At 39.6% G+C, this 144,179-nt stretch overlaps 2 protein-coding genes and 1 long non-coding RNA gene across 3 annotated transcripts; 2 read left to right on the top strand and 1 right to left on the bottom strand.

Moving 5' to 3' along the window:
- Window positions 1-11,981: 11,981 nt before the first annotated feature.
- On the top strand, window positions 11,982-100,354 carry SYNPO2 (synaptopodin 2; the record flags this gene model as incomplete). Its single annotated transcript, XM_084263512.1, has 5 exons — window positions 11,982-12,110; window positions 72,939-73,090; window positions 77,365-78,158; window positions 81,578-83,709; window positions 99,788-100,354. 5 exons carry the CDS (start codon window positions 11,982-11,984, stop codon window positions 100,352-100,354), a joined length of 3,774 nt encoding a protein of 1,257 aa, XP_084119638.1.
- On the bottom strand, window positions 74,629-77,716 carry LOC311191353. The gene is made up of 4 exons (XR_014617274.1): window positions 77,620-77,716; window positions 77,308-77,396; window positions 75,602-75,731; window positions 74,629-74,675 (listed from the first exon to the last, which is right to left on the bottom strand). It is a non-coding gene; the product is annotated as an uncharacterized lncRNA (long non-coding RNA).
- Window positions 100,355-124,203: 23,849 nt separating the features above from the next.
- Window positions 124,204-140,601, top strand: MYOZ2 (myozenin 2). Its single transcript, XM_084263829.1, has 6 exons — window positions 124,204-124,327; window positions 124,889-124,992; window positions 129,639-129,808; window positions 132,105-132,234; window positions 133,885-134,068; window positions 140,198-140,601. Exons 2-6 carry the CDS (start codon window positions 124,917-124,919, stop codon window positions 140,427-140,429), a joined length of 792 nt encoding a protein of 263 aa, XP_084119955.1. The 5' UTR covers window positions 124,204-124,327; window positions 124,889-124,916; the 3' UTR covers window positions 140,430-140,601.
- The last annotated feature ends 3,578 nt before the right edge of the window (window positions 140,602-144,179 follow it).

Genomic DNA, 144,179 nt, shown 5'->3' on the forward strand with positions numbered 1-144,179 from the left:
GGCTTTGTCAGTTCTTCCCTTGTTTCAGGCCGGCTCCAGAAATGGATCAAGATACCTCTGTTTTCAAGGATGCAGCTTCACTTCCATTGTCCTTTAGCCTGGAACAGCGAAACAAATGGCACCCAGCATGTCATCGATGTTTTTAAGCTAGTAGTAGTATTTATCTGCAGTTTCCACCTACAGCATTAACAGTAATTTAAGGTTTTCAGTTTCAGAAATGTGGAAACATCATTAAAGATTTAAGTGCATTCCTGGTCTGGACAGTAATTTAATCAAAAATGAGACCGCAGGGTTTCTAAACTGTTGCCACTCCATTTTACTTAAACTTTACCATAAATCTGAGAATCAGACTGATTTCTTCTCTATCTTCATCAATAATGAAGATCTTGTAGGTTAAATTACGTTTTTAAGAATCAATGTCTCCCAAAGTTGTACTGTGCAGTGCTGTTGAAAACTAATGCAATTTCATGTATTTCAGACCTAATTTGGAGTTAGCCCCAGTGAAGTGAATAGAAGAATTTGTCTAAATCTCTATGCCTTTTTTCATCTGTATTAAAAAATAGCAAACCCCTGTCTCTAAAATCTGACTTTTGAAGTTCTCACTATATTTTGTTTCTGTTAGTTCTGAAACAAAGAAAACACGTAGTCATCCATCAGCTGGGGAGATAACTGGCTATAGAACCAATATCGGCTCTGCAGAAGGCTAACTCAAATCTTCAAATCTTCAAGACACCAATGACAATTTTATTTTTAAAGACATATTATTTTAATAATTTAGGATTATGTGTTCCTGAGGTTACTACTGGAAGTCTGTAAAAGGTTGATGACCTGTGCGGAACTTTATGTCTCTGTATCATAGGACACTGTATTAAGGCCATGTGATTCCGGGAAACCTAAACCCTAACCTAAGCTTTTCATTTAGAGGATTTCTTTAAAATACGGCCTTAGCACAGGCTGCCAGGAAGAATGAGAACATCAGCGTGATGCACTCAAGCTACAGACCTTATTTCTCACAATGATAGCTATAGTCCAGCTTTTGGAGCAGTTAATGTTGATTGTGTTAACCTACAACTGTGAAAAGACAAATAACTGCAATTCAGCATTAATTTAAGTTTTTTTCAAATAAAAATATATTCTAAGCCATTCTGTAGGGAAAGTTGTGGGCAATACTGGGTATATTCTTTAAAGAAAAATCTTTAAAATTCTATACTTTAAAAGGCTTTTTTTGTTCTTGTTGAAACTGGTTTTCTCCTTTTAATGTTGTCTGTATGTCCTGCAGACAAAGCAACATGTTTGTTTTCACACAACATCAGGAGGGTCCTAAAAGCTGTTTACATAAAGAGTACCCTTCCTGTCTTGCTTACATACATACACTAAAATCTTTTAAAATGTTTTGTCTACAGTATAGTTAAGATCTATGGAAAACAGTTTAGAGTTTAATGTAAAGCAGTTTACAAGCAAACTGGAAATTAATATTTACAAAGGCTGTATTTGTTTAAAATGAAAGCAAAGACACAAACAGATTCTGAAGGGCTTATGTTTTTCTGGAGAAAAAAAAGCGTGACTATGAGGTCAGATGAAAAAACACTATGTGAAGGAAAAGGGAAGATGGAGTATTTCAGGAAATCAGACCCTGCTGTAAGATGAAATACAGCTGGGTTATGACTCAGTTACCTTTCTAACATAAAAGGCCTAGGCACAATAGGAAGGTAAATAAGGGTACAACAGAGGTGAATACTGGTACTTTGATTAAGCAATCCCACCGGCAATTAGAAAATACTATTGGAGTACAGCCTTGAAACGCTGGCCTATAGAAAATGAGAATACAAGAGTTTTCTAAATAGTGCACTGATGTAGCTGCTGCTATTCAGAGAAAATAATATGGCAATATTAAAATCTTAGGCATGGTTTCATTGCTATATGTATTTTCTCTTAAGTAACCAGTGTTAACTGAAACTTCTGGCAGTGACTATCCACTGTCACCTGGTCCTGTTTCAGTTCAGGCATGGGACCACAATAAAAGAAGAATTAATGCCTTACTGGATTTGTTGGGGTTCTTTTGCAAGATTAGACAGTAACTGAACAGGGGGTGAGTCAGAGTCATAGAATCACAGAATTTTAGGAGTTGGAAAGGACCTCAAAAGATCATCTAGTCCAACACCCCTGCCAGAGCAGGATCACCCAGACTAAATCACACAGGAACACATCCAGGCAGGGTTTCAATGTCTCCAGAGAAGGAGACTCCACAACCTCTCTGGGCAGTCTGTCCCAGTGCTTCATCACCCTCAAAGTGACAAAGTTCCTGCTTACATTTAGATGGAACCACCTCTGCTCCAGCTTGTAGCCGTTGCCCCTTGTCCTATCACTGGCCATCACTGAGAAGATCCTGGCTCTGTCCTCCTGACTCTCACCCTTTACGTATTTATAGACATTAATCAGGTCACCCCTCACTCTCCTCTTCTCCAAGCTGAAGAGGCCCAGCTCCCTCAGCCTCTCCTCATAAATGGAGGTGCTCCACTCCCTCCATCACCTTGGTGTCCCTGCGCTGGACTCTTTCAAGGAGTTCTGTGTCCTTCTTGACCTGAGGGGTCCAGAACTGGACCCAATACTCCAGGTGCGGTCTCAGCAGGGCAGAGTAAAAGGGGAGAAGGACCTCTCTTGACCTACTAACCTTTCTAATATACCCCAGGATGCCACTGACCTTCTTAGACACAAGGGCACATTGCTGGCTCATGGTCATCCTGCTGTCCCCCAGGTCCCTCTCACCCATGCTGCTCTCCAACAGGCCAGTCCCCAACCTATACCTGGGGCTGTTCTTCCCCAGCTGCAAGACCCTACACTTGCCCCTGTTAAACCTCATTGAACTTCTCCCCGCCCAGCTCTCCAGCCTGTCTCAGTCTCGCTGAATGGCAGCACATCCCTCTGGGGTGTCAGCCACCCCTCCCAGTTCTGTGTCGTCAGCAGACTTGCTGATGTTCACTCTCTTCCCTCATCCAGGTCATCAGTGAATATATTGAACAGTGCAGGTCCCTGAAGGACTCCACTAGATCCAGGCCTCCAGCCAGACTCTGTCCCATTGATCAAAACTCGCTGGCTTCTTCCCTTCAACCAGCTCTCAATCCACCTCACTAGTCGACCTTCCAGACTACACTTCTCCAGTTTAGCCACAAGGATTCTGTGACAGACAGTGTCAGATGCTTTACTTAGGTCAAGGCAGACCACATCCACTGCCCTACCATCATCTATACACCTGGTTATATCATCACAAAAGGCTATTAGTCTAGTCAAACGTGACTTCTCCATGGTAAGAACATGCTGACTGCTCCTAATAACCCTCTCATCTTTGATGGGCCTAGAGACAGCACCAAGGATAAGCCCAGAACCAAAATCGGGCCTGTCCAGTCAGAGGGGCTACTGGGAAACAATTAGGGATTGCCAATGATGCAAGTGAATGTCCCTTTTCTCTCCAGCTCCACAGGATGGTAAAAGTTATTCTACCTCTCAGGCTGCTTTCAGCATTCCATGCACAGAGGTCCTGACCCCTTGTGCTCATTAAACTTTCTAAAATATTTTTAAATTGAGAAGGTGCGTAAATCTAGTTCTGATTCATAAACTTATATTCTACCTGTCTGATTCGTAGACTCTGCAAATGCCTTTAGACTGAACATTGCTCCCTATTCCCTGTTGTGAGCTGGGCAGTTTTGTTGGCCTGTCACGGTTGCTGGGAGCATGTGAACAGCTGCACTTCCACTGAAGAAACGGCTGCATTTTGTACGCCCTGCACAGGAGAGGAAGGACTGGCAGCGCAGCACTCCTTCCCTGCCCCAACCCTTTCAAACATCACTGTCAACTGCTAAGTCCAGAGTGATAGACCTTTTTGACTATATGGTCCCCAAATAGAGGACCAAAACCACCACAGAGGGCATTCATTGCCTACCTTGGAGAGTGCTGGCAAAGTTTTCTGGCATATTTGCAAAGCAACAAAATTTATTTAAGGAAAAATGATATGCAAGTGAAAGAGTATTTAATGCTATTCCCTGCCTAGGAGTGACCCTGGGTCTGGGGAGGAGGGCACTTACCTTAAAGCCAGGCTCCTGAGCTCTTGTTTACATGGTCCCTATTTGCTAAAACCACTTTCTTCACGGAAACTCAGTGAAATCAGATTATAAAACACTCTATGGTCCAGACGCAGTTTGTTCTGTGCAAGTCACATTATAAAAGTGAAGGGGCTGCTGGGTGCTCCTTTAAAACAGGCTTTCTGGCTAGTTCAAGCCTCTGGACTTTTCAGTATCTGCTAACTGCGAGGCTCCTCTGCTTCCTCTCTCTGATTGTTGCTATTTTGGTTTTCTAATGAAATCAATGTTCTGGCAACTCGATCTGAAACATTTACAGGAGATAGAATGTTCTGAGAAAACTGCAGTGATGTTTCAGATGGGGAATTTCAATTCTCTTTTAAAATTAATTTAGCACTTTCTAAGATGCATGACAGTTGAATATTGCACTGCCAGTTCTTAAAGAAAACAACCAACCAAGACTTGATCACCCCGCTGTAATTGCTACATAACAAACCATAACATAAAAACAAAGATGAGAACTTCATACTATAATCTGATGAACAATGTATGATACATAAAGCACTGTGAATAAACATTAAGCCATCAGTCTGAGAAAGTACAGCCGAAAGTTATGTGATCCTTTCTATGTTTGCTTGCTGAATGTATGGAATTTCTCAAACTTAGATATATTTCAGTTTTGCATTCAAAAGCATCTGAAGTAGCTTTACTTTCACTCACTTTCATTTTAGGTTTCCTGCTTGTGTATAAAATTTCTAGCATACAAATATAATGTGATCGTACTTGTAATAGTATAAGATATACTCAAATAAACTTTCTATCATTATATTACAAAAAAAAAAAAAGGAACTGAGTAAGAAGCAGGCTCTCCACAGAAAACTAGCTATATGGTTGGTTCACTCAGTTTTCTAATTGGAAAATACGGGATGAATTTAGTCTGTTTTTTCCCTTTTTCCAGTTAATAACACAGTTTTATTTTAGCCAGTGCTAGTGATCATTCAACACCCTGTGAGTATAGTCCTACTGTTAGCAAGTCATATTTGTTACATATAACTGATTGTTTACTGCAACTCGTACGATATTATTTCCTTTCTCTGATCAGGTGGTATCACTGAATCAAAAGGAAATAGAGAGAGATACCTAGGAGTCTCTGCAAGTCCCAAGAGAAAATTAGTTTTTGCTTGCTAAAATGCAGTGATATGTAAAGCCAGCAGTAGAATGACACATGGAGACAAGAATTCTAGCCCAAACTCTTACTTTAACATTAACATTAACAAAAGCAGGTAGTTCTTTCAGTGTCAGAAACCGTTTTTTCCATGTTCATAGATCTCATAGTGCGTAGGTTTTACTTTTTCCACACAACAAAATCTTGGAGAGCCTCTGCAGCCGTTTTGTGTATTGATTCTTGGACCCATTCTAAAATCCTTGTCTTTCTATATATCTCAGTAGCCCCATTCCCAAGCCCCCTGGAGTGCTTTGAGACCACCTGACCTTCAAATTGCCTAGCCTATACAAAGGACTGGGTGAAGGAAAGGAACCTGCTGTTGTAGTGTTCATCTGGGATGTGGTGGGGACATAGAGGCACATCTGGAATCTCAAAAGACTTTGAGAGGTTAGGAAGAAAAAACCCTCTACTCTTCAGCAAGTAGTTCAGGAAGGTATTTCCTGAGTATCTGGGACAGATACTGGGACAGGCTGTGCTGGGAACAGGCAGGGACAAAGACCAAGAAACATCAGAGTCATCTCCTCCAAACTCATAGCTCTTTGAGTTCTCCATACATTTTCACTCACCACATTTAATGGTGACAGGTCTTTGGCTACAGAGGACCTGTGATATGTTGCCACCTAGGCATACTTTGTGAGAGCAGATCTCCATTAATCTGCATCCTCATGTGGTGAATTGTAGAGTTACAGGGGAACTCTCTCTGAATGAATTTCTTATTTATGGTGTTATCAGTCAGTAATGCTCAAGGATATTGACACTGTTTCTGTGTTTTGGAGAAAAGTGGCTTCTTTTGCCCTTCCCCCCACCCCAAGAGATCCTAAAACCATACGGATAAAGCTATTACAAGTATCTAGGATGACACCCACTAAGACAGTGCTAAGGAATTGCCTTCTGGTAGCGGCATGGCAAATGTGACATTTGCAGCTGACTTACAGAAGTGAGGCATATATAAACACTGGGAGCGTGATCTAACACACCTTTCCATCAACCAACCACGCCTGTTATTAACTGCATCTGCAATCAGCTCAGCACTCACAGAGGTATTACTGGATTTGAGTACCTGTATCACTCCCTGTCTGTACTTTCAGTCAGCAGATCCTCTTTAGCTGGCACTGCAGAGTTCATGCAATCAAAACATCTGGATCCTATTAATTGCCCCTGTAGGACAAGAGAAATTAGATGGGAAAAACGATCAGCAACCAGCTTTAATGAATGCTAGCTAGGGCCATGCATTTGAATTGTCCATTGAGACATTTCATTTGCTTTGTCTGCCACTTCATATCTTTTTAAAAAATGAAATCCTCTCCATGTGGCTTTGTTTCTTGTTGCTTCTAAAGTTGGGAGAAAAAGGGTAGGAACTGAACAGAAATGTATTGTTCTACTTATGTAAGGTTTGCAGAAAGTGATGTTGAACTTTGCCTTCAAATTTTGCTTTTACCTTCTGCAACACTGAGTTGTACTACAACCAAAGAAAGAAGGGTATGAGGAAATGGTTTCGGATAATACCATGTGCTACATCATTGCCCTACATTACCCAGCTTGCAGAAGCCACTTTAAAAAAAAAAATCTAATTTGAAGTGATACATTGGAAGACGCCATTTTCACTTCATTTTTGTTTTCTTATGTGGCATGGCTGTGATTTCATCTCTTGTTCCACTGAACTAGATATATATTTACAAATGGTTTTCTTCCATGTAATCAATAAGCAAACAAAAAAAAGTACAGTCAATGCTTTTTCTTTTCTTTTTTTTCCCTCCCTCCCCCACCAATTCCCCAATTTGGCTAAAATCAAGTCCTACAATAAATAGGGTAGTTTATTGAACTGTTTACAGATGATAAAGTTATAACCTACTAGAAGGCTGTTAAAATAGCCATTTTTAGGGAACTAGCTTATGTTGATTTTCTGTGGGAAAAAAAAAATCAGACAGGTAAAGAAAATGAAATGCATAAAAAAGAGGAAATCAGACCATCTGGGTATTTACAGCGGTAAAATGCTGCTCATAAATTAGAGATCATGGTATCCCCTTTCCCCCTCTCTCTTCCTCATTACTAAGGAATGGGTGGAAAGGTTTGCATTTTTAAAGAATCCAGAGACCTAGGATACTATTGTAGGAAGCTGCAGGTGAAAAGAGAGCTTTTTTTTTTTACTGCTGAATGAAAGAACATCATACGTCTTCTTTCTTCTCACATTTGTAGAACACCATCTGAGTTCAGCTAGAGAACTCCTTGCTTTAAATTAGATTTTAGGTAAATCCACTTACCGTACAACTGTTCAGAATCATAAATGATTATTACAATAAGAAAAGAAAACACAGGGAAAAGTGAGAGTAGGCAAGACAAATAAAGTTGAGACGTGGTGAGCAAGAGCGCACAGAGCTTTAAGGGAACTCCAGGCTGAAAGAACTGAGTCTTAGGTGAAACTGTTACCTGGCATTAGAGTGGGCCATTTCCTAACAGAAGCACTCCAAGAGAGATTCAGAAAACAAGAAGCCTGTCAGCCTGATACCTGTACAAAACAAGTACGTGGAAACTACAATATGGAATGGCGGACATCTGGATAAATATTACTATCTGGGAAGAGTTAAAAAGCTTTTCATAAAAGGAAGTCCTGCCTCACAAACGTAAGGCAGGTCCTTTGAGGAGATCAAAAAACACGTGGATAGGGGTGTTCTGATTGATCTTGGATTTACAAAAGGCTTTCAACAAATTCTTTCACCAAAGGCTTTTAAGAAAACTAAGGAGCCATACCATAACATAGCTTATAAGTTGATACCCACTGGGGAAAACCCCATTAATTCACATATAAAACAATGAGCTGACTAGCATCAGGCAAGATTTCTAAGATATTACAAGATATGCCCATCTACTCAACAGCATCTGAAAAAGCAAATCAGGTGTTATCAATGTTGGGGTTAGCAACTAGAGAACAAAACAGATGATGTCATCATATTTTTATATAAATCCCAACTTTGTCTGCAGTCTGAAGATTGTGTGGCATTCCAGGCCTCCATCTCAAAACAGATACAGAACTAGAGAGGATGTGGAGAAGAAGTAGGATAATGAAAGCTATGAGACAGCTTATGTATGAAGAATGATCATTTTTTTAATTATTTTCCTCTTCCCTTGAAAAAAAGACTACTGAGAGAGAGATCTAAGAGGTCTATAAAATAAGTGCCTGGAAAGTGTTGCTGGGGATTTTTGTTCAGTTTCCTCTGATCCAAGAAGCAGGGGATATCAAATGCACTTGTAGGATCCAGGTTCAAAGAGGCAAAGGTGATTCTTTATGTCACAATGCCATTAGGGATGATTTACCATGATAAGCTACAAGATAATAAAAGGGTAGGCAATGTCAGGACAAGGGGGAATGGATTGAAGCTAAAGGAGGGAAGGTTTAGATGAGATATTAGGGGGAAGTTCTTTACAGAGAGAGTGGTGAGAGGCTGGAGCAGGCTGCCCAGAGAAGTAGTAGATTCCCCGTCCCTGGAGGTGTTCAAGGCCAGGTTGGATGGGGCCCTGGGCAGCCTTGTGTAGCTCCAGGCTGGAGGTTGGTGTCCCTGCCTGTGGCAGGGGGGTTGGAGCTCTATGATCCTTGGGGTCCCTTCCAGCCCAGCCCATTCTATGATTCTATAATAAAAGTTATGTGGGCTCAAGGGGAAACCAGATGGAAAATTTCATGGAAGAGAAATTGATAACTGTAATGAAGTAGAGAGGAACTGGATCCAGAAGGGCACATCTTTGAGTGGAAGTCACTGGAGGCCGCCTGAGGAAAGCAGGTGCATTTCCCACGTTTATTCTGTTTCCTAAGCACCCATTTCCCACTTGCTACCAAAGACAACATTTTAGGGTAGATGGCCCCACTTTGGTCTCAGTGTGCCTATTCCTGGTTTATCACGGCTCATCAGGGCTTCTATGCTAGTTTTTGACTAGCAGTTCCTGAAAACACATGAGCAGGTGGGGATTCTCCTGGAGATTTTTTCCTACAAATCTCATCGTAAAAAATCAGATTCAAGACAAAACTTTACCTATATTTGGGCACAGATGGGCCTTGGGTGAATTCTGGCATTTGTCATTTGCCAAGTTCATAAAGTTACTTTTTGTGCCATAAAATTTGTATCAGTTGTTACCTAGATTTGGATCTTTAGGCCTATTTTAGTGAAGTGATGGATATTTTTGCAGTGGATTTCAAAAATTATCTCAGGATTTATCTAATTTATTTATGCTACAGAGACCACAGAGACCAAACTGTTAGAAACCACATGAATGACTCTACTTTTATCATGATGTCGTTTCTGACTAGCTTTTAGAAATCCCAGAGGATGCAGAGAATGTACAAGATAAAACTAGTATTAAAAAACAAGATATGCTGTGGCATAAGCATTTAAGAAAGTCATGGAAGGCAAATAGGAATTGTTAATGCCTATGCAGTATTATTTGTAAGATTAGGAAATAGGAAGCTTTGGGTCTCCTCATCTTGGGAATAGTTCAGTGACAGACTTCAAGTGGTGTTCTTACTGGGGATCAAATGACACATTATGTCTCAGAAATAAACAGCAGCAATTTGTTTGGAATTGTTGTTACAAAACCTATTCAACATGCTACTTAGAAAAAAAGTTATTTTCCCAGTCTTTGTTTTCCTGTCAGGACCACAATTCTTGCCAGTTTGAGCAGTCTCCTACATCAGTTTAAATACACCAAAATGCCCCCGAACATTTTTCATTACATTGGTTTAAAGGTTTTGTTGGGTTTGCATTTGGTTTGTTGTTTTTGGTTTTTTTTTTTAATGTTACATTCTTTTCACAACTTGTTCTGGAGTAGTAGCACTAAACGATATATAGAGAAACTCAGCGGGGAAAAAAGAGGATTTTTCTATGGAAAGCAGAGATCTTCCAGCACCAATGATGTTATCTGTGTCTGCCACCACTTCCACGACATGATTTAACTTCTACAGCACCACATAGATTTCTCAGATTAGAAACCAGCAGAACATCAAACAAGCACTGAAGTATCCAACTTTAGGGATCAAAATAACTCTCACAATGTTGCAGACAACTATGAATTTTGATTTAAGAGAAATTTCTCTAATGTTGGTGACTTTAGCCAGAACGATTGGCATGATTTTGCTATGTCTTTTGCTATAACACAAACAAATTTAAAGTGCTTGTCTCTGCTCTACTGCCTTAACGATGTCAGAGGTTTGGGGGGTTAACTTCAAGAAATACCAACCACTGATACTTCAGTGGCTTTAGGTAAATATTCCATCTATGTCATGCAACAAAATCAAACAGATCCTGGTGTTCTGAGTGGTTATTTTTTCAGCTGAGCAATGACTAATCAAAGAATCACAGAATGTTAGGAGTTGGAAGGAACCTCATAAGCTCATCTAGTCCAACCCTCCTGCCAGAGCAGGATCACCCAGACTAAATCACACAGGAAATCAAGACTGCTCTGATTTATCATTTTTCACACTTCTGTTCTGTGGTCCAAGGAAAGCAGTCTCTATATCTAGTAGAAATTCCGATCGAATTTATGACCATCCAAACACAAGAGTGTTTCTCTTTATTTTTTTTCCTACAGTAGATACATGAAGAAGTTCAGAAACAGAGGTCTGACTTGATTATTCCTTTTTACCAGGAATTATTACAATGCCAGTTGTTGACATGCAGTCTGGGAATATTCATCCCTTGCTGAAGAACAGTCACCCCTTAAACCATTCCAGTTAGAGCTGGAGGAGCTCAGCTTTTTACAGTCTGTATTACCCAGGTCAGCAACAGGGGGACAGAACTGAACCCAGGTCTGGTAAGGCAAATTAACTGCCTGCTGAATCTTATTTTTTTTTGTTCTTGCTGGGTGTCAGACTCCTCTTTAATGACACAATGCAAATCATGCACTGATAGCATCTGTGGAGAGAACTGATACCTCACTCCACTAATCCTCTTCCTTTCTTGGGTAGGAGAAGCAACAGGCTGCATAAAAACAGGTATTATCAGGGTCCAGTGATAACTGAGGTCCTTGCTAAACAGCAATGCACATTAAGCTATGCTGAGGTTAGGGATCCAGCAAAAGAAGCAGCTCCATGGTAGGGAAATGATACAGTTGTGGGTTTTTTTCCTTCTCCCCCCCCCTTTTTTTTAATATACCTGCAGCGCTGCAGAAGGTGCATGTGGGGTAGAGGTGAAACTCATAAACCTAGTTCCTTCTAAGTGTGTCAGTTACTCAGTGGGCATACGTGGTGTTTTACTGGAGATTCTGCTTTCTTTGGTGTATGAACGTAAGAAACTGAGAAATTAGATGTTTTAACATCTGGCACCATTTACTAAAGTAAACTTCCATGCTAAATCGTGGCTGGGAAACGTACCCTTGTTCTTGCCGTTGTTTTGGGTTTTGCTGCCAGGAGTCACGTTTAAATACAGCCTTTCCCTCCCCACGGCCCAGTCTCTTTGTGCGCGTTTCCTCGTTCCTCACTTCGCTTTGAAGGTGGGCTGAGCGTAGAAATCTGACGAAAGAGTGGGCTGTGCCCTGGGTCCCAGGGAGCTCTTACATTCTTCTGAATGACTACATTTGCTAGTGCAGTACACAGCAGCAGCAACAGCGTGGTGCTCTGGCTCTCCAGCTCTGCCCAGCAGGCAATCTCCAGCTCGCTGAACATCCGCAAGACAAATTTTTCCATGCCCTTCCGTAAATGAATGCTGCCTGACACCACCGGGAAAATGGGCACGGGGGATTATCTCTGCGTTGCTATGAGCGGAGGGGCACCCTGGGGCTTTAGACTGCAAGGTGGCAAGGAGCAAAAGCAGCCTTTGCAAATCGCCAAGGTAGGATCACAAGAGAAAGGCGTTAACCAGTGTTTTGCGGGCACGAGTGGAGAGAAGGGTTCGTTTACACGTATACCCGTGAAAACGGTTGGTGTGGGTCTCATGGTGATGCCTGTTTGAACGTGCTAACATGTTTTGCAGAGATTCTACAGGTGCTGATTGTGTCTGTTTCAATGAAACAGAGCGATTGCTTTCTGGTAGCTTGCAAGTATCATTGCAAACGTTTTCTTAAACATTAAAAGTTTGAAACAGTGAGGTGATGTATGCCCTTCATCTCCTGTTTGATTTCCTGCACTCAGCAGCACAGCGCAAAAACTGAATCTCATATTAGGAAATGCTGTTTCAGTCATCTACTTGTGATGCTTTTTCTGCTCTAGGCATAGGATAAATACAGATTTATCATGAGAAAATGTTTGTACTATTTTGGGAATCCTGGAAAGCATTACACTGAGTTATCTCTGGTTTTGGAAAGTTATCCAGTCTTAGAAGCAGCTTTAATAGATGCCAAACATTCCCTCTTATATTTCATGAGCAACACTGGAAATTACCGAATACTGCAGAAACAAAACCTCTTATATAAAACAAGAGCAAAACAGACAGTGGAAATTCAGTCTTAATAACAAATAAGAACTGGTAGCCCAAATTTGCAAAAAATAATAGTTAAAAGTAGTTTGGTTAAAAATCAGTGCTCACTCCACTGCAATAGCTTCTCCACTGGTGCAACAGTGAAGATTTGTCCCCGTTATTGTGGCTTATGGAACTGTGTGGAGCTGAAGTCTGTTCTCCCAGGCAAGAGGCACAAATTTTGTCCAGAGCTCAGCAAAATACCACTGTCTGAAATGATACTGGGACTGATGATCTTATGCTGAATTCTGCCTTTTTAAAATGAGGGTGTGAGATTAAAATGTATTTTACCACCTTTTAGTATCTTGGTAAACCAGTATATTGAGTGGTTTTTTGTACTTTGATTTATATAACATTCAGCAGTTTAGGCTCTTACTTTCTTAACCTACAATATATTTAACAATTAAATTAAATTTTTCACCAATAGCAGTGACAGTAATTCTACCCCACTTTATAAAAGAAGGTCCCTTTAGTTCCTCTGTCAAGAAAAGAACATCTTTCACTAAGAGTTTCAATGATTTCCCACCCATACTATTACTCGTATTTAGTAACAGAGCTGTGATTTATTGAATGCATGTATCATTTTTCTCATTACTGTTAAACTTTTTGTTTGTTTTTTTTTCCCTCTATTTTGCAAAACTTGAACGTGTTTAAATGTTTTTCCTACCGCTGAGCAACTAACTGTTGTTTTGCAAGTAAAGGCCCTGGCAATAGATGACAGCAGAATTCTGCCATCTAGTGAAAACTTGTAGCTAAGACTTAAAAAAAATCTAAGTAACAGTAAAAGGCAAGTGGCCTTGATTACATAAAGAAAAAAGCACAGTAGTTCGGACACAAGATTCTGATTGAGCCTTAGTTTTCCCGATAAAAGTGGGCTATGTGAGGGGTTTTTTTCATATTCATGCCCTAGAGTGGGGCACATGAGCCTGAGTTCTGTTTCATCACTAAAATTTGGGACTTGAGAACTAGGTACATAGTAGCAGTTATATCTTACTTCTAGTAGGAAAATCCTCCAGTAAAATATATCAAAATTTAGGAAAAATATTAATATGTATTTTTAGGAAAAAAAATAATCAAAGAAGCAAGAGTTTGTTTTCTGACAAATAACCCCACTCAAAAGGCCACAGAATACGATACCTGAGAACAAACACCCACTGTAAGAGTACACACGTGTCAGCACACAGAAGTGACAGAAGCACGGTGGATGGGCTGCTTTATGAGTTCCAGACCATTCTCTGCTCCACGCTTAAGAGTTAGTCAGGACCAGTGAGGTTTGAAAACTGATACTAGTATCTGGCTGAAAAGCTGAAACTCAAAGAGTTGAGAGGCCATGGCTCTCTTTGGGACCCACAGGCTTCGCCATGCTCCCCGGGGAGCCTGGGTTCACTCAGAGCGACGCAGACACGGCTCTCCAGGTCAGGCAGTGCTGCCAGGCTGGAGCACGGTGAGGTAGGGGGCTGCAGCCGCACCGTACATGAGCCTTTTTATCCCTGAAAACTGACTCTAACAACTCACAAAAATATTAAAAGAATTACCCAACTTAGCACACAGACATTTTCCTACTGGCCCCATGGTTGTGTATTCCCAAAAAGTAGTTTGTTTTTCTTTTTTTCAATTCAAGGTTCAACTTCTCCACTCGTGCATACTGAGGTAGCTCCATGGAACCAGTGGGCCACCACCAATTTACACCAACCAGGCCTTTTCCAGAAGTGCATATTTCTGGTTTGGGTGTCTCAGCTCGCCGGAGCTGGGAGAGCTGCAGAGAGGCTCCTCTCTGGTTGCCGACACAACCTGAGCAGGGTACACCCCTGGGCTGCTGCAGAGGGAAGGGCACTCAGGCCCCAGTCATGAGCAGATCACTGGTTATAAAACAGAGCTGAAGGGGAGAGAGAAATGAGATAATCCATTAAAACGTGGCCGGATAGAAAAATCCCAAGTTCACGCTTATCTACCATTTTGATAAGGAAACACACTGTTTTCAAAGCTAATGAAATAAGTCACTGCAGTTCGCTGCCAGAAGCATAGTTTACCAGATTGCTTTATGTCTTGTAAAATATTATTTTATTACATTTATAAAAAAAATATGTAAACCCTCCCCCCCTCCCTGTTTTTCTGCATAGCTCTTAAAGCATATCTGCAAGTAGCATTCCCACTAAAAGCAATGAGACTTTTGCCTGCAGTACAAAGTATTGTCTTCCGTTATCAGGCAACGTGTTACCAGAGAGAGAGAGAGAGAGAGAGAGAGAAAAACAAACCTTTTGCCTCGGCATCTTTTCCCTCACCAGCACATAACATAGGAAATTTTCTTCAGTAAATCATTTTGCAACCATTAGATTAGATCCAAGACATTAGTCATTTGTTAGGTGTGATATCACAGCCACCAGATTTTTTTTAAAGGATCACAAAGTATCTTTTTGTTTGTCCCTTTTTTACTTTTATTCAAAATGTAAATTCAGAAAAGATTTGACTCACTTTCTGTAGAGACTTTCAAATGGTATAACACCCTTTGTCCTCCTCCCAACCCTGGCTTCACGTATCAATTTACTTTGTTACACCTGATAACACTGTGAATACTTCATAAACATTTATTTTCTGTTTAAATGTAAAATTTGCCTAGTCTGTGTATTTTCTGCATATACCACAATGACTTAAAAAAAATCTATGTTAAATGCTGTGTGAGAAGACATACTGTGCTAAGGAGAATATCTTATAAATGAATGTTATTTAAAAAAAGATAATCAGGAGCATAAAGCAAAGGAAAGCAGTGGTCCTGCCAGCTGTGTTGTGCCTGCACTGTGACACAGAACGATGTCAGTACCGCACTACAGGACAGCTTTCCCAAAGCAGGAGGCGGTTGGGAAAGCTCAGTACAACAGTGACCCTAGATGGCTAAGAATTCAAGATACATAAAAGCAAAGGGACACTTGATGTCCTTTTTGTTTTCTTGGTAAGACACATGAAAGAATGCTTTTTATGAATGTTACTGGGTTTTTTTTCTAAATTTCCTTAAGGTTTTTAATTTAAAATGTACAAAAAACATATGTGTAAAATAAGAGATGATTTTCCAGACTCATATTTCTGAGTTTTTCTCCTAATGCTTAACAGCACCAGCTGCATTATATATAAAATGAAGCTGTATCCTTTATGAAGCATCTCTTTTGCAACAGGTAGTTTAACAGAGCCGTGCTGTAGATTGGTAATTTAACCATGATGTAACTCGAATGAATTGCCTGGTTGCAATAGCGGCATATTATTCTCAGCATATTTGTTACCTGCACCAAGCAGCAATTTGATGAACACACTGTTCCTATGCCAATGTCTTGCTAATTTAAGTTCAGGAACTTCATCCAATACCTCTAGAATTCATGGGTGGTATGTTCCATGACTCAGACCTTTTAAGGACTGCGAAGGAAATTCGGTCCTCTTTTTTCCTATTGGTATCCTAAAAAATAAAGATGAACAGATGCTTAAAAATCTGTATGACCAACTGCATTGTAGGTTTTTACACTTGAGACATTGGGGAAACTAATGTTATTGAGACAAAGTGCCTCACTGGTTAGTGAATTCCCATCACGCCACTTCCAGAAGTCCTCTGATCTGTAGGTAGTGTATACAGATTTCTAAATACATACATCTCAGCAAGAAAGTTATCTTCAAAGGGAATTATGTTGTTCTGTTTTATGTCCAGGAGAGCATTCATCCTGATCTCTCCTGGATTCACTGGTGGCAGAACAATATGTAGCTGCACACGGAAAAACACCCAGCAAAAGTGCTGACAGATTTTACGTACTGTTTCGGCAGCTTTCTTCAACTAAATCTTTAGGAAAATAAAATAGTAGCATTTGCCTTCCTTTAATTTCTACCATACCACTTTGCCAGTGGGTAACTACATTTATAATTCCTATCCTCTAAAATGTCAAGTTATCTGAAAGAACTTAATGCATATTTTGAAACTCCTACCAATGTGATTTTTCACTCTGAACATTTTTACTATGCATGTCTTCTTATGTCTAAACATGCCAAATACAATGCAATTCCCTACTTTCTTCAAAATGTTAACTATAGTCCTAATTAATCCTATCACATACTTTGCCACTTCAGGGTTCAAATCCATCACCTTCAACTAGGCTTCATGCAAAACTTTCATGGTTTGTGATTGTTTTGCTCATTTCTGCAACAGAGTTCTGCTGCTGCGGCTGCTGCTGCACAAAGAGTCGCTTTACCTGTGGGCCAGTAATGACATGTGACAACTGCCTGCTGGTCACTTTAACCTCATGCACTTGTCCCTCAAAACACTCAGATTTCAATTCAGGTCTCAGTTTCATCATTTTGGATTCATTGGAACCTGAAACTGAAAGTGAAACTCAAAGACTTAGGAATAACCTGAACCAGTGGTGTGAAAAGCTGATGTCTGAATATGATTACTATGTCAGTATGTGGTTGGCCCATCCACAAAGTGCAATCAAACCCTTTGTTCTCCTACATTGTGACCATTGCCAAATGCTCACACTTGGAGGCAGAAAAGCTAGGTCAGTAAAAGCTGAGATTCTGGTCGCTGCATTCTAGTTGAGACACGATAAACACAGCTGCGCTCCACCTGTGCTCCTAGCTTGTTTCAGTGCTAGGTCACACGGATGAGTACAAACTATCAGTTTCTCAAGCAGTGGGATTTGGCTCCCCTGCTTGCCTCTGCACCAATGGCCTAGGACCACCGTCCTCCTAGCAAGATGAAGGTAAGAGACTGTTCCATGTTTCAGGTTATCTCCAGATTACATTCAAAGTCACCGACTTCAGGTGCTTTGGAGCCTGAAAATACCCTTGCCTAATTCACAGTCAGGGAGTATCTGACCACAGTCTACCCTGTGTGAAATGAAGATGCTCAGTGCCAAGCTCACACAACCCTACTGATATTTCCTTACTCGGATCAATTAGTGTTTGAAACAGAACTTGAATACGACCTTAGGCACTAGCAGTAGACAGAGCAAGCCATGTTTAAAACATGCTGGGTGAACTTTGGCAGCAAGGGAGGGGAGTTTAGAGTTAACCTACACGAATTTAAACACAACTTGCCTTACTTGGACTGTATTTAAAACTGTTTGTTTACATTTGTTAGCTAATACATGTCCAAACATAGTTTGTTTTTGCAGCCTGGACAAACTCTTACTCTCAAATTCACTCTGCAGGCCATCTGACACAGCTGGTATTTGCTGATACTCAGAAAACCCTGTAAGGCATATTTACGTAGTCTTTCACATAAGGAGTTATGTGGAAAATTGTGGTTTTATCTATCTTTTCTGGAGAGGATTCGTACTCTGCTACAAGCCTTGACTCAATTTAATAACCAATATAATTTTGCACGTGTTTAGATCACATATTTCACCTTCTATTTAAATGAATGACAAAGCTTCCACTGACAAACTGGGAAGAAGCTGAGCTTTATAGAGGTTAGGTTAATTTATTTTCCAAAACAAAAGGACATATTTTAAGTCCCCCAAATCTATCTCAAATAGACCGCTGCTAAATAACTCTGCTCCTGAAAATCTGCCATTGCTAGTTCAAAACATTGAGGAAGGAAAATTCATACACCTTTACCAGCAAGGATTTAAACATGCTTCCAAAGGTTAGGGGTCTGCTTTTTGAAAGTTTGAATCTTCAGCATTCCAGCTATTGTGCCAACAGAAATGTTTAGTCCTGAAGTCCCATCTAGTTGTTTAAAAACTACATGTTGAACTAGCACATGATTGTATCCCCTGTTTTGGACATGCAGCGCTATATACCTAGCTAGTTTTAGCATGCTTTCCTCAGTATTTAGGCAAATACAAGCATGCTTTGGCTATGTGGAATTATTAATTTTCCAACAGATACATTTCTAACCTTGTATTAGGAGAGTTTTCAAAGGAATAGAATGAACAATATAATTCACACTGATTTAAACTAAAATAAATCAGTGTACTCCTGATAAATGATATTATCTGCTTTGTAGAGAGCTTTGACTCCTTTCTTCATTTCTTTGCTGGAAACATTTAGAATACACCTCCTGACATTATTACATTTCATTGCTCTGCATTTTCTGCCATCACATTCTTCTTGGGACTGTGCATGTAACAGCAAGCCTTTTGGCCAAGATCACACTAAAATATCACAACAGGAAATGCTGTTTACAAAGCCCGTTAGGGTTGTGTCAGATTGTCTGAGAGGATACAGCTAGCAGTTTATGCATATCATGGAAAGGCTTTCTTCCAAACAGAGAACTCAGCATTCTTCATATTTACAGCAGAGATATTTAAGAGCAAAAATTTCTTTAAGGGACCATATTTCATTGGTTAAATGCTTAGCACTCTATAAAAAGAGACTGATTTGCAGAGATAGCTTCAATAATAAGAGGAATAATACTGTGCACAGAATTAACTGTGGACAAAAATGATAAAATTTAGATTGCAACCAGAACTTACGAGCACTATTTGTTGGCTGGAATGAAACTGGCAGTAAAAAAACACCCTGGATATCAGCTTGAAGGTTTTAAATTTCAGACCTAATGTACACAAGTTACACAGTGGATTTCTTTTTCCTTTTCTGTAATTTATCCCATCTGTCCCATTTCATTAGAATCTGTAGCCCATAGTCAGTGTGGATGTTAGGATGGGACTAATGCACATTGAGACTGAAACACTTCAGCAGGCACCAAAATCAAAGTACTGTTTTTTGGTTACCGGCCAATACAACACAGTGTTGAGCATGAAAGCCAAAAAAAATCTTCAAAACACCTCAGCACCTTGCCCTCAGTGGGGTGCTAAGGAGGGTGAAAAAGTGGCTGCTTTATTTGTTGCTTATGTGGAAGGTAAATTTATAATGAAAACCTAGCTCTAAGCTATCCAGAGCCAGTGGGCTTCTACACTGAGCTCTCTATCACATGCTGCAGTCATGGGCACAGCACAGAATCTACTTGTCTTGTTTAGCAGGGAAACACTGCCTACAGGTCTTTCTCCTTCTCTGGAAATGTATTTTGAATCCTCTAAATTTTCTGTTTTGACATCTCCTTCCTACATCTGGGATGGGGCATGAAATGCAGGGATAACCTTTTGCTTAAAAAATTTATGTCATCCTGGACTCTGTAGCTGTAGAATTGCTATTTTATAAACTTAACTTTCGGTAAGAGTACTTTAGAAATATGGTCCCATTTAGGAAACTGGATACTTTGGGTTTTGTAAGCATGTTTTATATTACAGTTTATTAGCAGATGAACTGGTGATGGGTCAAAACTATGAAGAAAGATAAGTTAATGCTTTTCTATACTGCTGGTTTCATTTATGTCCTTTATAGCATGAGCATACCACGGACAGCATAAATTGCTACAATGTTGAATTTCAAGAAAGTTTCTAAAATAAAGATAACGCAAGACAATCGTGTCTGTTGTGGAATTTTACAGCAACAGAAAGAAAAACAAACAGAATGACAGGGGAACATAATTTAATAAGACCAAATTTCCCCTTCCTAGTACTCTCTGACTAATACAAGGAGCATTAGGAACTGCCTGTTGTCTGCAGGCAAAGGTTGCAAAAGCTGCATCTTTATTTTACAAACCTAACGGTTGAAGTTGCTCTAAAGGAAGCCTTAACAAAGGAGCTACATTTTTTCCCATGAACGCAATGGGAGCTTTGCCATTGACTTCAAAGGGCAAAGGATTGGACCTTCGTATGTATAATATAGTGCAGTTATTTAATTAGAAGCAGATACCATGAATAGAAATCCTCATTGGGAAGGGTGTAGCAGTTTTTGCTAGGGATTTACTTACTGCAGTTCTCTGTGTCTAGCAGAAGTCATTCCTTTCAAAGGAACAAACAAAACAGACTTCGGGGTAGTCCAGTAATGCTGTTAAATAATGTAACTTTTTCCAAGTTATTTGTACACCTCTGTTCCAAGCTGTCTTGGAAGTCATTGTGAGGACAGAGATACCCACTTAAGGCATTTCGGATTGTGTATGTCTAAGAGTGAAATGACTGCTAATAATAGGTAATAGACTGACATTACTAGAAACTAGAGGCCATTTATTAAAGGACTGATAATGTATCAGTGTAAACTAAGGAGAAAATTCAGACTTGCATTCTTCAACTGCCAACAGGCTTGTGTTGGTTGAAATGAGCAGCTATTTCTTAAATGATTTAGATATCAAGCTTTTCTAACTCACTTTATTTTGCCTGAGAGCTCCGTGAAAAATCATACAAGCAGGTCATCTATGATATCTGAAACCTTCAGGTTAGGATAGGGAGGAGGAAAGAGAGAAGAGTCCCACGAAGCTATGGGTGGCAACCTTTCCAGCAGGCACAGCTGCAGCTGGACAAGGAAGACTCCTTGTCTTGGCAAACCCATCTTGTTGTAGATGCATCTTCAACAGTTTAACTAACACCACTTTAGAAAGGTGTCAAAGGTCCTGCAAAACCCCTGCTTTTCTTCCAGGAGAAAAGCAACTGCGCAGAGAACTGTGCACTGGTGATTGTAATGGTTGTCTGTACCTGTATAATAGCAGATGCTTCCAAGATGCACTGCAACCAAGGGGAATTATGTCATTAATCTTATTAGCTTTACTCAACCACCACCACTGGTATTCCTGAAGAGATCGTATCTCTATTTATCTTTCTAAATCCTTGCCTTCTCTGCCAGTAATTCTTGCTCTGCTTCCTCTTACCATTCTCTTGGTAGCACTTCTGTTTAAATACACATGTACAGCTACTTAAGCAGTGCTTTCAGTGGAGTCACTGAAAATTGTGGGCAAACAAAGCCTCAGACTTCTAACTTTGTTGCTTGGTTAGAACAGTGCCCATCACTTCCAATGAGCTTCCTTTGGACTGAAAGTATAGTACAGGAAAATTTCTGCTTTGCATGAAGACAGAAATCTCTGAACTATTAAAGCTAGCAGGTGCGGCTGGAATAGACTGATCAGCATTTTGTTCCACAAACTGCATTTTTCCTACTTTGCAGAGATCACTTCAAAGACTAGATGCCATAAGCCACTGATTTGATTACAGAAGATGCATTGGGAAATAATCTGAAAGGGATAAATAGCTTTATATATGACTATATATTATGATATGAAATGCATAGTAAGCATGGTAAGGTAAGACCCTCTTTAAAATTCTTCAAATTAGGAAAAATCTATAATTGAGCATGGATGTTTTAAGCAGATTCCAACATAAACTACTACTTAATAACCAAGATCTTCTCAGAGCAGCACCTGTTTGGCATCCTTCACTGAGAAAGCCCAAAGTTTCAGAAATGTTTACTTTCCAAAGAACTTGGTATCTAGGAAATTAGAATGGTCTCACCTAAATTCTCAGTAGTGTAATGTTACGCTGACCGATATAAAGCGAGCCATTCACAAACTTGAAGGGTTTCATTACAATAATACATAATATTACACCATTGATTTATGAAAAAAAATGTGAAAGTGTTATCTCATGACATCCATACTGCCAAAGTTGGTCTTTGGGTGTGTTTTACATGTTTAGGAGTATCCAGGGAAAGAGACTAGTCATTAAACTGAACTGGAAATCACAACTAGAACACCATTAATTTAAAAGCTCCTGAATCCCTTTACTGAATTAACAGTGTGCCTTTATGTCCAGACTGAATAATCACCTCTTCATGACATATTATTGATTATCACTAGATGGTGCTCTTATTCACAATCCCCCAAATTACAGGTAAGTGAATGTATAGATGCACCTCAGAGAAATTTTGGGTGCTGGCTTTAATGTTTTCTTACTGAAGTTGCTGAGTATTGTTCAGCTCAGTACCTCCTGGACCACATGTTTTTAAATGGAAGGCATTAAGTCTATACGGTAAACATATTATGCAATTCTTGACTTGTTTTATATATATGAAATTAATCAAAATCATAACAAATTAATCATTCCAAACCTTCCTTTCACATCAACTTCTTATCCTCTGCATACAGATAAGAATGTAATGCCCCTAAGGAGGGCTCCATAAATCTATACCAGGGTTTGTTTTGTGGTGTCATAATTAGAACACACTTTGATCCTAAAAAACTACCTAACTGAAAAGGAGTATTTCAGAAGGCTTTAAGAAAGTGATAGAATTTTTTCTAAATTACTCATTATCCTGCTTTTCTTTTTCTCTGCCCTAACATTCAGTCATGATTTCTAATATTAGATCTTCCATAACCTGGTTATTCTAATTTGATGATGTATAGACTCCCATGAAGTGCACCAAACTCAAATCCAAGAGTGCACCCTTGAACAGCTAGGGTGTCGGAAGCCCGAGTTTTGCAGCTTGAGTTCATTTGTACTCAAATACTTTTAAATTAACAGATCAGCACAGGTGTGATCCAACTCATTTTTCCACGACTGGATATTTATTCGCAAGGCCCTGATTCAGCTCGTAAATGCACTACATTTTTAAGTCCTTTTCCAGATCACCAGGATAATGTTACCAGAAGATTTCCAATTTCATGGCATAATTTGTGACTACATAAAGGATTTGACTTTAAAATCTCTTGTCATTGTAGAAAAGCAAAAATTTCCCAAACTCTCAGAGATACAGTTATCTTCTTCCGTATTTACAGGAACAGCGATAAACAACCTGGCAAATCTAAATGTAGTGAGAGGACCACAAATGCCTCTTTCTACCCTGGCAAGAACAGTTCAAAGGGTACCTTAATTAGGGCTGAGGAGACAGCTATCTTTGTGGCCTGTCATTATTTTGGGGTTGCTACAGGAACAAAGGCAGCACTGAAATGCAAGGCCTGAGAACAATGGCGTCCAGCACCGTACCAGCCTTCTGGGTCACTCGCTTGTTCACTTCCAGGCCTGATTTGCATAACAGGCCTGAAAAAACTGCAGAGACTGGGAATTTGCACAAACTGTTATCTGGTGCTAATTGACTCATGCAAAAACAACTAAGCCAAATGCATCGGGCTGTTCAAATCAGGCTTGAATTCAGGTCTTCTGTATTCCTGCATCATCCAGCTCTGGAGAATTAAACCCTGGCATGCTTCATCAGCTGCTGGGTCCTGGGATAAAAATAGAGAGGCAGAAATGGGATCGTGTTTTAGCATAATCTTAGCTGAAACTGAAGAGAATGGGAAGTAACCCTTCCTCTCCTGAAAAATACTCTCTTTTCCAGTGTTGTCGGTAAGAACATGGCAATCGAGCTCATCTAAAATGAAAGCCAAACCAAATTTTTCAAAAAAAACCCTTTCACTGCTCCAGACCCAACCATTTTTTTTTTTTTTAAAGCTGGAAAATATTACTTCTTCTATGTTTATGTGCAGGTGCGTTCCATCAGGAACAAGTGACTGGATCAATCATGCTCAATGTGCACACAGTGATGGAGCTGCTGGAGTTGCCTCTAGTTTCTCCATCACTTTAACACAATTAGTCACAATCTAAGCCAGTACCTCAAGTGCAGACCCTGCCACAACTGTGCTTGGCTGATAATAAAAAAATGTATCTGTACAACTGCTTTGCTTGGACTCTGCACACAGCTAGGGAGGATTTAAGGCAAAATCCTCTCAGCAGCCCCCAACTCCATCCTTCAGCCAATATTGGTGAAGCAATTATGTGTCTGTAAGATCTGCTAAATTGTCCTTGCTGAAACATCCTTTCCATCTCTGGACCCCTCTTTTTAATGCAGAAAGTTTTTCTGTACTCCTGTAGTGTCAGTCATGGATAAATACTTTCACAGCATAAAATACCAATACAACATGTGTGAAATACGGAGCAGGGGGAATCAGGAGAGAGGTTGGACCTGGTCTTCTTTCTTCTCACAAACTGTAGTAATCTCTGGCATCAAGGCTTCTTTCTTCAGGCACAAAGGATGAGATAAAATTTGCTTAAACATGCAAATTTCTAGTTTCTTCCATACAAAAGAAAAAGAGCCAGAAAACAATCCCTTCTGATACAGCAAGAGTGGTTTAGTATCCCTGTATGTTTCCTTTAAAGTAATTACTAGGTTTAAATTAATAAAAAAGGTAAGTTTCAGGGCAAAATAATAAAGAGAAAAGGAAACTGGGCTCTGATTCTGCCGCTGAATTTAATTTATGTGTAAAGATTATGCAGTTCTTAAAAAGTGTGCTTCCCAGAGCAACTGGAAAAGATACTAGTGGCTTGTATAACAAGGCCTTTCCCTCAAAATTACATAAACCAGAGAGGTGTCAGCAGTTAGAAATCTTCTGAGGCAATCTGAGCCAGATTATCTTCTTTTAGATGAAAAAGAACATGGCACATTTCTAATTCAGCTGCTTAAAATGCCAGTCTTGGTCACCTGCAGTTGATTCTTAAATGACTTACACCACCAATAAGCTGAAATTTGTGTCTTGCCATAAAGGCTTTCTGAAGAGCCAGCTATAAACAGCACCATCAGATTAGGAGCTACACCACCCAGCAATTCTCAATTTATCTAGTGATGGGAATCAGAGGGAAACACTTGCTTGGAAAACAAAGAGAAAATTACAGAACTGATCCACATAAACATCTTTTCAGTTTCTAGCTGTGCCTTCACAAGTTCCTCCTAGCCTCTCCTACTCCCTTTATTTGGTGTGTGGCATTTAGAAGGCTGCTATGGATCAGGGCTGACTCTGCCATTACTGCAGGTTTCCTGACAATCTTTCAAAGAATCCTTCATGAATGCCATGCTGTCAGATGTTCCTTCATATTATTTTTTCTTTCACAAATAAGCTCTGAAAGCAGCACTGTGTATATGACAGATGACAGTGATTTCCATTTCCTCTCTGTGTCTTACGTTTTTAAGCTAGTATTTGACCTTTCTTGGAAGTTGAAGCATTTTCCATAGATCTAAAGGGAAATGCCACATGGCAAATTTTGCTTTTGTAGCTGCAAGAGCCTTAATTTCAGGACTTAATAAAAAATGCCATTGAACACTGTACAAGATACAGTCATTTGTTGCTATCTTGTGTAGCAAAGGCAGATAGGGCACAATTTTATATGTACTATGGTTATTTGGAATTCCATATGGCAATAACAATGCTGCTGAGTTAGAGGCATCATTTAATAGTTAAAAACACACAGGGAATCTTGTAGAAAGGTGGAACAACATTAGATATACAAAATGAAAAGAAACGCTGTTGTCCTAAACTAGTATAGTTAGGTCTGTATAAAAACTTTCTACATCTAAGTTGAGGTGAAATATTCTGATGGCAAGCAGGTATTTGATAGCCTCATGTTAGTTTTCTTGAATGGGTTGAGTTATTAAATCAAATCTTTAAAGTGAGTAGCTCTTTCATGTATGCTTATATTTTCCAGATGTTGGATACAGACAAGATTATCTTCTTCATTTGCATGTGCTTAGTTTGTTGTTGTTTTTAGAGAATCCTTTAAAACTTAGTATCATTCTAACATTTGCATAAGATTTGAAAAAAAAGTTTTACTCCCATAGCACTTTTCAGTTATCTTTCTTAATCCTTATTTCTATTATCTCTAGTTTTGGGAGAAGAGACAAAAGAAAAGCCCATCATGACTTCACATTCTAACACTTATTTCGATAACTGTATAGATTAGGCCATATGTCTGCAGTACAGCTCTCCAGAAGCACATGGAGCTATGCTAGAACTACCGTAGTGCATTGTCAGCACAGCTCAGGGGGGAATAAAAAAGGCTACATAGGATAATACAACTGTAATTTGGGGTAGCACAGTATTCTTCAGAACTATCTACCCTCACAGCAGGTTTCAGATGAGAGTTTTCAAAATATGAATGTTCAACATGTGTTCTTTTACTACAAAAATACCTAAGGTATGGACACTTCTGCCTTTGTTACTTGTCTGCGGGGAACGGAGATGCACCACACACCTTGTGCAACAACCCCAGCAGTGCTCTTGCTATAGGATTGCTCTATTTCATGAGCACGCAGGCTGCAGCTTTCTGGGTGTGCAATTGCAGCCTCAACTTAGCCAACACATCTTAAAGCTGGCACAGATTCTGGGCAAAGATTCTGAAGTATCATAATGCTTCTATCTGGGAAGAGAGATGCCCTATTATGCTTGGGTTAACACAAATAATATTACTTCAGAGGCAGATAATTAAAGTTGAGGAAATGTATATGAAATAGAGAAAATGCTTGAAACAATAATCCAGTTTCTTATATTAAGAATTGTTAAAAATGACAGCATTAAAAAACCCAACTGGCTCTTTCCCAAGCTACATGCCATTTGGAGTTCCTTAAAAATTCAATCTTTACAGTCTCTGAATAATGCAACCATTGTAATTCAAGGATGCCCCCCACTGGTTTTGATTAATTTATTTTAACAACACAGAAGTTGTCTGCTCTAGCTCCTCTGGTAATATAAAACCGTGTTACAAAGAATCCTGTTGTCTCCACCTCTCTAATAAACTATAGTGTCAGGGGTTCAGAGTTAAAAGGATGGCAATACAACTTACAACAATTCATCTTTGCTTTTGCTTCTGAATTTAAGACCAGGTTTATTTCTCCAGTCTAAGTAACACATCCAGTGAGATATTTTAGTATGTATGCAATAACACCCATCTTAGACATATAGCATTAATAGCTTGGGAAAAAAATTATCTATAATCAGGCATTAAAAAACCCCTTAAAGTCTGATCTGGCTGTGGTGGTTCAGCCCCAAGCAGTGGCTGAGCATGACACACCGCTCACTCACTCCCAGAGGAGAAACAGCCAGAGCCTCCATGGGCTCGGGTAAGGACAGAGTACAGACAAAAGCACTGTGAAAGGGGAAAAACAGCCCACAGCAAAATTCACTCACAGCCAGTGATAACAGAGTCCCTTACCTACCCAATGATAACAGGGTGCTGCACAACACAAGGGCCAATCCAACACCCCAGCCCAGAACTCAGAGTGCCCTGGAAGCACCCAAGAGTGCCCCTCCCTGACCAGCCCCTTTTATGGAGGAGTGAGGTCAGGTGGTGTGGAAACAGCCCAGGCTAACTCAGATCACCTGGGCTGGCTGCTTGAGGAGGTTGACTCTGGCCTGGCCAGAGCCAGGATACTGGCCAACCTTTTAAAATTCATTGTGAAACTCATGACATATGCTGTCTTCCCTACTGTACCAGATACTGAAGGCTAGTTCTTACTTGAGTTATAGTTTTTGTTAAAATTATAATTCTTTTCTGGATAATCTGGACTGCAAAGTAATCCTACCCACAAGAGGAAAAATAGATGTAATCCCAATGTTTTAATGCTTATGTCTTTTTTTCACATAAGCCTAGAGAAATTGTTCCTCATTAGGTGCAGGGTTAATGGAAGAAGGTTGGAAGGAGCGGTCTGAGAATGGGCATGCACAGTGGGGGCACTGAAATAAATACTGCAGTTTCCATGGACAGAAATTGAGTAGATGTACAACTGAGCTGCTATTAAAATAACAGTAGTTTTCAGAGGTTACAGAAATTGTCAGTCATGTGTGACATGGATATTTCGCAAAACTCCAAGAACATGAGAATACTCCAGCACTTGAGCAGCATGATGAGTTTTGGGAACCATACGGCCCTTTAATAGAAACTGCTGTGTTAGTTTACTTATACTATTACATACTCAAGAACTGTTTTCATTCCACATAAATATTAAATACTTCTTTGTTTAAAGTGATTTATTGAAAATATTAGGTAAAATGAAATTAAACAATCTTGCAGATTTCTGGTAAGCTAGCTGCTTGTTTGACATGTCGCATGTGTAATTTCAACACTACCCCTATGTGTGAGTGTATATACAGATGCTTTAGGCTAACATTAAGCAACGTTCTATAGCTATGAATGTTTTTTGTAATCCAAATAAAGTAGTAGTGTTTTTATAACTATCAATTCTTGGGTTATGGAGAATGTCTTCAAATAGAAATGGAAAGAGGTTTATCATTACAAACAGGTCTTGTTCCCTTAAAAGGAAGTTGTTTCTTTTTTCTTCTGCTTCTTTGGAGAACTGGCTACAAACTGGGAATGGTTATTGTATGACTCATTTGAGAAGAATAGCTACAGCGTAAAAAGTTCAGAAAGGATTTTAATAAAACCCAACCCAATTATCTTCTGGTTTGGGCATGATAAGGATAGTTTTATAGAGAGAAATACAAGAATTTTCAGAAGGCTGTGCATCTATGTGATACTGTAGTGTTTAATGGGAAGGGGTAAAAGGTCAGGAAAGAAGAAAACATTTACCCCTAGTTGCAGGTCTATATAGACAGAAATCTCTTTTACATTTACTTTATTCTGGTCTGGAAGTGAGCTCCTGCACCCACCAGTGCAAATCACTGACTACCAAAACCACCACAAACTTGGGAATTGTCATTCAGATGGCTATGCATGGATAACGTGCCTTTTCCACTGCACCCCGTGTACTTTAGCTAGTTGGAAATTCCTCAAAACTCAGACACTGGAAGTCAAACTGTTCACATCAATACAAATTATTTCAAATAAAACAACATTAGTGGCACAAGGAGCTATGCTGTGGACTTCAGAGACTGTAAAAGCTACAAGCAAATATTGTGTTATTCCCTGTATTGCTACCTCCCTGAATTCCCTCCTTAAAGAGCACAATAGTAAGGTTTAGGACAGAAAAAGGCCATTTCCATCTTAAACTTTTGTTACTCTTTATGACTCTGCATTCAAAACCTTTGAGATAGCATAAGGACCTGAAAGAGGCAGTTCCATATCCTTCATGTGCCACTCAAAGGGCAGCTGGTCAGAAAGCAGAAGGCAGTGTTCAAGTACTCACTGTATCTTTTTGATACAACCCCTGCCTTAGTTCTCACAGTTTCATATGTGAAATCAGGTCTCCAACATGCCACTTAAAGTTCTGCTTTTCTAACTGCTGCAATGCTTGATACCCTGTATTTCGTTTACATGAGGGAACCAGGGCTGTGTCTCCTAAAGCTAGGTTTTAGCAGGGCTTGTGACTGTTAACATTAGGAATAGGCACAGGAAATGTGCACCAGCTGGTGTATTTTCAGGCTGCAATAGCTGGGTGAGGGATGCTGACTGTTTAGCAAGCCTTCCATGCAAGCAAGGCATGGAAAAATGCAATATTTTTTTTACATTAAGCACTAGCTGTTTACATATTGCAACCCCAGCAAGAGAAGTTAGTACACAGCACCACAAACCATAAGAGTCTGTTATATTATCCTCACTTTAAATATTTGAGTGCTCAGATGTTTGTATCTAAACCCCAAGCAATAGGGCCAGAGTTGTGATAGTCAAATACAGTTTGATAGTTAAAGACCTTCTGGGCAGTCTGCAATGGCTTTTGCAAGAATATGGTTTGTCTTTTTGAAGTGTGTGAGATTAGAAGGGCAACCATGCTACTCGCTGTGGGTGGCTGCCAAGATTCTGTAGAGGTATTCTCAATCTGGAGGGAAACAGTAGACTGAAAAAAAATTGTTTTGCCTTAAAGTTATAGGCCAAGGAATACAAGTTCCCAGGATCAGGCAGTAGCTTCCGATCAAGACACTTCTTTCTGCACAGTGCAAAAAGTACTCTGCATAAATATTTTACAATTACTCCGCTCTGAGCAACGACAACAATTTGTCAGTCACCCCACAAAATTGTTAACATTCCTAAAGATTTGTATTTACTTTGTCCTCAGTGCACATATATTGTAAAGGAATTAGCTGCATCCATCACTTGTATTCAAGGTGGATACTGCATTCCCTTAACTATCCAACTACTTCAGGCCTTCAATTTGATGTGAAAGTGTGTCCCCAATATTGGCCATTTATATAAATTAAAGTTTCCAAAAGTGCTGGTAGGATTGTTTCTTTTCATTTCTCAGTTTTGTAGCACTACAGAACTTTTCCCTGAGGGCTCCTCCTAAGGCTGTTCCAAATGAGGCTGAAATTAATAGATAGCAACAAAATGATTTCAAAGGGAGTTTTACATTTGGAAAGCAGAACAGGACAGTATTTTGGCAAGGCTGTATCTGAGTTCCCATTCCTAGGAAGTTTACAGGAAAATGCTGAACACTTCAAATTGTCATGAGACTAACTCTGCATTTGAATCTTCTTCTGAATATGCTGCAGTCTTCAAAGCTAAGTTTTAAAGAAGAAATGCTCTCTGAAAAAAAGAGCCTGATACACAGAAAAATAACAGGTACTAATAATCAAAGCGTTTGGTTGGCTGTGTACTCCCACAGAGCTAAAGATGGAGTCCAACCCAAAAAGAAATAATATTCAAGCTTCCCATCTCAACCCCTTGTGGACTTATAGATCTTGATCTATAAAGATGCCAGGACCAAATTCTTAGCTTGGGCCAGCTTGTTCCAGCAAACTCTTTTTTAGAACTATGTTCAGCTTTTCTACCAATGGGATCAGCAGATCTGCTTAATGGCAATGGAAGTACACCGAGGAGCTCCAGTGGAAGAGCTGGTTCCAGTGATTCTTACAGAAGACAGAAAGAGTTGATGAGGGGTACATATGAGTTAAGAGACTACACAGAATAGTCTCATTTAGCATTACAGGCCAGGATCTAAGCCTATGAGTCACATGTACAACTTTTCCTGAAAACACTTATGACCTGGACTTTCCAACTACTGTTCTTTATCTGCAAACTGGTTTTTCCTTATATCTGAGATGCTAAGTGGATCAGTTCTGAATCCATTTTGCAGTCAGGGCCTCATCTAATCTCTCACCTTGCCTTGAGGGCCTCACCTCATCTAATCTTACCAGGCTCGAACACCTGTAGTGTCATTCTCCGATTATCTTCTACATAGAGAGACATGAAAATACAACTTCTGTCCTCAAATAATCCCCTTCTAAACAATCTTTTGCCTAAAAACCTGTCTTCATACATCTTGCATTGCTTAGGCTAAGGTACCTCCTGAAGTGGGTGCTCCCTTACTTTCTCTTACTTTCCCCATGTCTTTTTGGTCCTTTACCGCTATTCTTCCACATACATGAAATACCTGCAGTGTTAGGGTCCTCTTTTTGGCAATTTCTACCATGAAAAACAGCTCTATTGTGCTACACCACTCCCCCCACCCCCCACCCCGCCTTCCCATTTGCTTTAAACATCTTTCCTGGCATGTCTCATTCCTTCAGCTGAAAGGTGCTTTAAGGGAAACAATTGAAATCTCTTTGGGTAAAGGTACTGGGAAGCCATGTCACGCAATGAAGACTATGGTTCTGTCTCAAATTGTGAGGATTATCAAATGCAGAAGAACAGCAGTTCAGATGTATTAGTTGCTTTGCTACAAATACTGTGTGCAGAAGAACATAGAAATGGCAATGGCAGTAGATTAGACTTGGTTCAGAAGCCTTCAAGCATACTTGGTATGACATTCTTTTTCATTTATGCAGCTGAGTAAGTTTACTTCAGCCAGCGAGTGGGGGGTCTAAAAAAACTGTTTGGACTGCGTAACAAGAACACATCTGTAGGGTTGAGATAGCTTTGAAGATATGCCAGATTTTGTTTGGGGATGTTTGTGGTGTGGGTTGTTTGTTTTGTGTTTTGTTGTTTGGGGTTTTTTTAATAAGCTTAAGGCTTTTCCAAAAGAATTCCAGTATTGCTCCTACCCCTCACACCAAAAATAAACCCCAAATGAAAACAGCATCAGGAACAGTAATGTATGCATTTTTTGGAGCATAGGAAGTTCCGCACCAATATGTGGAAGAACTTTTTCCCAGTGGGGGTGACAGAGCCCTGGGACAGGCTGCCCGGGGGGGTGTGGAGTCTCCTTCTCTGGAGATATTCAAGCCCTGTATGGGCGCCTCCCTGTGTGACCTGTCTTAGGGACCCTACTTTTGCAGGGGGGTTGGACCCAATGATCTCTGGAGGTCCCTTCCAACCCTGATGATTCTGTGATTCTGTGATTTTCATGGCCCAAAACATAAACTGCTTAACTATTCAAGACACGTATGGCATAGACAGGAAAAACTGAATGGTATTAGTTTACCTATTATGCATTCAAACAAGCACCAGCCAAACACATCTCTGAAAGCACTGATATGAAATACAGAAATACAGGAGGCAAGTTGCCAATTCTGAGCAAAAATCACCTATAGATGTTTGCAAATAGCCATATCCAATTACGATGCTTCAGTATTTAACGAGGCTTGGCAGGGAGAGGCAACACCAAAAATATATTCATATCCTGGCAATCCACAGCACGTTGAATTCTCCAGCATTAACTGACGTAGCCATCTTGGCCTATTTAGGAAATATTTTTGTTTAGATTTCTTTGTTTGGGTTCGATAATGTAACTGCAAGCTGATCCAAAATGACAATAAGCTCCAGTCCAAGTGCAGCATAAGAATCCAGTCACAGATGAAAAGTCTTGTGGCTTTTTTTTTGGTGTTTTTAAATTGGTTGGAAGCAGCAATGCTGAGGTACTGACAGGCTGACTCCTGTTCTTACCTCTGCCATCAGAGCGGTTCCAAAGAATGTTTATCAGTACAGTGATAGGCATTTTATATATATATATATATATACACACATATATATATACACATAAATACATCTATTTAGTTCTCTGCTTGTCCATAAGGAGGATTGTAAAGGGTTTGTTAGACTCTTAAAGAAAGCAGTCTATTGGCAGCTCCCTTTCAGACAGAATTCACTAGTGTTGCTGATTTACTATACTTGTACACATCATAGTGAGGTACATAAATTTCAAGACAGTGTATCAAGTTCTCATGCAACGTAAATGTCCTAAACATGCAATTTGGAAGGGCTGGATTGCATTCAATGCTCTGGGGGGAAAAAAAAAAGTTACAATTCCTCCTGTGCACCTAAATTTGGAAAGTGAGAGACCCCAGATGCGCTTTGAAGTGGTTTATGTGCTTGTATTAAGGACATTATACTAGTCAGAAGTCAGGCCTGTGCTATCCCATGACATGTGCTACTGCCTTTCACATGTCCAGAGTATCCATGATGTATACCAAAGTGAAAACAGTTTGGACAACCTGCCAGACACCAGCACTGGCAGCATCATTCCGAGGGGAGCAAACAATGAGACATGGCTGGGGCTCCCTCAGAAGTGTGTGTGATAGCTCCCTTAAAATGGAAAATAACTGGAAACACTGGGAAGATGTTTGCCATTTTCTTTCTATTTTCTCTGTGCATTTACATTGCATAAATGTAAATTTAAAAGTTTGTTTGTAAATTATTAGAGATCCAGATTCAAATGAACCCAAGCGTGTAATTATCGTTTGGTGACATAGCTACCTGCTTTCCCTCCTCCCTTTTTCTGATCTTCTTCCTTCATAATGAAAACTGTTGTGTCAAGAGAGCTACCTGGAAATGTCCAGGTTTCCAGTTCCCTGTAAAACTTGCACTTGAATCTCACAAGGATGCAATGGGTAAAGCACAGAGAAATGCCCTTATGAAGACCTACTGGTAGCTGTGCTGTAGGTTCTGTGGACACTGTGAGGGAGACTGCTCCTGTCCTCACAGAACAATCCAACAATCCTCCTTCAGAAGTAACTGGACACTGTAGAGCTTGGTGGAAGGATTACAAAAAGGGCTGTCATAGATTATTGCAGTTTTATCTTTGGGCTTCTTTTCCTTGGACGAGTTTATTTTTTCAATCCTAACACGATTTTGATATAATTGTTGGCTAAAAAGCAAGGCTAGTTTTGTGCAAGAAAAGCCCAGCATAATGTGTCAGAACCTATTTTCATCTGCTTATTTAAGTCTCCCAGAACAACATTTTGGCCCTTCCCACCACACAGAACTATGACTACCTTGAATGGTTTGTTTATTTATACTCAGGATAGCTAGGCAACAAGCGGGCAACAACTACCCATGACCTGGTAAAGCTGTACATGCCCAACTGTCTGGTTTTGTTTCAGAAGATGAATTTGAACACAGTATCTACACCAGAAACACGAATTTGGGAGTTCTATTGTTATCTCTTTAAAAAAACCCCAAACAACACTGCTACCACCCAGCATCGCTGGCAGAAACAATGGTAGCTTTAACTTCTGGCCCAAATCCTGCAGGCCCTTGGCATACCTCATTCATCTATGCTTCTTTTACCATCAACTGAAGATTCAGTTTTGATTTATCTTTACCTACTTACCACTAGAATACATAGAGACCATTGCACAACGGCCTATTAGCCACCTAGAGCGCTCACCAGAGGAACTTCATGGTACCTGATGAACTGTGGCTCTGTGTAGGGGGTCAAGCATGTTACAAAGTCAGGCACACCATGGAGCCCCAGGGTGTAAAGTCAGTCTGACCATGCAGTTCAGCACAAGGCTGGTTCATGTGCTGCCCCCCTATCACAGCCCTGGAACTGGGACAACTGGGGAGCACAACAGAGGGATACAGAAACCACTTGGAGACATTCAGTCAGGTGGATTCAGATTCGTTAGCCCAAGCACAGTGCTGTTGCTGCAGTCAGCAGAGGCAAGGTGGATGCTGCAGCCAATGTTGGGAGCGGGGTGAAGTGGAAATAATAGAGAACAAATTTTGCCGATTTTTTTTTTCAAGTGTGGTTTGGCTACAGAGCTGTTGGGAATCATTAATGTATAATGTATTAGATGTGCTTCAACAAGTTAAATTTCTTGTTTTCTTGGACAATGAAACCATCTTCCTTTTTTAATGTACTATAAATTACTGTAAAATGCAAATTGAGATATTCTGCTGATATGTGGGTTTTCTTTCTGGTTTTGTTTGGTTTGGTTGTTACGCCTGGTTTCTAACAAAGCATCGCTTTCAGTCCACATTCATGTCAGCAACGGCCTTATTTGAAACAGCAACTCTTCTCAAGGTGCCTCTCAGGGTGGTGACCCTTAATTCCAGACATCCCAGATTTGATTAAAGCCACATGAAACAAGTTCATCTTTGTAACACAGCACTAGCGTATTGCCTGCTTCCCTCAAACACACAAAAAGCCTTCACTAAGACTGCACTAACTTGTCTTTATGTCAGTCACATTTTCTTAAACTTTGTCTCTATCACAGTTTGAGCCCAGGTACAGAACTGTGAAGTACACTAACAGCTAAATCATAACTAAGATTAGGAATGAAGGATGGAGTGCCACATTTTTTCCTTTAAAAAAGAGCGTTTTCCGAGACATTTTTTCCATGTATATCTTATATGCATTCTATCTATATATTTTTAAAGTTAACCAAGAAAAATTCTAGTGTTTTTAAAGTGAGAATCTCATTATCTCAGGAGTAACAAAGGTCCATCTTCCCCTTTCCTGGTTTACTTTGTAAACAAGACTGTCATGCAGAGGAGACAGCATGGAACCTCTGTAAAGCTCTGTTTGGCTGGTCACTTGTGAGTTAGGCAAGAAGGAACCTTCCAGTGTTGTTGCTGTAAAAGCAGCCATCTTCCTCTGTGCTCTCCCACAGCATTGAAACTATGTCCTATGAAAAAGGACAATTATTACAAGCATTCCTCCTGAATGAGGAGCAGAGTCGTTCTCATTTTAAATCCAACTAAAAAAACATCTTTTCCTATAAGAACCGCTCTCTTCTTCATCAGAAGCAAACTGCCTTTTATCTTCCCTGGGGTTATAAGGAGATGAAATCATATACTTCAAGTCAGTGGCTATTTCTGTCCCTCCCAAAAGTAGCTAGATAGAAGGGAGAGGAGGGGGAAAAAAGGAACAGAACAAAACCACAAAGATCTTTGGGGAACTAGAGAAGTCATTAAAAAAAATTGAAAAATAAAAAAAAAATAGAAGGCAACACACAACTGCCACCACTAGTAACTGTACAATTATTACAGAGAAACTACACTGGATTTATTACCCATTTTAAGACAAGATCAACAAATATGATAAAGGACTGTTCAACACAAGACGAACTATCAACTACCACCCTAGCCACATTATCATAGTGATATGGAGCATCCACATCCAAAAAAACAAACAACCCTTTGGGAATTCTCTTCCCTTCTGCTCCCTCCATGGGTGATCACCATCTTCATTACTGCTGTTTTCTTTTTGTTTAGAAGTCCAACCTGTTTAGTTTAGTCCCTGCTTTGCTCTCTCAGGCTTTCACGTATAGTTTATTGAAAGTTGGTAATATCTTTAACCATCATAGTTATGCAATTCCCAGCCCCATTTTCCTTCTTTCTAAAGCAGCTTCTCTGATCAAACACAAGCCTTGTATTGATATAAGATTCTCAAATCCCACTGGAGATGACTCAATCCAATGGGACACTCATGGAAATTGATTAATAATGGTAGCTTTACTTTTCATATCCACATTAACCTCCTTTTATTCATCTTTACTTATCCTGGGGGTGAAAGAGAAAGTTCTACCTAGCACGTAACTTTTTAACAGATAAAGAATTCAAGGATTTCTAAAGTTTCAAGTGTTAGCAGATCCCCAACTCCATCATTGAATCATCACTGTTTAGTAATTTCAAGAGGAATTCAAAGTGAGTACAAAACATATGAAATAATGTGCAAGGGATCCTCCAATATGATAATATTTACTTTATCATAGTTGTTTCTGGCTTCTAGTTACTAGGCTAATGTTGGGTGCTCTTTCCTTATTTGAGAGCACCAAGTACTGTTACATGCTTTTCTCGCCTTCACAATGGACATCTATTGGCGATTACAGGCAATAATAATCCACTTCCAAACCAATGTAGATTTATTAAAGCACACGGAGTAAAATCTCAGGCTCTGATGACATTAAGCATGGCCACAGAAATAATCTTCAACTCCCCCTCAAAAGTTGTTAGATGTCGAGACCTCTTCTCTAAATAAGATTTCATTGATAGAACACTAAGCAAAACAGAGATTATCTGATTTAGCTTCTGTCTGTAAGCACATATATGTTCTTTCAACACTGTGAAGTGCTAATTATGCCCAAAGGTAAAAGCTGAATTCCTCATATACTCAGTCCTAAGCACAATGAGGCCACTACAGTTACAATACAGTGTATAAAATCAGTTAATCCTCTAATAGTTCAAATTCTAGCTGCAGAACTACTTCTGTTCATTAAATTATGAGACAGGAACCCATTCCGAGCCCTGGAAAGCAATTCAATCTTACTAACTTCCCGTCAGCGTAGAGAGCTTGTAACCTTGCCTGAACATTAAAGTCTAGATTTAAAAAAATGTAAAAAAACCCACTTTAAAAACAGAAAAGTAATTTAATACTGGTTTTTGTTATTTTTTTTTTAAATTGCGGCTTCGCTTTCTGTAGGAAGCAAATGTTCCTGTGGGGATCCCCTGAAGGAATGCCAGATACCCATCATAGACTTTAGTGCTGCATTTCTTATAGCAGCACCAACCTTTTTCACAAATAAGCAAGGTGGGAGAACATCACTCCTCGCCTGTCCCGCAGCACTCAGTCTCAAATGAGCCTGAAATGGATTTGTTGTTGCAATTTTAATTGAGTTTTGCAAGGAGATTTGTTTTACACATCTACACAGAAGGCAAAATTTGAGTTTTCACAGCCACACTTGCGACTTTGAAATGTGAAGCTTGAAGAGCTACATATTTCAAGAGTTCATAATTACATGAAGGACAAGTATCATATCTATCTTCCTCTGCTAAACATCCATAAATATAAAGTTATTAGTATCCATTTATCACAATATTTGTTTCCTTGAAGGTTATAATTACTTATGTTTATAGAACAAGCATCTTTGCACAGGCTATACTGCAGCAGTTTGAAGAAGGACAGGGAGCTACTGGAGAGGGTACAAAAAAGGGCTACAAAGATTATTAGGGGACTAGAACATCCCTCTCTCGGGGACTGAGGGACCCAGGGCTGAGGGACTTGGGACTTTTTAACCTAGTGAAGACTGAGGGGGGATCTTGTCAATGCTTATAAATATTTGATGGGTGGGTGTCAGGAGGATGGGGTCAGTCTTTTATCAGTGGTGCCCAGTGACAGGACAAGAGGCAATGGGAACAAACTTGGATATAGGAAGTTCTACCTAAACATAATGAGGAGCTTCTTCACTGTGAGGGTGACAAGAGCACTGGCACAGTCTGCCAGGAGACTGTGGAGAGGATGTGGAGTCTCCTTCTCTGGAGACATTCAAAACCCACCTGTGCAGCCTGCTCTAGGTGATCCTGCTCTGACAGGGAGGTTGGACTAGATCTCCAGGGGTCCCTTCCAACCCCGTTCATACTATGATTCCTGTATTATACTTTGTATGTATATTCTACAAAGATGTACTTGAGGTACTTAGGGATACGGTTTAGCATAGGACAGGAATGGTTGGACTTGATGATCTTAAGGGTCTTTTCTAACCCTGTGATTCTGTGAAATATATACGTGCACATACTGTGGAAACACAACACAGTGTCACACTGCACACATGTGTATGAGAGGACAGCTTTCTTACAAAGTGTTGGAAGTTTTGGGTTTGGGACTGAATCTACGACTCATAAATATTGATTCTTATCTACTTTCTCAGCCAGAAGTACCATAAGACACACACTGACAATAGTCACAACCCAGCAGAATGTTCCAACACATGCTTCTTATACAAGCATTAATTAACACGGAGGGTATCTGCTTGGAATTAGATTCATGCTGATGTAGTTGGCTGAACTACAGCACATATAGCTGTTAGCCAGTATGCAATTACATTCCTGTGAACCCAGGGAAACACAAAATAGAGCCAGCAGAAGTAAAAATCTCTTTATATGGATTCTTTTACCACAAAACTGAATGATTTCATATGACCATATAAGACCCTACAACCTAATAAAGCCAGCAGCATTTATTATACCAGTTCAAACAGCACATCCTCTCAGCATCTAACCCACACAGCTCTTTTTCTTCCTCTTTTGCAAGAGAATCATAACTTGAGTCCCAAATTTAATCTGCAAAAAGTATTTCAAGCGTTAAACTTCTGCATATACCAGAGAAAGAACAGGGCAGGAAAAAAAGTACAGAACAGCCTCATACAGAAGGAGATACCGAGTCCCAGTGAAGACAACAGAAATGGTAGGTTTCTGCAGTTAAGAGTCTGGAGCCAGTGAGGTATAGATGCTTTGCTACCACTGCCATGGATGTCAGCTTCCATTCATAGGGTTAGAAACGGAGATGTGGAAAAAAATAAACTGCAAAGAATCACAATGGTTATTTCCCATGGACTGTTCATCAGAACAATAGCAGGAAGGTTGCATCATCTCTCTTTAGTACTCAGAGATGTTTTCACGTACAGAGCTCCATGACACAAAGCAATGTATTCCTTTAGTAGAGTGCACAACTTAAAATAATCTCAATTTCTTTCTATCTCACTTTTGATTTTCACTTTCTTTAAGAAATTATAAGCTTATATTTACTTTCTCCTGCCTTTCTGGGCCCAGACCTGAAGTCTAAGTTGGTCGTCTTAATGTGGCAATTTTTTGTTTTGCATGTTGCCATTTTGTTTGCATGCTATTCACCCAGACAGGTTCTAAACACTGAGTCCTTGGCAAGTCCCTTGCAGTTTTGCCTGCAAAAAAGCATCCAAGGAAAAAATCAGTGACCTACAGAGGAAGTTCTGAGAGGGCCAGAGGTGAGCAAACACGCAGAATTGCAAAACTGTTATTGTCTAGGACCTAACTAGGGTCTAGGAAAGAAATCTGTAATACAGGTTGCATTTAGACCTAGGTGTTGAAGTTTTCCACCTGTGTGTAAGCACTGAAGCTGATGCCTACATGGCATTACTGCTTTCTGGGTGCAAACCACAATTTCAGGATGAAGACCTGGGTCATCTTACTCCTGCCTATTTTCAGCAAAGGGGCAGTGACATCGCTGACCTTCTCGGACTAGGAATCTCAAAGAAAGCCCTGCTTTGACCAGGACTAGGAGGCAGTAAACAGCCACTGAATTTAGGGTCTCTCTAAAGCAGAAGAGCTCTGGCCCCAGCTGTTTCAGCCTAACTGATATCTCCAAGTTTCTCTGCACCATGGTTGCACCTTCTGTGAGGTCCTCAAACAATGCCACTGAAAAACATTTGAGGACAATATAGTGACATCTATACTGGGGTTTCCTAGTGTACTCAGCTCAAGGAGGAAACATGCTTCCCTCCAAAATAATTATGACAACAACATTTTTTGTGTAGACCTAGTGCAAGCTACAGCAAAGCAGAACTAGAGACTCTGCGCTCTGAGACCTGGCAGTCATTTTCTCCCATCATCTAGACCACACATAGACATGATTGTTTTCTTTTCCTGTTTATGGAGGACATAAGTTAAAATAATAATAAAAAAATCATGTTGAACATGCAGATAGATAACAAGGTATCTTGGGAATGAATGTACCTGCATAAACAGGGAAGAAGAGGAAAAAGATGAATGAAGGACTTTGTAGCAGCAGGAGACTCTAGTGAGCAGGTAATGTGATATAATGATGTTAAAATGGGAAGAAATAATAACCTTAGCCTTGCACAGGGAACTATGGTTCACCATCAGAGGAAAAAAGATCAGAGGAAAAAAGATTAGGGGAAAGATATATTAAAAACCCCAAGTCTTGTTAAACTTATGAAGTGTAATGTAGACCTGAAGCATTAGTAATTATTGCCTAAATCTTATACATGTATCACTTTCTACAGGGTTCAGCTAGTGATTTTACATCAAAGAAAACTACAATCAGGTCTGCTGTCTGGCAGCCTGGTGTCTGCCCGAGTCTTAGCTCCTTATGGATTTACTTGAGCGCTGCATCCCAGATCTGAGCCAGCAAGGCCTGGTTGCCAATCATAAACTTATCTTACAACAGTGACGATGGACATTCCAAGGCCTAGAGCTTGAGCTGAAGCCCTGAAGCTCTTGTGCACGGAAACTGCCGAGCACTGCTGAGGATACAAATCTGGACAAGCCCTTCAGAGGATCTCACAGAATCATAAGGGTTGGAAGGGACCTCCAGAGATCATTGGGTCCAACCCCCCTGCCAAAGCAGCTCCCTAGCTCATATTGCACAGATAGGCGTCCAGATGGGTCTTGAATATCTCCAGAGAAGGAGACTCCACACCCCCTAGGCAGCCTGTCCCAGGGCTCTGTCACCCTCACTGGGAAAAAGTTCTTCCACACGTTGGTGTGGAACTTCCTGTGCTCCAACTTGAGACCATTGCCCCTTGCCCTGTCCCCACAGACCACTGAGAAGAGGCTGGCCATTTCCCCCTGTGTCCCACACTTAAGATATTAATAAACATTGATCAGATCCCCTCTCAGTCTTCTTTTCTCCAGGCTGAACAGTCCCAGCTCAGTCAGCCTTTCCTCACAGGGGAGATGCTCCAGGCCTTTAATCATCTTTGTAGCCCTCCTCTGGACTCTTTCCAGGACATCCCAGTCTCTTTTATACCAGGGAGATCAGACTTGGATACAATATTGCAGGTGGGGACTGACCAGGGCAGAGTAGAGGGGGAGGATCACCTCCTTTGACCTGCTGGCCACGCTCCCTTTGATGCACCCATGGTGCTGCAGTTTCTAACGCTGAGTACCCAAAGGGCAGAGTTACATATGTGAACACAGGCAAAAAGTGACATTAACCACAGTTGGTTTAGCATTGAAAATTATCAGAATAGCCCAGATAAAAGTTTGGAAAGAAGAGTGTCTAAACAGTACATGAAACTGCCGTACACAGGGTGGATTTTGTTAGCATCGTAACCCTTGCAAGCTTTTTGCATACTGCATGCCTGTCTATCTCTGATTTTTCTGGAGAGAAAAACAAAAAAAGAAAAGAAAAAAAAAAGAAAAAGGACTTTTGTACACAACATCTTTAAAGTTTTCCAACTTGCTTGACTCCTTGACATGACTTACGGATTCACCTCCTGCTGTTTAGCTTTAGTGCACTGTGAGGAACAAGGCTTCCCATTCATTTGTGACATATTTCAACAACAGTTTCCCGGGGATCTTCTCTCTCTTGTATTTCCCATTTCACTAAGGACTGCCCAAACATTACTGCAATCAATACAATTTTCCTACCAAGAAAATATATTTATCAGTTTGCAGTCTATTTTCAGTGCTTTGAGGAGAAAATTACAGATAGCATACAGTAAGTCCCACTTCCGCAGCAGAATATGAGTAATTCCTATTGGAATTAGTATCTATTTTTGCAGCCAGCATTGCAAGAATCAGCACTGAGTCAGGTCCAATTATAAGCAGATTTGTTGGAAACATTTTCTTTTCAGTAATAATTACAGTCATCTGAAAATGTGTGTGGGTGTCCTTGCATTTGTATATTTCTGTACTTACTTCAGAGAGGAACTCTCCCTGATAGTGTTAAAGCGGTGATAAGCACGCAAAAAAGTCAAGAAATATCTTTACCATCAGGATAAGTCACCTGTTAGAGACTAGAGAGATTGCAGTGTGTTCCCCAATAACTTACAAAGGACAGGTAGAACTGCTAAAACAATCCACTGTAGTTCTGGGATACTAAAATATTTATTCAATACTTAGCCTACTTATCTTAGGAACACATAACAAAAGAAGGTATTTGAGGATTAAAAACAGCGTAAAGAAAAAAACCCTAACTTCACCATTGAAAACAGCCAACAGACTAACCTGTTTTAAATAGCTGATGAGCTTCACCTAAAAGGTGGCATCCCCATTGTTTGTGGAAAAAGGAATATTTGGAAAAACGATCTTTTAAATGTTTTAATTTAAGAATCCAGAATACAAAGAAATTCATATTAATAACATCCCTTGAAAAAAAAAAGAAAAAAATATGAGCCATGAGGCACTTGGGATTGAAGTGACTCTAAGTTTATATTTTAGGATAATGCTCTCCAAAGAATTGTTGAACGTTTCCTTGCTTGGGTTTTGTACAGTAAGTATGCTGTGAGATTTCAGGCTGACCTTTAGCTTTTGGAAATGCTGAAGTCTGTGCTTGCAGAACAAGCCTGCACATTTCAGCTAAACAGAAGGCAAAACAGCGAGGAATGTTTTGTTATGGGGTCAGCTCATTTCTTTCAAACAAAGGAAATAGTGCTGATTCAACAAAATACAGCTAGAGAAGCCTTAAGTGGAAACCAGGGGAAATGTTAGATCTGGTGAGCAAAATCTAAGTAAAGGCACATTTTTATATATATGTTTGACAATGGTTGGCATCACATAGATGGTAAGTGAAAAAATGTTTCTTTTGCTTGCCTTTTCTTGGGTTTCTGCATTGCATATGGTTTCCACAGCCAAATGCCTTTTCCAGCTCTGTGTCAAATCCAGGTTATTATTCTTTACATTCTGATACCCTGACATAAATTCCTGATGAAGGACTGGGGTAGGAGGTCTCATTTACTTATTGGGTGTAATCTGCTGTGGAGGACCACATAAAATGCAAGACAAACGTCCATAGGATCATCATGATAGTTACCGAGCTCCTACCAGAACTGTGCTTGCAACTCATCTCTCTCAGGCTGTAATGAGAGACCGAAAGGAATAATACATGCCTTTTGACTCTCTTTGGTCATCTCATCTGCATGAAAGACCGTGGGATGGGTGCCAATTTCCTAATCAATATTCACCTAATCTAAAGGAAAAAAAAAAAAAAAACAAACCCTACACTTAATAATCATTTCTATACAAGTAAGCAAGCTCAATCCTCTTTTGAATTCTCAGAAGTCTACTTAAACCTCTACTAAACTTAGATTCTTGTCCTATTTAATTCATCATAACCCAAATAGCTTAAGCTGAGACACTGCCAGTGATTTTCAGACCCGCTTTTCCCAGTAGACTGCTGTAAGGGACTTTCATACTAGGAAATACAATAATGTCTTGTTTATCTTCATATCTGGCTTGGGACAGCCGAGTTCCAAAAGAAATACAAGAGCTATTTGTTTATGTTAAGATATAGCCCTGCTCTAAGATGTCATCTCATTTCTGATCTCTCCCATAAATGTAGTTCGCTCGGAACCAGATGCTGCTTACTCAGAGTGATTAACTCTATGAAAACTTCTTAATATCTGTGTTTAATGTTTCTCACTTCATCTCATTTGAGTGTGAAAACAGACAAGAATGAGGTGCAGAGAGCGTATGTTGTTCTAGAACAAAATAGAATAATTTTTCAGTTCACAGCAAGAAGAACTTACTCTCAGGTCTTCTAAGCACAATACCGTAGGGTAGTCAAAACCAGCTTGAACTTCTCCTATTTCCTGTGAACATTATTGAGAGAGCTTATAATTAAAAATTCTTAATACTTCGAATGGAGAAATTTCTGCACACCAACTTATTCTATGTTTGATGATAGGCACTACTCATGGGCACTGAATAAAAGGGAGACCAGAACATTTTCTGTCCTAAGGAACTTTCTTTGGAAGGGGGGTTGGATCCGATGATCTCCTGAGGTCTCTTACAACCCCTATGATTCTATGATTCTATGATTGCTCTCATAACTTACTTACTTACTTGCTACTGCAAGGCCAGGATACATGTATGTTGCACATAGGGATGGATAGAAAAAACGAAAGAGATGCCATTTTCATCATGTCCTCCCTCACTTCCCACAGAAATAAAGACCAAAGCTAGCACCCTTTCCTACACCTTAAAATTCTCCCACACAGTGGAAAATCATCTCTGGAAGGAACTCCAGTGACAGCTGTGCTAGGAGCAGAATTACAGAGGGTACGGGTAAACTCTTTAGAGTTTACATGCTTCTTGTGCTACAGAGTGTTTGAGACTGGAACAGTTTTATGAGCTCAAGTGTGTGGGGAGAAGAGCTTAAAAAAGATCAACTAAATAATTTTGCCTAGAATGTTGGTTAAAAGCACCCCCTCCTCTCTTTCTCTCCAGGTTGCTGAGTAAAAATAGGCACTGAAAAATGACTCATTGCCATTTCATACATAAGAGGAGGCTTGGCAAGAGACAAAGATATTTGCAGAAAGTCAAGTGGCTGGCATGGGTCATCATGAAATTTGAGTTACAGCAAAAGGAGAAGCAGGGGTATAGGAGAAACAAGTCTAAGGGCCTTGCACCTGATGGAGGTCATTAACAGTAACAGTCAGAAATAGTGGGCTCCAGGGCTTGTCTGCTTTCAGTTTAGTTGATGATTTACTTGCCTTCCTCAGAATGTGAATTTGACCAGATGAACCTCACGAAGGTTTCACACAGGGTAGCATCCTTTCAGGTATCTCCTCTTTTTATAATGTATAACGGGGCAAGGAATAAGTCACAATAACCACGAGCAAGAGGACTCTCTGTTAAGATTAGATAACTGGGGCCTTCTGAAGGAGACATCCCTCAAAGCAAAGCTACTGTCATGCCCAGAGGGAGAGAATAAATGGCCTAGAAGAGGGTGGGGGGAGGGGGGAAGAAAGACAAATAAAAGCTGTCCAAATTGGCCAAGAAACTGAGTTTCCATTCCACTACATTTTCTGGGTTCATCTCAAAGCGTTAGTAGTTTTGGGCTCTATGCATCAATTTCATCTAAGGAAGTTAGCCATCGAAATCAGATTGATTTCTAGTCAGTTTATTACAAGAAATTTTGAGAAGACATTTTAATGACAAATGTCCAGCAAGACTGTAAGCAAATGTTATAAGACAGCATGGTGCCTTATAAGAATGTATCCTCTATGTAGCAAGTTTTCCCCCTCCCTTCCTGGTATATGCCATGCTGCTTCTAAATACACAGATTCTGTTATCTTTCTCTAACTGGAGTTTGAGGAAAACATGAGTCTCCTTCTCTGGAGATATCCAAGCCCCGTCTGGACGCCTCCCTGTGTGACCTGTCCTAGGGAACCTGCTTTGGCAGGGGAGTTGGACTCAATCTCTGGAGGTCCCTTCCAACCCCTACAAGTCTGTGGTCCTGTGAAATGCAGTATTTGATTAAATGAATAGACACCAGTGCTAAATGAAGTAATTCATGACCTCGTGTCATCTCATGCCAGGAAGCGTTTTGGTTTCTTCTTTCATCTTGCTGTACAAATACAGTAACAGGAAGAGATTTCCCAAGATATGTTTGGTGTGTGCATGTTTTCTCCTCAATATTTCAGTCTCAATCTGCTCTTCTAAGCGTGAAGGGTCTCTTCAATAGAGTTGACTCATAATGCTTAAGTATTCCTCAAATGCAGGGTGAACAAGCATCTGCAGGGGATTAGGCTGATGTCAAAATTACTCCAGATTCCCTACATTAGATACAAACTTGGGTCAGGAAAGAAATGAAGCACTTGTTCATGGAATCATTCTGCCACTTAACTCATCTTAGCCACATTCCCAATAGCAAAACTGATCTGAAATTCATTTTGTCAGATAAGTCTAGATGAAAGGTATTGGTAAAAGCACCGGGAGCTATACGAGTCTTATTTTTCATAACCAGACCTTGCTGTAGTGGAGTAATCTTTTCAAGACAATTGCAGAATCCTCTGTAGCACAGAGCATAGCTTCCTGCATCGACACAAAAAAGAATAGGAGGCATCATATAATAGACTCTTCTGTGGCTGCTGCCCTCTTCTGTGTCATTGGTCTGGACCTTATGGAGTCTAAAGAGTCCTCTGCTCAGTTAATCTAGAAAGGAATGCATTTACCTACTACAATGCTGTTTTCTCAGACACAGAGGTAAAGTGGTCCTCCTTTGGCTGTCATTTTAAGGACACAAGCTATAGGCACTCTTTCTCTCAAAAATATGTCTAAGATGAAACCAGGCTGTGTTTAGAGTAAAACTCAAGACATTTTTGTGTGGGCCTTTTCAGTTTCTGTGGCAGCTACAGATTCAGTTAAGGTCCTACAGATTGGCCTCCTGGCTGCTTTTTCTCCTTTCCCATGAAGTTATGTAGGTGGTTGCTAGCATTGGTCATAGATGTGTGGGGCTGCTTGCACCTCAAGAGATTACATACTCCAGCGATTTGAGCCAAAACCACCCACATCTGCCAACTACACTTATGACCTCTTGGAACTGGACTTTGTCAAAACCTTGGTCATCGTGGATCAGGACTTGTAGCCAGAGTAAAAATTCACGTGAGAACAACTGACAAACAGCCTCTAGCCCCTTGGAATAAATAAGCCTAAGCAATTCCTGACAGAAATTTGCTTAAACTCCTCTGACATCCTCCAGTGAAGGAGTTTCCAGAACCCTTAATTCAGCAAAGTTTTTCATTGTCCTCAGAAATAATTAATATGTAGGCTTAAATTTTCTTTACTGTAGAGTTGAATTCTTGCTGTTTTTAGTCTATAAAGAAGAATAAACAACTGTACTGTCTTTACAATAGTTTCCTGCTGTCAAGAGCTTAACTTCTCCCTCCCATCTCTATAGATGGGTGTTTTTTTTCCATAAAAGAAAGACTGAACACACTGAATTCCTCCACAGCTTCCTCATAGGTCAGGCTTTCTAAGTCTTTTACTGTACTTTTAAATCTACTTTGGACCCCTTCCAATTTGTCCACATCTTTCTGAACTTGACAGAGTACTCACAGCACCAAATAAAGATGAGTAATTGCTTCCCATGTTCTACAGATTGAGCTATCCTAATAATATGGCCCAGGATCATGTTTCCCTCTTTCCTTAAGGAAAAAAGATCAACAAACAACAAAACCCTACCACCTACCTCCTGCCCCAATCTGCCCTTATTTAGTTTAGAAACACACTAAATGTCCTCCAGAACCTTTGCAGCTGAACTAGTGTCAGCAAGACACTTCTTGTTTTTTTAAGTTCTGTTACTCTGTCCCAAGTGGAGTCATTTGCACTGCGTTAATGAATTATATCATTTCAATTTGTGCCTTCTGTTTTCCAGATCATTTTGAAGGTGGGTCTCTTATAATGCCAACAATCACAGCGCACGTGCTGTCATTAGCCAATTTTATGGGTATGCTCTTGCTTCATTGAGTGATTAATGAAGAGAGTCATAGAAAGGGATGCATAGCATAAGCCTGTAACACTGTCTGAATGTAGAATATTGCTTTAAAAAATAGTTTTCTAAGGGATCTACCCTTGCAAAGTGCAGCCAGACAATAATGTTAAATGCCTTAAATGGCATGTAAGAAAAATCCTTCCCCAGTGTCCATGAGCACAACATTAATAGTTTTCTAATCAAAGTAGGAATCTTGCTGCAATAAAGTGTGGTATGCTTTGAGTAAGGAAAACAAGAACCTCACGGGAGATCTGTCATTAATGATAATAGCCTATTTTCAATCCCATGGGGATTTTTTTCCTGCCTACAGAGATTTGGGGAAAATGTCACATCAAATAAAATGTAAGAAGACAGAGAAGCACAAAAAATGCTGTATCAGAATGGACATTCGTAATGACAGAAAAAGAAAGATAGAATGTCCTTATCTCAGCTTGATCCAAGTTCTGATTCGCACTGTTAGTCTAATGAGACCGAGAATCATATTAAGAAGTGTGAAAATGGCAATGACTAAGTAGCAATACTTTGAATGTGCAATATGAAACTACTGTAGCTCCATCAGAAATTTTAAATTAGTCTTTTAATATAGCTGTTGAAATATTTCATATCAAAATATTCCTTTTTGGAAAACTGAGTTTTAAACTCAGTAGTTTTGGGCAGAATATCTGTGTTTTCATGAGGAAAAGTCCCAAGCTTTCAGGGTTTATTGATGAGGTTTTGTTTTGTTGGGGATTTTTTACCCCTTCACCCCAACTGAAGAGCTTTCAGTGATCATATTTCACTTCTGTCAAAAAATATGCAGATACTGAAAATTACAGAAAATCCACCCAGAAGCATAGCTTCAGACAATATATATACTTATATCTACGGTACTATTTTCCCTGATTTTCATTTTGGCCTTTCTTTTTCCTTATTCTCTGTTCGCTTTTATAACATATCAAGGCAAGAACTAAAATTTCAAAGGATAGTTTCAAGTTGCATATGCAGAGTAGCCCTGAAGTGGTCATTTCTGATGGGGAATGACTAGGAAGTGTGGTTGCAAGGAAAAAGAACAGTAATTTTGCTGTGACCCAACCTTGTTATTTTTCTGTGTAGTGGATTCACTGCCCTCTACTGCTTGAGATGAGAGCAAAACCATCAGGGAACATAGTCTTCTCACAACAAGCCAGCTCTAACATAACTTGACTTGGAGAACCGTCATAAGAAAATAGTATTCTCACCTGCTTCTTAGGGAGAATTAAACTTTGTACTGGTAATAGAGCTTTACGTTAAAATAGCACACAAGTAGAGTGAAGGTCCTTGTTGTTATCTCATTAAAGTAAAATGGTTGAATTACATTATCCTGCTTGGTACAAAGGGCACAGCATGTGTGTGCACCCAATAGACGTAAAATCTCCAGTAATTATCAAGAAATCGAGACATGTAGAGTCTCGGATCAGTAATGTTTAATGCTTAGAACCCCACCCTGACTTCAGACCTAATAATAAGTGAAGATCCAGTCAATACATCCCTTTGATAAAACATGAGTGTTCACTTAAAGTGAGACACAGTCAGCTTTGACACTAGAGGTATTCAAGACATAATGGCATAATGCAATGGTACATGGGTCACTGAGCTTATGAGAAGTGTTACAACAGTGATAAGGGCAGTAACAAGGTGAAAATGGCAAGTATATTTTTATCTCAAGGTAGCAGCTGGTGACAGTATCACCATGCCTATTCCAACAGCATAATTTGACATTACAAATATGCAAATCCCAATTAAACAGCTTGTTGAGCACTTCTCACCCTGTTCAAAATACACAAGTAGTGTCACACTGCAGCTTAAGATGTTCTGGGGAATTGCAGTAACTTGCCAAGAGAAACTGATGAGGAAGACAGTAACTAACACCAATCAATTAATAACTCTCAGGAAGTACTCTACCCTGAGAGTTGGGTTTATGCATTTTTTCTAATAATAGATTTCATTTTAAGCTGTATTCTGTAAGAGTCCTCACTAATGTTGCTTAAGCAGCCACATTCAGATTGTATTTTCCAAATATTCAGACTGTATTTTCCAAATACAGTCTGAATGTCCTTAGTCATATCCAATGCTGCCCATTCCCTAATAGGTAGCTTTCAATCTTTACTCCTCCCCCTCGGATACTCTTTTCATTCTCTTATGAAATGCAAAGCTGCTGCCCTGGTCATTACTCTTTGCTATACCTATACATGTGGCTGGTGAATGACACTTCCAGCTATTTTCATCACTGCTATCAACTACTTCAGCTGCTTTTTATTTTGACACAAGACCTCCTGAAGAGCCCTGTTGAGATGAGTTATTGTCCTCCTGTCACTTACAGCATACATGTGGTTTGCATCTTCTAACACGGAGATCCATGCACTGACACTGCTCAAAAAAAGATCACAATCATACACAGTGACCATGTTGTGTCCAAAGACACCATGGTCATGATCACCTACACACAAACATCACTGCTGTGATTATCTTGGGGCTCTCAAAGACATGCAGAAGAAACTTACCACCCTGGGGGTTGTGCCACTGTGGTGGCAGACAACAGCCAGCTATTGCTGCTGACACACTACTGAATGGTTCTTTCCTACTACAAAATACTGATGCCCTGCCCAAACATTTAGTATTTGCACAACCAACCATGACAGTGAAGGGTTCAGTAAAATCTCAGAACAATATAACCCATGTGCACGGTTCTGCTGTACAGTTTTTCTTTGAAAGAATATGACCATATTAAAAAGAAAAGGATGATTAGCATACTGAAAAAATCCACACCAAGTGGAGATAGAAGTTAAGCTAGCACAATTCTAATAGTGTCAGCTATGCTTCATGATCATTCCATATAATTTTTATCATCCTTTTTTTTCCCATATCATAGGAAAGCAAGGATAGTGCATAGAGGCGAAGAAGCATCAAAGGGGAGAGCAGTGGGGAAAAAAAATCCAGGACACAAAACCTAAAAGACTCATCTGGTCTTCTCAGAAGAAGTTTTCATATTGTTCAAGAAATTTTCAAAAGCATTTATTTATTCTGAGATGAGAATTTTGAAAGGCTGAATTCTTGAGAAGTGAAAGGGAGCTGGTACGATCTGGTTGTAGAAAGACTTCCAATAAGTATGACGCTCAGGTAACACGCTTAAAAGGCTGACTTCCTAAAAACTAAGTAGTCTCCCTTAATGTGGGGGCTAGATAATTCAGAGGGACTGTGGAACGTTTTAAGCTTCACCTCTCAGCAACAGAACATACACAATTCCTGCTGGGGACTGCATATTGGCCACTGCTCTCGGGTTTTCGGCTTTGGCATGGTGGGTTGTTTTTACAAATGCTCATCTCGCCATGTTACATAGTTTCCTCCATTCCAATATCTTCCATATTGTAATATTGAATAAATAATAACAGATTTACAAGCATTACCTAGACAGTTGCTTTCCCCAAACTTAGAAGCACATTAATAGAAAAATAATTATTTAGCTTTTTTTCTCAGTCTCATTTCTTCTACTCAGTTTGCTTCACTTCTTGTGGAGTCTCAGAACAAGTACTGAGGCAAGTATGTTTCTAAAACAGCTACACAAGAGGACTCTAGGATCAGAATATGTTTATGAAGTTAGTAACTTTTCAAACAAATCTTTATCCTTAACTAGATTCAGGCTCACACAAACACACACACAATACATCTGTTGCCTGTAACTACTCATTTTGTGCTGTCAAGTTAACCTTCAGCTATTTAGAGGAGGCCTAATGGAATCATTGTACAGTCATGACTTACAGACTGATGGTGTTTATTTACAGTATAATGGTGTTACTTAATCTTATTTGTCTCCTATAGCAACATTTCGGCAAAAAGATGCTGCTTGTTTTCAGTGTCCTAAAGTTTCTAATTGTATTCTATCAAATTTTGAAGTCAATATGCAGTGAGACTTTGTACATAAATTAGAAAGATAAGCCAGGCAGAATTATCAAATACGTATCCTCACACTCACCATTTCGGATGATCAATTGCTGATGACTAAAATTTCAGGTCTGAAGTTGCCTCCTTGGCTTTCACCTCCCAACTTTTTTCTCCAACATACCCAGCCAATGTAGAGGAAAAAGCTCGAGTGACGCAAGTTTTCATACCTTTCCGTAAACAAACAAAAAGAGAGCTTACCTCAGTTAAGCCTTTCCTTTCTCTGGTTCCAAAGTTAACCTTGGAGCTTAGAATCTTTTATTATTGCTTTGGGCTAGGCATTTTTATATGAATATGTATATTTGTATTTACATTTTACAGATGGACATACTGTATATAATAGCTTTATGTCATTATAAAACAGTGTTGATCAAATGGAAGTTGTGGGGTTTTTTTTCACAATTACCAGTTCTGGTGTCCCTCTGTCCAACAGCTAAAAAAGGGAAAACATATGCAAGGGCAGAACAGTATCTTAAAACTAGCGCATGGAATTTGCAGTGGAAATCACAGTGAGAAAGTTACTTGAGAATACATGAAGGCAACTGACTGACTAGGTCTACAACATTTTAACAAATCTCTTTTCAATATCATAAAACTGTTTATTAAAAAAGTTTGTTAATCACACTGACAAGGATAAAGTTCTCTGCCATCTGAATACATAGCCAACTAAAGTCAGAATTAACCTCAAAAACCTCAACCGGTTACTCATTTGGGAAACAGGGCAGAGATTTATTTAATCTCAGAAGGAAACCGTTCAGGAACTGGGGATAGGCAGCCTGGGATTCCTGCCTGTGACAGCTGTGGAGTGGCTCAAATTAGGAACATGTCTCTGCTGCAGAGTAAACTACCAATACTGATGACATTTAGGAAGGAAGAGGGGCCTGCCATGGGAAGATTTCTTGGGTGCTTTCTCAGTGAGGCAAGGGAAAGGTTCAGAGGTACTTCAGAGGAGAGAGGGAGAAGAAAGCTTCGGCTCAAAGCAGAGTCAGTCGCTTCGACACAGACCAGGAAGGATGAGGAGCTGTTTTTTGTGGCATCGCTCCAGGCATGAACATGAGTTTGCAAAAGGCCTTCAGCAGAACTACGCTGTGGGGTTGTGCCCAAGCCCCTTACAATTTCTGCAGTTATATCATCCAGCTCTTTATAGCTGGCATCTAGCTCCTAGATGCTCCAAAGACAACATAATGGTACGCTGTTCCGGCAGGTTTGCTCAAAAAACCCACTCCAGTCCTTGCCCATTTGCCACTGCGGGGCAGTGTTGCTTTGTTTAAAGGTGCGGGGAGCTGGAACAGTCCTCTCCCTCCTCCTCCCCCTCCTCCTCCTCCTCCTCTTCAGCTGAGGGAATCTTTCCTTCAGGCGCAGTGCCTGTACCCAAAACATAACAAATACCCACAGTGCCAGGAGTGCCATCCAAATGTTCCGTCCATGCACTACATTTAAAAGTAATGCAGTTACATTGCTTTTTTATATTATATATTAAATAATGTATTATTAATATAGCAGACAGTGTGCCATTATAGATTATAGTAATAAGCCTGCATATGTACTTGTCTAGAGCAGTAGTTCCCCAAAATCTTTGAACTGCTTCTCGTACTTTTAATAATACAGCGGGACTAGGATGTCAGTCCCCTGAAAAGCATTCGAAAAACACATTCCAATGTCAGTAATTCTATTCCTGCTGAATAGCAAACATCAAGGTCAGGAGTGTTATTTCTCCTGCTATCCCTGGTTCAGTGCATTGGGTGGATGATGGAATTTCCCTAGTTCAGGTGATTTGGTCATTGGTGCCCGTGCTTCTGCTTTGCCACCAGCTTGTCTGCCCTGTCTTACCTTCTGCATGACACCAGGCTGCTGTCTTATGTTACTGGAATGCACACACTGTGTTTTTTCACCCGTAACTCAGATAGCCTGACTGTTCATAATCTTATTCACCAAAGCCCAACAGGTTATGTCCTAGCTAGGTACACAACAGAAAAACAGAAGTAGAAATCCAAGCCAATTTAAGACCAGCATCAGTTCAGTCCTGCCTCCAATTTAGAATCCATCAAAGGAGCTGTGTCACACTACAGCAGAAATGGACCCAGTGTCCTTAATTTAGCTCTGTTACCTCATTTAGTCCTTACTCAAGCAAAATCATATTGGCCCCAAGTGCTGCGCTGCATTGGCAACAGCTGCTAAAACCAGTTACCTGTGGCTGCCTCTGAAAGTCTGACCAGACCAGTCTCTTGTGCTTCACACACGGACTAGTCTGTGGAAGCAAAACGGTTCCTCTTAAAACTGCAGGAGAAAGGACATTGAGACAATTGAGAACACAGTTCTCAAATTCCATTCAGACCTCTCTCTTCAGAGAGACATAAGGATTAAAGGTAACCGAGCTATGTGTTTGCCAGATGATTGGATGTGAGGAATAACGAGGTTTCAGAAGGCGACTCCCCAACATGTCTGCATTTTCGACACTGCTCTGATCTCTGCCATTAGCTGTGACTGCTATTCCTTGCTCCCCTGATGGCTCTGATTGTTTTCCCCAGCACTCAGTTTAGGTGCACTCTGTATTCAGGATCGAACCTGTAACATCAAGTTTTACCTAGTTTGCCATGAAGGAAACAACAGTAATCTGTTGGGTTTTCCCAGTGATGTCACCTGTTGGCATAGCAAGTTTTCTTTCGGTGCCAGACTGTGCTTCAAACCATTTCCTCCCTCTTGCATCACCACTCATGAGAAAGAGCCTTCACCAACATTTTTAATTGACAAAGCAATTGTTTTAAGAAAAATCAGAATACTAAATCGAGATACTGATTCAATACAGAATCACAAATGCTGGGGCCTCAGTTATCTCAGTTCCCTCTCCCCCAAAAAGACATCCAAGTCACAGTATCTTCATGTTTTCCAGTTTCACACAGGATTTTTCTCCCCCACTGAGTCACATTCTCATGTACTACAAAAAAGAAACGGTCTCTCCAGCACAGCCTTATATAGCTCTTTGAGTAGAATCTATCTCTAAAAATAGAAATCTCTTTGACATTGAAGGCCCAGGCAGCATGGAAACTGTTGCATTTCAAGCTGAAGGTTTTGGAAAACGCACACTGCATTTCCTTCGCAGGTTGTCCCACAAATGTGCAAAATGCACAACCTGTCCTGCCCTCAACTTGGAGTAGGTGGGATTTTTTTTGCAGACGAGGCTGTTGCAGCAATAGCTTCTTAGAAATAAGCAATTAAAAAAAGAATGCAGCAATGGCAAAAGGTGCTGGACTTACAGCTCTGCAAAAATAACACCGTTTCTTCTGCCCCTCCAGACACCCCCCATCCGTGCCCTTGTACACCACCCGGACTGCTTGACTGGGCAAGATAGCCTGAGTAAAGCCCGACGCTCACACTGACAACAGGAGGACAGATGAAAACAGGCAAACAGAAACCTTGCACGTCAGTGCAGCAGACAGATGATCCTCTTGGGAATACAGAGAAAGGAAAGGGCAAAGGGAACGCAAATCCTCTTGGTCCAGCTTTGGAAGATGCTGACAATTTGCTCTTACTAAAGTCAAGGGCAGAAAAAGCCAACTCTGCCAGCGTGCCTGAATCGGAGCCCATAGGAACAGGTCTAGCTCTTCAGAGCACTAAGTCCAGGAGCATTAAACAGAGCTCAGCACCTCTTAGTCAGACGTGCTCAGACAGGGCTGTGCAAGGGCAAGAGCCGCAAAGGGACCACTGACACGGGAGCCTGAAACCTGGCACCACTTCCACAGCTACAGGCCGAGTAAACCACTATTTCCTTGGTGTTCTGCCTACAACCATCCACCTGCCATGCCAAAAAAGTTATTCTTCCATCACTGCGATAGCCCCCTGGCAGCATATTTACCACTAGATTGAAAGTGCTGGTTTTTCCACTAATCTCTATATCAATGTTATGAAACGTGTACAAATGGACAAATGGCTTCAAGGGCTGCCTACACAAGAGAGGACTAAGGGGACACACACACCTTTGCAATCAGCATCCTTATTCCCATTTATTTTAGAATTATTTTTGGTTAAGGCCATTTCAGACTAAGGCACTAAAAAAAAAGGAAGAAATTCGGTGGTTTGCATCAATTCAACTGTGATAATTTTAAAGCTTGATCAAATTAAGCTAAGGTAAATTCTGAATTTATTCTAAGCCTAAAACAACTGAGGCTTGGATAAGGAAATTTTCAGGTTGGACTACAGGCTTTAATTGTTTGATTAAAAGCAGAGGTCTAAATAACTTATCAGTGGTGTTATCAGGCAAGTGGCAAAACCCACAGAAGGAATACTTGTATCTCCGAGCTCCCTGGAAGCTCGGGACACATCTCTTGAGAGTCTCCAGCCACTATTTTCACTGTTGTTAGGCCCACCAGTGCAAGCACAGAACCCTTGTGTCCTCTGTTGGGAGAGCAGACCAGAAGTAGACTGCTGATCCTTGGTGTACATCCAACCCCCGAGCCATCGCTGCTGCTTTCCTGGCCTGCTTTATGGGAGCCACCAGGGAGGGGCGAGGCTGCTGAACATCCAAATTCCCCCAGGAGTCACAAAAAAGGAGCTGTCCAGGACAGCAGCCAGGCAACACTGGAAGGCTTCTACATGAACCTATGCGTTGGCGTTCACAAAACATTCACCCGCTTTGGCAGAGCTTTCCTTCCTAAGCAAGATGGGCTGGCCTCATACTGCCTTCGGTTTTAAAAGGGTGTTTCAAAACACCCCACCCTAAGTGTGAGGGATGCTAAGTAGATTAGAACCTAGAACTGCAAGTTTTGTTTCTTTCTTTGTTTAAATAGCAAGTCCTGAGAATTTTTTCTGAAACTCTATTTCATGTCTAAAGCCAAGATAAGTTTGCCCCTAAACTGTCTCAGATATGAGGAATCGGGCAAGTTGAGAAATGGCAGAGAATAGTTAAATTTGGGTTAAACAGGGAAACAAGCAATTCTGAAATTTGGTTGGTTGAGAACTTTCCAGGAAAGCAGAGAAGCTTGAGTCTAGCTGACTTATTTCGAGAAATGAAAGAAACAGAAATCATTCAAGAGAGAACAACACGGTGGAGTTTAATGTGAAATCCTAGTAAATAACTACTGGCTTTGAAAGGAACAGTTTTCTTTTTTCTGTAAATTTGTTTCAGTTGAGCATTCCAGCTAAGAGCAACTGCAAGTGATGGGAGCTAGAACTCAGTCCCTGTATTGAGCTCCCAGCTGAGTTTTGGCCACTGTTTGATTCATGCTTCTCTGAGGACTTGGAGCTTTGTGCTTTTCTTTGAAGATTAGGCACTGGTCACTTTATTCGTGCAAAATAGAGTAAAGTAGTTAATGTATATTATCCAGATGTCACATTTACCAGGTGCTTGCGTTATCTGGTTTCTTTGAAAGGTCCCACTCATTTGTGCTAAAGCTGTCCCGAAAGCCCCTCTCCCCTGGAGAAGAGGAGGCTGAGGGGAGACCTTATCACTGCCTACAATTACCTGAAAGGAGGTTGTAGAGAGGTGGGCAATGGTCCCTTCAGCCAAGAGACAGATGAGGGGAAATGGCCTCACACTGCACTCGGGCAGGTTCAGATTAGATGTTAGGAAAAAGTTCTTCACTGAAAGAGTTGTCAGGATGAGGAACAGGCTGCGCAGGGAGGGGGTTGAGTCACATTCCCTGGATGTGTTTAAAAAAAGGGTAGTTGAGGTGCTCAGGGATATGGTTTAGCATAGGACAGGAACACTTGGACTTGATGATCTTAAAGGTCTTTTCTAACCTTGTGATTCTGTGATTCCGTAATCTGAAATCTGGCCCAATTACACTGAGCACTGCGCACACCACAAGCCCTCATAATAAACAGTGTTGCTGCTTTCTCCTCTGGCAGTGAGGCAAAGCCTCTAGTTACCTCTTCATGTTCCTTGTGGTGTTGACTGAATTGCTGCTTCAGCAGTGAGGCAAATAGCAAGAAATACACCATTGGGCACACGTTTCAGTATAACCTTGACATTGCTGACAGCAATAGCTGCAGCCCTGGCTGAAACAGAAGCCTGCAAGGCGGCATTCGTTTCTCTTTGCTGCCTCTGCTGTTCCTTTTGGGAGGACGATCATATGCCCTGCTTGTATATTTGCAAACTCATGACATAATGTTAAGGGATTGTCATAAACAATACCATTTCAGGGAATGGACCGTGGAGACTGAATAACAATTTTGGTTTAACTGTCACTGGAGATGTTTTGCTCTAAAGATTAGATTTGCAATGACGGCCCTCCCTCCTTTCCCTCTCTGCCTGTTCCCCATCCCCCGCTTCAAGGGAATTTGGGCAGATGACCAATGTAGTGCAAATGAGACAGGGGAGCTGCACAGGACAGGGTAATTGATACAGGATACCAAGCTAGGAAGGAGTGGGTTTGACAAAGAGCACACTAGTAGCTGAGTGGCCCGTTTGACTGCTAGTAAGATGAATTTATAGCCTGTATGTCACTAATTAAGAAGCCAGTCATATCCCCACCCCAAAAAACCCACATGTCCCACATGTCCCCAGCCAATCTGAAAGGCAGGTAACAGGACATACCATCCAATTACACAAACACACTTTGCACCAAGCTGAGGTGCAGAGATCTCCAGCAAACTCTCTCCCTCCAAACTCACCCTTCTCCTATCAAAACGGAACACATCTCAGTGCCGGTTTTATGCAGCACTGGGTAACTTTCCAGCTAGTAACAGAGAGCTGAAATTCTCAAGCCTGCCTCGGTTCTCCTACAATAAACCTCAAGACAACTCAAAACTCCACGAAAGCCCTGAGCAGTCCTCAAGTTAGAAGAACTCAAACTAAATGAGTGCTTAAAGTGCCAACAATTCTGCCTTAACCAAAGACAGTAAATTGGCCTCTTAGCATTGACTGCAGTACCTGTGCTATCATTGTAGCCTTGGCTCAGGAGCCTATAACCCAAACTCCGCTCAAGGCTGAGGGATGACCCATCCAACCTTCAGCATGGATAAATAAGCCAGAGGAGATTTATTCAAACTGATTTCACAGCTTAAAATCACAAACTATTAGCCAAAATACATCTACACACTCTTCCTCCAGTTATCGTAGCCTCCACCATCAGAATGCAACAAACAGTAAGCAATTTACTAACACCATGTTAGGCCCTATGGCTCTGCCAGCATAAGCCATTCCAAGAATGGTGCTTATTTTCCAGCTAACGCCCTTACTCATCCAAGAAAAAATGCCAGTGTTTGGCCTGTCCACCCAATCCTGGTCTGAGTCTGGAACCTCAGTTCCACACTGCCATCTGAAATTGAAACCAGTGTCCACACCAGCATGTTTCACACCTGACAATGCTGAAAAAGCAGTGACAGCTTTTGCTCTTTGTTACATCTGGAAGTTTGGAAAGTAGCCTCGGTGAGCCTCTGGATAGCTAAAGCTGATTTTCATTCATTTCATGGTGCTTTGTGCCAGAGGCGTAGAAAAATCAGATGTTGTGTCAGTGTTTTAAAAAGATAAATGCAAGTAATTGTATGTTCTAGTATCAGCTCTGACTGGAAGAGTCAGTATGGTGACTCAAAGAATCAGGAATATGCAATTAATGATTATAGAAGATTACATATTTGAGTTCTCTCTCAACAAGATTAACTCTGTCAGGGAAACCTGTAATTACATTGATGGAACATGATTTTTCTAAAGGACTTGCCATGGCATCACAGGTTTGTCTGAGGAATTTAAAATAACTCCTTTCTAAAACACTTAACAGTATGTGGTGCTGGTTCTAGCTGAACAGTTAAAGCCATATTAATGTATTTTAGAGCTGAACATAGTCCCCTGACCCCAGCACCTCACCTTCTGTTTCTGCCACCTCTCTTTTTCCCTCCATTTGCCTCCAAGGACTAGCAGCTCCTCTTCTTAGAGGACAGCATACCTAACGGTGTCTTCCTCATAGAGTTATCCTGCTTTCTACTTCTGCACCTAGTCCATACATCTTTGCTTTATAGCACCGCGCGATGCAATACAAACCCAACAGAACAGACTCAAATATGCCTCCTGTCACAGATCTCACAGTTAAACAAAGAAGTACCATATGGTTACTCTTTCCTCCATCCCCCATGTTTATTGGGAGGGTAGCGAAAATACCCAGTTTGTTGGGTTTCCTTAAGAAATGGGATTGTAAGTCTGAAAGCGCTTAAGGTTTTAGTTATTTCTCAGGTGCATTGGCTGCTTTCTCAGCAGCCACAAGTCTAAGGCAAGAAATGCTGCTCTCCTTGTGACAGTGTGCATATACAGAACTGCAGGGGTTGGAAAGGACCTCAAGAGATCATTGAGTCCAGCCCCCTCTTATTATCATCTTAGCACCACCAGAAGGTAAGTTCTTTCAGGGGGCATGTTTTTGCTTTTTTACCTTTCATTTGCTCAATCTTTGTTTGCAAATTTGGTATAAGAAATGTGCCCCTTTTTCTCCTGGAAACACACTGCGCACGGTGTTCAGACTGTACTAGCAGTGCGAGTACGCTCCAGTTCTGCTCCTGTATCAGTGACAGCAGTTCAGCCCAAGGTTGGGCAGTGGATGTGCTTATCGCAGGGCCAGTCTATTGCAGTACTTCTAATGTTTTCTCTAAGCATTCCATGGCAGATAATACAGACATTTTTACTCTTGATTTATTCTCCCTTAACCTTAGCATCACAGAAGTCGTTTTCTTCAGGCCATAAGCTACACCGTAGTTAAAATACTTTTGACGCTACCTACATATGAAAGCTCTCAGTAAAGATGCATTATTTTCTCAATCCCCCAAAGAAACACTGACAATTCAGTTCGGTCTCTGCACTGGGAGTGGTAAGAAAGAAGAAATTAAAACATAGCTACAATGTTCACAGAGAGATCGAAGTTGATTAGGATTTAAAAATAAGTCAGGAAGCATAAAGCCAGTCACTATTCAAGCTGGACAAGAAGAAAAGGGGGATGGAAATAGAGCAGGCAGTGCAAAGCCATCCTACTGAGAGGCAACAGCATCATTCCTCTTGTCACACATTCACCACTTCACCAGTAAAAAAGAAAATCAGCACAACATTTCACTTTTGACACCACAAGCATGCAGTAGTATGTCCCAGCAGGGATAATCCATAGCCAGGCTACATGCTAGATGTGTTTGGCAAAATGAGACAGAAAGTGCTGTACCCAACATCACTATTGGGAAATCTGCTGCGTCGCTGGCATACCAGATCAATATTTCAGAGGTCATTATCTCATCCCTTTTTCAGCTGCTAACATTGGAATTCTGCCAGAGAAAGGCAACCGCTAGCAAGATGATACACTAGTACATTAGGCAAAGCTTTTGGGAATTTGAGCAGGGTTTTCTTTTCCCTGAGATCAGGCTGCTCTCTGGTTCCAAACGGCACAAGTGCTCCGTCAATATATAAACGGTCAAACATGTTCTTTAACCCTCCCATGACAGTGTGTACAAGAAGTTGTACCAAACAGCATTTACTGAACATACTGTGAAGAGAACATTATGGCAAGGAGGAGACGACAGTTGCCAAACTGAACCAGTGCACTCAAGAAGTGTGATTTCACATGTACAGCGCAACAGGAGGACTGACTGGAGACAGGGTTAAACAATAAGTAAACAGATAATGAGATGGTACCCTCACCCCTCTGCAAAACAGTCCCGTTGGCTTTCACATGAGAAAACCATGATTAAAACTTTGCTTTGGTTGGGAGTTGGCAAGTGGGGCCAAAACCTTTTGGGCAACCAGATCAATTGGTTTTAAAGTTAAAAAGTACTTTATGTAGCTTAACTTCCTATATCACATATTTTGCCATAAGCTACTATAATATTATATGACTGTTCAACTTTTTTGATTATGATCTTGCTGATAATCAGTAACGGCACTCTCATGAACTCAAAGACTAACTGCCTACCTTTTGAAAAGGCTTTTTAGATTTAATCTGACAATTTAAGAATTGTATCAGACAGTGAAGAACATTAAGTAATAAAAATACATCTGAACACATTAGCTCATTTCTCTTTTGATCTCTCTAATGTTGCATTTTCTCATTTTAAAGCCCATTTAGAAATATAATTAGCTTTACAGACAGAAATGAAAATCATTTCTACAACAGTGGATGTGTCTAGGAGCTTTCCCTTAAGAACACAAGCAGAAAAGAGTGTGCTGAACTGCCAAATTCCTGCTACTAGGAAGAATTTGGTGAGAGGAAATATTTCTGTGCTTACCTTGCAAGCCAAAGATACTTCCTTACTCATAAGTTCCTCTTGGGAAAAATATTCAGGAGATGCTTAGAAGCATCTTTGTTCAACCTAATTAATTAACAGATATTTGCCTGGTCTCAGTAGCCTTACTGTGCAAATTCTATACATGCTCCCTAAAGAACATTTCCTAATTATATGGTTTTACAAACCTCCCAAGGAACTTCTAACCTGTGTTTCCATTACTCACAGAAATCTGCTAGTGGCTGAAACTCCCTTTCGGAAGATCTGATGACTCTTTCCTGTTTGCCCTTTTCTATCTTTCTATCTACTGGCAACTACTTTCTCTTTATATACAAGGTCTGATAACCAACCGCAGCTTGCCCTGTTTTGTTACCCTGACACGTGGGCCAGGAAAAGGAAACACTTCCTGACCTCAGATTTCCCCAGCTTTCTGAAGCATGTCATTATCTCCCATATCCACGTGTCTTCAACGACCTTCAGAAACACAGTATTAAAGAGATTAATTTTAGGCAGATTTAGTTGTTGCATTCAAAACATAGCTCCCAGTATGTGGAAGAGCTGGTAAGGTCACAGCTCTGAAGAGTTTTGCTTTCTTGCTGATGACAGCATTGTTATTCTGGACTTAGGAGTTGCACGTTAAGCACGTAACAGAAAGCTATTGTGCATCACATCTGTCTATACGACAGGTAAACTGTTGATTGGGTACAAGTTCCATGCACTCGAAAACCCAGACTGAGCTCAGGAGCTGAATGGTTTGTTCATATAGGCATCAGTAACACACAAGTACATGCTAACGTCACCAAGCCTAAATTTATCACCCAGTAGAACATGGGATCTAACTTTATTATGCTCACAGTAAGGTTTCTGTTTGTTAGTTTTCTTCCTTTGTTATTCAGATGCCTGTAGTATTTTAAGCACACAGCCAACAAGCTGCAGTCATGGCTTAGCTTCCAAACCATGATGCAGGTCAAAGCATCTTATATAGAGTTATTCCGCCAAAAGCCTTGATTCCTTGTATGAAACAGGATCTGTGGGTTGATTGACAGGCCATATCTTCATTTCCAGAGGTGTTGATTTAAAGCTGGAAATGGATAGAGCTAATGAAACATAGACATTTAAAATTTAAAATATCATTTTAAACAGTGGCAGGTTTAGAGACAGAAGACAAAGACTGGATCCTTATGAATCAGAAAGGTCGCAAAGAGGCTTCCATCACTGACTACAGGTTTTAATAGATGGCTACATAGCCAGAGAACAGAGAATTCATACCTGAAGTTTTGTATGGATACTAGTACCTGTATGAAGTACACACAAAGGAAAAATAGGTCACCTTTTTCATAAGACTTTTGTTTATACAGTCCGTGATGCTCTAGCTTGTGATGGCAAAGGGAAGAAAGTGTTCAGATGGAAATGCTGTTGGATGTTCTCATTGTAAACCTGAATTTACAAAACCAAAAGGAAGGGATGCAAGTTTGCTACTGTGTTGGCTCTACTGATTACGTGACTGTGGAGTGTTCCACACCCATCCCACCACCAGCCTCAGAAAACTGAAAACATTGTTGGTGGAAGTGCTGGTGCTCTGGACTGAGGGTCACAGGCAAATGCTTATTTGTCCTCAGTTGTGAGCTAAGACCCAGAGTTGTGACAAAAACCCACATGCATTTTGAAGTAGGCTTAACTTGCTGTAGTGGCATTTATATCTAAAACCCCCAAAAAGCTTACTAACTCAAGGTTACTCTTTTGTTTAAAGGGCTCCTGCAGGCATAACCACTGTAAAACAGGTCCTTACAGCCTGTATTTATAAACTGTGTCTGAATTCAGATAATTTGTAGCTTCGTTTTTAATCCCTTAATTTGATGCAACCAAACCCACTGGCACACTAACAATTGTGCCACACGGTGCTCCTGCTTCCTGCTCATAATAGAGCACTCTGAATTGTTTATTTTATTACTGAAAACTTTAAAATATCGTTAAATTCATTTACTAGCCACTGCCTTTGCCGTGGGGTTTGTGTTAGAAGAGATGAAGTACCTTTCTTTTTGTTTGTTTTTTTTTTCTTTTAAGTACTGTCCACAGGAAACACTGATCATTGATCCCTGATCCTGAGCTTCGTGACTAACTAATCAATTAATGAGGGAAGGAAATCTGGAAAGTATGAGCTAATGCCTGATAAAATTAAACTAAGTATCAATTACATTAACGTAGTTTTTGCTGGCTGTAAACAAATTTAAGAGAACCATATTAGCTAGCTAAATTTATAGCAGCAATTAGCAAGCTGGCCTTTGATTGTAACAGTGTTGTGTGGTACTTAGCCAATGGCAAAGTTAAGTTCCACATACAGCTTGTGTACTTGCACAAGCCCTACTATAGGCCCTGCTATATACCCCTTTGTCAGCAAAAAGAATACAACTTTGGTTAATTTCTTAGATTTTGGAGCACTTCTGCACTGCCCCTGTCTTTTGGATCACCACCTCTGTTATGACAAAGACTAGGTTATAGCCAAGTCCGTTTGCTTCCTTGTTATTTCTGGTATATTGCCCATTTAACTTGGATTTTTAACTTAATTTAAAGTTAAGAAATCTGTCTGTATAAAAAAAAAATAGATTCAGAAACATCAGATCTGTATTCAGTGTGCCAAATGCTAAAGTTGTAAGTGGTTTCTTGTAGGGAAAATATTACTTATGAAAAGAGCTTGTCAAACACTTGTTGCTATAATACAAGTATGAACAAAGAAAGAGAGGCAGTGTCTCCACACTCCTGGCCCCACTCATCCTTTCCCACACACTGATACCTATTATCTCTGCTTCTTTCCTTTTTTTATCTCACTTAAAATAGAGTAGTTGTATCTAAGAAGCCAGACATCTGTTCTATCATTATGGCAACCAGGCTGGTGAAGGGGCTGGACAGCAAATCATATGAGGAGTGGCTGAGGGAGCTGGGAATGTTTAGTCTGGAGAAGAGGAGGCTGAAGACCCCCAGCACCTACAACTACCTGAAGGGAGGTTGTAGAGAGTTGGGCGATGGTCTCTTCAGCCAGGAGACAGGACAAGGGGAAATGGCACAAAGCTGTGCCAGGGCAGGGTCAGATTAGATGTTAGAAAAAGATTTTTTAGATGTTAGGAAAAGGAGTTGTCAGGGCCTGGAACAGGCTGCCCAGGGAGCGGGCTGGGTCACTGACCCTGGATGTGTTTAAAAGACAGGTAGATGTGGGATATGGTTTAGCATAGGACAGGAACAGTTGGACTCGATGATCTTAAAGGTCTTTTCCAACCTTGTGATTCTGTGATAGAAGCATAGAATGGTCTGGGTTGGAAGGGATCCCAAGGATCATAAAGTTCCAACTCCCCTGCCACAGGCAGGGACACCAACCTCCAGGCCTGGATCTACACAAGGCTGCCCAGGGTCCCATCCAGCCTGGCCTTGAACACCTCCAGGGATGGGGCATCCACCACCTCTCTGGGCAGCCTGTTCCAGCCTCTCACCACTCTCTCTGTAAAGAACTTCCCCCTAGTATCTCATCTAAACCTTCCCTCCTTTAGCTTTAGTCCATTCCCCCTTGTCCTGCCATTGTCTACTCTTTTAAAAAGTTGAACAAGCCCAGCTCCCTCAGCCTCTTTTCATAGGGCAGGTGCTCCAACCCTCTGATCATCTTTGTGGCCTCCTCTGAACCCTCTGCAAAAGTTCCACATCCTTCTTGTATTGGGGCCCCAGATCCGGACACAGGAGTCCAGATGGGGCCTCCAGAGGGCAGAGTAGAGAGGGACAATCCCCTCCCTGTCCCTGCTGCCACCTCTCAGCCCAGGATACCATTGGCCTTCCAAGCTGTAAGAGCACTATGCTTAGATATGTATTTTTCCAAACAGTAAATGAATCAGTATTTCTGTAAAACTAACACCCCCTTTCCCTCCCCAGCTTTAGAACAGTCATACATTTACAGCATACTTCTGCATCCAGAAACAGTTCTCCACACAAACGGACAAAACCAATACTTGTACTTCCAAGTATGAAACAATGCACTGACACCAAGTGAGAAGTTTTAACCATGCTGCATATTCCCACCACAAACTGGTGTGAGGACCACATGCCAGAACTGGGGGAGGGGGGAGGAAGGGAGGGGAAATAAAAGCTTTTAGATACCTCCTTATACTAAAAAAACACTAATTGTTACTCAGTTACCTGCCAGGCAATCCCTGAAGAGAGGTACTAGAATCTTAATGTTTGGTGCAGAAGGTTATGTAAAATGGCAGGGAGATGGAACCCACTTCTAGAACAAAAAACTAAAGCATTTCTGTATAATGGGAAGGCCTAGACTAATTATTTTTCTCCAAACAGAAAATAGGTCACCACAAGACACCCAAAAGCAGAGTTTGCTACTGTAGTGAAAAAAAAAATATACTGCTTTAAAAGCTGGCTAGTTCTTGGGGCTGAGAAGGTAGCATTTACATTGGAAACCATCATTCAACAGAGGCAAACAGTAGTCAAAGGGCACTTCCTTGTTAAGCACCCTTCACGCTCTGCTACTACATTTAATCATCGGTCTAGAAGAAAACACAAAGTCACTGCTCGTAAAGTTTGCTACTGCTGAAGCAGTAAACAATAATGAAGACAGATAACTGATCTACAGGTGTCCTGTTTGCCATAAGCTGTGCTATTCCAGAGATCAAGCTGCACCTTAACAAAAGACCAGGCCAGCCACCAAAGACTCAAGACTAACACTGAGGACTGGCAGGCGTCAGTAAGTTTTGCTGAACCCAGCTTCAAGCCTTGAGGGCCACAGAAGGTGCTTCAGGAATCAGATAGGATGTTCCTCCAGGGGTGACCACTCAATGAAAACAACTACACTGCCTATATGATCAAGGGACTATAAATAGCGGGGAAGGTTATTTCCACTGCATCCAGCAGCAGTATGTTCTGTTCCGTTGCCTAAAAGTTTGCAAACTGAGAAAGTATCAGCAAATAGTTTTGAGAAGAACTCATGGTTTGGAAAGCTTGCTTTGCAATTCAAAGCTTGCTTGCTTTGAATTGAAAATAGTGCTTGCCAATATATATCTATTTTAAAGCCAGAGAAGTCTTATTTTAATAGATGAAGGTTTAGGTTAAATGGATTGTGCTTATGCTCCGATTGCTCATTTTCTCAGACTGGTTGCTCAGTGAGGCTGGGGAGTTACTAAAGCCTGATTGCTTAGCTGGGCTACATCTGAATCACATCACTGAGATGCATGTCCCAGGTACAGGTGTGTGCTCTTAGTGGCACACCAGAATAAGATTAAGATATATGTCAACCTTCCCAAAGGTCACTGAGAAAAGCAAGACTATGAAATATTCTAGTACTTTCTTAGTTGTATGATTGGAGAACCAGGACTTGCAGAGTGTGCTCAAGTCCATTTACCTCGCTTCAAACTGCAACTCATTGACCTTGTTATAGGTTCAACATACCCCGACTCTCTGATATGCTTATTATAGAGCTCGGACACACAACCAAGATCATCGGCTGGCAAGCTGAGTGCCAATTGCTGTCTGTGCATCCACTTGCAGCCACAACAAGTAACAGGTGCATGGACTTCAGGTTTTCAGCTTCATCAGGATTATGTTTTTTAAAGCAAGTTTCCATATAATTATTCTGATTTAGAATTCCAGACTGGTTTGGGTAGAATGAACCTTAAAGATCATCTGATTCCAAACCCCCTGCCACGGACAGGGCCACCCTCCACTAGCCCAGGTTGCCCAAAACTCCATCCAACCTGGCCTTGAACACTGCCAGGGATCCAGAGACATCCATAGCTTCTCTGGGCAACCTGTGCCTGGACCTCTCCACCTTCACAGTAAAGAATGTCTTGCTAATATCTAATCTAAATCTCCCCTCCTTCAGTTTAAGGCCACTATTCCTCATCCTATCACTCCATGCCCTTGTAAACAGTCCCTCTCCAGCTCTCCTGTACCTTCAGGTACTGAAGACTGCTACAAGGTCTCCCTGGAGCCTTCTCTGGAACATTTACCATATGCTGCTTCATGAACAGTTTCGGTTTCTAAACTGCTTTCAGATTAGATCAAGTGATCTAATACCTACCACCTGGTAAGGAGTCTCCAGGTGGCAGAATGAGACTAGGGAGAGTTTAAATAAAACCCCTGGAGCATACACAGCATGAGGGCTAGGCACTCAGCATTAGCTTTCCCCCAAAAAACCCTGCTTTGCCCCACACTAACATGAGTGCAGCCACTCAGCACTGCATATCCCTCGGTTTATTCACCTTTCAGTGGTTAAACAACAGACTGAAATTGCCATGTGCCACAGCAGCATCCTACAGCAAATTACTGTCCCACACATTTCCCCCCGCCGACATGTGTGCCTTTGGGATGAGATCTCTCACCAATACATCACAGTACCCAGATCTTAATCAGTTTTCAGCCCAAGTCTTTACAAACCTTTCTGACATCCTCTGTGGACAGCCCCCAGTCACTCCTTGCAACAGCTGCTTGTAAGTGCCAGGTGAGGGGCTAAGAAGCCCTCCGCCAACCCCAGGGCCTTCTGTCTCAGGGAGCCCAGCTGCTGTTGCTTGTGCAGGCTCACAGGGCGGTCCTGGTTCCTCCTTGGTGCTCACATAACAGTGACCATCCAGGCTAAGTTCTTCACAAAGCAACTTTCCCCTAAGGTGAACATCTCTGCGGATACGAGGAATTACTCAGCACTTGACATTTTAAGCAGCAAGGGGCAGTTCTGATAGTGGGAAATTCTGGACACAGGAGTAATCTAGGAACAGAAATACTCTACCTACTTGAGGTAGATTATCCATGTAATCCAGCACTGTTCTTCACACCCTCTAGCAACAGTGATCTGAATGCCTGAAATTAGAGAATATTAAAACAAATTACTCAAGAGTAACCTGAGGTCTTAATACACAACTATTTATATACAACACATTATTACTGTTAAAAATTGAGAAATTTAAAACTCCTTATGGGCAGAGCACGTATAGTGCTGACTAAGGTCAGTTCTGCTGTAACACCAATACACCTCGTGCAGTGATTTCCTTAAAGCTTTTGGAATTCAGGGTAAATATTTCCACTGCCATTTCATTGGAACTGAAGCATTCCAATAACCTCATGATATACATCCTGAATAATAAAAAGGAAGAGTCCTGACTGAAGTGGAGCAGAGAAGCAATATAGGCAGCATCAGGGGAAGGTGCGCTAAAGCTCTTTAATGTGCCACAGCAGCAGCTGGTGCTCTCAGAGGTTCAGCATTGATGGTACAGGCTCAGATTCGCCATGTTATACTGGTATTGCAAGCATTAAAACTAAGAAAATCTTTACAAACGCATTTTTCTAGTAGTGAAATCCCATTCAGAAACTTTACAGGAAAAAATTTCCCCACTTTTCCTTGCTAAAGAAAACTCCAGCCCAAAGCAGAGAGGGGAAACAGGCAACCAAGGAGACCAAGGGCAGAACTGTAAGGCAAGAGCAATCCCTAGTTTTGGATGAACTTCTTTGCTTTACAACCAAATATGCTCTGCTCTAAGTTCCCAAGAACTGGATGAAGTGTTTTTACTGTCCCCTAGGAGACCAAGTTGTATTTCTGCTAACAAAGGGAGCTTTTGTTTCCCAGTGGGCTCATCAAAGGCTCTCTGCCAAAACTTCCTTTACAAGAAAAATAGGAAGATTCTGCTTTCCACAAATCTTCTTGGGATCTTTTTTTGTTCTTCCTTCCCCCCCAAATCCCACGTCATGAAATCTGAAAAGTTTTGGTTTCCATGAATAAATTATTAATTGATTTTGTGGGTTTCCAGCTAAGACAATTAAACAAAACCAGAAACAATTACAGCTTGCCTGGCAAGGGAGTCTATTTATTGCTGAGTACTCTAGTGATATCCTGAGGCTAAAATAACCCAAATGCTTATGGTATATTTCTACCCCAGCAGCAATCTGCAACAATTCACTATACAACTTGCCCTTGATAATTTTTTGTCAATGCTCGCTCCTTCCTTGTATGCCCCCAACAGAATGCACATGCACTACACATAGTGATTTACAGCAATTTCTTTCCCACATGATCAGTCAAAGAAGGGGCTGAGTTTTCATATGAAGGTCCAAATATCTCACAGTTGTGGTTCTTCAACAATTCACAAGGTGGCAAAATGGCCTGAGAGGCCCTTTCAAGAACTTTAAAAGGAAACCCAATGCTTTGAATGCTACCATTAAAATAATGAAGCTGGTTGAGCTGTCTAGCAACTCATGTAGACCTATTAACATGGTACAGTTGTACTTTTGCTTTTTGATGTAAGTTGCTGAAGTTATGGAATGGGTAACAATATCTGCTCTGAGATAGGTGTGGTAGTAATCTATGATATAACTGACCCCAAATTCTCAAACTCTTAATAAAGAAATAGAAACAAACTTTCTTCTCACAATCCAGGTATCACATTATGCTATTTCAGATTTCACATGCAGCTATAATCGCTGTTTACCTGTTTCTTTAAAAAAGGGTCACCCTAAATTCTTCCTAGCATCCACATTAAATATTTACATTCAGGCCTAAGATGTCTTGTAAAACTTTAGTATCACACCTTCCTATTAAAAAGAAAACCCAGCCAGTAACAAAACCTAAGCCCAAACCCTAGTGCATATATGAAGCAGCACATTCTAAGCACTGTTTAAACTGTCATTTCTTCACAAAGTACAAGGATGTTTATGCTCTTGCCTAAGGCGAGATAAACAGAGCAGCATACCACTCCATATTTGTAAATGTTAACTCTGCAAGGTAGAAACTGGCTTCTGTATGCACCCGGCTTCTGTTCCTTCACTGCTCTGAAAGCCATGATATGACATACGGGTATGTATTAATTGAAACAATAAAGATATATGGCCCCAACACAGGAAAACGTGGAAACTCACCGTTCATCATCCTGACTCCAATAAACTTTTCAAAATTGTCCTCAGAAATCAGAGAAGCACAGAATCGTAGGGGTTGGAAGGGACCTCCAGAGATCATCGAGTACAACCCCCCTGCCAAAGCAGGTTCCATAGGACAGGTTGCCCAGCGAGGTGTCCAGAGTGGGCTTGAATATCTCCAGAGAAGGAGACTCCACACCCCCCTGGGCAGCCTGTCCCAGGGCTCTGTCACCCTCACTGGGAAAAAGTTCTTCTACATGTTGGCGCGGAACTTCCTGTGCTCCAATTTGAGGCCATTGGCCCTTGTCCTGTCTCCACAGACCACTGAAAAGGGGCTGGCCATTTCCCCCTGTGTCCCAGGGGGTCTTAGGTACGAAACCAATTGCCTAATAGTATATTGTGGATAATTCCATGGGTCTGTGGGACAGCTGTATACTCATATCTGATATATATCAGAAGTAACTTTTCTAGAGACCATGGGGACTGACTTTACTGCCAAGACTGTGGTAGAACTGTACTACTTTTAAAATTTTCAAGAAAATGCTTTGAGGATTAATAAGAACAACATTGATCCACCAACTGCGTATTGTATGAGGCCAAAGTACTCACACCAACAGGTAGAAGAAGATTAAGAGCAAGGAACCTAAGGGCAGCCCTTTTATGTGTATGTGCCATTCTAAAACAGACTTCTGCAAGCATCCTGGTTAATATAACACACTGTTTGCCAAATATGTACTTTAAAAATAGCAGTCAACTGTATGGCATACCTTGAGTGGTGCTAAAGCTGTCTAGGTATTGTTATACAAAGACTATGATAAGTTACAACACGCTGCCAGTGGAAAAAGAAGTGAAACATCAAAAACCAAGCTGCATAAGATTCTTGAATGAGTACTTAACGGGGAAGGTTAAACCATGACAGGCTTTAATAAATCAGGGCACTTACTCAGATGACTAAACATGGATCTCCAGTGATTCAGATGTTTATAGTTTGGCAACTAAACCTACAGCTGGGCATCTAAGGAAATGTGTCCAGTATACCAGAACTCTGTATACCTAAAAATCTAACAGCGTGTAGATATTGACATTCTGCCCAGAGGAACCTGAAGTTGTCTGTTTTTAAAGTCTTGGCATAGATTTCAGCCCTAGAAGTCTTTAATTTTGGGAGAAACTAATAAGATTTTTTTTGTATTTCTGCTAAATTCAGATCAAAGTCTCCAACTTCTGTATCTCCTTTAAAAAAAAACAAAACAAATTGCAGTCTGTTTGACATCTAGTTTACAAGCTCAGTACAGCACGGGTTTTTGTATTCGTTAATACTGGCCAGAACAATATAAACCTCAACAGGGACAAGTTAGTAATTTGTGTTACAAGAAATTTATGATCGATAATACTGATCCTTTTTTCTGTTGTACAGACAGAAATAAGTTGAGGGCATGATTACTGTTGGTTTTGAATGAAAACTAACTGCGCAATTTGGAATTTGTTTTTCACTCCTTGTAGGTTCGAAGCAAGAGCAAAGCAGCTAAGGCTGGCTTGTGTGAGGGAGATGAGGTGGTGTCTATCAATGGCAAGCCCTGTGGAGACTTAACGTATGCTGAAGTAATCGTTCTGATGGAAAGCCTGACTGACGCCCTGCAGATGCTTATCAAGAGGTACAGGAATGCTCCGAGTGCCTTGGTGGAATTCTGTTCAGTGAACCACGTGGCAAATGCTGGGTTTGAATGCACTCATTTTGCAGGCATATCTTGTCTCCTATTTATGTCTGTAACTCTGTCTGGATGGAAAAAGGTGGGAAGACAAGAGTATCTGATCTGCAGAAATCAATGCACATCATTCGAGCAGTACCCTTCAGGCATGGAATTAAGAGTACAGTCTCTAAATATAATGTTTTTATTTCTTATTAAGCATTCTCAATACTTACAAGGTGTTCACTACTGTATCTGCACACTGCAGAGTCTTAGGTTCAATTATTCCTTCCAGCCCTTTGAAGCAGTGGAGTGTTGTTATTCCCCACAGATAGGGAAGTGAGCCTTACAAAAAGCACAGACTGAACAGATGCAGAGTGTGTTACATAGATATGCCTTGATGATGACAAGGCAAACAGTCCTCTTGGGTGGCGAAATGTGTTAGTAGCTGAGGGGGGAGAGGGTCTGGAAATCATGAATTCTATTTCTGTCACTGTTAACACTTTACTATATGAGGTGGGGCAAGTCACTTGGAGGTCTCTGGGTCTCAGCTTCTCGATTTATAAACCAGCGATAGTGAATTTCAGCTTTCTCTGAAAATGCTTTGAGCTTCCTAGAGAACCTTTATGTACATTTGCAAGCAAGCCAGCATAGTCTCTTCTAATGACTGTTCTGTAATTTTCATCAGTGCAATGCGTGCAGGTTCAGGACCATCAACAGAAAGCCCATTCTGACCAGACTTTGTGAGTTCAGACATGATGAACTTCTAATTGCCTTCAGTGTGCGTCAGAAGAGGAAGAAAATACCTGAAACTTCCGGACTCCTTGTAAGGAATTATGGCACCCCCTGAGCTACTGCAGTTCCTTGTCTCTGCTCTTCCACAGGCAGGAAGGACCAAGAGGACAGAAGGGGTCAGGATTAATCACAACAGCTAACAGAGCAGTGTCACTGGAAAGGTTGAAAGGACTATGAGCACTTGTCTATGGTTACCAGGGATGTCTAAACACCATGTGAAATTCCTCTGTGGTTTCTACAACCTGCACGCAGGAACTTCTCTAAAGTGTCTAGTAGTAAAGTTACAACCTGCCTTCAAAACAAGATGCTCACAAGGAATATTAATTTTATTTATAACAGACATTTAAAATGGCCTGTCTGTACATGCTGCCTTGGGCTGAGTAATGGATTAATGTGACGAGATCAGGGGAACAGTGATAGCTGAGGACTACAGCTCACCTTCTCCATAGCACATAGCTCTTGTTTCTGGTTCAGCAGCAAACCATCTGAATGCTCCTCGTGTGATATCTGTATTCTTGTGGTCTTAATTCATAATATGACTACTGGAACAGCACTTGTAAGCATTATATTTGTGGCTGACCAGACATCGTCTTTGCAGCCACAGAAATAGTTCCATATGCTTCGACTCCTGCCCGTTGTTGTAACAGATATTTCAGTTGGTCTGAAGGTCATGGTATGCTCTAGCTCAAAGCAGCAGCACATCTTCCCTTCACTCCATTGACCCTGCTTGAATGTATGGCGACCAGTAAGACATGTCCTGAAAATCAGAACCAAAACAGAGTGCTTAGATCACATAATTCAGTGTTCCATGGAATGAAACTATGTCTGTTGCAAAATTTAAGAAAACTGCAGTTGCTCAGCACTCCAAAAGTGACTAAAATGTTCTAAGGGAACTCACCAGGAGAATCTTTGCATTTCTTCTCACCTGCTCATCTCCCCCAACTCCCAGACCCTACTGTCAGTATCTTCCAGGGTATGGGAGATACCCTGCCACCTCCTTTGTTGGCAGTAGCCCTCTCAGCATCACCACCAGAAGGATTTTTCAGGAAGTGTCTTAGAGAGCAATGAGAAGCAAATCCTTCCTTTCCTGAGTAGTCATTTCTAAGCAGCCACCCTCAAGAAAACACTGGAAATCATAAGGAAAGAATAATGCCTAATTAAAGTGGTGCTCCAACTGTGGTCTTTAAATCCAAGCATCTGTCACTGGCAGGGAAGAATATTTGGTTTTGGAAAGCTCCTGAATATTTCTGAATTGTTTGCATGAAGGATGACATTTTCACAGGCATTCATCGTTGGCCCAACTCTAATCTTACAAGCTTACTGAGGGGAAAATGAAGCTTTAAAAGTAGTTTTTAAAAGGCTACTTGGCCCTTGATGTCTACAAAGAGTCTTCCCAATCCCCTGTTAACCACGGTTGGTTCCTGACCAGCAGCGTCCACAGTCTTCGGTTTACAGGATCAGAGGAAAGATGCCCTGCTGGGCAGGCACTTTCCAGATGCCATGTGGGAGAGCATCTTACCAACCTTCTCGACAAGTGCTGTACAGATGTACCTGGGAAATGCTGAGAGTGGGGTCAGAAATGCTAGCCTGCCCCTTTCATGTCAGTGTTAGCTACTCTTGGGCTACTGTTGAGTGTAGAAAGAAAATTTCTAGGGGGAAGTAGGGAGTGTGTTCAGTGCATACCAAAATGAAATGCACCATGTAGGGAGTAAAACATGACTCTCAGACAAACCCTGCTGTGCTGACTCCATGAGTTCTGCTTCCTTCATGGAATTACACCAGGGCCGTTGTTCCCGCAGTGAGCTGGAAAGACCTGAAATAAAAATAATAATTTGACAAACCAGAATCTTAAATGACGAAAAAGAGATCAGATCCAGCATTCTGCCTCTTGACACATTTATGTCTATATAGAGTAGAAGTATATCCATAAGTAGCAAGGGCCTTTTAAGGCGGAGATCTTTCTCTCTCACACATACAATCATTCACCTCCAATAAAGGCTAACATTCAGCTGACCCAGCCCCCAGTCTCATATCTTACAAGGAAATGTTTACAGATTTCTGTAATTTATCTGTACTTAAGAACCATACAATTGATCATCCAAATAGCATAATACGATGGAATCCAGTGGCACTCACAAGGAGCTCCGTAAATTATAATCTGTCTGACCTTTATGTAGCTCCATATGTGGTTTAATGAATGTTACAGTTTGTGCTATTTGAGGCAGACCCAGAATGCTACAAACAGTACGCTGCATGGCTAGAAAAGCAACTGACATCGAAGCTTCTTCAGTGCATTGACAGAGTTATTTCTTCTGTTAACTTCTTCCAGCTTTTCTTTGTAGGGGGTTCCAAAGTTTCAGAATCCCTGGGACCTACTTCTGATTTAGAAATCTCCATCATAGCTGATTACAATACTTTACTGAGGATATCTACCATTTCCCTCCTTTGAAAAACTGCTTTGCTAGTCCACAGTGCATTTGAAAAAGTGCTTTGCTAGTTGGGAAGGCCTTCTAGCCCACAGAAAGCCTTCCTAACACGCTGCAGTCTTGCTGTGCAGACAAGGTTTCTTCTCGAATCAACAGCAGTCAGTGTGGCGCAGAGTACTGAAAGAAGACGGCACAGAGTACACTAGGAATCCTAACGCCAGTAAAACAGCCTAGTGGAGCAGGTGTGGATGGTTTAAAAATGGGAGCTATGCTGAGGTATACAGTATGCTTCAGGGAGTCAAAGTAACATTTGCCAGTTAGATATATATAGTTTTTAATAACTATGAAATATTGTATGGGTTCACTATCCTTTTTCACTGGACTAGGCCCAGGATGTTTTAATAATAATTTAGTATGATGATCCTCCAAGGAATTCTTTGAATGTGTATTTGAAGTATTCTTTCCCCCCCTCTGATCCTCCTTCAGCACTTATCTGTTCCTTAGAAAGTAAGCTGTTTGGGACAGGAGCTATAAGTGAGGATGGTGCCTAAAACAGTCGCAGTAGTAACCAGAGAGCAAGACATTATCCACTCTTCTGGTGTCGTGCAAAGTTAATTTTCTCATGTACATGGGAAATATGAAGTTATTGTCCCATAAGTCTCAGCAGCATTTGTCTGGAAACACTATAAAGACAATGTGTCTGTGAAAGCATACTGATGTTAGGAATGATGTAACTCAGCCTTGCAGAAGGATGGTAGTAGGATCATAGTTGTACTGCAGTAGTGTATTTTCCTTCTCACTGAACCATTAATTTGAAGAATTTTGGAAGATACAAATATGCTTCAATTTAAGACCTCTACATACTGGAAAAATTCTTCTACTTAAATGGACTTGCTAGCAGGTACCACAAACAATATAGGGGGAAAAACACTCTATAGAAAGTGCTTTTCTAACTGTACTTACAATTTGCTGTGTTTACAGCAGCTTAATTTCTTGAATCACTTGTTTATGTATGTGCAGATCCTCCAACGGGATAAATGAAACCTTCAGTGCTGAAAGAGAAAACAGAAAGCATGATAACATAAAAGATGAGGACTACAGGGAGAGTACTGCACTGCAAATTAACACAGCAAAAGAGGTACCCCATGGAGATTTATGTATCACAGAGATATACAGCGAGACTCACCAGGGAGCAGGAGGAAGCAACATAGACTTTTCTGAAATGAAACAAGAGACCACACAGAGCCACAGAATTACTTCTAAAGCGATAGGCACCTCCAAAGTGCTCGTGACAGATGAGGCTGCTTTCAGAGGGAAGAGAGAAGAAAGAAGGCCAGGTACTATGGTTGAGCTGCAGTTGTCCCTCCCAAATGACACGCACAAGCGCACCAATGCTCCTGCTGTGACCCTCTTAGGGGCAGAAAAATGCACCCCTTCAGGAAGAGGACCCAGTGTACAACAAGATGGGACTGGCCCTGTCATCGAAATTCCCCTGGGTGTGAAAGAGGGCAATATCCAGTGGTCAAGCAAAGTAGTCCAGTTTTCTAGTAGCAAAGAGGTCAAGAGGATCCAAGGTGCAGCTCCATCTATCCCCAGGGTGGAGGTGATCCTAGACTGTTCGGACAGAGAGAAGGAAGCATCCAGGTCTCTAGCCGAAAGGGGGTGTGTTGATTCTCAAGTGGAAGGAGGGCAGTCAGAAGCACCTCCTTCCCTCCTCTCCTTTGCAATCTCATCACAAGGCACAGAGCAGGGAGAAGACGACCAGCACTCGGAAAGGGATCACAGACCTCTCAAGCACAGGGCAAGGCACGCAAGTAAGTCTGTCCCATCTAATCATCTGCACTGCCTGAGGTTATCTTTTGTAGCTTTAAATACAATTTCAGAATGAAGGCTGCATTAGAAAAAAAAAATTGTTAGAGGCTTTTTCCTGCACTTTTCTAACATTCTCTCTGTCTTTTTCTTTTAAACGATGTTTCTGTTCTTGCTTTATCTATTTTTTCAAAGTAATACAATGCTGCCAGTGATGAGCCAAAAGTATATCCATGCCTTAACTATGCTGGACAACTTTGCTTACAAGACTTCCACTTTGAAATTAACTCATGACTTAGTCCAACCGAAAATACTTACACCTCCAAAAAAGGCTGAATTCTGCTAATGTATATTCAGAGGCATTCTGTAGAACACTAAAAAAAAAAAAAAAAAAAAAAGCAAGTTGCTTGCACATGTCTAAGTGAATCCTGTGGATTTCTCATTTTATAGCAAAAATTTTGTGGTGTCATTTTCATCATCTAAAATCAAAGCCATGCCACTGCTCTTAGAAGTTAATAAAAAAGGATAGTAGAAACACTTGATATTGCCCGCTGAAGAGATTTTGACAGACACTAGCATGTGCATAACTGTTACATGATCCTTTCAGTTTCACCAGTCTTCTCTAGACTGTAAAGTGAACATGTTATTTCTTCTGACTTCTATACCCAGAGGTCAGCTTCAAAATGTGTCCAAGAAGTATACATGAAAGCAAACTTGTGACTGGATCCAATGCTTAATAACTGAGTATAGATATGCCTGTTTGTCTGTCTATCTATCTATCTATTAATTATTTTATTCATTTGGGACCTTTCTATTGGTTGCTTGCTCTTTCCCAGCAATGCTAAGAATCCTGTCTGGGGATTAAGTAGCAGTATGTCAAAGGTGCTTGAATGTGTGCAGTGATATACTGTAGCAACAAGCTATTTCATATGCAGCATTGGAATTAGCCTGCTAACCTGCTGCTAATTCCTCTGTAGGCATATTTTTAGCATGATAACCATTTGTAGCTTATTGGCAAGTGGATTAAGCGGTTACTTATGCCTAAGTGTCTGTATGCAATCCACATATTTTTGGTATATTAAATGAAGCATAAAAGAAAAGTGCACATGCTTCACATATTGGCTGCGAAGTTAGAACCAACTGTGGGACTGTGCCTGTCTTGGAGAATTAATTGCAGCGCCTCTCCAATAAAGCAAAAGTACAAAGAATGAGCTACATACTGCATGATAAAGTCTGCTGTCAAGTAGGATGTAGATTCTCTTCCTTATCCCATCTCATCTATGACAATCTCAATTCCTTCTAATCTGGTGCCAGGTCATTATCCTTAGGAACCACTGGTTTAATCTATAAAAATCTTTGCTGCTATTATTATTATTATTATTTCTATTACTATTATCCTATCTACACATTAGAAAAACCAAATTTCCAAACACAGGGGAATAATCTGTGTGCAGCAAAAATGGTGCCTTTTTTTGTAAAATGAAAAGTCATAGTGTGGCATTTAAGTCTAAAGATAGAGAAGAACATTTATTATAGGTGCTTTATGTCTTTAGCAGAAATGTTATCCATAAATAGCAATCAGATTGTGTTAATTGGAATGGGTAGCATTTCTTCCACCTTTTGAAACTATCGATTAAATAGCTATCCAGGTGAATTAAGAGAAATATGCTAGCAAAATGAAGTTTCTGTTTTTGCTTTTCATAGAACTGGATGAGCACCTGCTGAATCCCCTTCCCAGAAAAACACTCACTGCTGATGCAAGCAGATTACCTGAAAGCCTAGAACTTCATGCTTTCTGTTTGCCCAGGCACCCGAAAGCTAAAGTCCGCTCTTTTGGAAAACTATCTTCAGTGACTATCATAAGCATTTGAACACTCCAAAGGACTGAGCCAAGGCTTTTGCAATGTGGCATTCTCACAGTAAAAGATTACAAATTGCTGGTTTGGGTGCCGTGCTCTTTTCTCTTTTACATGTTCCTGTGAGAACCATTGGTCCAGTCAATCTGTCATAATGGCCAACCTCCAATTATCTTTAATAGAAGTATCAGACTCCATCTACCGACACAGCTAAAAGAATCATTAAGAACTTGGCTTTCTTTAATGAGTTTTCTCTATTTATGCTGGGAAAAGATACTAAATAATTTACTAATCTATTTTCATATACCAGAGGCATACTTGTTCCTGTTGAAATTAAGTGTAAGGGAAGCATCAATTTAGGCAGGAAACCCTTTCAATTCTAGCTTTTTTTAAAGGGAGCAACTATGGAGGTTGTCGTTCATGAGATGTGGTGGTAGAATATAAGGAAGGAAAAGAAACAGGGACACCTCCTGACTAGCATTGCCCAGTAAGGCACATGCTTCTCCCATGTAACATAACAAGGAAGCAACCATGGTGATGTTCAGTCCATCTATCAGCTCTACAGCTGCATCTATTCCTGTTCCATGTTACTTCATGAAAACTAATTATCTATGCTTTAAGAATATTAATATAGGCTAGAGAATGCTCTCGAGAAGTTAGTTAAGCCTCCTGGATTCCATTCTTAAACACCTGTTCTTTTTTGGCACATTTTCTAAATAACTATTCTGGAGCTGTTGTATTGTACACAGTTTTGGACTATGCCCCAGGCAAGTGATGCTTGTTAAAAGACTGAAACCTGCTTTCATCAAAAACTTAATGCCAATGGGTTCTCTGTATGCCTTTTCGGAGGCATGCTTGCTTTTAAATAGCTAACACATAGAAGCACACCAACTTTTATCAACTGTGCACATTTTGTAATGCATATGGGTAAAACAAAATCAGAAATGGCAGAAGCTGCCACCACCATCTGACAAAATACATTGAGTCTCATTTGATCTCAGATGTTAAGCAGGTATGGGCCTGGCAGGCTGGGAGAATGTCTGCTCTATGCCTAGGAACCACAGTCAAACATTTGGTAAATACCAGACCACAGAAACTGAATCAGTGAGAAAATTCACAGAATTGTAGGGGTTGGAAGGGACCTCCAGAGACCATCAAGTCCGAACCCCAATATAAGAAATATATAAAATACCATCTGCCTGTTGTAAACTGCTGAGATTACTTACAGGAATACAAACCAAGGGCACTAGAAATAAAGACAAACGTGATATTCCTGTTGAACTAAGAAAGTTCCAAAGAAAGTGTTGCAGCCTTTGAATTAGCATGGGTGTGACTCTAAGGAACAATGGGTATGGAAGTTAAAACACAGTGCATAGTGTGGGAAGAGCTTAAGCATGATGTCTTCCCCATGCCAAAGAAAATAAATGCATTAATGGGGGCAACGTTTAATGGGGAAAGGAGCAGCAGGTAAATTCCAGTAGAGACAAATGCAGAGCTCTTTGGGTTTAGTCTCCTTGTATTTTTGTGGGCTGCATGCAATTAAACGTGTGCTTCAATTCCTTCTACAGGGCTCCGGCGAAGCGAGAGTCTGTCAGAGAAGCAGGTTAAAGAAGCCAAATCTAAATGTAAAAGTATTGCATTGCTGCTGACAGCAGCTCCCAACCCCAATTCCAAGGGGGTGTTGATGTTCAAGAAGCGTCGTCAAAGGGCGAGGAAGTATACTTTAGTAAGCTACGGGACTGGGGAGTTAGAACGTGACGAAGACGAAGGTGAAGAAGGTGAAGGTGAGGAGGGGGACAAAGAAAACACTTTTGAAGTGAGTTTGCTTGCAACGAGCGAGTCCGAAATAGATGAAGATTTCTTCTCTGACATTGACAACGACGGTAAGATTGTGACATTTGACTGGGACAGTGGTCTACCTGAGGCTGAAAAGAAGACAAAAAGTGGAGACGAGATGCAGACGCTTCCAGAGACCACAGGTAAAGGGGCCCTCATGTTTGCCAAGAGACGGCAGAGGATGGATCAGATTACAGCTGAGCAAGAGGAGATGAAGGCACGCACAATGCACACAGAGGAACAGAGGGAAGCCACCATGTTAGAGAACTTCCAGAAAGTAAGCTCTTCAGTTTATCAAACAAAACAGGAAGAAATGTCAAGACAGCAGACCTCTGTGAACAAAAGCTACACAGACATGAGCCAGAATCATAGCAAAATGGTACAACAAAATGGCTTTGGCTTAGCAACGGACACAGGCCTCTCTTTTCAGTCCTCTGAAGCTCAAAAAGCAGCATCTTTGAACAAAACAGCTAAACCCTTCCCTTCTGGGGTTCCAAACCGAGCAGCTGCACCGTTTTCACCCATAAGAAATGTCGCTAGTCCTCTTTCAGATATACCAGCACCACCTCCTTACTGCTCTATTAGCCCTCCACCTGAGGCTTTATATAGACCTGTTTCAGCTCCTGTAGCCAGCAGAGCCGCCCCAAATGTGTGGTCACCCACCGAGCCAACAGAACACATAGCATCCAGAGATGAAAGGATTGCAGTGCCAGCCATAAGAACGGGGATACTGCAAGAAGCAAAGAGAAGAAGCACTTCGAAACCTATGTTCACTTTCAAAGATACACATAAAGTAAGTCCTAATCCTGCCCTGTTGTCCCTTGTACACAATGCAGAGGGCAAAAAAGGTACTGGAGCTGGTTTTGAGTCAGGACCTGAAGAAGACTACCTCAGTTTGGGAGCAGAAGCTTGCAATTTCATGCAGACTCAAGCATCTAAACAAAAGGCCCCTCCTCCTGTTGCTCCAAAGCCTTCACTCAAGGTTTCTCCTGCTGCTGATACTCCAGTTTCACCAGTCTGGTCACCTTCAGCTACGGCTTCTAACAAAGCTCCTTCTTTCCCAGCACCAGCCTCACCTCAGGCAGCATATCCTGCTCCACCCAAATCTCCACAGTATCCTCATTCTCCTGTCCATCCTCCAAGTAGTCTCAACCTAGCTGGTCCTTTCAAAGGGCCTCAGGCAACCCTAGCGAGTCCAAACCATACACCCAAGACACCGGTCACACCAAGTGCTGGAGAAACAAAGCCAGCCTTTGAGATGCCACCAGATATGAGTGGAAAAGGAGCACAGTTATTTGCCAGAAGGCACTCTCGAATGGAGAAGTATGTGGTGGATTCAGAGACTGTGCAGGCGAACATGGCACGAGCCTCATCTCCAACTCCATCTCTACCAGCTTCTTGGAAATATTCATCTAATGTCCGAGCACCTCCACCTGTTGCTTATAATCCCATCCACTGCCCATCTTATCCTCCTGCTGCTACCAAGCCCTCCTCTAAGCCCACTGCTGCTACCAAAAATACGAAAAGAAAACCTAAGAAAGGTCTCAATGCTCTGGATATTATGAAACACCAACCCTATCAACTCGATGCATCTTTATTTACTTTTCAACCTCCTAGTAGTAAGGAAAGCCTTGCTATTAAGCAGACATCAAAGTTCTCCACTTCTAAGCAAGCTCTACCTTTCAGACCACCTGGTGCTGCCTCTCCTACTAATGCCCGGGCATCTTCAGTGTACTCTGTGCCAGCCTACAGCTCACAGCCTGCAGGCTACTCCGCATTTTCTAAGCCAGAAGCCACCACCTCTTCTTTGTTTACTGCTCCGAGGCCAAAATTTTCAGCAAAGAAAGCTGGCGTCACTGCACAGGTGTGGAAGCCATCCATTATTGAAGAGTAATACACCTTATAGCTGAAACTTAGTGTCCGTTTTGCTTGCAGTCAAATGTTTGTAGTGGTAACCTGGCATGGACACAGTGCCAAGAGTATTCCTTAGCTTACTTAATAACGTCAGATGTATCACCTCAGATCTGGGTCCAAAATATTTGAACTTTTTTAAGGAATCAAAATAGATATAAAATTTTAGCACATTTATGCATATTATCAGGTGCCTTTAACATCCTGAGATGAACAGGTACCATTGCATTACGTAAGCAGGACACTAGGTTTTTGCTTTAGGAGTACTATGACAGAAGCAGCACTAAGCAATATTCCTGGTATGTCACATTAACAGAGAAGACGGTTCTTTCTGCTTCCCTCCCCAACTATGTTCTAATGACCTAGGGAGTTGAGGACTTTTTTTTTTTAATTATTAGTGCCTTATTAATCGATATTAATAGTAATACATATTACTAACAAAGCATAAAATAGATACAGCATTAGGCTCTGAGCGATCCCTAGCAGAATACAACTGGATAGACCTTTAGCCTGTACAGAACCCCACCGAATCCAGTCAGAATCTGTCCTGGCTCAAAGGTCCTTCCATGGGAATCTGGTTGATCAGCCAGGGGCTTAGTTTGTAAGCTATGTGGATCAGCTGTGATCCAAAATCATGAATTGCCTCTGTGATTTCACAGAGAATATCCTATAAGAGATGCTGGAGTGTTCTGAATACTAAATGAAGTGGCAAGACAGCTGGAAAAACTGATGAAGATTTCCCATTTTGGGGGAACTTGACATCCCAAGCCCAAGTTTGCCTTGAAGCCAGCAAGTAAGATAGAAGCCAGTAAACCAAAATTATTGAGCAGTCAGCGAGATGAGCTGGGTTTTGCAGTTGCAATGTAACGCGACAGTTTCTCGTGAAAGCAGAGATTGGGAACTGAGGATACCAGAGTAGTATATGCCACAGAAATTAGCACTTAACAGTAAATGATCAATATGACCATACCTTCCTATTGGTCTCTTCTATGCATTTTATTATTTTCACTTGGGGATTTACAGTGCTTCTTCCCACTTTAAATCTTTTTACTCTGGTCTTATACTTTCACCTTTTACTTTGTTATATTGGGACTAAAGTATTGAAATACTGCTACTGTAGAAAATTCTTAAGAGCCTCTGGTCTTGAGACCTACTGTATAATATCTCAGTGAATACAGAGTCTTGCTGAAATCAAGGAGATATATTTGTGTAGTTTAACATCTCTTTTCAGTAAGCAGTCCTGTTATTATCAGTGGTGCTAGGTCTAAAATAAGGTGACATTTCACATGACTAAGGACATCAAAATCCATTCCCAGTGTGAAGCTAAAGGTTAGGGCATCACTCTGTGAATAAAGGTGGCAGAATCTGCTAATATATTTGTTTAAACCACCATCCAGCTAGCTACAGGCCAGATTACAGACCTTATATATCCCAGGCATTTTAGAAGGTCTATCATTATGAAGAAAACATTCCCTGGTATAAACAAAATCTCCTTAGTTTGGTCCCATGACAGAAACTCAAACTGCAGTCACAGCTGAGGACAGTGCATTTGGCTGTACACACAGAAAGCAGACTGGAATCAAAGTCTACTCAAACTAATAAAAGTCACTCCTTTGAATTCTGGACCCCCTTTTAATTTTGTACAAGGAACCTGACTGCATCAGAAGAAAATTACCAATTGATCCATCTCCCTATTAAAATCCAGGAGAATGATAGAAAATTTGGGGGGAAAAAAGTTTTGAAAATGCAAGCAAGAATTACATTGCATTTACCTGGAAATAGAAAGTAGCAATATTTTAATCCTTTGGATATTTCTCTTCTTTCTGTTTTCCACTTTCAATATCTGTATTTTTCTCTTCTCATTAAACGTGTCCCTTTCCTCTCTGTCTGCTCGGCTGTTTGGTTTTTTTCCCTTTGGTTTGGTTGCTATTTTTTAGCTTCACTTGTATGTACAAACTGACAGTATACCTTAGGCAAAGTCTATTTTCTATGCTATCCTGTTAAATTGACATTTTTTCCCTCCCCTTCCCTTCCTTTTTCCTGCCCTTCTCCTTCCTCCCTTTCCTTCCAGTAAAAGTTTTATCTGAAGTTACATATACTATTTAGGTAGAAGAAGTTTAAGATACTAGTATCTTAAAGATGCCCTATCAAAGATAGGGTATCTTGCTGCTACACAGATACACAGAACTCAAATCAGCATTTTATTTCCTTACATGCTTTTACTTGCACTTTCCTGCCGTAAAGTGCAGCTGTAAATTATAATCACACTTCTGTACTTGATCACCCTACCACCCCAAGAGTATGTCCTCAGTGATAAGTTTTTTAGCAGGTTTGTACTTCCACCACAAGCACTGATGTAGATGCACGTGGCTACTAACAAGATACAGCAGCTTACACAGCATGGACACCAAGTGCCAGAACTCATCACCAGCTACTGAGTATCCTGCACAAAATGTTGTGGGGGATTACCGAAATCCAGCTTTTAGCATCTGTATGCCTACATGGCATTCCACTTCCCAAGTAAGAAATAACAAAGCATTATTATCAGCATTATCACCATCAGAAGAAACAAGAGGCAAAGCCGGGATGTGTTCTCACGCAAAGCAAACCTGCTCTCCAGAAAGGCAAAGGTCAGGTTAATAGGAGCTAGAGGAGAGCTGTGGACAGAAACTGAACATTTCAGATTCCCAAGCCACCTGTCTAGAACTAAAGTCACCTGAGAGACAGAAATACACAAATGTCATCTTTACAATAATTTTGCCATATCTTTCATTTTTCAGCACAACCCAAAAGTTCACTTAGGAAGCCAACTAAATCATACATGCAAACATATATAGCTATTAACCTATCTGCTCTCTGCTTTGTCCAAAAGAAAAAGCTGAGCATCTGTGCTGAAAATTAAGATAGCAATCACATTTAGATTTTTTCCTTTATTCACATACAATTTTTTCTCAAGGCCTATAGCAACGACCGAGGACTTGTTTTAAAGCACCGGTAAGAGTTAAAAGCAAAAGCCCCAGAGACACCAGTCCTCTTAACTCAGTAATGATCTTTTGAAAACCCCATGCATAGTTCTTGGATCCAACTTGGCTTCCAGACTCTTTTTACTTATCAGGTAAGTCTGTAACCCTTCTCAATATTTCAGAAGACTACCTACTCCAAGTAACTGCTTTATACAAAAATGTGATCTCTTGTGAAGCAGGTATTTAGAGCAAAGTCAAGCTGCTCATTGTCATGGGTCCAAATTGAAAGCTAGCGATGATGTCAAACATAGGTGAAATGTCAAGAAAATGGTTTGTGTAGAGAGGAGCCATCTGAAACTCTGTTTTGAAAGGGCAGTGAGCTTTGGTAATGATTTTCTGAAAAAGCTATTAGGATTCACAGAAGCATGGAATCACAGAATCATAGGTTATTTTAATACAACACAAGGGAACCAAGATGCAATTATCATTTTCAACAACATATTTAACAGTGAATTGTAAGCCATCCCTAATAACACACCATTAGTATGTTATTGAAGGAGGAATTTGAGTGTTTTGTGCTGGTTTTAACACCTTTAGAGTTGTATAGTGCGCCAGTGTGGATCTTACATTCTAGACAGTCTTTTCAAAAAACCAGTCACCTCAATCAAGAGTTTATATGCTTTCAGTTTCTGATTCAGTTATAAACATCTTGCTATAAACCTGAATTGAAAAGCTTTGTTTTGGAGATGGGTAGCTTTTAAGGAAAAAAAAGTTCAAATTTCGGCTGCAAAAGTAAAAGACAAAATTTAGTTCTTGAACAAAGACCTGCTTACCTTCTACTCCCTTCCCCAGGGGAACCAATATTACTACCTTCCTGCCCAGTAAAAGAAAACATACTGTGAAACAAACAAAGAATTTTGGATTAATGTCTTCTGCAGGGTCATTTACAGAGCAAGCATTACTATGTCTTACAAATAAGCCTCATTCTTTTTGCTTTCTGATCTCTTATGGAAGAAATAAGTGACAATAAGCTGATTGATTCCAAAAGCTCCTGGCTGCTGATGTGAGACTTTATAATACAGTCACATCAAGCCCTGCAGCAGAAAATACCCGCTTGTCTTCTAGACACAGTGGCAATTCACTTCAAGATCAAGCCAATGCCATCTTGATATCAGCCACCACAAGGTTTCAGTTAATTTCTTCCACAGTCTTCATGTGCTGGCCTTAATTTTATGTAACTATCTTTATTTTATGTATTTTGTATACCTAATTTTATTTTACATAAATATTTAGGTTTGAGTCAGTGCACAAAGTCAGTCTCAAAACCACAGTGACCGATTTTTCTGTCACCGCAGCAGTCAAGTGGCAATGACTTTCTTTCCTTTTCGGCTGAATGCTGTTACGATTCACACTAAAACAGATCTTCAGAGTTCGCACAAAACTGTATGTGAAGTAATGAAGTACGAAGAGGTTGAGGTATCAGTAGCCTCCAAAAATTAGGAAGTGAGGGGCTGGTGTGTGGTTCAGATGGGAAAATGAGCGGCAGAGCAGCAATATGGAGAGAACAAACTACTACAATTAGAGGGAGCGAAGCACTGGGGACACAACTTCAGGGAAAAAGCAAAGACTGCACAGGATAAAATACCTGTCTGAGGATCGTAAAATGCTGAAGTCACAAGAGAAGAAAAAAAACATTAAGAAGGGTTTAATTATTCTGCACAGAGATGGCTGACTATTTACAGCCTCTTGTGGAAATTTTCTACATTATCCTTGGGTGATGGAGTGCTCACATCACAGAGCCTGTTTGGGTTTGGGTCTTTTTTTACCTACAAGAGACATCGTGAAAAGAACCAAAATGCTAATACTCAGTAAAAAATCAAACCAAAACACGACAACAAGAAATCCCACAAAAAAACCACAAAACCAAACAGGAGACCTTTAAAAAACAGAAGGTCCTATCAGTAGGTTATTTCTCTGAGAGAAAACAGATCTACAAATGATTATCCTAAATAGCTCCTACACATGAGAGATTTTGAAAGTGCTAAGGTGAAAACTCTGATAAAAGATTATAAGCAATTATAAAGAGAACTTGACACCAGACGATGTGATCTGGGAGGAGCACTGTTTATCAAGTATCCAGGACAACACCTCAACAAGGGACTGGCCTTACCATCCTGCTCCTCTGCTCCAGCAGCTTTGCGGAGTATCCTCTGTACACCATGAGGTAGGGAAATACCAGTGCCACGACAGCACTCTTCACAACTAACAATTTGCAAACTCTTTCTCCTCTCTTTTTCCAGGATCCTTTGCCAGATTTCGTAGCTTTAAGAGTAAAAAATGATTGGCTCTAAAAAGATCAACTCTTCCAGTCTTGCCTTTTTAACAGAACAGGATGCAACTTATTTTGCCTGAAGTCAAACACCCAGGATTCCACCGATTGCTTTGGTGCTTCGGCACGCAAGTGCAGATCATAATTACCCAGCTTGGCATAATGTTATTTTATGAGGCTGCTCAGCTTGAAATAGAAACGTTATACAAAGAAGAAACAAGATCTTCAAAAACCTGTGGATGCAGAAGCTCTGAATTACTCACTGATGGTAGATTTCTTGGGAAAATATGTGAGCCTGACAAAGCCCCAGCACACTTGGTGCCACCGTCACTTCATAGTACCCATGATCACAACTGTTCTTATGTTATAGTAAACGTTACCTTTGAATATGATTACATGAGGGAGGAGTTGGAATTACTTGAGAGCTATGTTTGACAAGCACTTTTCAAGCTGGTTGCTTCCTGTAGTAAGCACTTCAGGTTTTTTATCAAATGATTTAAAAAGTAGGAAAAAATCCCGAAGCTCAGTGAAATACTATGTTGGGAGGATGTCTACAGAAGCACAATTGAACTCTTCCTTTACAAGATAAGACTAACCAGATGATGCTCTTTCCATGGTTTTAACATTTGCTTCCTTGAGTAAGGCAGGTAAAGACTTTTTTCTTTACACAGCATGTTAAGCAAGCTTCCTGTCAGCTGCTGCAGCTTCCAGAGGAAAAAAACCTATTCCTGTTTGTGATGATCTTGACAAACTGTTTTTAGTTTCAGTGCATGTGAAACCTGCACAAACTTACATGGTAGTATGTTATAACAACTGCACATTTCTTCAGGGTGAGGAAACTTTGGGAAAAATAACTTCCTGAACCATGGTTATGGATTGACTGCTTGATGAAGGACAAAGGTTTCCAGCATGGGGTGATCAGTGTAACAATAGTAAAGTTTTTTAAACAAGAATCTTTGATTCTTTTGTATGTCTTTAAGACATAAGCTTTACTACTGTGAACAGAAGCAAAGTACAGGCATCTGGGTGCACTAAGTTTTCTTGCTAGGGTATTGGTACATAATTTAAAAGTGGAACCTAAGCAGGTGACCACAAAACCTCCAAATCTGCTGGCACTTTTATTTTCTTGGGTTAAGTAAACAGTTTTCAACACCTACAGGTATTTCTGCTAGTCCTAGCTGTGTTATTTGAATATCTTTTATGAACCAAACTGGGCTCCAGCTTTCCTCAGAAGAGATTTCCATGCACTTCCTTGCTGCTGGTTTGGCTGGTGTTAGAAAGTGCAGAGCTGTGACAACTGAGAATAAAAAAATGTCACGATGGCTTTCCATTAAAAATTCAAAAGCTTCCACAGGGTGAGAGGCTGCAATACAACCTGCATGCTGATGGAAATCTGCACCTGCATTGTGCTCTGTTGCACAGCTGTGAGTGTACAAAATGATGAATGTTTCCCATCCTAAGGTTATTTCAGAGAGGTGTTTTGGTGGAGGACCTTGACAGACTTGGCACGGCTATCGGAATGGTAATGAATCAAGACGCTGACCCTATGTGTATGCAATTATGAAAAAAACAATGTTAAACACTACTGTTTGGACTGCAAAAACAAGGAACTTGGAATTAATGTTAAACCAACCATTCTGGGCATTGTTGTGACAAAAACATCTGTGATCATGTCATCGTCTGCTGTTTTTCTGTAGGACTCCAGACTCAATTCAGGGCGCAGAATGGTACTGCTCATCTGACGAATAGCTCTTCTCTCTCCTGTTCTGATATTGTTCCATGCTTAGCACCATTCCTTACTTAATGCACACTGTTCCTTACTTAATGCACACTCTTCATAGTGAGCTTTCCATGCAGAACTAGTTCCTCATAGATTTTTTTTGTTAGAACCCAGGTCAGTCAGAAGCCACTGTTCCTTTTCACATGATTGCGTTCTACAAATGACTGAATAAGGCACGAGGAGTAAGGCACTGACATCAGGACACTCAGTAGCCTTGGGTATCTGTTTCAAGACACTTAGCATCTTCACAGTCCAGTAGCATGTGAACTGGTTACTGTATCAAAGTATGTGATCCTTAACATCACTCTGTGAGTGTTAAGAGATCACAGGTCTCCAGGTGGAAGCCCAGAAAGGGAACCCTCAGTGACCAGCTATGGAATCCAACCAGTGAAAACATCTTTCGAACAATATACTTCTTTACTATATAATCCTAGTATTTCCTGAAAGAAGGCCTGAAACAGCACTGGATAGGGCAGAAGTCCTCAAATTTAATCAAATGCATATGCACTGGGCAATGAGGCTTGCTTTTGAATACTTCGCTTTCAAACTTTGCTAGCACTGATCAAGGCAGCTTTGTGTGTTTGAGACCCAAGAGCTTTCTAAGAACAACAAACTAAACCCGGGAATACTATCAGACAGTATACTGTAACCAACAGGTTCCTTCAGCATGGCTCGAACCACCAGAGACAACTGCCATCGTGCTGTTACAGGAACTGGCAGCAAATGCATGTCGACATCATGCCTGAATCATCACTGGGAGGATGACACAGGTTTCCAGCAGGGCCTAACAGCAGAGACTGTGGCAGAACACACTCACTCTATCCCTCTGGGGAAGAAATTTCCCTGGGACTACAGAGGAAAAGTCACAGTAGTAGGCCCAGGCTCTTTTCACCATATGAACGAACCATTGCACCATTTCTTCATCTTTCTCTTTTCCTGGTCTCCCCATAATAGCCTCGATGCAAGCTCCAAGGATGAATTTTCCATTTCTTAAGCTTCTTATGCAATCTCAGGAACCTTGGCTATCAGGTTCCAGTCTCATCACTCTCCACCCCAGTGCTGAATACAGGTTTCCCTTCTGTATCGAGCTCCCGGTTTTGCTTTGTCCAGTCTCTTCTCTGTCCTTCCACTGTGTGTTTCTTCCTTGTTCTTCCTTGTTGAAAGTCTGCTTCTTGCCTCCCTGTACTCACATCAGACGTTCTCCCATTTGGGTCTGCCTGGTCCCATACCGGAGGTCTTGGGATCTGTCAAAGGGCAGCCATGCTCTGCAGCACACATCCCAGTCCTCATCAGTGAGCGTGCAGCCTCAGGTCCAGACCTGACAGTGGGAAGACATGGGTATGCACCTCACGCCTGCATGTGCTACTGTTTTATGCATGAAAACACTGGCTGTGCTGCCAGCACAGGAGCTGTGGAACATCACAGTGACTTCTCCAGCCTGTGGGGTTACACATACCCTGCACTTTAGACAGGCAAAGAAAGCACAAGGACAGTCTCCTTGTTCTCCTGTGTGCTGCGCAAAGACATCACAACCTACAGCAGCTTAGACTTGTAATAATACATAAAACCTATCATCCTAATGGAATGTTATTGCTGCTATCAAAGTTCTCAGAAACTAGCTGTAAAAATCAAGGTGTTCCTCTTGAGCCAATACATGGCTCTCAGCTTGAATATACATAGGCAAGTTCACATGTAAACATGAGACACTTCACTCCCAAACCAGTTCTAAAGCATGTAGTGGTACCACTTTTCAAGGAAAAGGCTGCTGGAGTGTTTTGTCATTGACAGGTATTTTTTCGTACTCTCACTCTTTGAAATGGTTGAACTCTACCGGTTCATTGGGTTGAAAAGCATCTGAAATGGTTGGATCATATGGGATGAAGAAAATGAGAAAAAAAACCAAAAAACTAAGACTGAAAATTTCAATTTGAAAGATTAGAGAAGAAAATTATAAAGAATCAGACAATTTATCTTTTAGTTTGGATATTTTCAGCAACAAAAGTGCCACTGCCTTCAAGTGTTGCAATGTAATATTTATTTTATTTGATTTTAGAAAAGCATACCATTGATATTCTTTATATTGATTTAAAACCTTTTCAGTGTTCATACCAAATCACCAAGTCAGAAAGTAGGGCCGCTTTTCTGCTCCCTTTTCAAATGTTCATTCAGAAGGATCCATCTTCTATGACATTCCTCTAGGCTGTAAAAGTCCAGAAGGTGGCAGCAAATATTCTTCCTTCCAAAAAAACCTAGTATGTCTATAGCCAAAAGAGCTTCAGCCATTTGCTTTTTATAGGCACAATTGTACCTTATTTTGATTATTGTATATGGATAAAAATTAAACAATGATGGAAAGCGCTGATTTTCTTTCATTTAGACAGGTGGAAACTGGGATAAATTAATAACTAATGTATGACAGGTCTGCAGCACTCATGTTTCTTTTCCACGCAGCCACTTTGCAGCAGTGAAGGCCTAAATTTAATATCTTGCTTTTCTACCATTATTTGACAACTAAAAGGGACTTTATTTTCAAACACAGAGTTTGTCATAAAGCTTCTGTGAGGTGGTTGACAGTAAACAAAAGTTTCGTGAATTTGCATACTAATAATGAAACCGAGATTAATCTCACCTGAAACAGTTATTGGCCTTAAAATTAACATATAGTATGTCTCCCTTCTACACACAGTTCAGTTTAAAAATCTGAAGTGCTTAGTTTATGTTTAAAAAAAATCAAAAGAAGGAAATAATTAAAAGGCATAATAATCAAGTATTACTTATTTTGTCCTACCATTTTCTCAGTGGTCTGGTCTCTAATTGCAGTAGCACTACAAGCCCCTAGAAACTGAAATGAGAAATGCCTCACTCTGGGCTTTATTTAAAAAAAAAACCCACCTTTTTTTGGAGATAGTACAATTCTTCATCTTTTGTCCCCATTGTGTGTAAACAGTAACTAGACACTGACATTAACTCAGATATAACCATGCTTTCATAGGAGATTAAGGACCAGAACTATAATGAACAGATAAAAATAAAATTGCATTCGTGACTTATACCCCCCTAGGTAATTTTTTTTTAAGTGAGTTAATCAGGTGGAAGTCTCTGTCGCAGAGTTTCACTGAGACATGGACTATTAAGAGTCAAACTACTTTCAAAATTAGAACTCTTGACTTTTTTCAAAAAAATCTAATATCCATCTTCTTACCTGAAGAAAAGGCACTTCCAGCATGTCAACGTATTAAGATGTGCCACCCGAGACAGAAAAACAGCTACCAGGAGATGATCTTCCTAAGCTGCATTTTGTATTCCCACTCAGTCTGTAAAATGACAAACACATTTCTGACTATGGCCTTTGAAATTTGCACTATTTTATGAAACTAAGTATTGCTCTTTTTGCCCTTCAGCTTTTCATAATCATCAAGAAATCTGAAATAGCAGTAAGGTCCAAATAACCATTTTTTCTGGGCTAGTGATTTAGGTATTATTGAATTAAAGGTAGACATTCACACTCCTCCAGCTTACATTGAACTGATCCATATGTGCACACACCTTTTACAAGTACTGTGTTTACATTCATTGCCTTATATACTGAAATAGTTTCTTTTGAAAGTAATACTACATTTATTTTACTTTATATTACTCCACAGCTTATAAATATCAAAGCCTCTTGTGGTACAATAAATGTTTGCTTCATTGACCAGTTCATATATCCTTCGCATTTGTAAAATTAACCTAAGCCTGAAGTGTAATCTGTTTGCACAGACACCAGAGCAGTCAGCAGCAGTAAGGATTCTGTGATTGCAACAACCAGCTCTTTCTTCTCCTTGACATCTAAGAATCACTTGACCTTCAACAGCTACCATAGAAGATCACAGAATCATAAAATAGAATCTCCTGAGTTGGAAGGGACCCCTAAGGACCATCAAGTCCAACTCCCCGCTCCACACAGGGCCAGCCATGTCAGAGGATGGGACTGAGTGCATCATCCAGATGCTTCTTGAACTCAGTCAAGCTCAGTGCTGTGACCATTAAGCTCAGTGCTGTTGCCACATTTTCCCTCTGAAAATGTTCACATAAGGCAATGGAAAAGAACAAATTAATCACCATACAGCGTTCTGGTATGTTTGGCAGTATAATGCTTCAAGTGCTGGTACGGTATTATAATGAACGTTTTACAAGATTAAAGTAGTATGTTATAAAGTAATAATTCTGGTAGCACATCACTGTTCTTTCCCTTCTCCCTTGATTTCTGGGAAGAAGAATGGAAAAACTCTAGCTTAAGGGAAACAGAGAGTAGAATAATTAGTCTCTATTTGCACTTTGCATTTCCCATCTCACTTATGATCCAGGCTTTGTGCACTCTTTGTAATACATTATCTTAAAGAATTAAATATGACAGGAAATAAGTCGAACGTATCACTGCATCTGGCTGCTGCTGTCCAGTAAATAAATGTAATACAAAATAATTTGCGTCACTTTAGCCAAATATATTTTAATCTTCTTGTATCTTCTGAGCCTTCAAACCCTCTACTGCCCACCTTCAGCACGGTTACAACTTTTTCTCTTTGGGGAAATGTAAAGAATTCAGCCAGCTCCTTCTATCAATAACCTCTTCCTTCAAAACTTATTGATCTACTCTTCCCATCAAAAGTCAGACAGACAGACATAACACTGTAACTGGAAATCAAGAAGTAAGTGGGGCACTCTCTTATCTTTTTCCTTAAATTCCTTCAGACCCTTACAGAATGGACAAACTATTGCAGCCTTTTCCCCAGTAAATCACCTGGAATACTATTTGCCCTCCCAGATCATGTTCTCTCACTATCCAAAAAGATAACTCCCAGTAAAAAATCCCCACTGTTCTGCCTTTCCTCCATGCAAGGAGAGATTAATCCTAAATTTACCAAATCTAGAGGTGATACATAAGACATTCCGCATTTTAGAATTTTAAAGTTAAACCCCCTAGCTTATCATCAGAACTGTATCTAGAAACAAGCTACCAAGTGGGAAAGAATTAGAATTTGACTGCTCTGGGAATATCAAAACATGACCAAGTACACTAAAGAACTGCCTACATATGAGAATCAACCAGCTGACAATACTGTAATCTGTTAGTTGGATCTTGAAGGAACTTTGTTGCTGTGACTTGGATGGAGGTTGAACAATCATCAAGAAGGAAGCATCCATTGATTATCTTCAGTGATACAGATCTTGCTGCATGTATACTCTGTACCAAATCTACTCTCCAAATAAGACACTTTCCACCTAACAGAGCTGTCCACACGGGGAACTGTTTGGATAACCCGGTCTGTTCTATCAGAATGAAGACTCTCGGATGATGGCTTTTAAGATGAAGTCTAGAAATGTACATAAACATGCAAGATCCAGGATGTAAAATCACATGCATAAGCTACTCCAGGAAATGGAAAGACAGTGCTTTCAAATAGAACTTTGGCAAAACAGAGAAAGACTTGAAATAACTATTCTTATCTTGGGGTCCTAAGGTAGAAAAGGAGAATATTTATCACCTTTTATGCTTTTTTCCAGATAAACTGGCACAATGTGTCACTGGCCAGGTAAATTGTTACAGTTGCAACAGTTTACCTGGCAATCTGTAAACTGAATTCCATTGACAAAAATCTATCAATCACAGATGCTTTTATCTCGTAGAGAGAGAGAGATCACTGGGCAATCCTATTCAGAACCAAGGAAAGCCATGCTTCTGTAATAGAACACTCCTCATCTCATGAGAGATTAAGAATTATTTTGATTTTTACTTCGCAATTTTATTCCTGAGAGTCTGATTAAAGTTTAAAGTAAACCAAAAAATGAATACAAGGTATTTTAGTATAACCAAGCACATTCCCGAGGCAGTACTGGTGTTCCAATTTGCTGTATCTTCCTGCAAGGTCTACCATTCTAGCCAAATACAGGCCCATGCTGCACAAAAGCTAATAAACAGAGCAGAATCTCTGGAGAAAAGATTTTTATTTGCCTATGAAACTCAAATCTTCCATATCCAAAGTACTTTGCAGTATTGATTTGTATTTATAAGGACCAATTCAAAAGATATAATAATATTCTCCAGTTTATCAGTTATCTGTGATTCTGCTTTTTCTAACACAACCTCTACCAGCTGAATTTATGATTTAGATGACATTAGAGGTGCTGTAGATAGATGACTTACACTTATTCATTGAGGTCTTCTAAATTAAGGAGAAAGGAGATTCTCAAGCCAGTAAAACATCCTTGAACCTGTTTGTCAAAACTCTGTGCTACTTCCTGTATACTGTATTGTTTGATTCATACAGAGGGTTTTTTCTACATCATTTTAGCTCTCTTCTACCAGTTTGTTTTCTTTGACTTCTATGGTAACAAAGCTATCTGTAGAATAGTTTCCATCAACACAGAAAAACATCTTATTTTCCATTAATGATCTTGATTTTCTGTTGAATGTGGTCTAACAACTCTACTAAAAATTTAGAATGTGCTATAACGTGAACACTTAACTTTGGCTACACTGTTTCTGCTTTTACAAGTTAAACCTGTGCCTTCAAAACGTAATAAATTGTCCATTTTGTTAGACAAATAGTGAAATACACAGGATAACTCATCATTCTCTGGTTAAACTCTGCCAATGAAAACTAGCTCCTGCTTTTTCACTAGTAGTTAGGCCAAAAAGATACTTCTGCAACTTGATGAACGCTGGAAATTTTCTCGAAACATGGCAGACTAAACAGTTTCTTGATCTTACTTGAAATGTTAGGCATTTTCTCAACTGTTTTCTCAGCTTGTCCTCTCCTCACAGGGCTTGGAACTGGAATATCCATTAAATAATGGGGGATATTTTCTATCTACTCAGCACAGTGTTCTAGAACCCTCCTTCTAGAGGGCTAACATGGACTAACAAGGTGAACCTGTTTGATTAACTTTTTCATCCCTCTGTTCAAACTGACCTTCTGACTTTCATGGTTCTAATATAAACTGTATCTCATTTTGCATAACTGTTTTGATTTTGCACTTTAAAAAATACTTCTGCAAATAATTTAAACAAAATACACTAATCAGCCTTGCTGAATAAGCTCTTTTCTGTGGATTCAGTGAAGAAAGAAATTACAATACATCAGAGAAAGGTGAAGTCTTTCTGGCCTATCTGGGTCTGCCATTCATTGGCCCCAAGCACGACCTATTACCTAGACTCTTTTTTTCCAGGTGAGATGAAATCCCTCCCAGTAGGTGAAGGTATAGAGAAAAAGTTCTATATTTTCTTTCATTCACTTACCGTCCAAACAGGTAATTCTTGCTTTCTATATGCTTTCTATCTCAGAGTATTCAGCCTGGATCTGTCTCTGCCATGATTTGATCAGCCACATTTTAATGTTTGACTGTGTCAAGGTTTAAGTGAGGATTCTTAAGAATTAACTGAGCCAAGTTAGCCCAAAATGAAGTATTTTTTTCTGGATAGAAGTAGAATCTCAGGAAAATTTGCCTTAAGTAATTATGTTGGGGAGTTTCATCTTTGGAACTGTACACTGGGAATAGCTGTTCAGAGCTACTGTTCAGGTGAAGGGATAGTCCTGTTAAAAAAGCATTAGTTGTGAAACCTGTCAAAACTCTCATTACATAACCTCTGTGTGTCACATTACATCTTTCTAAGAGATTCAGACTGAGCACTATCAAACTGATGGAAAATAACGAAATCAGCAATCTCTCAGTTTCCTTCTCTTATGTACAAGTGATATAAAAACATGTCTTCAAAGCCGATGTGAAGGAGGGGCATTCAAAGTGTCTTGAAGTTACCAAGATCCTGTGACAGAAAAGCCTATAAACCTTGACATTTCTATGTGAATCTGCTAGACAGGCTATAACTTGTGTGATCAGATACCTACCAGACGGTATGTAGAACATGCTCCCACTCTTTTAAGTTGTGGAAGCTTATTAGGAAAAGTAACACAGGCCAATGTTGTTTGAATTAAATTCTAGCAAAGCCTCTGGCAAAGGAGCCTGGAATTTCTCATGGGATTTCGGAGTTAAAGGCATTTAAACCTCAGGATATGAATCAGTGGGTGGAAATCAGTGAGTTTGGGAACCACATATATAGTGACTAGTCAGTAAGAACGATGTAATTTACCTGTGTAACACAAAGACTGTGGCTGGCTTGGGGAAAATACTGTTCCCGTTTTGTACACTGCCAAATGACTGTGGCAACATAACCTCCTCGTGAGCGCAGTTTCTGCTTCAAAGTGCTGCATTACTAAGAAGATTAGGATTTGTCAAATATGAATGGATTGCTCCTATAAATGGGTCGGAATGTACTGAAATTTTGAGGGCATCGCCTTTGAAAGAAGCCAGGTTAAGTAGCGTCCTGTAAGGGTATTAAGTGAATGATTGCATTAGCATCTTAGTTCATTTTTGTGCTTTGAAAAGTGAAAACTAGGATGAGTCCAATGGCGTTAGAGTAAGAAATGCCCTTCTTAAAGGGAGATTGCCAAAGATATGTTCTCAGGAAGATGTCCTGGACAGAACCACTTATCAAATAAATTTGGCTGCGCCTGTGTGTTAGAAAGAGTCTTGTAAACACACAGGGAACTGTCACAACATGACTTCCTTTTCCATTATTAAGAATGGTCTTTTCAGAACAAGGCACTCTAGCTAAGTAGTGGAAAAGCTGCACAGATGCTAATGTAACTGTGCCTTTTCAGTAAAAGCTTTTCTTTCGTCTATTTACTTCCCTCAAAGATTGAACTTGCTCTGTCTTCGTTCCTGCTTCTTTCTCTTCCTCTATTTTAATACCTTCTGTCTTTCCAGTAAATTAAAGTATTAAAAAAGTACACACAGGCATCAAACGGGATTGCCAGCGTGTCACGTGCGTTCAGGACCTGTTGTTCCAGTTTTGAAGTGAAGTGGCTCCGTTGTTTTTTTTTCTTGTTTAGTAATTGTATTTGACATTTTCTTTTCCTAGGGAAGAATCAGTGGACGCTCATTATCACTCCCTGGGAGACCTTCTTCATTCATTTCTCGAGCTGTCTCTCCTACTTCTCCTCTTATATTTCAGCCTGCCCCCGATTACTTCAGCAAGCCAGACACGGCAGTCGACAGGCCTGGCAAGAGACTGACTCCCTGGGAAGCAGCCGCCCGATCCCCTCTTGGCCTAGTGGATGAAGCTTTTGGGCCCCAAAACATGCAGGAATCCATTGCTGCTAATGTAGTGTCAGCTGCTCGCAGGAAAATGCTTCCTGAGCCACCAGATGAATGGAAACAAAAAGTTTCTTATGAGCCTCCAGCTCCCGGTGGTAGCGTAGCTTTGTTAGGAGGGAAGCAAACGGGTGTTTTATCAGCCCCCAAAAGCTCCCTGTCTGCCTCAAGTGCCACAGCACAGGCTGGGTCTCAGCTGCAGTATGCTTACTGCAGTCAACGGTCTAGAACAGATCCTGATATCATGTCCATGGATTCCAGGTCTGACTATTGCTTGTCAACAGCTGATTCAAACTACAATCCACAGCCAAGGGGATGGAGGCGTCCAACATGAGCCGCTGAAGGGCCTGACATTATTTTCCCTTCTTCTTTACAAGCTTTACATTTGAGTTGGAGAAGGGAAGTTTCTTGCTGGACTGACCATCTCTGAGCTAAAGAAAAGAGGAGGCAAAATTGAATGAAGCACAGTTTTCACATGACTGCAGGGCCAGCAGCCTCTAGAATAGACTCAGTTCTACACCTAACCTAAGATTGTTCTGTTCATCAAAAGGCAAAAAAATACACATTTCTTGGGGTGAGGGGGTGGGATAAAAGTGGGACACCAGTGTGCCCGATACAAAAATCTAGACAGGATGCAGATGGAGACAGTACAAGTTCTTGCAGTTAAGTTAATGTGAAGAAAAGAAAAAAAAGTAAAATGAGGGCATTTTAAAGGCAAGAAGTATTTTACAGGATCTTGTAGGCTTTCTGGGTAAGTTTGATGTTCAAGTTCCAAGGTATTAGATATAACCAGACTTAGGAAAGTTCCAATGGAAGTAGAATACTTGGAAGTGCTGGCTTATTTGCCACATGTTTTCTTTACTGCATTTTTAACATGAGTAAAATAAATGAATATTTTTACTGTGGCAACAATTAAAATACGTTTGTGGTCATGGTACCTGAATCCCTACAACTTGTAGATACATGCAGTCATACATTTTAGTTGGATTTCAAGATAGTTTCGATGAAGTTTTCTATATTGTAATTAATCAAGTAGTCTGAACACAGCAGGAAGAAAGTTGTCATTAATAGAGATCAGTACCACAATATCTGAACAACAGAAAAGGTTGCAAAAAGTACTAGAGTGTATTTAAATTGGATTGCAAGTTACTTTTGTAATAAACTATTGAATAAATCCGAGGCTGAACAGCCTTTATTTCTCTGTGAAATGCACTACTTGCTGACCATTTACTGCTACAGTGTCTGGTAATCTGGATTGGCTGGGCAGTTATTCTTAGTATCTAGGTAGCTCAATGTTTAGAAAGCTTTTGATTTGTATTCTCAGTTTGGAAGACACCGATAAGTCACTTATCAGGAACAATACCTGTTCTACATAGCCATTGGTACGTGAAGGAGGGTTTATGACACGTGTTACACGGTATGAGTCTAGCACAAGTAGCGGATATTTGGACGGTTGGTTACAATTAAACTATCTCATTTACTATTTGAAAAGATAGTAAATGATTTTTGCTGATGATACCTATCTTGCATGTACAGCTTACTTAAAAGATAGAAATATGTGGCTAAAAATATATGTATTCCAAGTTTATCGGGTAGTTTAGATGTTGTTAAAGCACTAAATGAATACACCAAGTTTTACAAAGTCCTCTGCATCCTCCTCATTTTGTGGGGCATTCTTAAAAGGCAGTTAAGTAAAATTACTGCAGAAGCACTGTTAACTATCCTTAGTTTCAGTAAGGTTGTAATCTGTGAGTAATGTTATACACATTACTAAGAAATAAGAACGAATGAAAACATATATGGTACAAGAATGAATATATTACAAAACATTCCCACCTACAAAGAGTTTTCCATTATAGTCGTTATAAAATATAATTCTTGAAAAGAAGAAAAATAAATCCAAGTACACATGAGCTGGAACTCAGCTCAGTAGGCTGAGTAATTCTCTAGTCAAACAGGAGTCTCCCTGAAATTAACTGATCCTTTTGACCAAGCAGGAAATAAAGACATGGGAGTTGTAAACCTTTAAACTAGGATGCTTTAAACCTTTGAACTAGGATGCTTCAGCACCTTACAAACTTATTTCACAAAATATGAATTTGCAAAGAAAAGATGATAGAGAAAAAATACATGAGCAAGGTCACTATCATCTGCCTGAAACTGAGCTTTGCACCTGAAAGCCACACACACACACACACACATAATCAGAATACATTTTCCTACAACACAGGCAAAAATACATTTTTCTCTGCAGAGTCCCATATTGTCCCCTTTCATGATGGGAATATTCCCACTGAAACCGATAGGACTGTGGCAGTCCAATTAGCTCAAAGGGTCAGTTTTCAGACCCAGGACTATCTCTCTGTAAGGACATTGCAAGTTTTCACTTAATTTCAGTGAAATGATAATTCAAAGTGAACTTCAGTGAAATCTGTAATTCAAAGTTATCAGGGCCTTAACTATTAACTATAACTAGTGCAAGTGCATTTCCCAGAAGGCCTGCATTCCAAAAATGATATAATGCTTACATGTTTTGCTGAACTGTGGTCCATATTTCCAGGATAAAATGACTACCTGTACCCAACTCAAGTTCAGGTTTCTGTTTTGACCTGTATCCTTTACATGGTAAAACAGGAAACCAGATTAATAAGTTTGTAGTCAGTCATATTTTTACTCAATATGCTTATTTTAATGCTCGGAATCAGGTAACTAACATTTGAATTCTTTTTGAAACTGATGTGAATTCTAAGGTCACACATGCTTAATTTTGAGGTACATCCAATTAAACATTCCCAAAAGTATTTGGAGTTTTTTTACATTCCAAAAAAAAAAGTTATGATACAAAGGGATATTAAAAAGGATTGAATTATATGATCACATAGCAACACAGAAAAACGTACACCAGGATCAAGCTCTAACAATGCAAAAAACATGTAAGAAAGCAGGTTCAGAGAGTTTCAGAATCACTGAGTTTCTGTCAATGTGCCAAGAAAAACAAAGTGTAGCCTTATAATTTTGTTGTACTCCCGAGAAGGAATTAATCATTAAGCACTTCTGTGAACAGGAGAAATGCTAACACCGAGTTTCATGTGGCTTTGAATCTCATAGATTAACCTGAGTGTTTAGTGTGATATCCTATAGATTTTTTTTTTCCTCCTGCTGCAAAGTAACTAGCTCTTCTTGCATATCTAATAAGGAATGAGTTCACACTCATTCAGCATTCCCCTCAATAGCAAAACTGGTAAGCGTATCTGTGCTCCAGCCAGCTGCCTATTTTTACAAAATGTTCAGGCAATGCATTGCCTTTGAGATCTGTTCCACCACCACCTAGAATTGACACCAATAAACATTTTCCAAGTTATTAGGGGGAGGACAGACATACAGAGGCATGCAGACAGACCACATAGCCTTGTTTACAAAGGAAACCAGGCTAAAACCAGATTGAGACAATGTCCTGATCTCGATAGAAGCAGCGGGCTCAGATTACTAAATGAAATGTTAATGCATACAGAGCTTTCTTTATGAATAACCACACGGCATTTGCCACTTCCTATTCTATACCACATTCCCCCATTTGCTAAGCATCTTTCTATCAAGTAGCTGTGACTGTTGTGCATGATTTCTGAATATATTAACACAAATATTGGTTACATTTGTTTCTGAATGCACAGATCTGCTCAGTAAATTTGAGGAAAAATTCTCCTGGTACTTTAAATATGTTACTTTTGTGTTCACCGTCAGAGGTGTCTCTGTTAATCCACAGAGCATTTGAATACACAATATGACTGAAAATTTAGTTTCTTTAGTTATTTTAGGTGATGATGTTCACGATTCTTGCTCATCATTTGTATTCATTTTGGTTTGCTTTAACACAACCAAGTATCTATTCATATTGCATTTCTGCCTAGTAGCAAAAGACTGTATTATCTTTATAAAAGGCTTTTCACTTCTGAAGACTTTTTGCTCACTGCAAAGGACACTTTACCTGAGAGTGCATGCCAGAGATGTAAATCGTATCATTCAATAAAATTATTTGACCCATCAGATGAGAAACACAATTTTGTTTTCCCTAAATTCCTGTTTGTTCGTTTAAATAATCTGAATCCAAGTAAAGTCTAATCTCTTTTTTCTGCACCGTATTTAGATTCACTGACTTTGCCTTTCAGTGACCTCATGCTGATATGAGCTTCTAGGAGCTTAAATCAACATTAGGTCAAATGGCAACTTTTAAAATTCAGTAGAAGTGCATTTCCATACTGACTAAAGCAGAGGAAGGAAACATGGTGAAGCACAATCTACCCAGGTAAAACAATATGCTCAGAGCAGTTACTACTATTTGAACTGGGGTTGATTTTCATCCTCACCATAAAAACCTGTAGCTAACTTCTACTTACTATAGTAATTTGCCTTACAGGTACATCCAAACCTCTCTTTAGGTCCTGTAGGTTTGTTCACTGAGGGCTGCATTGCTGTATTCCCTCATCGTTTATTCTTAACTGAAATACACTATCTAAAGAAGCAATAAATACTGAGAATAAATTGCGAACCTTTATGCTATTCAGGCTATTTAGGTGAACAGCTCCTAAGGAAATAAGCTCAGCATGACCATTCTGTCTGTGAAAAGTCAGATCAGATTTTCACTATTGATGTGAAATGAATCAAAGCAGTTTTTACATTTGTAAAGCAAGGGGTTTTTGCTCCCAACACAAGAAAAATGATTGATGCATGTAAAACTCGGGAAAGTGATGAAGTTTGACAATTGCATCATAATAGCCTTGCTCTATGAATTTATAAATTTGTAAGAAACTCAGTATTATTCCTTTTCATGGTTACATTTTCATTCTTCTTTGCCAAGTTCTTAAATACATGGTAAAGAAAGAAAGCATAAAACAGATTCAGAGTCTAAGGTAACTAGCTCAGTTACTGAATGTGAATGAACCTTTGGTATAATGAGAAATTTTAAGCCCAGAAAGAAAGGTGTTTCCAGGACAGTATTAGGCTTATGGCCAGCAAGTCAAAAGAGGTGATCCTCCCCCTCTACTCTGCCCAGGTCAGGCCCCACCTGGAGTACTGTGTCCAGTTCTGGGCTCCCTGGAGAGAGTCAGGACAAGGGGCAATGGCCTCAAGTTGGAGCATAGAAAGTTCTGCACCAATATGTGGAAAAACTTTTTCCCAGTGAGGGTGACAGAGCCCTGGGACAGGCTGCCCGGGGGTGTGTGGAGTCTCCTCTAGAGATATTCAAGCCCTGTCTGGACACCGCCCTGTGTGACCTGTCGTAGGGAACCTGCTTTGGCAGGGGGGTTGGACCCGATGATCTCTGGAGGTCCCTTCCAACCCCTACAATTCTGTGATTCCTCAAATTGAAAATTAGTGGTTTTGCATTTTTTCATTGAATATATTATCAAATTTTTAAAAAAGAGAATTTTTATGTTGCTGTTGAGTCAGTGCTCAATATGCTGTCAAATGTTTGTTCATGCATTTTCAATCCTAAAAAAATGATTTTATATTAAAAAAAAATGACCTCAGAAGCATTTGTGTGCACACATACATTAGTTGTCTTTTTAATCTGGAGAAAAAAAAAGGGAATGGTTAATTAATAGATGTTAATGCAGAACTAGGAGAACATATTGCTCTAGAGTACAGTCCAGACACAGTCCAAATACATATAGAAAAGAAGGTGTTGATAAACCCCTAGCTACTAATAACACCTAGATCTATTTTCACCTTTAAAATAAATAACAAACTGAGGATAATTTTGTGTAACCACTGCAGAGGTTCATGGCTTACTTTTTCCCCTGTAAATAAAAATGCAGAAGGAAAGATATGCAAATTGCCATAAAAATAATTTTCACGTTGTAAAAAATAATTTTAAGCAGTCTGATGACAAGTAGAATTTGCCCAAGGCAAAAATGGAAAATAAATATGGGTGATTACACATTTCCTTCTCTATCTCTCTACATATACAGGTTTCTGTTTAGTATAAGTATTACAAAATCCTTGGCTTGTAAATTAGCTTTTTTTTTTTTTTAAGGCTGAAACTATTATGGGAAGTGAAATTTTAATTTTGGTCACATTAGGATATGTACACAGTTAAGTTATAAGCAACTCTTCATTAAGCAAAATAAAAAGGCAGCTTAGCAAACAAACAAAATACATGCCTGTGTTTCTGGACCAGAGGTGGGTTTAGTGTTATAGTACATCCTGGTACAATGAATTCTGAGAGGATTTAATAGCTCCTTCAGTGTGCAATGCCAGCTCAGTCTGAGAAGCTATATAATCATGCTAATGCAGTGCTGCACTTATATTTGCTCCTTATCTAGCCAGACTTGATCTGGTATGAGAAATGAACTCCCAGGATTGCAGGCACATACTTGTGCCACTCCAAACACACCTCAGTTTATAGACATCAGATTGGACAGTTTTGTGCTTGTGACACAGATCACCACCAAACCAGATCATTCATCCAAGGGGAGTGAAGAGATGATAATTGTTTCTTTGGTAGCCATAAAGATCTTGAACTTCAGGCAGATACTTCTTCAAAACCGACATGGAGGTTTCTCAAAGGAACAGATCATTAGTCCTCTCTTCCCGTGTTTCAATAAGCTGCTATTTACTCTGGCAGAATTAGACACAGACCACTGTGTTTTGGATGAGCATTACTGGACCTGGATGTGACTCCTCTGTATTTAACCTCAAATGAATAGCAGTATAAATACAGGTTTGGATGGCATGTGGTAGATGCCTGGATGGATAACATTCAGACAGTAACAACAGTAGCTTTCTTTTTCCTGGTGACCTTTATAATAGTTTCTACTCCCTTGAATGCTCTGCTATAAACCGTGTACCAGAGGGCAGAGAACATTTAAGTGCTGTAGTGCTAAATTCACAACAACAATGGGGGATTAAGGGCATTTCCAAGGCGCATTGTAACTTTTTTCCCAGATATTAATTTGACTCTTCTTGTCTTATTTTGATACTCCTCCCATTTCCCTGCATTAAATTTTTGCTACTATTCATTCTCCCTTCCAGACATGATAGTATGTATGAGATGCATTTTTTTAAATTTTATTTTTGACAAAGCATATGGTACCTATTTGAAAAAGAAAAGCGAAGCCTGGTCTAGTGGAGGGTGCCTCTGCCCATGTCTAGTGCGGTTGGAACTAGATGATCTTTAAAGTCACTTCCAAACCAAACCAGCCTGAGATTCGATGAAAAAGGCAGTGCATTATAATGAACCCTCACCTGCATATACACAGAACGCTCAGAAGATGTGAGACGTGCAGAGTGAGAGGGGGAAAAATCCCAAACACCAAGTCACGGGTTAACAGAGAAGCAGCAGCAAAACACTTTTGTATTAGACTCTAGGTTTCTTCCATTTCCCCTCTGCATTGTAGTGGCTGCTTCAATCTCTGGAGCAACAGGCTCTGGTCCCTGGCACCTGATGACTAGCACAGACAGAAAGACATAAGGAAAGCTGCAGGAGTACAAGAAAGCAGAGCTAAGACAAGCCACCAGGCAACAGTGCTAAGCAGTACTCGAAATGGACTTTACATTCCATTATGTCTTTCTGCCACAGGAGACTTCATGCCCTGACCAAGTCATACTGGTGTATCACACCAGTTAAAAAATAAAAGCAAAGAAAGTATTTTTGAAAGGTCCTTATGAAAGAGCTAAGCAGACTAGCATGTTATGGACACTCAGCAATCCTTTACTTAGCTACAATAACTAAACTGGCCAGTGAACTTAATTTATTTTCTGCTAAAAGATGGTCAAATTGTCACTAAACACTTCAAACTTATTTATAAGATGTTATCATGTTTCTTCTCTCTCAGGTTTTTCCAAAACTTGAGCTGTGTCGTTTGGTTGCGTTAGGCTGTAGCTGTTACATGCTGCTATTTTTTCAGGCTGGCTGAAATGCTATGTCAGTATCCTCAAACAGTGGTCACTAAAGTTATCTGCGAATCTTCACTGTCTCTGAAGTCTAGCCTTTGTTAATGGCTGAGGGAGGGGAAGACCTGAAGTGCACAGCTACTGACAAATAATTGCCTTTCCAAAACTCAAATTCCTGAAGAGATGTGTTCTTTCAGTGTCCAGCTTTCAAGCCCAAAACAAAGTAAGCTCTTGGCTAAGTCTAGAGCTGTCCAACAGAGGGCAATGGCACACAAACCATGTAAGCTAATATACTATATGCTCTCCCTGAGTAGGTCTCTGTTTCACTGGGGAAGATATGGTGCGGTTAAAGATCAGTCTGGACACCAGACGCTAAACAATGTAATTATCATCTAGCCCACATATATGCTGCAGCAAAAATGGAACTCAAATGCCATAAAAATTTAAGTTTGAGCGAAATAAGGTGATACAAGAGGTATTCACACAGCAGTATTTAATGACTACCACATAGATACTAGCTAATTATTCCTAACATCAACATCATGGGGGTGGATGTCATCTCATTATACAAATGGAAGAAAATATGCCAATGAAAGAGCACGTGAATTGCCCAAGGCTGTTGAAACAATGGTAACAATGAACTTCAATGCAGGCATTTCTGGCTCTTACCTTCACCTATAATCCTCTAGCTATTTATAGCAGCAGTGCATGCTTAACGACCAGCACTATTACTTCTCACAGATCCAAATCCTTTGAACAATGTAGTAATACAAGACATTGATCAAGTTATGGCTCATTCTGCCAGACAAAATTCACCAAGTTCTGTGACAGAGAACACAAGGTCATGGAGCTGTTTACTGACAGTAGCTGCAGCAGGGTGAATAGGGATTAACCTATAGGTTAATACGGCAATAGAAGAATTAGTTAAAAAAATCAGAAAATGGGAATCTGCATTTGTCTTATAGGGGAAGCATCTGTCCTCTCCCATGTCACCACTCTAGTCTCACTGAAAGCCCATAACAAAGCAAACAGAAACCATTCCACGTAACAGAATCTTTGAGTTTCCCCACGAACCAGTGTGCCAAACCATCACTGGCAATGTCTTCAGTCTTCATAATTAAGACTCAGATGGTTTTGATGAGGTCTGTTACCAGGAAGTGCATGGCTTTTTACATCTATTCTAACAGCAATGGAAAATACACACTCAGCTTCCACCTAGGTGCTCAGGTGTGCCAGTAAGAGGGAAAGAATAACACAGCCATATTCAAAGGCACCCAGTGAAGGCAGTTAATCAACAAAAGGCACGTTTACGTCATTAGTCTCTGCAATTAACCTGAGCAGAAGGTGGCATAAATGAAAAATTACGTCACCAATGGTGTAAGAATTTCTTTTGTGACTCCTTGAAAGCTACTTTAATAGGAAGTTGCATGATTAAATTTAAATATGAGTAAAACTTGTCAAACTTGCTACTTATTTCTCAACAGAGTGGAGTCAATAGTTAACCTCTGCCTCTAAACAGACAGCATAATAATGGATACAATCAGTTTGCTGGCAGAATATTTTTATAAACAAAAAGCTTAAAGAAAAATACATTTTCTAATGAATTAGCAATGCTGATTCCTGGAAACAAATCTTCCAGAAAAAGGAGACAGAAAGTACACAAATGAAAAAAACAACGCAGACATCGCTAATGAATCTTCCTTAAAATCAGAGTTGCAAGGAACAGCCTTAGGGAAACTCAGAAGCATACAGTAGGTTTATGTGGATACATGTGGAGTCCATGAACTCCAGCTGCTGCAGACACAATTTAAACTATCAGTCATTTCCATTCAAGACCCTAAGTGGCACTACACAGACTGAAGAAACAGAAAGATGTTGGCATAACTAAAATGCATTATGTGGACTGCCAAAAGTCATGCAGACTTTGGTGTTTCCTTTGCCATGCATGCCCAAGTTATCTTTCATTTCCAAGTAGGATAATGACAGTATTATACAGCTGCTTATTTTAGTTTTGTTTCTAATAGTAAATACAATACTGGAAAAACAGAAAAAAACATCGTATTTGTCATCCTTAAGATACCATTCATCCATGTCTTCTCTTTCCTAGGACTACAGATCACGTCTATTTGTTCTAAAAAAGTATCAGAGCACCAAGATAAATATTTCCTTAGAAAAAAAAAAAACAAACCCAAAAACTTTCAGCTTTTGTATTTATGTGTATACTCTCTGTATTATTTTTTTCCTACTGAAATGATGTTTAATAGCATCTGTCAGAGTTTAGATGAAAGGAAGCCCACATTTTTAGGGGGAAATATGCTTTACACTCTTAGTTCTCTATTCAAAATAGCCATAAGTCCTGCAACGAGGACTTTTATTCTTGCAGTATATTTTTCAAGGGGGATGGAACTACAAAGGCAACTCAAAGTTCCAGACATTTGCATTCAATAGTTTCTTGTTCCTTTTAGTTCTGTTCACTATCCTAAGCAAAGCAGGAATTTGGAAAAGTAAATAATCTGCAAATCCTGGCAGTTTCTATTTGATTTCACAGATCAACTTTATCTGAATTAAGGTGTATAAAAGTGTTGGTACAGCAAGTGTTATTCCACTGGGCATGATGCCCACATTCAGTGTAACCAAAGTAATGGAGAAATTACTCAAGTAAAAAACACATGTATAATTCCACAGCACATTCCCATATAGTGTAAGGACTACTCATTCCACATCTGTAGGATATCAAGACTGAGAATGGAAAATATCTATGGCATGGTTGGACTTACATAAAGTGGAAAATATGAGATGGTAGGAATTTTGTTTTCTGTTAATCATCTAACAAGCCCATTAGCTGTGGAATGTTTCTAAACTGACTGAATCTGTGAAGAAAGAAAGAAGAGCAACATCATCAGGAGGGAATAAAACATATTTTAAGAGTGAAATATTCCTTCACCTACTTGAAAATATTTTTTCTCACAGCCATCTATGCAAAGATAGAAACATGGATCAAAATATGGTCTTTGATTCTTCATGTTGAACACTTAGGAACTTGAATTCACAATTATTTGGATGCAGTAGATTACTTTTTATAAAAAAATCTAACCAGGGAGACTGATTATGGTGTAATCAGCATATTGCGATCCAACAAGTATTACTTCCAATACTGTGGCTCATACTTGGTAAAGAATAGTATTCAACCTATTATACACCTTCCAAAAATACTGCAAAATACATAGTTATTATGGCAATCAGCTACCTGAGGGATCTTTTGTACATGGCTGCAATAACAGCTAAATTAAAAAGGGAGGAAATGACAAGAATGAATCACAAACTTAGAAATTACCACCAGAACAATTGCACAGTAGTATAGTAGTTGTGCTCTATGCAATCAAAATTACTGCAGTATTTCACACCTCATAGGAGTGAAATTCTAAGATATTTGGGGGATATAGTATAGTAATATTTGCTTAAGCTAATGATATTCAATTTCATGTAATGAGGTTAGGTATTGACAAGCAGAGTCTTTGAAAGTTGTTTGGGAGCAACGTTGAAACTTTTGAAAGATAAGGTCACGTCACATCTTGGTGGCACAGCAACAAAGAAACAGTGCTTCAAATTCAGTAGTTTTACACTACATTTGCAAAAGGAACACCTGCTCAACTACAGGCTTTCTACATGTCAGCCACAAAATACTCCAATTAAATTAGAAGTTGATGGGATCATCAGAAAATACCCAAACACTGGAAATCTGCCTGTGCAAAACAGCTTGAGAAGAGCCTTCACATAGGCCTAACACAGACTTAGTGCTTCAGAAATGTCACCTTACTGGTAAAAACTCACCCTGATATTTTATTAAACAAAGAGACTCAGAAAGCTTTTAAAACACATCCAGGTGTCCCTGCTTCACAAGCCTGGACTTAACTGACACTTAATACCTATAACGTCAGCAAGTATTGCATGGTTGCAAAAGGAAAATCACTTGCTTTGGTCATATGATTGTCAGCTGAAGATGACCAGAAATTTTATTTAGATGACTTCTTTATTTCTGTTACTTTTGCTATGTAAGGATTTAATGTCTTACCACAAAATTGAAAGGGTAGGCAGTAAAGATCGATTCTGAAGTACTTCATTGCCCAAATAAAATTAACCTATTTTTTCCTAAAACTTACAATACTTTTTCTAGTGGATGTTTATTTTCCAAAATGTAACATATACTCTTCCATGGGACCAATGTAAATTCACCTCTCTTCAGAGGCCAAATATTAAACTCATTTTCCATGTATAACTACTCCTGAATTAATTTCTTATATAGACTTTAGAAGAAAATTCAATCTGTCCTGAGGGTGAATTTTCCTCAGATCTCTTCACTGGAGAAAACTGACCTCTAAATATAGCAACTGTTCCCCGAGGATCAGCTACAACCACCCTTTAACTTGCTGTATCAGTCTTGCCAATTAATATCCTGAATAAAGAGAGGCAGTTACTGAAAAATGTTGGTCCAAGTTTGTGGTTTTGTAACCAGTAATCTCTGTTTCAAAAGTCCTTTTGCCCAGTATCACATTGTGAAGTTTAAAAATACCCTAGCCTTTATATTTACAGTGTTGGCTAAGTTAAGTGACTAAATCAATGTTCAAAGCATGTAAATAAAAATTACTTACTTCACAGAAGTGCTGAGACCTGAAAACAGTAAAATGCATAAATGTTCATCATGTCTTAAAATCAACTTACTCTTCTGTAGCCTGAGTGTAGTGCTGCATATGTAATTTTAGACATCTAGATTTTAAATGCTTTCTAAAAACGGTCTCAATAAAGTTGGTGACAACCTTAAGCAGGAATTCAGAGGCCTGCTGTTTGTTCCCAGTTGTACTGGTGCTTTCTAGAAAGTACTGCTTTTCCAGATGAAGGGTTTGCAGATGTAGGTGCAATACAACAGAGCGAAGCATTAGATAAAGCATTTCAGACTTGACAGCAGGTCTCCCTGCAGCAAATTCCCACAGTTTCCATTGACATTCAAAGAAGCTATGCATGTGCTGAAGGGGAAATCTTATTTGGCAAGTGACACTACCACACAGCATTGCAATCCACTGAGTACAGAGACAAATCCTGGTTTCATACTTTTGCAGTAGCAAAGCCCCCATTAGCTGACACTCCCTTCCCTGAGCCAATCGTGTATATACACTTGTTTTGACTTGGTTATGTTCCTGGGCAGGAAGGGCAGCAGAGGGTAAAAAGATGAGCAGCCATAATGATTAATGGGAACATAATTTTCATAACACTGGGATACTAAAAAGAGAAAGAAATGTGGGACAAGTTATGTAATGTGCACTTACTGAAATATGCTGTGTGTCTGAACAGAGACATGGTCCTGCTCTTTCTGAGGTGAACAGGAGCTCTGTCAGTGAGGGAGACCTCAGCTGCTTTAAATCACAGATTTCCCCCGATTTACTCTAATTTACAGTAAGATATGAGTATAACATCATGGATATGTTAATGAAGGATTAGAAACTACTGCACCCGATACCTCAATATAGACTTCATGACATACTCCCACCTGACAAAGAACTGTATCATCCTTGTGACACTTAGGCCTAAAACTCAGTGATAGGAATGAGGACAAGAGCTGCCTTGCCCAACCCAACCCAGGATAAAGCAAGGTTAATAGAGTCACCCTGTGTGAGGTCTGAAAGTTCCTCCAGACTTTGAGGCATTAGTTTGAATCATTTACAAATAACGACTGCACCCAGATGAACAAGCGTCTTGGAAAGAAACCACTGTCACCTAGGATGACACTTGGAACTATGCTCAAGTTTCCAAAATAGTCTCACCTCAATTCAAGGGACTGTAACCCATGTTCACAACATTTTTCCTCAGGGCAGCAGAAGTATTGCATAATTTCTTCACTTTTCTTGTAAAATAGGATTAGGTGCCTCGTCATAAGAACTCATGCATATGTCTGCATTAAGAAAAAAGGAATCTTAGCTCAAGTCTACTAGTCACTGGGGGTCACCTTTCAAACCTGTAAACAGCCTATACAAAGTGATTTAAGGAAAGGATGCCAAACTATCCAAGTCCTTCCTACTACAGGCTACAAGTCATGAAGAACAACCTCTGAAAGGGTGAGTTGTTCATCCTTCCTCTGTCATGGCAGTGTGGAAGGAGAGACTTGAGTGCTGTGACTCCAGTGAGGGGCAGTGGGAGCACAGGCAGGCTGATGGAAGGAAAGCTCCTTCTCTCTGTGACACAGCAGCTGCAGATTGCTTCACTGCTGCATGAAGGAAGGAACTGGAGGCACTGTGTTTGGGGGTATCATCACTCTAGTTTGTCCCTGAAGCCCATAGCAAAGTTACAGCCTAGCCCCCATTCATGGCATGCAGACAGTGCTATCTGCCTGGAGTGAAGCTGTGTATTTCTAACAACATTGGACTGCGGTAGATGGATTGGATGTCCTGTTTCCTCACCACACACGTTATGTCCCAGGCCAGAGGAGGCAAAACTGGAACCTACTGCTTAACCTTCTGCATCTCACAAGTTCAACCCCTACATCACTGGCAGTAAGCATCAACAGTATGAAAATGTTTGTTGTATTAGCCAAGAAGGAAATTTAAATTAAATGGCATAGCCTGAAACTCTGCAAGTAAACCTCTCAGTATTTTTTATGTCAGATACTTGTGTTACAGAAAACATAACAAGCAACTCATACAACTCAAAAAGCTCATGAAACCTACAGATCATCTATGCTTTCCCTTGGTAAGATATTTAGTTGACCCTTAACCAGTACAACAGTAGAAAATATTTAGAAAATATTCTTAGAAAAGACATTTGACAAATGTCAGCTATGAAATTAATTTATTTACTAAATTTATGAAATTATTTTACCCACTTTGTCCCACTATGTGTGGGTATGTTTCAAGAGAAAATAAGGAATATCTGATGAAAAAATAACAAGAGTTTCCAGTAGCTGCTACATTAGTTATCATCAATTCTTCTAATAGAATTTTTGCCAATAGAAAACACTTTTACATTTAAGCTACGTACTTGTGATATGTCATTCCAGGTGGTTGTGAAGCTGCAAGACTCTACTATGATCTGGTTTCCGTATTTCTAGTGCTGAGAAAAAAAAATTGTTGAGAATTAAGCATAAAACAGATAGAAGAGACATTTTTTATTACAAAAAAAAAAAAAAGAACTCGTTACTTTCCTCAAGGGAAAATAGCAAAATGTTTTCTAGGTAATGGTTGTAATAAATTGGATGCTGACACATTTTAGGGCCTTATGAAAGCAGTAATTAGAAGTCATGTTGGATTATATTCTTCACGTAGACTAAAAGATCTGCCTGGAACATGAATAAACATGAAGAAAATTCTACTTCACAAGGTGACAACCTCTGGATACAATTTATAATTACAGAACAGGGCATGTGCTCCTTTTTCTGTGAGAATTCAACTGGCTTTAAAAGACCTTTATGAATAAAAACATGCCCAAGTAAAGTTTACACCCCAGTAATTAGAGCAAGACATAAATGAAACATGAGATTCTAAAGGACATCGGTTGTCAAACCAGAAGTCCACTGAAGTACTATGCAGAGGTCTTGGACAAGATGATAAACCATACAGAGCACCAAACTGAAATAACACCAAACACCTGGTTTTAGCAAAACAGTACATGAAAATGGAGACACCTAGATGTAAGACTTCTGACAACACTTTTCTTAGAAGAAACCAATTTTCCTGCAAGAGTTTTATACCATTTTTCTTTACTGATAAGCTGTATGAGATGGCGTTGCATTATGGCTTGCTTCTTATATTTGTTTCATCTCCATTAATCTGTTAATTTTATATTTTATAGAAAACATGCTTTCTTTAAATATTTGTTTCAGGAAAAAGAGTTTAAAAGAATTTAATTACATCAGCAATTAAAGTGTTCCTCTGTTAACCTTTTGTAGAGTGCTTCTTGCTGGACAGTACTGGTCATCATAAAGTATTAGTATCAGCCACAGAAATGTTTTCACAGCAGGGCTACCTATGGCCGCCAGCCAGACTGCCTGTTTTTGAAGCAAGTCAACTGTTGATAACTGCTCTCTTTCTCAAGGGTGGAAAAAAAAAGGAAGCACTAAAGTAAGCTTTTCCACCTTATTTGTACTGGGCTTTTTATACAAGGTTTCTTTCCTGCCAACTTTTTCCTAAGAAAACACTTGGCCACCTGATTCCTTTTTTTAATTTTTTTAAATTTATTGACTATTTCCTGCCAACACAGTTCCTGTGAGGGCATGCCACAATCTTCCTGCTTAGCTGCAATTCCATCTCAACTTCTCTCTCTTTGCACTCAGGTGACATTCTCAGGTTGGCAGTTTTGGTGTTAAGTTCAAAATTATTCCAGGGTGAGAAACTGCATAAGCCATACTTCATAAACACACAGGCATGATACTCTTCTTACTGTTCAGATTTGTTTCTAGCTTGACAAGCTTTTCATTTGTCCTACAGACCTCTTTTCTGCTGTAACATTCTCAACTCGTGCTTCAACCAGTCTTGCTTTGGAACTGTAACCCCCTAGCAGTCAGTAGACAGAGCGTGCATAAAATTGAATAGGTGATTACTGGCAGGACCAGAAGTTTATTTTTCTTTAAACCACAATTTATTTTCCCTACTGATTATTCTCAGCTTTGTTTACTCATGTTTACCATTCTAAGGCTGGTTTTTCAGTGGTGGAATTTTGCTCTCTTCATTGTTTATTTTGAAGAGTTCACACTGTCCTGACTTAAAAACAAACATATGAACTGTAAACCACATATGAAGACACTTGCTCTGCTCATAACAAAAGTCTCATTGCCTTCTTGGAGCTAGTTTCAAACCACCTCATGTATAGAAGTTAAAGCAACATTATAAGCCTGGTGACTGAGCTCAGAGTTTGCTGCTGAGAGAAACTTTTAAAACACTTTTCAGATCTATTTTATCAGACGTGGGTTGAGGAACCTTTACAAGTAGCAGAACAGCTTAATCCATGGAGCCATTTCAAAGTTAGACTGTGAAAATGGAGAAAATGTTCAGCCTAAACACCCCTGTTGCTGAGTCTGCACTAGTATATCTGATCATGATGGCATGGCTGTAACACATGTGGTAGCCATGCCAGGCTCTGGTCCTATTTCTGCTCTCCTCCTGAGAGCAGACTCCTCCTGAGTCAGGACTGATGAAGAAGAGCAAAGCAGAGCCAGACCAACAATGCTGTTAAGATTTCAGGATTTAATCTCAAGTTTGGGGTATTTTTCAATTTCCAGCTCTGCATTCACAAGAACCTCAGCTTTCCACTAGCTTCTTTTCAGAAAACTGGAAAGAAGCCTGAAGTACTGAAAAGTTATGTAATGAAAAATTACTATGCACCTTCCCCACAGTGCAGTTAAGGCCACACATTATTTATAAACCATTGTCCAGATTGTGGATGTTAATTCCAAATAGTTGTGTTTGTCAATATGAAGCCAGGAAAATAAGTATGACATTAGTCAGCTGTCCAATAGTATCAATGGAGTAAACATCATATATACATTGAGGTTTGAGATGGATCTGTATCTTCAAATACTTTAAAAACATACTACATACTTTACCATTATGAAACATATTTTGGACTAAAATTTCCTCTTTGACCTTCAAAAAAAGTATTTACGTTTGGCACTCTTCAGGCAGCAGCAGTAGTTCCACAATTTGATAGGAAAGTAAATTCAGAATCGGCTTGTTGAACTAATTTTTGTTTTGAAAAGCTTCCTTTGAAAAGCACAGTACCAACATCAAAAGCTCACACAAAGAGAAATAAATCAATTTTAAAATCTTTATTTTAAAATTAAAATTGCCAGATTTCCAAATCCTTTAGTAAAGGCTTCTAAATAGATTCCCTGGATATGGAGAAAGACATTACAATTAAACGGTATCAAAGGGCCTTGTTTCCAAACAAACACTGACATGCCATGCGGCATTTGGTAAGCGAGGCTTCTCTCTTTAAGAGCTCCTTATGCAGGCATAACACAGCCTTCTGATGCTATGTCAGAATGTCGTGTGGTTTTAGTAATGAGAGGACTTGTATCCTTTTGATGAAAGAAACAGAACGAGCAATATGTCAGCCTCAGAGTACAGTGGACCACCCACAGAAATGAATGAGTTTTCAACTAGGGATCATCAGAAAATGCACATACTAAATTAAAGCTTCCTGGCCAGCTGCTGGCTCTGATTAAGTTTTGACAGAGCAGGCCTGTGCATATGGCCTTAGCTCTTGGGATTAAATCAGGCTCTCAGCTTTGTGTTTCCTTAAAATGACAAGTCTTTCAACTCTCAAAGTCTGGAAATAAAGCTTGAAATGTGAGCCAACTGTTAAGTGATAAATCTTGAGAAGTCACCCCTAATCTGTTGTTCTTGTAGTCTGAATTGCAAACATCCCCACAGTTCTGTGGCATCCCCGGAGCTGCTGAGGCAATTGTACTGTTGTACTGCTCTCAGTGAGGAGCAGGGATGATGCTGTGCCTCTAGGAAAAAAAAAATAAATTAAGCTCTGTTCCATCACCACTTCTGCACAGAAAATATATTTCTAATATCCCTGTCCTAAATGCAGAAGGGTCCCACTGCATGGAAAAAATGCTGCTGAAGAAATGCTCCTTACTTCTTTTACCTATTATTATGAATCATTTATCTTCAGCCAAATACAGACCAGTGTCCAACAAGACTATCAAAACATGCATTCCAACGAGTTAACACATGACAAACTAAGATGAATAAGCCAGCCCATGAGCCTGTGACAAAGGCCAAGTTTACTTGTCATCTTCCTTTAGGTCATTTTACCTTACAGACAAGGCACTTAAAGGTCAGTTGCTTTTTGTGGGGATTTTGGTAGGGGTTTTTTTGTTTGTTTGTTTCCTGAGCTTTCTATATAAATTGTTACTTGCTGTGATGTGGGAAATGTGAATCCTACAAAACAAACGTTCACATTTTCTTCAAAAGAACCTGATGATAATGAAAATACTAAATCATACAATGTCTTGCGATGGATCCCAGAAAAACAATGCGACAACAACAGTAACAATGATTTTTAAAGTCTATCAAGTACATCATACGTTGTTGGATACACTGAATTATTATCTCAGCTGCATTGATCTCCTGCTAGCCTGTCCCACGGAGCTACAAACTACCAATCCAGCCTGGAACTGACCTGAAAATACTTCATTTTTCAGCTGCAAAAATAATGATTTTTTTTTTCCTGAGCAAAGCTTAGAACTGGACAAAAATGTTTTTTCTGTACTTTTCATGGTCAGGAAGGTATATGAAATATAATTCTGCAATTTTTTTTTCATTCAAATGAATTTGAATTTGGAAGTGAAATAGGGATCCCTGTACTGCCTCTCTCAGAATGCAAGATGTATTTAATTAAAATTTCTAACAATAGGACTTCGTTTCATTTTCATTCATGTGAAAGGTTTAGGTTAGGTCAACTTCAGAATTAAGTAAAAGCAGGATTATAGGTCTATCTTCTTCAGGATTGAACTTCTCTGAAGACATAAAAAAACCTCCCTACTCTTGTCAGGAAAAACATTCGTTGTTTGACCATGCCAAATTTGTGGGAAACATGTCTGCAGGTTTTCCTGAAGGTGAGAAATCTGACCAAGAAAATGATTCAATGCATTAGAGGCAAAAATAGAAGCTGGAAAGACCTCTGACAAAAAAAGTGGCAGGTCCCTTTATAAAAAAATATTATAAAATAAAAGCTTTCTTCAGCAACTTGTTGCTTGACAGACGGAATGAGGTATTTCCTAATGCCAGCCTTCACTTACACTCATTTCTTTGTTACACACACATTGTCTGACTCTAGAACAAACCAAACATGTCCTGTACATACAAGGAAAACTGGTGTAAGGTGTATCTGGCTGCAACGTTTCCCACTAATCTGTGTTCAAAGAATTTAACGCTTTTATTGTGACTACTACTGAAATTAAGGACTGCAAAAGAAGAGAGTGGAACTTTTCTTCAGAAAGGAAACTCCTGCATCTCTTATTTTTGCAACACCTTATTTTTATTGACCCCCACGTCTATAAGGATCAGTTTCTTTTTAAAAAGCCACTGCTAGCAGTTTATCTAATTTATTCTTTGGCTCCAGTCAAGTATTTCACAGTAACAGTTTTACCTGTAAATAGCTCTCTGAAGCTAAGGTGGACATGGAATACAGAAACATCACTTAAGTCATTAATTTACCAATTACTTTGTTATTGTGTAGTAACCACAAGCCCCTTTTTAACAGACATATCTAATCATTGAACCTCTTGATTTTTCTCATCTTGTTAAGACATTACATGTATATTAACTTCAATACCCTGCATATCTCAGTGCCTTAAATTCATAGTGTAAAATTAAGCACACATGGCAGTCACAGTCTCAGGATGAATTTAAGCACCTGGTAAGCACTGAGGCACTATTCTGCACTCAGACTGCCTCTAGTTTAGGTCTTGTTTGGGACTAAACTATGGTAAGTCATTGTCTTCTGTGTTGAAAAGAGAAGCAGCAAAGCCATGAAAAGGAGATAAAATGAGGAAGAAATTAATTACAGAAATGAATGACCGTATGTAGTTCAGGCTTTTTCCACTTGCCTGCCTGGGCCTCCTTTTTGGTCTGTTATGCAGCAGAGAGGAAACAGTGTGGTGGGAAAGATCCCACAAGGTGCTGGCAAAGATAAATACCAGAAGGAAAAGTCTTATTTGGTTAAACAAAAACGACCGAAATGAAGAAGACAGATAAATGTTGTCCTTCTTCATAGGCTAAATGAATCATCATAGTTTGCCACTTGCTAAATAATATTCCTTGTTGAAATGCAAGGTTTGATTTTGTTATGATGTCATATGGTCTTGTAATTTTTTCACCTTCCTTAACCTTTACTCATTTTTATGGACATTCCATTAGTCCTCTGTGTGTGTGTATATATATATGTATATATATATATGAACGATGTTTTAGCAACTTGATATATTTTATGGGCTCCTGAACTTCTTTGAGCATTATAAAAGCAAGTAGCATTCAACAGATTCAGTTCTGGCTTTGCAGCTATGACAGTTAATCACACTCTATTCCAACCGTCTATTTCTATTTCAGTTAATGGCCAATTATTGACGTGCTTAAGTAGTCAACCGAATTCTATGATAGTCATCCTACAAAGTTTTTAAAGTTCAACTTCTAAATGATAAGCCTTACAGATAAAAGTATCTGTCAGTAAAGTTTCAGGCTGTGTCACCTGTAAGCTGCTATCACTGCTTTTTCTTTGGGATAAAATATATCTTTTGAATGTACCAAGTTCCAACACATAAAAAAGATTTTTTTTTCAAAATAAACAAAAAACACGAAAAACATTCTCAAAACTCTACGATCAGAAGCACTTTGCTTAACTGCAGATATTGCCATAAACATTTGGACCTGTACATAAGTATCACAAGTAAGAATGTTGAATTCACAAAACTTCCAAACATCTCAGTCTTTGTGCTCACATTTTTTACCCTAGGGCCACCAAACGCGACATCCAATATTCTTACGGTATTTCCATTATTCAGGTATTAAGATGTCGCAAACAAAACCAGAAGTGGATCCTGGATGCATAAGTGAAAGCTTATGAAAATCTTAAACATCAACAAAACATATGTGCATAACAGAAATCCATCCCTTTGTGAACACCAAATAGGATCTCCTGGATTTGCTGAGTGCTGGAAATAAAACTGCAACTGCAGAAGCCAATTCCAACAAAGGGCAAAACACTCATCTGATAGGTTAATTGGTAGAATCATTAAATAATGATTACTCCTACATAGAGGTTATCTGTTTTCATGTGACTTATACAAAACCAAAAGCTGAAAGTGAAATCTAAAAGTCATCAAATTCATACCCATGCTCCATGTCTAAACAGCCTGCTTCTAAAAATTGCCAACGATGCTCTTTCCACAGCATTAATAGATGTTCTGGTCCAATGGCAGCTATTCTCCAGAAAGAATGTTCTTCTTAATCTGTTCTCTATACTTCAGATATAAAATCAGGTGTTGCTTGTTACTCCAAACTTTATGAACAAGATTGTATTCTTGATTGCAGACTCTTTTTCCATGTGAAGAGACTGCTGATCACAACACACCTGCCTCTTGCCTTTGCTAAGCCAAATAAATTAAATTCTTTCACTCTTCTCTCACAGGTAATATCTCTTAGCATGTGCTGCCAGGATGTTATTCAGTTCTTGACATCTCTTTGTCTTTCTTAAAGATATTCCAGCTCCTCAGTGTCAGTAAAATGACATGATCTTCCTTTTGATATTCTGTTCACAAAGCTCAAAATATTTGACTTTTTTGTACTGGGTTAGTGACTAATATTTATTTTGTGATTCAATATGATTCTATCATGTTGTTTTTATCAGTTATTTCTTAGGTTTTTTCCCTGCAATTGATTTTTTTTCCTTCTTATGTGCAACTACTTTGCATTTTATGTCTTAATTGTATTGGTTTGAATTATTCCAAGAATTTTTCAGTGTAATTTTGAATGGTAATCCTAACGTTCTCCATAACGTACAGTCATACAAAAGTAAGGTGGCTGAATTGTTCGTGCTGTCCTGTGTAAAAGCACAATTTAGTTTACTGGTGTATTTTTCATTCTATCAAGTAATTAGTTGGTGGAAATTGGAATAGACTAAACATAGTACTATCCCATTTGGGACGCATCTTGATGTTTCCTCCTGGATCAAAAATTCAAGTTTAAGCGCAAGTTCAGTGTCAGTCAGTTGAATGCCTAATTTAGAATTTGATTTAGATGTGGGTTTGCTGAATTGCATTTGACTTTTACTTTTTGTTCCACAATTCATCATGTTAATTTCACATTTAAATTCTTCCCTACTGATTGCTTGTAGTTCTCCTAGGTTGCCATTTAATTGCCATTCTCTACTTCACTAAAGTTATTAATGGAACCCTGAGTAACATGAACCCCTCAAACACTCACCTGCAATCACACTTGACAGCTTGGTGGTGAACCACTGAGAACAATCTTGGCCTTTAGGTGAATAAAAAAGATCCAACCAAGACTCTGACCATTCTTGCTGGTACTGTCGAAAGCAGCTGATCTATGGGAAAAAACAAAAAAAAGGAATTACAAGTGAGTAACAGAGGCAGCTAAATTCTGATAATGAGGATTAAAATGAACACCTCTTTTGGGCAAAAATATCTAGGATCTCATAAAAATATTTTGCAAAGCTAAGCCTAGGAATAGAAAAAGAAAAATAGAAAGCTTGAGGAAAAAATAATGCCACTTTTTGGTTGGACAGGCAGAGCTTTAGGACACTTTAACAGGCTCATGCATTTTAGCTGTATCACTGTCCTGCTTGCCTCAAGTTATGGACATTGGGTTGGTGTATTTTTATTGCTGTACAGATTCCATTTACAGTCAGAATTACTTTCTCCTGACATATCAGGATCCAGGAAATTTTCAGATCAGTCCTCCAAGCCAAACAAGACCATCATTTTCCATAAGAAACTACCCAGAAAAAATCCAGATCAGAAATACAAGAACTTTGTGTTGCTCTTACTGCCCTGTAATCCAGCTAGCTGCATTCAGCCAGAAGGGTAAGGGGGGATCGTTTCCTTCTCTCTGTTTCTTGTCTGAAGTTGGTGACCATCATGAAATAGCTGCACTTCACGTATCACACATTTCCTTGATAAACTCACGCAATAGTATCCTGGAATGCTGTGTAATTGCTAAGTTTCAAATTACTGCAGGTTTCTGTTCCTAATGCATAAAGAAAATAAAGATATTTTGAATACCTGTTTGCAAGGCATATGCTTGTTTAGCAGTTACTATGCATAACACTGAAAAATCTCTCATTTCTTTTCCAGAACAGACTTTACGTATCAGCTATCTGCTACTGACTTTATCCATCAGCTACTATTGAAGCATGGTTTCATCTTTCACTAAAGGATTAGCCCATGCCATTCTCATCTGATATAGTCTTGCCCATCCATATATTTAACACCTTATTTTTAAATGTCTCTTTCTTGGTTATAATATGGAGATTATTTTTCTCAGAGGTGATGAGGAAAAGATCCGTATGAGGGGAGCATTCCATTAAATCTTCCAATAAGCTCTGAAAGGGATATAAACTCTCTTTGTTGTGGGTGCAGTTGAATCTTTTCTGTTCTCTTCTTTTGCCAGGAAGATATGAGTGGCTGGAGTGTTTGGTTCTATATATAACTAGTTGATGTCAGCTGGATGCCAATCCCTTTGAAGAGGGTCAGCCCCCAGTTTGTCTCGGTACTAGGTACCATGCAGATCCAAGCACAAGGGTAGAAACCATCCTGGACCAGGCAGGTCATCCCCACACATAACTAACTCCTGAAGCTTCAACTAAAGGGTTGAGAACGCTTTTTTCTGCACAACAAAACAGTAGGGTAAGTATATTGTTTCCTGAAATATTTTGACATTGTCTGTCCTACAAACTGTCATATAAAAGACATTTATGTAACCTCTTGACTCTGCAATTAAAAAGATGTTTGTTTTTTTAACTTAGTCAGAAATGCACTTTCTTTTAAGATGCCAGAGCATCTAATTTAGTTCCTCAAATTCATGATAAGTTAAAGAAATATCAAAATATCAAATTTATGAAATAATAAACCAAGATGTAATTAAAATATTGGTTATTATTTTACATCTTCTGATATAATGTGTAGATGTGAGAAGGCCTAGAGACCACTGTCACTCACTTTGCTACAGAATTTCTGTAGCCAACTCAACGTTCATTCCTTCGAATCCTCTATCCAGCAGAACATGTCCCAGCATCTGTCTGCAAGCAAGAACTACCAGTGCATTTTGCACAATGAAAAGTGCAGTATTTCTAGATCCAAACTAACTAACTTCACCATTCAGCCATGCAAAACAGGGTATTAGAGGTTAAAGTTGGCTGAATTGTGCAAGCTGGCTCAACAATGTAAAAATGTGTTGTTTTTTTGCAGCAAGGAAAAATCGTATCAGAAAATCACAATGTTATCACATTCTGCCATGGTCAAAGAGAGGAAACAACAAGCATCAGCCATTATGGATGAAATACAGAGAAATGGTATAGCGCTGAACCCAGCTTACTGCATATGCAATGTCCTCTAGCCCTCCTTAATATATATACAATTTTAATCATAGAGTTTAACTCTCTTACAGCTTTGTCTCTGGGTGTTTTGCCATAAATAATCTTGTGGGAGTATCATGCTGCCTATGGTAACTAATCCTTTTGTAGTTGCCTCTTTTCATTTGAAAGCTATTTTCAGATGAACAACTGCTGTGGAGGAATGAAGTAATCTAACAGCTGATGTACATTCTGCTAGGATAGCCTTTCAGAATATTATTTGGGGTTAATAATATGACTTCATTCCATTTTAAAAGGCTATCATCTAAGAAACACGCTGATCTGTATCCTCTTTTTTGTTCTGATTCACTCTGCTTTTTTCTATAAACGATAAAAAAAAAAATCAAACAAATGTTTACATCTCCGTTCCTTCCTCTCAAACTTTATCTTTGTAACTAACAAATTTTACTAGCATTTGGCAATTCTCTCTAATGCACAGGCTTTTCTGTTACTGCACTGATGAAAAACGCAGGCACTTAGGAAAAGGTAGTTATATTGTCTAAAACACCTTCCTAGAATTACATTTCTAGTGTCGTACCTTAAAAATCAATTAACTCAGTTGGGAATACAGAGCTGCTTGGCTTTCATTAGGCATGTGCTGGATGCCTTTGGAGATCCTGCCAATCCTCCCCATGAAGCCTTTTTACATCTACATAAATAATCAACTTTTTAAAACTGATAAACTTTTAAACCCCAAAAGCCCCACTGAAAAAATAAAAGGCTCCACTAATAGTTAGAATTTCTGAAAATATACCATTCACATAGGATAAAACACCGAATATTAAATTCCAATATTAAAAATCTTTCTTGTGGGTTTTTGCTACAAAGAATTCAGGTCCAGTTTCTATACTCTCTCACTGACCACTGTGATTGTATGAAGAGTAGGACAACAGACATAAGGTTTTCAGAAAAAGAAGCTATTCATTTCAGTGCCTGGTCTTAGTCCTTCTGATATTTCCACAGGTTTCTTTCTGCAACTTCTGTTCCTAGGCCTTTTTCTTCTTTCCATTCTCCATTAAACACACATATGTCTGAAAGCCAGTCTGTTCTTATAGGTTTCATTGCAACTCCATTTTTTGGGGGTATTGTAAACCCAAGTACTATATGTGACTGAAATGGACTGTAAGCTCTTCAGGAGAGGAATAAAAAATAAATCCTTCCATATGTTTGTTTGGAACCAGGCATTTTACATGGTAAATGTATTGCTATTATTTATAGCAATACTAATAAATCTGCTATACAATACTCAAAATTCATTGGCATTGGATAATCCATGCTAACGTTTAACATTCACCTCACAATTTATTATTTATGTATTATCAGATTTGTTGTCAAATTTAGATTCAAACACACAGATATGGCAACTTGTCCTACAAGATACGCTGTAGTATGAGGCCACTGAATGCAATAGCAGAAAGTTGTCCATAAGATTCAATATCAGAGACATTTTTTGTCAATGACCCCAAATATTAACAATCTCTGGGGAAGACTGGAAATGAATGAAAGTCAGTATCTGCTGTTGGCTTGTTGGACATGACTTTGTGTTTTAGAGAAGTCTGGCATGTCATAAAAAGCTCCAGGAATAGACGCTACCTGTAAACCCCTTCACTCCCTCAGAAGAGAGATGGCAGTAGTAGTGTCTGGTCATAGTCACCTCCACAACCCCTTATTTTTTTCACTGGCAGACTTGGACTACTGATAACATTTCTAAGGCTAGTTCATGTCAATACATACGTTTAAAGAAGCCCTTGGAGTTCATCAATTTAGCCTTCAGTTACATGTAAAACTCATGTCCAGTACCATACTATTCCTTAAATGCATTCTCCAGTAGCTACATGATTAACTATCTTTCATGATACAGTTAAAAAAAAATCTTATTTCTGATACTACAACAAACATACTATCTGATATTAATTATTAAAATTTATAATCTAGATTAAGGTATTTAGAAGATTGTAAACTGGCGGATTAAATGAGGATTTGGCAGTGAATGCAGGAGGAACTATATAAATCATATTTAAATACAGTCTGTTATGATTTTAAGCAGAGGACAGGAAGGACTTGGCAGAAACAAATCAAGAAATGAAGCCAAAAGGTTAAGATTAGGATTAAACTATGAATTAAACTTCCAGTATTAATTTACAATGTCCATCTATGACACTGCTGTTCTCATTTCTATCATGCTCTGTATGTCCTCCTTTTCTCATTCTTCATGGCTGTTTCTGCACCGACACTGAAACAATCCCTGGACACATCCTAAAACTAGACAGATGATTAGATTTTAGCTGGCAAGGGATTCAAAGGAACTTCACACTTATGTTTTTGGGATGCTGCCTGGATACACAATAGCACACAGCGATGGGTTACAAAGTACCTTGGAGCCTTCAGTCAACCCTAACAAGAACAGTGTGCATGTAAGGGAACAGCAAGGCCCAAAATAGTTAACAGCCACTGTGTCCCGGAATAATACAGAGTGCTTTGGACAGAGATCCACAATTGCCTCACCACCTCTCTGAGGATGCACATACTAACCACATTGTACAATGAAGAAAAGCTTTTTCTGCAGGAAAATGTTGCTCGTGGGAAGGGTAAAAGCCTTAAGCTTTACTAACATAAACCCACCCACCAGTCTGTACCCTTAGAGTGATACTGAAAAATGGCACAATCAAAATATGACTTGTGGGTTTAAGTTTCAGGCCACAGGCCAAAAGCTAGTGCACTTAACCACAGAGCCAAAACCCCACCACTATCTTTCCCTGATAGGGCTACATCGGGCAAACTGAGTCATTTTCTTCCATGTTAAGAACTCTCTGTTTTGTAGTTACCTTTTAAATAACAGGAGGGTGTCAGGATTCTTTGCATATACTATTTTTAAAGCAGAAGTGCATGTTCTGGCTCGCGTTTGTTAATCTATTGAAAACATTCAATTGAAATCAGTATGAACAGAAGCTGATCAACAGTGATGCACTCCAGGGCCCACAAGCCTCTATGATTTCCTACCCTGAATGCTCTTGTCTATACAATTTTGGCTAAATATTTAATATACCTGTCTCAATTAAGTTTTCTTAAATGTCAGCAAATCACAATGTTTTTCCAACATCAAGTTACCAGGAGACATATGCCACCTTGAACATGCCATTTACTCAAAATGAAACTCTGCATATGTAATCACCACTTTGACATTAAGTACCTTCTGCAGTTTATTAATTTGCAATGCTAATTTTAAATTGGGCTTCCTGCGTGCTTACTCTGGAAACAAGATACAGCGTCTTAGACATAGTTTGCTTTCATTTCATTTTCATGCCTTAAAATATATGCCAAAGTTTGGAATTTTAAATCCTGCAAATCTTAAGACTATGCGAAGAATATGTCTTATTATTAAAGAAATAACAGGATGTGATTTTGAATAAGTGGATCAAAGAAACATAGTAGACCACTGATACATTCCAGAAAGCATACTGCATCTTCCTATTTTTCTTCCTGAAGTTTATGAACAACTGAGAAGAATTTCAACTAATAAAATGATAAATATTAAAGTGGCAATAGGAATTCTTTTCTTAAAAATGGTTTTTATGATGTAATCCAGTAATTGTTCTATTTGTTAAATTCTACAGCCTTCTAAGCAGAAATAAATCAGTAGAAGATAGTTCGCTCACTGTTGGAAGTTACAGCATGCAAATGCTTAAGCTTGAGGAGTAGTGAGAGAGATTAGTCACTAAGCAACAACTTGCTCACTGCCATCAGCATCCCAGTTTCCAGAACATTACCATGAAGATGCCTGGTAGTTTGAGATACTCAGAGTTCTCCATTTACGTTCCAAATTGATCTCCCCTTCCCTTGCTTATGCATTTTCACTACAGACAAAGCAGGAATTTTTCCCAAGCGCTTAATAGAGATATACTGCATCGAGTAATTTTGTCTTGGAATTGAAAATATTCTAAATATATGGGTTCCTAAAAGCACATTGCAATTCTTTGTTAGAGTTTTCATTTTCAACACCTTGAGCTTTATTCTGAAGGATTCTTCAAAAATAGTTTAAAAATACTATTTCATACAGACTTTCTGGAGCAAATTTTTCTGAAAGTACAAAACATGCCCTGGATTTCAAAAGCAAGGATATTACATAATAATAGAAAATAAATTGTTTGTAAGCAACAGGAAACTGGTAGGTGTGTTTAAAAGGGGTTACCTGCTTATCTATCCAGTGCAGGACACAAAGATAACTGAAGGTTTGATGAGGGAACCCTGAGGCCAGATGGAACTTAGCTCTTGGTTTCAGTAGGAGCCAGTTTTTACCAGGCCACTATTAAGATGGGGTGTAGGATTTATAGACTCGATTTTGATGACAGTTGAATGATATTCAACTGAGGTAAATTTGGAACTTGAGGTGCCTATCGTCTTCAAAAAACCCCACATTTTTGCTGTTCACTTTGCTCCAAACCTTTGGAAAAATTATTAATTTTATTAACAGCACACAAAGCTTTGTTATGTGCTAGATGAGCATGTATTAACATGCTGTTGGATTTCAGGTGTAGGATATGTGATTTAAGAAAAACAGAGGTATGCATTTATCCATTGTGTTGCAGTCTCACCCAGCTTAAACCTTGGAAAAAAGGTCAGCACCCCCAGAGATATCATGGTAGAGGAACTATCGACACTCAGCAACAGAGGTGCAAGACTCTTCAAGAGACGCCAGCGGAGATCTGACAAATACACATACGAGAACTACCACTATGTAGCAAACAAGCCAAGAAACGTGAGTATAATGTAATAACTTGTTAATGAAACACAGTGAGAATGGCTTTGGGTTCCCTTGGGGCTCATGTTATACATTGTGCATGGCTTATTTGTAGTTTCTGGAAGAATAAATTTAAAATCCCATACTAGAACAATGCTAACATCACGTGAGCCATTTGTACTTTACTGAGCTCCTACAGACAAATAAAAATCTGAAATCCTTAACACTTAAGGTCATCAGATTCAAGTTATTCTCATTCAAACCTGATTTGCATTACTAATGATCAGAGGCCTTATCCTGTAACAACTGGCCTCCTGACAACTGAAAATTAATTAAGGAATGTGAAAATTAACTAGTTAATGACATTCAAAAGGTTGGAAGCAACAATAGCCTGTTCCATGCAACCAGTAAGGTGTTTTTAGTAAATTAGTTTGGTGGTCTCAATGTGGTTCCCAGGCAGCAAGATGGCACTAATTCACTTCAGGCCTGTCTCAACAGGGAGAAAAAGGATGGAGCTTGTCACTGAAAGACAGTTATTCTTCAAACTAGTCCTTCAGGAATGGGGTTAAAGCATTAGTGATACCCTAGGGATCCTCATGGCACAAAAGTAAATGCACCAGGAGTTGGTCTCATATGTGACCTTCATAAAATACTCAAACCTTTTGATTAACCTCTGGAAATCGGGACAATGTTACATAACTCTCCAATATACTGCAAGGTTCAATTATTTTACCATGAATACTCTATGCCCAGTCTACTACAGCATGTAAGCAGCCCCTTAATGCAATCAAATTATTGCATTAAATTCCATTTCTCAGATACCCGTTTGCATCTCCACTGATTTCAGACACAAAAGTACGACACAAAAGAAATCCCATATAAAAACACTGATTGAACACCCAGCATCAGAGGAACACTATTATTTTGAAATCCATAGATAAATACTGTCTTCCCAATTACTCCTTTTATTGATTATTGGCAGTTACACAGATAAATGCTGAGCACAGCACCACCAATCTCATCAGACCATTCATGCCTAGTTAAATGGTTTTGCTACAAAAAGCTAGCTCAAGCTTTTTGCTACAAAACCTGATAGATCAGTTCCCCTCTAATGTACATCTTGCCAGAAAAACATGCAGGATATGCATACTATGCATTCAGTGACATTCTGGCGTGAAAAAATGATGTCTCTCTGGTTTCTGTTCCCTTCCTTTAGACTCCTATTTATCCACCATGGGTGCTGTCTTCATCATCTTTATGATTATGCCTGCCAAAATTAATCTTCCTACCATACTTCAGAATTCATAGAAAACATACTGCCTTGACTTTTTTTTTTTAAGTTTAAACAAGTATCAGTTGTTTACTTTCCTACTTTAAGAAACTCTTAAACAGACTATATTTAAATTGCTTTTAGCCTATGTGTCATAGCTAAAATAAGACACTGACTTCTTATGAGGCTCTTATTCTATACTTGTGCAACAACTAAGTCTTTGGGTTTTTCCATAGAACCGTTGACCTGATAGGAGGGTAGAAAATAAAAGTATATCATGTACCTCCAGAGCGAGCTGCACTGAAGTTGTTAATTCTATTACAAATAAAGAAAAAGAAAACCCCAAACAAAAACAATTCAACAAATGCAGTGAATTTTCAACTGATATGGGAAGAGACGCTTTGAAGAATCAGTGCTCTGAAGCTCAGATGGCTCAAACTTGCTAGATTTCTTGAATCTTTGGGTAGCATGGGTGCTCTGTCTGGCACAACACAGCTTCTAGTGTCCGATGATCCAAGGGCCACACGGCCAAAGCGACCACATCTACTCTTTGCTGTGAACCACGCAGTCCACGTGCACGGGTAGATTTTGTGGTGATCAGCGTAAGCAGCAGATGGGATCAACTCTCTTCATAGAGTGTATATCAATATTTAAATATCCCAAAATTAAGAAATGGTCAGACAACTCAGCTGATGGTTATAAAGCCTTCAGAGCCTTCAGATCCTTGCTGACCTAGGCAACACCACCTTCAATAACGCATTCACATACTGGTAATATAGACATTAAAAACTGTGCTGGGATATCATACTTTACATTGAAAAACTATTCAACTTTGCCTATATAGTAAATGTAAGAGTTGTGAAACCAGGATACCTTCCTGGCAAGTGCTACCTAGCAAACAGGTTGCCAAGCCGCAGGACAGCATGCCCTGGGTCTCAGCTTGTGGATGTGAATTGAAGTATCACTCCTCCCACAACAGAGAATTGACTGGGGTGAGCTTTTTTGCCCGTTCTCTCAATGATACTTATTTCTATTTGAATGCAGCGTGGAGAGCCCATACAGAGTGTTAAAATGGATGGCCTCAGTGTTGAAGGAATTCCCCAGCATGCCCCAATGACACCTCCTAATACACCTGATCCCCGGAGCCCACCACATCCTGACAACATTGCCCCAGGTAAATATATATATATAAGTTTACAGAAATTAAATACATTTTGTTCTCATTTCACAGCTGAGGAAGGACTTCTTTTTAAAAGAGTGTATTCAACAAGAATTTGATAATGGACTACTACCAGAAATCAATCCACTTGAGTAAGAAAACTAATCAGAATCACCCATAGTAATGTAAAGCGGTGCTCTTCATTTGGTTCTGTTCACATTTAAAGATTTAATATGCCTCTTGCACTACTTCTCCCTAAACTGAAAACATACATTCCTATCAAGAGAAACTGCTGATATATTTACTGGTCTTAAAAACACTGAGAAACAGATGCTCAGATTCAAAACCAGATCAATACACTGATTTTTCTTTGCCAAAACTTCCTTTCTGATATGCAACACATTGCTCAACAGTCTGTAAGTTATCTATTGTAGCTTAATTATTGATAAATATAAACACAAAGTCACTGCAAGATTTACTCTTCTGTAAAGGTTTCTAGCAACTTAAAAAGGAATTTGCCTCTAGCTGTATAAACTGTTCTTTTTTTAAGTCCTTAACTGTAAGGGTAGTGTTGCCTTTACTTAAAGCAGTAAGATACAATAAGGCTTTATTTTGTATTCTTTAAAGACTAGAGAAGGCTAATTTGTTTTAATTAATTTATTCAGTGATATAGCCCTTCTTCCTGTTTATGAATTATCCATGAGCAGACTGTGGTTTTCACAAATTCATTCTTTGTTCAGCATTACTCAATGCATGTTTTGTGCAGACCTTTTCCACTCCATGCAAACTAGGTCAATGCTACTCTGTTAGTGACCGCTAAGACTATGCATCCATTGGCCAAATACAATGCAAACAGAGGTAATTTCCATTGCATGCGTTTCCATGATAGAAATCTTCCAGCCCTTCTGTAGGCAAAGAAATGGTCTGGCAAAAGGACTAGATATTAAATCACAGGGGAGGTTTAAGTCTATAGGAAAAAACAGCATCAATTTAAAGAACTAGACATAGTGGGAGGTTAAAAGGGTAGAATAGCTTCCCCTTGGTGTTTTTCAAATGAATAGAATATTTACATATATAAAAGAATAATCCGTTTCTTCAAACTCTATATTAAAGAATGGCTTCTTCTCACACCCCCCACCCCCCACCCCCAATATTTATCCCTGTCATATTGCACGCGGCTTTAGAAATCACACTGAATATGGAATTAATTTTAGTAAAATGCTGATTAGAGCCTGATCCTCAGATTATTATCCAGAGAAAACAATTGATTCTTCATTTTGTCAGATAAAAAGGAACAGAGAATCAGATAGGTAGGACATTTTAAAGTATGTAAAGCAGAAGCAAAGACAGAAACTCCTCTATAATGGCTGTGATACTAAGTCCTCTGAATATTTTTTGGAAAATTTCACCCAAAGGCTATAGAATTATCTTTGTTTTAACCAAAATCATGGTTTTGAAATCTTTTTGTTAATTCAGCCCAAGGGCTGCATCTCTATAGTCTGTTTTCAAACAAATGCTTATAATGATAGAAAGAATCACTACAGAATACTTTGGAACAGTGGAATACTTTGGAGCAGTTATCTGAAAGGCCACAGATAGGATGTTCATAGGGAAGCATGAATCACAAAGGATTATTGTAATTGTCTTGCCTTGATCACCTTGCAGGCTATTCTGGACCACTGAAAGAAATTCCTCCTGAAAAGTTCAACACTACTTCTGTGCCCAAGTATTATCAATCTCCCTGGATAGAAGCTATTAGGGATGATCCAGAGCTGCTGGAAGCTTTATATCCAAAACTTTTTAAACCTGAAGCAAAGCCAGAACTGCCTGACTACAGGAGCTTTAACAGGTAATTTTGAGTGGACACCGAATTTTACAGTATAGAGAAAAATTACTATGAAGCGTTGCCACCAGCATTAAAAAATCCCTACCACCTGTGTTTGCAAGAATATGCATGAACACACACAGACATTACAAATAGCAAACAAGAGCATTAAGGAAGAAACTAGTTTTTCCCTAAAGTATGGGCCCAAAATTAAATTGCAGAACCAGGAATGCAAGAGGAATTGTTGAAAGTACTGAAAGAATCAGAACCTAGAGTACTAAACACATGGGAAGGGCAGGCTATGGTTCAAACTCCTTTCAGTATTTCTGTCATTGACTTCAGTAGGTACAAGACCACGAGATCCGTCAGGGAAACTCTCAGTCAAAACTTTGTAAGCTGTATAATGCAAACTACTTTTTTAAAAAGAAACCCACATGGCCCATTTTTTAGGTACTGACAGTACAGTGAACTTTATCCCCCAACCAATCCTTCATGACAAATAGTTAACAGACTGCACATTTTATTGCATTTAACATTTTTTATATCTTCAACAACCTTTAGTAACAAATGAACAGATACAGCATTACAAGCAGACTTAAACATTTAAAGGAACAGGATCCAAGAGTAAAGTTATCCACACACTAACTAGTGCACTAAGGCTTTCAGCAGAACTTCTGAGATAAATGAACAACACTGAGTTTTGAACTATTTTGAAAGCTTTAAAACACATCCTTACTTAGGGATTTTTCTTTCATTCGTACCACTGACACTGTCACTTTGTTGGTTAAGGACAATTTTTCCCTAAATAACCACTGCTGAGCTCCAGTCAGCTGAGCCAAAGCAAAACCTTTCCTCACAACACCAGACAGCCATCTATTGCAAAGGAAAATGGCTCATGGAAGTATAAACTCAGAGAAAAATACTGCATTTGCATTCCTGCCATTGAGGTGGGCCTCGACTATGAGTGCAAGGACTAAAGAATTACGCAACGCAACATCAAAACCAGCATTGTAGACACTGCACTAGTTCTGACTTCCTAACAGCTAGATACATCACCATGCTAATAATTAAGCCTGGTGGCACAGACAAAATAGCAAATACAAGCTAGAGATGTGTCACAGTTGCTAACATTGAAACAGTAACAGCATTTATGTACTATGGTTACTGTAACTGAAAAAAACCCAACAAACAACAGAAAACATACATGGAATAGAAGCAGAATCAGTTTTCCCTCTCACAAGAGAGCTTCTCAGTCCAGCATGCAAGTCATTACTGTGAAAGACAGGACCAGACAGGGCACAGAGGCCCATTAATAGGGGTCTATCTTGAGATGGCATCTAATGGCTACTCTGTGAATTTTTAGCTGTTCTGTGGTCCCATGTTCAGTTAGTTGTCCTCTGTATAACACTGTTTGGATTTCTTTCTATCAGGATTTTCTCTGTGAATGACATGGCAGAACTGTGGCTCACCAGTCCGGATTTCTTGAACATCTGTGCTTTCATATAAGGGGAATGTCAACATTCTCCCTTGTAACCATAAAAGCCTAACACCTGACACATAAATCCAGATCCAGACTGTGAAATTAGTAAATATATGGCATACAAATATAATTCACCACAACCTTCCTCACGGAAAAAAATCCACATCCAGAAGAAAAACAAAAGAATGCCTGGTGAACCTAGAAAAGCTGCTATATACAGTACACTACACTTTGTTTTCTACCACGAAGGACAGATTGAGAAATTGTGAAATTGAAACTTGGAGAGAATTTGACAACCATGACTTTGGTGTCTACATTCATAAAAATGCACAGGAGGGTGAGGTTTCTGACCACCACATTCAGATTAGACAGCACACTGCTCACCAAGATAACCAACACAAAACATTACAGAGAAGGCTAAATGTGACTTAAATTTCTCTGCTAAGGCCACCCACACCCAATTGCGTCCATCTATCTTCAGGTCAGGCTTTCCTTTCCAAAAGCAGAGAGGGGGTCACGAGTATTCTTTTAAAATCTATATAGATTTCTTTGGACTTCTGTGCAAAGTCATTATGTGCATCTAGGTTACAGCAGCCTTGACTTCTTCAATTACAGTCTTGGAGGGAAAGCAAACGATGCTGCATTAAACAATTAAAGTGCAATATAATGGCACCATTTTTTTATCACTGAGGGTATCAGCCAAGGCTTTCTATCATGCTTCATCATTCAGTAAACTGCCATTGTTCGTTCTCCTGCAAAACACTGGTACGGTCATCATTAGTCAGGGAAGGGTGTGGTTAACAGTAAGCGTGATGCATAGCACTCTCAAAGGAAATGGGCCCGAGATTCTTCCCAGTTCACTCAGTGGTATCTGTTCAGAATGGCAATGAGACTTTACAGGACATATTCAGATTCCTTTCAGCTTTCCTTGGTACACAACAAACTGTAAAAGCAACACAACTTTAGCAGCTGATACCTGATGTGTTGGGATAGACACACACATGCATGGTTTAAAAGCGTACTCAGTCCTAAGCAGCATTCAGCTTTTTTCCCCTGATGAATGAGGAGACTCAATGCTGTAGCAGCGCAATTTTTATAAGAGCGGAATCAGAACAAAGCTATTTATAGAGGTCCAGGGTCTAGTATGTGTTTTATGCTGCAGGGAACTTCCAGTGCAGGTAGATCAATGAAGGGAGAAGTGGTGGCAGCAAATGTGAAGCAGGGCTTTCTGTGAGACAGTCAGCACTGGTTTAACAGCACATAGCACCAGACAGAGTGTATTACCAGAAAAAGTGGTTTCTGAGGGTCTCTGAACAGACTTTTCAGAGAAGGCTACCCTTCCTCCTCCCAGATGGAAATGAATCTGTGCTAGCAGAGAAGTGCTGCAGGACAGAGCCGTGCCATCTGATTTCTCTTGGAGATTGACTTTTATTAGGACTGAAGAACTTTTTACTGGTGAAAAATTTTCTTACTTCTTTCACCAGTGTGGAAGCACCTAGCAATCCTCTGTGGGAAAGACAGCATGAATCTACCTTTGTTCAGGACTTTGTAATGCTAGTTAAATTAGTACCTTTATGCCCTCTGCTTTCTTGGAGCTGGATAAAATGTCAAAGGTAGGGTTATGAGTAACCTACAAAGCACTACATCCTACTCAGATAAGCAAGTCTAACTAGTTCTGCCTCTCCTACCAGGTAAATTCTTGTTTGGCTTTCTCAATTCCCAAAGACTTCAGTTTCAAAAACATAACAGGAATCCAGTCCATCTGTGTTCGACTTTGTTTTTATTGATGAATGGATCCAGAAATCTCTTGTAAAAATGCTGTTCCAGAGCCTCAAAGGAATGTTGGCTGCTAACTTGAAGTGATGAAAGATTAGTGGAAACTCTGTGCTTCACCAGTTCCTTAGCACCTGAATTGGCATTAGGTCCTTGCACTAAGCTACTGTGAAGCTCTAAGCGTTTTTTAGGGTCAGGTTCTTCGTTCCTCTCTCTCTTTTTTGCACAGAATTAACAATAAGCAGAATGTTCTAAGAATGACAGTCACATTTTACAATGTGAACCTCATTTCTTTTTGCAATGACATAATTGAAGGCAGCAATCCTATACAGTTAGAATTCCTTCAGAAATTCTACAGGTAGTCTCCAATGGTGAGACAGTATAATGCTTAATAAGAAAGACTGCAGGGTAAAAGAAAAAGAAAAAACATCTTGCTAAAACACAGCTAAAAATAAACATGGTTGTGCCTGCTATTGTTAAACCATGCACCTATTTTTTAGGAATATGCAAAACGCTTCCTTGTGCCACTTCCCATGGCTCTGATCCAGCATTTCCGCCCTTCTTAGGAGCAATGACTACTTGAATTTTTTACAGATGAGTTTTAGGCTTCTATACAATGAATCAGAGCTCGTGACACAGTCGATGTGCACATAACACAGGTCATTACAACACCATGTTGTCAGTCAAGCTGTTGCTCACAAAAACACACTGCTTCTGCAAAACCAAATTAACGTATATTAGCCCATTACTGCACTCTTCTTTGTGTTGATCATGTGCGACTGCTCAGCATGCAGGAATGCATAATTCTCTGAGATCAAACTTGGAACAGGAACTAGGGATTCTTCCCAGAAAAGGTACCTGAATTTCCAAGGAACACCCTCCTGTTTCAGTTACCTACAGAACGATGATCTATTTAAAACCCCAAAATACTACAGAGGAAGCTTTACATTATAGAATTGTTTTCCATTTTATACAGCTATTATTGTTCTTTTTATATTGATTATCCCTTTAATTTATATATTGATGAGACTATTACAACCGTACGAGAATGCGTATCTTAATTAGAGCAGCAATTAAAACAATCTTTATTGTCCTGTGAGATGCAGCTCTGCTCCATTCACTCTGTGCCAATTACCAAGCAATTATTTTTAATCGGTATCATACGGTATCCTATTTGACATTGTGACCTAGAAAACAGTTTCACAAGAAAAGCTTGCTACCACAGGCACCTCATACAAAGAATTTGCTTTGACTTCAGTAGAGTCTAATGTCGGGATCCGCTGCTGCTGCTGCAAAATCTTGTCTTCTCTTAATTTGAGAAACAGTTTTAGAGCTTAATCCAAAGCAGCATTCTTCTCTTCAAGAAGCAAGCGTGCTCAGAACATGATTTTTATATCTGACTGGACTGACCCTTGGGAGTTAACACCCTCCCCTTCAACAAATATTGCTTGTACTGAAATGCAGTGAGTTATCTATGTAATGACATGGTGGTACGACTTCTTTTAGGTCACGGATTCATTTTATGAATTAACCTCTTTTTTTGTATATAGTACCTAATTATTCTCCCTAGGTTTTGTTTTATCTATAGTTATCTTGCTGAAAATACTAATCAGAACTCCCAAAGATCTCTTGTCCATTCTGTTAGTATTAATTTCTCTGGACTTCTGCTATAATACCTGGAGCCACTGAAAGTAAGCATCAGTATGTCTGTTGGTTTCACAGACATACTGTCTGTGCCAAGGCTGGTGAAACTCCTTTTTTGTTTTAAAATATTTTTTGTATGCCACTATGTATCTAGCTTTGCAGAAATCAGGTGCTCATGTGTAACTTAAAAATCTGACATTCTTAACCAGCCACAGTATATGCCAGCAAAGTTATGCAGTTGATCAAAATACAGAGCACATACATTAGTCATTTGGTCATGTTTGCTTATACAAAGGAGTCTAGAAAAAGTGACAGGGGTTTTCAGCCTGGAAAGTGGCAAATACAGAATAATCATGGGAAGTTTTTGGAAAACCTGTTATAAAATATTTGGAAATGTATGCAACAGCCAGTTCCTGCTTAGTATTTCTTATCTTTTAGTTTCTCAGGCTTATCGCCTGAGAGAACATTTACATTTAAATGAAAAATACTGGCTGAAGACTAGGGGCCAAATTCAACCCACGTTTCAAAGTTTAGTTACATAAACATTTTGTTCAGAAACAAGGCTGGTGTAAGAAGTCCTCACCCATTCCCCTCCTTTCCAGTGCCTGTTGTCTTTGGCTGTTCCTTTCTGCTTCGTGTTACACTTTACTGCCTCCTCACTTGTACTGCTACAATTGTTTGAGCATAATTATAAAAGCCAAACTGCTGAAATAATTTGGATTTTAAAATGCTCCTTTGTTTTGAAGGGTCTTCGTTTAAACTAGAAGTGACCCAAATTTATAGCACAACCCACATACATTCTAACTGGTACAACAATATGGTGCTGAAATACAGTGCAGTGGGAGGAATGAGCAACTGGGGTAGGAGAAAATGGGGTGAGAACTTCCTAAACTAAGTACCAGCTAGACAGAAAGTGCTGAACCATGTTTTCAGAATTACCAGCTTATCACCAACAGAATAAATTTAGTGACTGTGACTCACCAATGACAAAGTTTTCTTGCAACATCTCTTTCCTGTCCATTTGAATTTTGAAGAAGGCTGAAGGCTTTATCTAAGGGAAAATAAATCAGATGTTAAGGAGAATTTGCCAGGAAAAACAATCAGGATACTTTTCCCAAAAGCTTGAAAATGTAAACAAGACACTGTACCCAATCTGTTTCATTAAAATAGCTTCTATTCTTTTCAGCTCCTGGGAGGAAAAGAAAATATGTCTTTTTAAAAATCATATTTTACTTTTATTTCTCTAACATCTACAGAGTTGCCACTCCCTTCGGTGGTTTTGAGAGAGCATCAAAGCTGGTCAAATTCAAAGTACCAGATTTTAATCTACTGATGCTAAACGATCCCAGATTCATGATCCTTGCAAATCCTCTTGCTACCAGAAGATCCTTCAACAGGACTCCTAAAGGATGGACGTCTGAGAATATTCCTGTAGTCTTCATTCAGCCTGCGGATTCCAACACCGTTCCAGAAACAGAGGACCTGTAAGGGAAGCTGCACTCTACACTGTACAAAACGCTGAAAGCTGCACATCCATGTATTATCGGTCCAAATATTACTAGAGGCTACTGACAAAATTTTTCCTTGGCAGCTGAAGTATTAATGTCCGAAGAAGTGTCTCTTTTCTGGCATCTAGTTTCATCTGTAGACATAATATAAATAAAGCAATTTGGCAAACATGACTGAGATATTTTTGTTTACGTGCTCTTTCACTTTGGTAAAAACTACAGTATTTCTAAGATCTTTGTTTTTCATTTAAGAAGTATAATACAAGAAAAAAAAGTGACACTACTAAATGCAGCCAGTGCCATTTTCCTTCTGACTCTCAGCTTTAATTATGGACATAGATACCCATGTCACCTGGACTTGTTTACAAAAAATGCAGTAAATTTGGCAATGACAAAGATTGCGTAGTGTGATGAAAAAGTACAGAGGTATTTCCTGGATAAAACCAGAGTGCTTGTGTTAATCACAACTGAAAACCCCACCAATGACTGGTTATGTCAAACACACCAAATTAGTATCGCTGAGCTATGGTACCACAAATACTTTTGTTACTAGAAAGAAATTTTATACAGCTTTCCCCCTACATCCATAATATACTGGGACTCAAAAGCATGTGAGTTTTCTTGCTTTTTACACACTGTCAATCTCTGACATTTAAAAGTATCAGACCTTTATTAAGCTTCCGTAACTACATAAGGGGCAGGCAAAAATCAGTAAGATCATATAGCTTTACAATGTCATTTTTCAGGTTACAACTACACTCTAGTAAGAGACAAGCATCAGTTTATCTATCACTTGTTTCTAAAGGCTTTTGTGTTTGAAAAGGATTCAACACCTGCAGGCTGGATATTCTGAAACACAGTTCAGTTTGTATGTGTTTTGAAACAGGAAATTTGGCCTCAAACAATAGGCCACTGATATATCCCAGATACTTCTCCAGGGCATTATGGTCTCTACGCACACGTGCAACATCCAAGAGGTTTTGGTGTATCTGAGATACTAAATCAGAGTGTTCATAAAATTTGCAATTGATGGTAAGTAAATAAAATAATGTTTTTCCAGATATTTTCTTCACAAGTGCTTTTGGTGGCACTGAGCTACAAAAAGTGAGTCAGAAAGAATCTCAGCATCTGAACAAACAAATGGTAGAATGAAAATTAAAGTGGAAAAATCAACAATTTTCGCCTATATTTTTCTGGCTGAAATTTGTGTCTGCAAAAATCGTTTCAATTTTTCAAATGCAGATTTAAGGCAGGGTGTGGGCAAAGGAAATACTATCATCTATGTTCATTAATTTACTTTGCCACACAAACTGCACAAACAAATGTACAGGCCCTGATCAATTTTATGAAAGAAAAACCCAAAATCAACCTCATTGACCAAGAACACTGCCTAGGGATGAAATAATGTTCAGGGGTCTTCACTGTGCACATTATACAATAATTCTATGGCAAAAGGCAAACACATGAACTCTTCAAGGCTCAAGGATGCAAAAGCAAAAGAAAAAACACCACATAGTGAGGAGCAATGCAAACAAGTTCTGGAACTTGTCTATGAGCCAATACAAGCATTCATAAGCCTATGTGACCATAAATACAAGAATACTGTAAACTCTGTAAAAATAACCTATTTTTACCATTGCACCTTGCTCCTTACACAACACACAATGGTAGCTTTATTTTCCTATACATCTGTGGATTCTGTTTGAGAAGTACTGAGCCTGCTATGCACGTGTTCAGTTGATGCTCCAAATAGCAGCATTAAATACGGCTAGAAAATACCACCAGCCCTTAAATCCTCAGTTTCTGAGACTTGTGAAACGAGCTTTGTCACAGCAAAACAGATTTAATTTAACACGGAGCTACAGTAATCAGCTGCAGCAGAAGAGGAAGAACTCTGTGCCTGCTGCTTTCCTAGCTCTACCACCACAGTGTTACATATGCTCTCAGGGAAGATTGTGCAGCCATACCATTTAATCTTCCCATAGTGGGCGGCTTTTGCCAGTCTGCCTGTTGGGAGCAGGCACTTGACCATACTAAACTCTTGAACCATGCTTGGGAACCATTTGGGAGAGCGCAAATTGGCAGAAGCCAGGATTGTGCAATATGCTAAGCATTGAACAGCATGCAGGATCCAGTGCCAGTGTCCAGGAATGTTCCCTGGCTGCAACAGGCTTATTGTCCAAGTGCCACTGCAATAAACAAATCTGTCTGCCAAAACCCAACTGCTTTGCCATAAAGGCAGATCTCTTGTTAAGCTTGGGAACTAAGAGATTCTCTATTAACTTCAACGGGTATTAGCACCTGCATTTATTTTGAGACACATTTACATGGCACAGGAAATGTATCCTATAACTAGAGGAAAGACTAGCTTTGGGTAACTCAAATGACTGAGAACTTGTATTAAATTTTGAAAACAAAGAGATTACTCTGAAGTCAGAGAATAAAGGTTTCTCCAGTTACAGGTTTGGAAGGATCAAAAACCCATGCATTTTTAATTTTCAGTGGTGCTTCAAAGAGCTTCTCTCAGCTGTAAGGAATACACATGGAATGGACAAGCACATGGACAAGAGCTTTACAAAAAGTCAAACAGAAGTATATAAATATTAGAAAAGGTGCTTATAACATCAAGGAACTTTATCATGAGACACTCATATTTGCCTCCAAAAGAGAAATGGCCTGAAGGGTAGGACAAAAAGGCAGAAAATAAATATATTTTTTAAAATATCTAGAAGTCTTTGTTCCCAAAGGTTTTTTGGCCTCATTTTTGTTTACATTAAGGTACATGTTACAGCAGCATAAAGGGAACTTTGAAATTTGTTTAAATGTGGTGAATTGAAGAAATAGATCTGCTACTTCCCAATCGATACAAAATACTCTGATTGCACTACCTAAAAAAGAAATGAGATGTACACTTCTGAGTAGCTTCAGGAATAGAAGCTTTTTTTTTTTTTAATATATGCACATCAAACCTCTTTTGACATGAAAAGCCCAGATTCATGGCCTATACTGTCTGCACTGTTGAGGAGAAATTGATATCAGGAACACTACTAATCAGGAGGTGTGTGTATTTTAACCCTATACAGCTATGGCCTGAAACTAACTAACCTTATTGGTGTTATTTATGACATTCCCATTCCATATACATTGGTCAGACTTAAAAATTATATATTCATATTTCACTTTACTTAGCTAACAGGTCAAATTACACATTAGGGTAAGTCCATCCTTCATGGGCAGCACAATTTCAGAAGTACCACATACAGCACACGATTTGAAATTCACTCTTGAATCCAGCAAGCCAGTCTCTCTGACATTTCCTAATTACATGCTATTTCTGGTATAGGATATGTTTGCACAAATGGAATAATAAAAACCCCATATGGTCTCTCTCCCAGTTTCAACAAAGAAACTGCAACTGAATTGTGTTCTGGTTGTTGTGTAATAAAGATTATGTATCAGTACCAGGAAATGAACAATTCATGTTGTTACTTTATTATGGTCCTGAAACATTTTGTTTATACCTAATCTTGTACTTTGGATTTATACCTTTTAAAATTCCTACTCACTTCTTCGACATCTCAGATATGTCAGCATGTATTGGCTGCTTTCCCTCCTCCATAGAATCATAGAATGGCCTGGGTTGGAAGGGACACCAAGGACCACACAGTTCCAAACCTCTGCCACAGGCAGGGCCACCAACCTCCAGGCGTGGTGGTTGCCCAGGGCCCCA

The sequence above is a fragment of the Gallinula chloropus genome, assembly GCF_964237585.1.
Source record: "Gallinula chloropus genome assembly, chromosome: 4".
NCBI lineage: Eukaryota > Metazoa > Chordata > Aves > Gruiformes > Rallidae > Gallinula > Gallinula chloropus.

Excerpts from the sequence above, each read along its gene's own strand:
- MYOZ2 (XM_084263829.1), top strand. The coding sequence starts at position 124,917 with ATGTTATCACATTCTGCCATGGTCAAAGAGAGGAAACAACAAGCATCA. Across the intron at positions 129,809-132,104 it reads TAGCAAACAAGCCAAGAAAC|CGTGGAGAGCCCATACAGAG; the intron begins GTGAGTATAATG and ends ATTTGAATGCAG. Across the intron at positions 134,069-140,197 it reads GACTACAGGAGCTTTAACAG|AGTTGCCACTCCCTTCGGTG; the intron begins GTAATTTTGAGT and ends TAACATCTACAG.